The 120,538-nt window shown below is 50.1% G+C and overlaps 5 protein-coding genes across 5 annotated transcripts; 2 read left to right on the top strand and 3 right to left on the bottom strand.

Annotated features, from left to right (window-relative positions):
• Positions 1-6,881: 6,881 nt before the first annotated feature.
• IFNL3 (interferon lambda 3) lies at positions 6,882-8,294 on the top strand (the record flags this gene model as incomplete). The annotated part of the gene is made up of 5 exons (XM_080909032.1): positions 6,882-7,055; positions 7,440-7,517; positions 7,782-7,925; positions 8,026-8,112; positions 8,196-8,294. The coding sequence occupies 5 exons, from the start codon at positions 6,882-6,884 to the stop codon at positions 8,292-8,294; spliced, it is 582 nt and encodes a 193-aa protein (XP_080765158.1).
• A 15,856-nt stretch (positions 8,295-24,150) lies between these two features.
• Positions 24,151-24,549, top strand: SYCN (syncollin; the record flags this gene model as incomplete). The annotated part of the gene is made up of 1 exon (XM_080909145.1): positions 24,151-24,549. The coding sequence occupies one exon, from the start codon at positions 24,151-24,153 to the stop codon at positions 24,547-24,549; it is 399 nt and encodes a 132-aa protein (XP_080765271.1).
• Positions 24,550-27,407: 2,858 nt separating this feature from the next.
• NCCRP1 (NCCRP1, F-box associated domain containing) lies at positions 27,408-30,303 on the bottom strand (the record flags this gene model as incomplete). The annotated part of the gene is made up of 6 exons (XM_080908930.1): positions 27,408-27,548; positions 27,677-27,815; positions 28,295-28,390; positions 29,434-29,485; positions 29,568-29,630; positions 29,994-30,303. 6 exons carry the CDS (start codon positions 30,301-30,303, stop codon positions 27,408-27,410), a joined length of 801 nt encoding a protein of 266 aa, XP_080765056.1.
• Positions 30,304-43,798: 13,495 nt separating this feature from the next.
• On the bottom strand, positions 43,799-80,129 carry PAK4 (p21 (RAC1) activated kinase 4). The gene is made up of 10 exons (XM_080908266.1): positions 80,015-80,129; positions 54,011-54,084; positions 52,230-52,492; positions 49,117-49,572; positions 48,521-48,958; positions 47,389-47,522; positions 47,005-47,131; positions 45,775-45,900; positions 45,126-45,260; positions 43,799-44,849 (listed from the first exon to the last, which is right to left on the bottom strand). The coding sequence occupies exons 3-10, from the start codon at positions 52,431-52,433 to the stop codon at positions 44,694-44,696; spliced, it is 1,776 nt and encodes a 591-aa protein (XP_080764392.1). The 5' UTR covers positions 52,434-52,492; positions 54,011-54,084; positions 80,015-80,129; the 3' UTR covers positions 43,799-44,693.
• A 9,114-nt stretch (positions 80,130-89,243) lies between these two features.
• On the bottom strand, positions 89,244-107,549 carry ACP7 (acid phosphatase 7, tartrate resistant (putative); the record flags this gene model as incomplete). Its single annotated transcript, XM_080908610.1, has 12 exons — positions 89,244-89,309; positions 91,202-91,339; positions 93,463-93,534; positions 93,633-93,700; positions 93,776-93,833; positions 94,324-94,431; positions 94,509-94,623; positions 94,719-94,781; positions 95,015-95,138; positions 96,136-96,318; positions 96,685-96,885; positions 107,432-107,549. 12 exons carry the CDS (start codon positions 107,547-107,549, stop codon positions 89,244-89,246), a joined length of 1,314 nt encoding a protein of 437 aa, XP_080764736.1.
• Positions 107,550-120,538: the final 12,989 nt, after the last annotated feature.

Genomic DNA, 120,538 nt, shown 5'->3' with positions numbered 1-120,538 from the left:
GGGGACCTAATGCCTTCTTCTGGCCTTGGCAGGAATCTGTAAGCATGTACACACACACACACACACACACACACACACACACACACACACACAAATAAATAAAAGAAATATTTTTTTAAAGCAGAGTTAATGTTTGAAACGTTAATCAATGACGGCAGATCTCATTTAAAGACTCTGTAGACTATATATAAGTATGAGCATAGTCAAAAGAAATAACGCAAAGAAACAGTTGTTTAACAGCAGCAATATATTAACACCTGCCCCTCCACCCCCAGAGCCACCAGCCTAGGGTCCCTCAGCACTGGGAAGGTGGAGGTCACAGAGTAGGGAGTTCGAGGTCATCCTTGGCTACATAGTAGAGCCAGCCTGGGCAACATGAGATGCCATCTCAAAAGAGCTAACCAAACAAAAGTAAGCATAAAAACTCTTCACTCTGAGAAAGACACTTTGTTTTGAGATAGGGTCTCTCTGTGTAACCCTGGCTGTCCTGGAACTTGTTGTGTAAACCAGGCTGGCCTCAAACTCAGAGATCCGCCTGCTTGGACCTACTGAATGCTGGGATTAAAGACGTGCACCACCACACCCAACGAGAAAGGTGGTTGGGACAGTGACAAACATAGAAAGCATGAATCTCCTGCCTGCCTCTCCACTGAGAAGCAAAATTTCAAGACAGCGCTGGAGAGAGCATGTGCCAACCAATAGTTATTAAATAAATTTCTCGAGGAGCGGACATGGTGTGAGAACACATTCTCCTGACCTCTCCACATTTCCTACATGTTCTGGGCCACCACAGGCTGGCTTTTGGATTATACAGGGTGTAGCCAGGTCATAACATCAAAGACAGAGGGTATTCGGGTCTCCTCACAGTACCCCAAATCTGTTCCTCTCCTCCCTCTCCCCCAAAGCTGGGCAATGGCATAACCTTGTCCCCATTCTGGTGGACCTATAAGTGCCCTGCCCAGCCCTATGCTGACCCCAGGGCCTTGACTTCACCCCTATCATTTTCTTCCACTAGCGAACCCTTTTGGAAATGGTACTCCTTTCCAGCCCATCTCCAATTATCCTAAATTGATCGGGCCATCTGTTTCCTGCTGGGTCCTGACTGATACACTATAATTAAAGATGTGGGAGATTGCAAATGAGAGGTAATGAGGAGATGTGAAAGGCAGGCTACCAAACTGTATACAGCAAGCATCCAATCTGGGAGACATTGCTCTCAGACGGGGTGGGGGGGGAGGGAAATGGTTACAAACTGTCAAAAATAGATTCACCAAGGTGGCAATCGAAGACTGCAGCTGTCCAGGTTGCAGACTCTTTGTGTGTATGGGATACGTAGGGACCAATGTTGAGGAGCAGAAAACACATCCACAAGTAAATACACGGAGGCTCCCTGGGCTCTGGAAAGACTCCCACAGGTGAGATGTGCTACGGGAGTGAGAGACAACAGTACAGGTGGGAGTGCCCCTCCCCCTCCGTTGTCGACTTTTCTGTTTAGTAAGCTTTATCCAGTGAACACAAGCTACTAATTTTATCAGAAAAAAAAAAAAAAAAAAAAGAAGTAGTAGCTTTAATGCTCAGAGTAAAACAGAGGGCTGGAGAGATGGCTCAGTGGTTAAGAGCACTGGCTGCTCTTCCAGAGGTCCTGAGTTCAAATCCCAGCAACCACATGGTGGCTCACAACCATCTGTAATGGGATCTCATGCCCTCTTCTGGTGTCTAAAGACAGCTATGATGTACTTACATACATAAAATAATAAATAAATCTTTAAAAAAAAAAAAAAAGAGCACTGACTGCTCTTCCAGAGGTCCTGAGTTCAGTTCCCAGCAATCACATGGTGGCTCACAACTATCTGTAATGAGATCTGATGCCCTCTTCTGGCTGCAGGCACAAAAATAAGTGAAAACAAATACAAAAAATGTTTTAGAAATTAAAGCAAGACAGAAACAGAGTAGAGACAGACAGGGACAGAGAAGGAGACAAAAGGGAGGTCTAGAGAGAGAACAACAGAAGTAGGAAGCAACAGAAATAAAGGTTTGGGCTACAGGAGTATTAGGAAAAACAAAAAAAACAAAAAACAAGGCTCCCCCCCCCACAGAGCTGGGGATGGAACTCAGGGCATTGTATCTGTTAGGAAAGCCCTGTATTCTTCAGCTACATTTTCATCTCCTCAGATGGATTGAAGCAAGCATTCTACCACTGAGCCAGGCCCCCAGCCCCTCACTGGGGGATTCTTTTTTTTTTTCTTTTTTCTTTTTTATAATTTGTTTCATGTATGTGAGTACACTGTAGCTTTCTTCAGACACACTAGAAGAGGGCATCAGATTCTGTTACAGATGGTTGTGAGCCACCATGTGGTTGCTGGGAATTGAACTCAGGACCTCTGGAAGAGCAGTCAGTGCTCTTAACCGCCGAGCCATCTCTCCAGCCCTCACTGGGGGATTCTAGGCAGGGGCTCTACCACTGAGCCACAAAACAGCACCTGGCATATATAGAAAGCTGTGTATGTATATGGACAGGAATTTGTTTATGTTTGGGGGACTCAGTAGTACATAGAGCTTGGTGAAAAGTGACTTCTATAGGATTAATTGTGGTTATGGTAAGGGAACTGGCACATGGCAAGGCAAAACCAGAGACAGACACAGGAAAGGAAAAGCAGATTTGGTATCTGATGGTTGGGCGGCCACCGTTCTGGCATAAGATTACTGGTTACAACGTTCTTACAAGCTAAGGTAACACAGGGCCTGGAACCAGAGACCATGATTTGAAATAAGTACTCCAATTGGAGAAGCCCAGTTGTAAACTGTTTCTCACCCAGGCCCATAAAAGTCGCCACAGGCCATCCAGGTACCATTGTCTGGTGTGGGCACACTCCACACGCCATCCAGGGGACGGTAGAAGACAGGTCTTGCAGCAGCAGACACTGAGCACACAAGGAAAGATGCTGGTAGGTGAAGGTTGCTGGGGTCCTGGCAGTTTCTCCCTGTGTGTGACCATCACCGGACCATCTATGGATCCCGAATCTTAACCAACCTGAGGGTGTCTCTAGGGCAAGTGGGCTGACCTGCTGGGGCTTTGGTGTCTCTGATACTGTGGCCTCCTATAGGATCAGAGATGGGATCACGTAGTGATGGAGGTTGGGTTGTGTGTCCTGTGGACACTGAGCAGAAGAGGGTCTCATCAGGGTGACACTCGGAGATAGCACCCCTCCCCTAGTGTTCTGGGGAGCACACCTAGCCACAAAGTTTAGCTAGCATATTAGATGGCTCAGTTAAAGAATTCAGCACCTGAAAATGTCATTTCCACCCAGAAACAGAGCACTGAATTTTTGATAAAAGGTTTCTAAGTGAAGGTAATTGTACGCCTGGCTTTCCTCATAGGAACCAATTACAAAAGAGAATCAAATCCTAGCACTCTGGAGCTGGGAGCAGGAGGTTCGTGAATTTTCCTTCAGCCTGGGCTACGTAATGAGTTCCAGGCTAACCTGGGCTACAAGAGGTAGCCAGGAGGATTCACATAGATACATATCATTTCAAAGATACAGAAAGGTACCCATGAAATGAGCACGTGGAAGTCTCAAGAAATGGGAAAACCAGGGCTGAAGAGATGGTTTGGTAGGTATATATATATATATATATATATATATATATATATATATATATATATGTATACACACACACACACACACACACACACACACACACAGAAAAAAGCACTGACACACAAAAATAAAATAAATATTTTTAAAGCTCCATGAGAAACAGCATCAGTTGTCCTCCCAGGATTCTATCCTGTCTGGACAAGGCCAGCCTCCAATTTCGGGGATGAATTCTATTGAATAAATTCTATTGTGCGTCTTTATCACATACACCTTCACTGAGATCCTGGGCTACACCTGCCCCAAGCCAACCTTCCCAGGCTTGGTGGTACAAGTTCATAATCCTAGCAGTAGGAGGCAGAGGCCAGAGAACCAGAGCTCAAGATCATCCTCGGTTACACAAAGAACTCTGGGGCAGCCTAAAACTTGTTCCTCCCTTTCCCCCAAAATGATGATGAAGAGAGAATGAATGAATGAATGAATGAATGAATGAATAAAGAAAAGCTGCTTTGGACCCCAGCGGGAAACTTTAGATCTGGCAAAACACATTCAATGACAGCCTGAAAGATCCAGTGCCTGTTAGAGAGCTGAGGCTAGACCCTGCATCAGTTATGCCTGTTAGAGAGCTGAGGCTAGACCCTGCATCAGTTATGCCTGTTAGAGAGCTGAGGCTAGACCCTGCATCAGTTATGCCTGTTAGAGAGCTGAGGCTAGACCCTGCATCAGTTATGCCTGTTAGAGAGCTGAGGCTAGACCCTGCATCAGTTGATAGACTGTTCCCTACCATGCCTTCAATCCCCAGCTGGGGGAGCACCTCATAATGACAGCATTTGATGTTGACAAAGCAAAAAGATGAGAAGTTTGAAGTCATCTATGGGTTTTGATTTGAGGCCTGGAAGCACCAGGCCCTGTAACAAAACAAAACAATTGGTCAGCTTTTTTCTTTCTTTCTTTCTTTCTTTCTTTCTTTCTTTCTTTCTTTCTTTCTTTCTCTTTCTTTCTTTCTTTCTTTCTCTTTCTTTCTTTCTTTCTTTCTCTTTCTTTCTTTCTTTCTCTTTCTTTCATTCTTTCTTTTCTAACCAATAATGAACTTGCTTGGAAAGAATTAAGAAAAATATCCCATTTATGATTGTTTAAATGAAATAAATAATGGGGAGAGATAAGAAAGGAGAGAAGAAACCAAGAGTGCCATATCCATGTTTGGAATTGTCAAAGAACTAAATCTACCAAATATCTATATCTATATCTATATCTATATCTATATCTATATCTATATCTATATCTATATCTATATCTATATCTATATCTATATCTATATCTATATCTATATCTATATCTATATCTATATCTATATCTATATCTATATCTATATCTATATATCTATATATATATATATATATGCAGGTACACACAGGAATACATCTAACCAGGGAGGTGAAAACTTTTACAACGAAAACGTAGGGATGCATAAAAAATAGATCGATTGTGACACCAGGTGACAGAGACATCTCTTCTGGGCTCCTGGGGTCATAGAATCAGCAGTATGAACATGACCACCTTACAAGTCATCTGAAAGCCCTATCAGAATTCCAGTAACGAAGCTGAATGTGGTAGCCGGCGCCTTTAATCCAAGCAGTGGGGGAACCGAGGTCATCCCGGTCTACAGAGTGAGTTCCAGAGCAGACCGGACTACACAGAGAAACCCTGTCTCAAAGAAAACCAATGGCAAATGCCAGTGAGGATGTGGAGGAAGGGGGACCTTTATCAACTAAAGCTAGTGCTGAGGAGAGAAAATGAAGCAGCCATTGTAGATTCTAGCATAGAAGTTCCTTTAAAGAGAGAGAGAGAGAGAGAGAGAGAGAGAGAGAGAGAGAGAGAGAATGAAAAGGAGGAAGGCAGGAAGGAAGGAAGGAAGAAAAGAAAGAAAAAAAGGAAGGAAGGAAGGAAAGATGGAAAGAAAGAAAGAAAGAAAGAAAGAAAGAAAGAAAGAAAGAAAATAGAGCCATAGGACCCAGCTCTATTGGACTTAGGCAAACCCCGAAGGCCCCTAAGCCCCACCACAGAGTTGTCTGCACTCCCCGGGTCTTAGATACTTTTCTCACGATAACAACATGAGAACATCTCAGCTGCTCACCAGCAGACAGATGAAAAGAACCTGGGAAGTATGTGCGGCAGAATTTCATTCAGCCACTTAGAAAAAACCCGAAACTCCGAGTGCTGGGAAACACACAGACAGGATATTATCTTAGTGAGTGATGTAACCTAGACTGAAAAAGACAGAAAGCCCACATTCCCTCGCACGGGTACATAATATAGATCATGAAACTAGAAAGGGGACCTTGAGAGGGAAAATGAAGTTCTGTGGGAGGAAGGGGGATGCAGAAGAGGACACAGTAATGGGAGATGGGAGAGGTAGGGTAGACAGATGGAGGAGTGGGGTAGAGAGGGACAATCCAGGGGGTGTATCAACACCAACCCTGCATGAGATGTTATTAGGGAGCCCAAAGATTTGAGAATGCGAAAGAAACAAAAGAGTTCATGGGGTAACTTTGAGCAACTGCATACCTACTTTCCCACAGAAAGTGGGGTTTTAGGTTTCAGTCTCTGAGCCTGTCCTGCCTGCCCTGGGTCTCAACCCCTACCCTAAAAAGGTCTTGGGGATATATCCCACAGCTTGGGTAGCTGGGACACTAAGCAGGAGGCAGGATATCTACCTGACTTGTCACTTGTACAAGTATCTACTACAGAACTGGGCAAACACCTGAGCCTGTGCCCCGAAGCTGTCCCAGACCTGGCGCTCCTGTGGAAAGCCTCCTGTGAACCTTGCCCCAGGTGACTTGGATCTCTGTCATTTTCTCTTTCCCTGCAGTGTCTCACTTGTTCTCACCACGCCCTGCTCTGGGCTTCCCCAGCCTGGGCTCCCCTAGTGGCTGGTGTCAACCTGCTGCCTCATTTTCACTTTTCCTACATCAGTTGGGGCTGCCCATCAGGACAGCTTAAAAGCATGGAGCAAGGATGGCAGTGCACTCCAGACAAGCCTGGACCTCAGTCCCTCAGGCCCGACAGCAGCAGGCTGACAGCCACAGGGAGACCCAGGCCAGAGACACCAAGCAAGACCCAGAGACAGCTTCCGAGGAGACCTGAGTTCCAATCACCTCACAGACCCAGGAGAGCACCATGAAGCCAGGTGAGTCCTCAGAATGCGGTGTGGGTGTGTGTCCCCACAGCCCCCTAGCTGTACATCTCACTCTGTCCCTCTGTGACACAGGAACAGCTGGGGACCACATGCTCCTCCTCCACCTGCTGCTGCTGCTGGCCATGGTGCTAACAGGAACCCAAGCCCACCCTGTCCAGAGGGCCACCAGGCACCAAGTGGAAGCAAAGAATTGCCACCTTGCCATGTTCAAGTCTCTGTCACCACAAGAGCTGAAGGCCTTCAAAAAGGCCAAGGATACCATTGTGAGTCTACCTCTGGCCTCCTGTGTGGGCTAGCCTCCTCCATCCTTCGCTTTCGGGGTTTCATTACTTCAGCTAACTGGGATGAAAATGGTCTCCATCCTTTCTTCAGTAGTCTGACTTCAGCTCCTGCTATGGTGGGCTAACCTCAGCTCTTCAGTGAGCTAACTCCAGACTCTCCTACACTAGGACGATCTCTGCCCTTCCCCCACTGGGCTATCTCCTGCTCACTCGTAGTGCATTGGCTCTCTTGTACCCACTGCTGTGGAGGAACCTCTGTCTTTCTGACAGTGAACTTCATCTTTTCTGTCAGACCCACCCCAGCCCCACTGCAGTGATTGGACCTTCACCCTCCTATGTAGGCTAACCTGTGTCTTTGCTCTGCAGGAAGAGAGTCTGCTCAAGAAGGATGTGCGGTGCAGTTCTCGCCTCTTCCCCAGGGCCTGGGACCTGCAGCAGCTGCAGGTGAGTGGGGGCTGGACACAGCCTGCCCACAGAGGCCTGCTCATCCGGGTGCTATTGGGGCCTCCAGTTTCCTGCTCCGTTCCTCCCTGCAGTCCCATGACCTGTCCACAGTGTGAGCCATTGGCTGTAGCTCTTCACCTGTCCCCTGTCCTCTGTGTCTCAGATGTCCCTTGTCCTGTCCTCAGTCCTGTTCTGTTCATCTGTCTCCCTTGACTTCCCTACATCTGGTCCCTCACGGGTTCTCTCTCCTGTCTCCTTGCTCAGGTTCAGGAGCGCCCCAAGGCCTTGCAGGCTGAAGTGGCCCTGACCCTGAAGGTCTTGGAGAACATGACTGACTCAGCCCTGACCACCATCCTGGAGCAGCCTCTTCACACACTGAGCAACATCCACTCCAAGCTGCAGACCTGTGTGAGTCCTGGGGCCCTGGCTCCTCCACATTGTACCTCTAGTCACTCTGGCTTCTCCTGTGTCCCCGCAGCAGCCTCACAGTCCCACCCTCTGTCCACAGACACAGCCTCAGCCCACAGCAGAGCCCAGGCCCCAGAGTCGCCGCCTCTCCCGCTGGCTGCACAGGATCCAGGAAGCTGAGGAGAAGGTGAGTCTGGGCAGGGGACTGGGGTCTGCAGTGCCTGGGAGCTCTGAGGCCCAGCAGCCCCTGAGCCAGCCCTGTCCTTTCAGGAGACCCCTGGCTGCCTGGAGGCCTCTGTCACCTTCAATCTCTTTCGCCTGCTCACCCGGGACCTCAAGTGTGTGGCCAATGGAGACCAGTGTGCCTGACCTGGAGCCCTCCTGCCAGCTTCTGGGATTCTTCACTGTGTGGATGCACCAAGACCTCACCTTAATTTACAGCTATGCATGCCTTTTTATAGCATTTATTTATATGTGTGAGTCTCAGACTCAGACCCCCAAAATGTCTATTTTTTTACTTTGTAAACATTCTTCAAATACACAATGATAAAAGACCTCTGTGGTGTGTCTCGTGTGTATGTGTGTGTGTGTGTGTGTTGGTATCCACTCTTATTCTTTTGCCCCCATGCAAAGGATCATAACTGCAGCTCTACCTTAAAGCCTGTGGTCTAGCCTGGGCTATTGCTCTTTTCCTCTGGGTGGATTGCAAATTTTTTGAGGTGGTAATCTTCTTGGGTTGTTCTGGAAAAGTCTCTTCCCTGTGGTTGCAGGTGTGGGCAGCAGGTTTTTTTATGCTTTTCTTTGTTTCTGCTTTTGAGGCAGTGTCTCTTGTAACCCAGGCTGGCCTCCAATTTGCTATGTCGTCTGATGACCTTAAATTCCTTTCTCCTGTTGCTCCTCTGGGATGCTGGGCTTGCAGACCACTGAGCCAGGGTCTCTCAATAGCCAGCCTCGCTTCTCTAAAGACACCGTGGTGGGTAAGGCCCCCTGTGCTCTGCTATCTTCTCTTATGGAACCTATGTGAAGACGCTTCCCAGAGTGATGGCTCAGCACGCTGTCCCCTAGATCTGTGTCTCATGATGACACGCAGTCTCCTGAGCCTCGGGCTGGCTTCAAACTCACTGTGTCACTGTGGATCCCCGTGCCTCCACCTCCCTAGTGCTGGAATGTCAGGCATGTGCCACCACATCCTTCTTCATACAGTGCTGGGGAGGGAACCCAAGGCTTCATGTATGCCAGGCAAGAATGACCCCTGTGTCACATCCTCAGCCCCATCATGATTAGCTTTATCCCAAGATGTCCACAGCTTGTGGTTCTAACCATCCTGAGCTTTAATGTGGCATCATGACTGAACCACCAGAGAGAGAGAGAGAGAGAGACCAGCGCTTTAACAGGAAGTACATTCGTCTGCTTGTAGGGTATGATGGTCCATTCCTGCAATTCCTGCCCTTAGGAGGTGGAGGCATGAGGGTCAGCTCAAGGTCATCCTTGTCCACTTGGTGATCTTGGGGCCAGCCTGGGCTACATGGGAGCTTGTCCTCTGCCCCCATTGTTTATCTACTGCCTACACAGTGGCACAGAAGCACCACTCACATTGACAATGGTTATATTTAAAAGTGGCTTCCAGGATGGGAGCATCCTAGACCCATCTTGTCTTCCCAGTCCTCTCCTTTGTCCCTTGGGATGCAGTAGTGAGTGTCCCTCAAATGTGATTCCTCTCGTTATCGTATGTGAACTTGTGTTGTGCTCACTCCCTTTGCTAGTTTACTTGTACACATGTGTGCATGAATGATACAAGTGTCCATTCGTTCTCTCCCTCAGTCAACTCTCCATCTTGTTTTCTGAGGAGGGTGGGGTCTCTGTGTGACAGGCTCTTCCCACTCATCCCAGTGGATCAGAAAGTTGGGTCTCTCCTTCCATCCCAGGTATCTCCTGGATTAGACTTGGGTTGTCCTCTTGGACAGGTACATGAAGTCTGAGGTAGTCTTCAGGTGGCTCTCTGCTTGAGTACTGTGAATATCTTCCTCTGAATGTCACAAGGGGCAGTGACCTCGGGTGTGAGTGCTCGCCCCCATGGCCTCGGGAAAACACGGGCCTTCAGAGGCGTGCAGTGGGGCCTGGGAGCCGAGCAGAGAGGTGTGAGCCAGGGAACAGAGCCAAGGCCGGTGGCGACTCAGTCACTGAACGAGGGGAGACCGGACTGGCACCCACCCACCTCTGGAGTTCACCCTCCCTTTGGAATCTGTTTTGTAAATGCACGCTATTCTTGTTGGTTTTGTTTCACTTACAACATTTAAAATTTTTTCCTGTCTGTACGTGTGTGCATGCACTTAGAGATCCTGGGTCTGGAGTTAAGGCGGTTGTAAGCCATCTGATGTGGTTGCTGGGAGCCAAACTCTGGACCTCTACAAGCACAGCAATTGCTCTTAACCACTGAGCCTTGTCTCTAGCCCAACTTAATTTCATTATTGTGGAAAATATACATGGCACCACCATATTCATTGGGTTTTTAAAAAAACATTATCAATTTGGTGGGCAAGCACATGCGTGATACAGGAATAAGGCTCAGAGGGTAACTTTGGAGAGTCAGTTTTCTTTTTCACCTGGTGGGTCTCAGGGATCGAACCCGTGTCAGCAGGCTTGGCTGCAAGTGTCTTTCCCTGGTGAGCCATCTCACTAGCCCCACCATATTCAAATATTAAGTGCTGTCTGAATTCCCGGGAGTCTTTGCATCTTTCCAGATGAGGTGGTTCACACCTATAATCGCAGTACTTCAGAGGCTGAGGCAGGAGGATCAAGAGTTTGAGGCCAACATGGATACTCAGTTGTTCTTTAACTTTAGAGACAAAACAATAGGCTGGAGCTATGACTCAGGGATTCAGAGCATCTGCTGCTCTTGCATAGGATCTGAGTTTAGTTCTCAGCACACTTGTGGGGGTTCACAAATGTCTGGAACTCCAATTCTGGACCAGAAGACAAGACGCCCCCTTCTGGCCTCAACAGGAACTACGCACACATGGTGTGTATACATTGAAGCCACTACTACACAGGAAATAAATTATTCTTTTTTTTAGATGTATTTACTTCTTTTATATGAGTCCACCATTGCTGTCCTCAGACACATCAGAACAGCGCACTGGATCCCATTACAGATGATTGTGAGCCACCATGTGGTTGTTGGGAATTGAACTCAGGACCTCTGGAAGAACAGTCGCTGCCTTTAACCACTGAGCCATCTCTCCAGCCCCAAAATAAGTTATTCTTAAAACAAAACAAAACAAAACAAAAAAAATAACAAGTCTTTTCAAATTTTTTATTGAACTCTACTATTTTTTTAAAGATTTATATATTTATTATACATAAGTTCACTGTAGCAGTCTTCAGACACACCAGAAGAGGGCATTAGATCCTATTACAGATGGTTGTGAGCCACCATGTGGCTGCTGGGGTTTGAACTCAGGACCTCTGGAAGAGCAATCAGTGCTCTTAACCACTGAGCCATCTCTCCAGTCCTGAACTCTACTATTTAAAAACCAAATTCTTTCCTTCCTCCCGTCTCCCCTCCCCTCCCCTCTCCCCCACTGTCTCCTTCCCCTCCCCCCAGTTCCTGGCAGCTGTCCTTTGTTCTTCTGTCTCTGTGAAACTTGCCTTTCCAGAAGCATCTTATCGGTTGGTTCCTTGTGTTTGGCTTTTTGTTTTTTGAGGCAAGGTTTCTCTGTGTAGCCCTGGCTGTCCTAGAACTCATTCTGTAGGCCAGGCTGACCTTGAACTCACAAGAGATGGGCCTGCCTCTGCCTCCTGAGTGCTGGTATTAATGGCATTGGCCACCCCTGCCTGGCCAGGAAGTCTTGAATTTTAAATCATCAAGTCTCTGGTGAGTGGTTACAGAAGCTGTGAGAAACTCACACAAGCCAAAAATCTCAGTGCCTTTTTAGAGAAGTGATTGAAATATGTGTGGTAGACCAGAAGTCCTGACCATGAAACAGGAAACGGAGGGGGAGGGCCACACTCTATTTCCCTCTGCTTAGCACAAGCTGGCTTCTATGTCCTGGGGCACAGAACCAGATGTAGCAACAGCATGGTATTCCTAGGTCTTCCCTGTCCTGGCAATCTCTTTGAGTACCCTACTCTCAGGAAACATTTTCTGGGTGTCCAGCAAGCCTCCTGCATTTTATATCAGGATGTGGGAAGTCAAGCCCTATCACACACCCTCCCACCCAGGCATCCACGTTCTCCTCCTTGTCTCAAACCATGGATGCTACCTTCCCACAGGCCATAGTGAAGTTTGCAGGCAGGTTCCTTTTCTCTGAAGCCAACCCCGACCGGCTCTGGCCTTCCGCAGCCTGAGTCTCCCCCTGGCGGCGGGTACAGACCTCACACCCTTTTCCTCCTCTGAGCTCGGCTGCCCTGCCTGGCTGGGCTGGCCTAATGGAACCCGGGTCAAGCTGAGATTCCAGATGGGTTTCCACACTTTGAAGCCAAAGAGGAGTATGAAACCAGAGGCTCCCAATGGGAGGCGAGTACATCCCGGGATGAAGGACATTTGGGGGCTCACTTCATGCTTCCTGTGGGTGTTAACCTGTACCTCTTCCAGAGGTGCTAACCTTCGCGTCTCTGCAAGGGTGAACCTTCCTCCCTTCTGCGTGGGATGACATTCACCTCTCTTCCGGCACAGACAAATAATCTGTCCTTACCCTTCAGCAAGCGTGGGTGCTGTCAGCGTGGCTTTTCCCTGTCCCAAAGCCTGGGGCCCTGTGGCAGCTTCCAGCTTTGGGTGAGTTGGAGTTAGCCCCAACCTGCCCTCTGTTGGCCATACACATTCTCTCATTGCGCACCCTCCCCTTCTTCCGGTTCTTGATCCCACCTGTTCCCTCTCTGACCTGGCTGGTGCCCTCTCCCCTCTTCTTCCTAACCCGTCCCTGGGTGTTTTCTTTTTATCTTTCCTCCCAACCGCTGTTCTCACCTGCGTCTGTCTCCTTGCTCAGATGGAACAGTGCCTCGTAGCCTTGTAGGCAGAGATGACCCAGGCAATGCAGGTCCTGGGCCATGTCCTTGCACTTACTAATTTTTGTCACTGTGACCACTACTCTGAATAGAGACAACTTAAAGGAGCAAGGCTTAGTTTTGGCCCGCAGAGTCAGAGGTTTTTAGCAACCCACTCCCTAACCCGCAGCCCTTCCCACTCTTGTGGAAGAAGCCGACTATCAGATCAATTCCTGTGAGGGCAGTGGCAGCATATGGTATAGCCTGTTCACATCACAGAAGACCTGGAAAGCAGCGAGGGAGGCAGGAACTAGGCAGGTATCACCTCCACAGGTGAAGACCGCCCTCCCCCTAGCTCCTTTTCATATTCTATGCATTCTGAGACCTCCTGGGAAAAGGTCATGAGAGCACTTGTCAGATTCCGTACTGATGACAGAGAGGTATGCAGAAGGAGCAGCTGGAATCTCAGGCAGGAGCCTCACACCCTCCTTCCATGGGGGAAGGTCCACAGTCAACAGGCCCGGTTTCGTTTCGTTCCAATTGTAGGTGATTAATTAATTTTTGAGACAGGTCCTCACTGTGTTGTCCTGACTGATCTAGAACTCACTCTGTAGACCAGGCTAGCCTGGCGTACTTGGGAATCTTCCTGCTTCTACCTCCTGAATGTCGGGGTTAAAGGTTATAATGCTTCGCTTGGTCTATATTTTTTAAATTATATTATATTATGTTATAGTATATTAATTTAGCTTGTGTGTGTGGAGGTAAGAGGACCCACTTGTACAAGTCAGGTCTCTCCGTCAACCAAGCTTGGGGACAAACACTTTACCCATTAAGCTATCTTGCTGGTTAACAAGCCTGAACTTGAGGGTCTCTTTTGAGTAGCCACAATGGCTCAGATAAGATAACAGCTGTTCTGTTCTGAAGACTGCTCTATAATAATGGTGAGAGGCAGACAGACAGACACACGGACAGACAGACAGACAGACAGACACACACACACACACAATGAGGAAGAGGGAAAGGCTGACCATGAACGAATGGCTAAGTATATCATAAGGGACTCTGGCAGCCACATCATGGGGTCTGTCCCCACATGTGACGGCAGCAGTGGTTAACTGTTGGAGCTGATGAGTTGTCTGGAGTGAGGCTGCATCTCGGTCATTACTGACCAGCCTAGGAGCTGCTGTGTGTGTCTCGAGGGATGCCTGGGACGTGTGTCTTCCATAGCCTGCAGCAATGTCTCATGCCATCTCCCAGCTCTCCGAGATTGGATGGCTTACAAAGATTAGAGGTGTTGGGCTGGGGTGTTGCTCGGTGGTAGAACCCTCAAACAATGCACATGCACTGTCCCGAATCCCGCCCACCCCTCAGCCTTGGATGAGAAGTGAGACTAGAGGTAAGAAGATTGTGAGTTCTAGGCCAGCTTGGGCAACTTAGTGAGACCCAGGCACCAACAAAATGCAGTTTTGTGTTTTGATTTGGGAGGCTAGGAGGTCCGGGAGCTTGGTGTTGGTGAGCACTACCTTGGTTTTCTCTTCTCTGCCTCCATCTGCCCAACTCACCATGGAGCTGGGGCTGATCCTCCAGCCTCCGCTCCAAGTCCTAGGATTAACTGGTGTGTGTCGCCACACTCGGCTTCTCCTCCACTCCTGTACCAGTGTGAGGGATCTTTATGATCTACCTGAGTGGCTTCTAGAACTTGCATATATTCAACTTTACAAGTCAGTGCCAAAATGTTTCTGTCAGAGTCTCTAACACATCCTTTCCCCTTATAGTACACACCCCCCCACTTAAGTTAGTTTGAGTGGGTTTCTATTGCTTCCAACCAAAATGAATTTTAACTTACCTGAACCATCAAACCCAACTACAGGATGACAGCCGTGTCTGTGACAGTTCTCCTGAGAGATCCCTTCCTCAACAGCTGCCATCTGCAGTGGTTTCCAAACTCACTTGGCAATCTGTCACACCAACAGTATCGAAAGGTGAGGTCTGTAAGAGGTGACAACATCATGATGGTGTCACCATCTCGAATGGCTGAAGGTGGCTGAGTGGGAGTGAACTAGTTATCACAGGAGCAGAGGGCTGAATCTTTCTTCGCACACACAGACGCCCTCTGCGGCTGCTGCTCAGTAAGGAAGACCAAGCTTAGTGGCTCGTCTGTAATCTCAGCAGTTGGAGGCAGAGGCAGGAGGATCGGGACTTTGAGGTCATTCCACCACTCAGTGAGTTTGAGGCCAGCCTGGGCTATGAGAGCTTGCCTCAAAAATAAGAGGTGGGAGCTGGGGAAACAGCTTAGTGGGTAAGGTGCCTGCTGCCAAAATTTGAGGGCCTGAGGATAAAGTTAGGTGGGGTAGTGCCCTGGGTGCTAGGGAAAGGAGGAAGGGGCAGGGACAGGCAGCTCCCTGAAGATCACTGACCAGCCATGCAGCTGGTGGTGAGCTCCGGGTTCAGTGAGACCAGATCTGAAAAGATAAGGTGAAAATGAAAAACAGGGACACTTAACCTACATGCATGCGTGCCCACACATACTGGACACACACACATTTTCTGCATGCACAGATGCATGCACACACACAAAACACACATTCTTTTGCATGCACATAAACATACACACACACATATACAATCCTCCTGCATGCATACACACACATAATCCTTTTGCATGCACATGCAATCCTTTGGCATGCATGCACACATGCACACACATACAAATGCAATCCTCCTGCATGTACACATACACAACAGACACACATGCAGTTCTCCTGCATGCACACTCACAACCCTTTTGCATGTACACATAACCCCCTTCATGCACACACACACATGCAATCCTTCTACATGCATACACAGACATGCAATCCCCCTGCATGCACACACACACACACACACACACACATTCAATTTTCCTGCATGCAAGGGCAGACATACATATGCAACCCTCCTGCACACACACATGCACATGTATGCACGCTCACAAACACACATGCATGCACACAATCCTTCTGCCTCTGCTTCTGAGCAGCTTAGATTACATGTGTACCACCAGGCCCATCTCTTGAGTTTGTTGTGCTGGGGACTAAACCCTGGACCTGTTGTGGGCTAGGCAGATATTGTGTCAGGAGCCATAATGGGACGAGCTAATACGTAGCAGGTGATCATCCTGAAATGACCTGCCTCCGATTATTACATAATCTGCAACAGACTCCCCCTTATTCAGCAGGGCTGTAAGGGAATTCATTTTAGGAAAGATTCCTGCCATGAACATGCTTTTCCTGTTATTATTAAACATATATAACAATCACTAAGTAACAGCACACCCCTTTGGGGCAGATCTACGAAGCTATACTGTCTTGTAGTGATGTTATATAGACAAATGACTTCTTAAGTCTTAATGATGATCCTATAAGAATTTCTAAAATTATATCAGTGATTATTAAGCTCTTTAGTAGTAGGACTGATATTAGGTCCTTTTCTGATAGTCAAAACTGCAATGCGAACTCTGCCAGTCTCCTAAGTGACACCAGTTAATTACTCTTAGATAGTAACCAGACTTTCTGCTACTCAGACCACATTCCAAGAGGTTGTAAAACAATTAACCAAAGGTCATAAAAATGGAACTAATGATTTATTACAGGTTCTAGGACATAGAATAAAATATTGACCGGATTTATCTATACAAAACTTCACTAACAACTTAGTTATGGGTTCAAACCTTCAGTGAACCTGTGGAGCTGAGACAGGCGATGGATGTTTAGCCAGATAATTACTCCCAGTGGATATGCAGGTAAACATTCTCTGCTGTAAACTTCTATTTCAATTTATGGTTTGATTTTTTGTGTGAACCTGTGATGAACTTTGTAACATGTGATCATGTATTCTGAGAGAGGTTTAGGTGCTGAAGACAAAGAGTCAGAGTCAGAAATGAGCTGAGAGAGGAACTGAGCTGAGGAGAAGTTTTTTTAAACAGAACTGAACTCAAGATCTTAGAAGTATAGGCACAGCATTGGGAGAAAAGGCATTGGGAGTAAGAGCATTATTACAACAGCGGAGCAGGAGGGTGGGCAAGGTTAGAAGGAGACTGCAGAGTGGAATAACTTCGAGACTATGGGTAACATAAAAACCTGAGTATGTGCAGAATGCAGAGGGAAAGAGGAAAGGAGAAGCTGCAGAGAGCAGGAGCAGGCAGGCTTCTCCTCACCATGGGACAGAACAGCTCCTTTTAAAATAACAAGGCAGGCTTAGTCTTATTAAACGGAGCAACGCTTTTTGTTTTTTACAAACTTGGGTTTAATTTATTTAGCATAAAAGGATCAAAACTGGGCTGGAGAGATGGCTCAGTGGTTAAGAGCACTGACTGCTCTTCCAGAGGTTCTGAGTTCAAATCCCAGTAACCACATGGTGGCTCACAGCCATCTGTAATGGGAGCAGATGCCCTCTTCTGGTTATACATTTACATATTCTGAAGATGGTTACAGTGTACTTATGTATAATAAGTAAATGAATCTTTTTCAGGTAGAAACTTTTTCTTTCTCTATACAATAAAGATTGGAGCACATTTTTCATTCAAAATGAGTGAGTTCTTTCTGCACTGGTGCTTGGTCTTTTGCTCCATATGCTTATGTAAGTGTGGATGTGTGTGTAAGAATGTAATTGTGAGAATGTGTGTGTGTGTGTGTAAATCTGTGTATGAACTTATGTGAGTTTATACCTATTTGCCTTCTTGTTTTTCTTTCTGCAAGTGCTTTTCTCTTCTCTTGGTTCAATAGAAGTTTATTGCTCCAAACTTCCTCCTAACCCAACAAGCAAGAGGCATCTGGACAAAAGGAAAAAGTCTTTAGCAATTAATCTTTTGCTTTATCTCCTGCTGTTTTAGGATGAGGTGCTTATTGCCAGAGACTGCAGTTTCTGGCCTCAGCGGAACACAGACGGCAGGTCAGCTACAGTAACTTAGACTTAGATAGTAAACTTTTTATTTTACAGAAACCCTAAATGTCTTATAAGACTAAGTCTTACCCTCAGCTGCCTCCAGAAGGACCAACAAGAAAGAAGATCCCCCCCGGGGGGGTGTGGCCCCAGCAGCATTGTACTTCTGACTTATACCTCTGGACTTTGTTTTTAATTACATTTTATTTGTGTGTGTGTGTGTGTTTGTCTGACTGTCCATCCGTCTGTCTAACTTCCGTAGTCTGAGGCATCACAGAAAAAGTAGTTCACACTTCCATTCCCTTTCTCTGCAGGTCTTAGCCTCCGCAGTAGAGGACTTTTCCCTTTTCTCTCTCCTCTTGAGTTCTTTGACCTTGTACAGCAAGGCAGAGAGCAGCCCCGGCTTCTCCCCGGCAGGTCTGAGTTGCCAGCACTGATCCTCTTGTGCTTCGAGGCTATGATTACGTACGATTGAGTGAAATAAGGTTAGGTTGACACCCAGCCCTGATGCCACATTGCCTATTAAGTGACCAGTGGGCAGGGATGCCTGGTCATAAGGAAGATTAGAGCCCCAGGGAGAATGGAGCAGGACAGTAAGGTTTCTGTTCTGATGAATTGGAGTGGGATGCAGCTCATAGACTGATTAGTACACTCAAGACCCTGGTCCCTTCCCCAGGACTGAGAGGTAAAAAAAACCTCGATGAAATTGAAGTAAAGTAGTTCAGTGGTAGAGCTCTGCCTAGAACCCCCCTCAGTGAGGGTCTTGGGGTGTGGCTCAGTGGTAGAGCCCCTGCCTAGAACACCCCTCAGTGAGGGGCTGGGGACGTGACTCAGTGGTAGAGCCCCTGCCTAGAATCCCCCAGTGAGGGGCTGTGGGCGAGGCTCAGTGGTAGAGGACTTATGCAGTATGCATAAGGCAATGAACTCCATTCTCAGTACCACAAAAAAAACAAAACAAAACAAAAAACTAACAACACACACACTTTGGTACATTTACATACACAGTCCTCTCTAAGTAAGTGGAGGAAGTCAAAATAAAATAAATATAGTATCTAAGAGGCTGAAGCAATAGCTCAGACATCATGAACACTTGCTACTCATAGAGAACCTGTGTTTATCCCCAGCCCCCATCAGGTGGTTCACAGTCACTTGCTGTTCCAGCTCCAGGGACTCCAATACACTCTTCTCCCTTTGAGAGCACACATAAGCAAGTGCACACACACACACACACACACACACACACACACACACACACATACACACTCTTTCTCTCTCTCTATCTCACACTCACTCTCTCACACACAATAAGAAAGAAAGAAAAGGGAAAAAAAGGAGGAAGGAAAGAAAGAAAGAAGTCTCTTAAGAAACTCCTGCAGTGTGTTCTGTAATGACAGCTCTGCCTACAGGGACATCTATGGAATAGTTTTCTCCGATGACATCATGCAGTAAGTCATCCCCACCCAGTGGTGTGAGCAACCAGTGACATTTGCACAGATCCATGACACAGTTCTCAGGATCTGTCCCCTTGGTTAAGCAATGAGTGACTGAGGAAACAAGTCCCCTGGGTACCTGTCATTCCTCAGCAACCGTGGCTGTCCATGACCTGGTGCAGTCAGGGATGATTCACATATTTTCTGTGTGCATCAAACACATTCAACATTTTCAATTACTAAAAAGAAAAAAACTTTTCGGGGATGGAGAGATGGCTCAGAGATTAAGAGCGTTGACTATTCTTCTGGAGGACCTGGGTTCAATTCCCTACACCCACACGGCAGCTCACAACCATCTGTAACTCCAGTTCCAGGGGGTTGGACACCCTCCCAAATACACACAAGCAGGCAAAAACACCAGTGCACATAAAATAAAAAAAATTAAATAGAATCTTTTGGTTTTTTTGAAGACAAGCTTTATTTATTCGTTTACTTACTTACTTACTTATTGCTTTCTGTTTTATGTGTACGGTGCCTTGCCTGTACCCATTGCTGTAACATTGTAATGTGCAATGTTGCTAGAGTTGGTCACATCCCCCAGAACTGTAGTTACAGATGCTGTCAGCTGCCATCTGGACGCTGGGGACTGAACCAGGGTTGTCATACACAGCACCAGGTGCTCTTAGCACCTGAGCTGTCTCTCTAGTGCCCCGCCCCCCTTGACACAGGTCTCTCTATGTGTAGCCCAGGCTGGCCCAGAACCCTGCCTCCTGAGTGTTGGAATTAAAGGTGTGTACAGAGGGAGATTGTACGTGGGAGTGGACATGTCAGGCCATGTGTGTGGATGTCAGAGGACACCATTAGGAACTGACTCTTTCCTTCCACCATATGTGGTGGGTTCCAGGAATCGAACTTAGGTTGTCAGGCTTATCAGCAAACACCAGTACGCACTGAGCCATCTCCCTGCTGCAGCTTGGTCATTTAAACCCTATGCCATCCATAATGGTATTCACGTACAGTGATTACTCTGAATGAGACACGTTCCTTTTTCTCCCAGGGGTGGTGTCACGTGGGCAGCAATCTCCTTTTTTTCTGGGCTGCTGGGAAAATGTCAAATCAAGGTTGTGAGATCTAAAAGGAGGGTTTCTTTGACTAATCAAAACGTATCGGTAGAAATTTTAAAAAAGAAAAAAAAAAAGCGAACTTTTCTTCCACTGCATTCCCAGAATCCTTTGCAACATGCCTGTTAGAACCCCTTTCACATGGTGTCTGAATTATCGATTTAACGTCTGGCTCTCTCACAGCCTCGTGGGTTTCTCAAGGGCAAGGTGTTCTTGCGTTCTTCCCGGGAAGGATGTTGTGCGAGAAGATGTTTGCTTTTCTACACTTTGGCTAGTGTCTGTGAACATTCGCTGAGGAGATTTGTTCGTTAGTGGAGACGCTGAGCGGATAGTCACATGAATCAGTCTGGATGTGCGTGTGAGGAGTTGTGTGAGTGAGCTTTTGTGGGGTGTGGGGCTGGAGTGAGTGAGGAGTGGGCCTTGAAGATAATAGCTGCATTGGGAAATTGGTGACTGTTTCTCTCTAGGCCTATATATTAAACCTGTGTCTATCACAATACACTCAGAGCATGCCGCCTTTAGAATTCCTCGAGAGAGGCTGGGGGCGTGGCTCAGTGGCAGAGTGCCTAACACATCCGTGACCCTGCACAGCACAAAGAGAAAGACACAGTCACAAAAGCACCACAGAATGGCTACCTACCTGTATGTAGGGCTGGGGCTCTGTGCCTTAGCCTTTTCTGTGATTCCTGTGATGGTGTGTGGTCTGAGTCGAGTTCTTGCCTCTTTCCGGGTCTCCCTACCTGATGCGTCTTATGTTCCTGGAACCCTTCTGGGTGCAGAGGTAGTGACTGGCTCCGTGCCCATAGAGCCAAGAGGGCGGGGCCTCCATGACCCTGAAGCCCAGGAAGTGCTCTGGGAAGTTAACAGCTGCAGATTAGATTCCATGAATCATGAGACTGGAAGGAGGAATGAAGGTCCGTATGTGCTCCCGGGCAGTGCCAGGCTCTTAGGCTCACACTGAGAATGGTGCTGACACCCCAAAGGACCCCCAGGCCCTGGCCTCAGGCCCACACAGATATAAGGACAAGTTCGAATCTATCCCACATTTCCTGTTAGGTGTTCGTCGTATGTTGACGAATAACAATGACTGACGTGGGTTGTTTGTGGTGGTTTAGAGTCGTTATAAATGATATCATTGATTAATATCATCACGGATGATTTCACAGAGGCCGGGAAGAAACTGAGGCTCAGAAAGATGAAGCGCCCCTTGCCCAAGGTCACTCAGAAAGTACACAGCAGAGGTCAGACCTAAGTGCCAGAGCTGGGGAGATGGCTCGGTGGGTAAAGGGCTTGCTTTGCAGGCATGAGGTCAGGGGTCATGGTGCAAGCCTAGGGCCTTATGGCCGTGGAAGGCAGGAGCGTGAAGGAGATGAGGTCTGGACCCGGGCGGTCTTGCACCGTAGGCAATTCTGTTACATGTCTGGCTTTATCAAAATTATATTTATTATCACTGTATGTATGTACAAGAGGTGGGGGGAAGCATGAGGAGGTCACAGAAGATTGCTGTGGAACTAGTTTCCCTTCCATCTTCATGTTACTTATGTGTATATGTGTAGTGTGTGCATACATGCATGTAGAGGTCAGACGTCAGCATCAAGTGCCCGCCTCAGTCACTCTTTACGCTTTTTGTTTTTTAAGAAAGTGTATCATTGGGCTGGAGTGATGGCTCAGTGGTTAAGAGCACCGACTGCTCTTCCAGAGGTCCTGAGTTCAAATCCCAGTAACCCCATGGTGGCTCACAACCATCTGTAATGAGATCTTCTGGTGTGTCTGAAGACAGCGACAGTGTGCTTATATAAAAAATAAATTAATTAAGTTTTAAAAAAAAGAGAGAGTGTGTCTCATTATGCTGCCAGAACTCACAGATAGCCCCTTGCCTCTGCCTCCCAAGTGCTGAAATTAAAGGTGAACACCGCCATTCCGCTCCCCACTTGTTTTTATTTTTCAAAAGTTTGAATCATTTTGCTCTATGTGTACGGGTGCACCACGTGTGGATCTAGGACCCGTGAAGCCCAGAAGAGGGCGCTGGAGCCACAGGAAGTAGAGCCGTAAGCAGATATAAGCTATCATGTGGGTTCTGGAAACTGAGGCCAGGTCCTTTGGCAGGGCTCTCAACTGCCGAGCCATTCATCCAGACTCCACCCACTTATTTTTCAGGCAAGGTCACCAGTGCAGCTACTGTGCCCACTGGAGAGCAGGGGCTCTGCCTGTCTCTGCCTCCCCAGCACGGGGCTTACATTTACATTGGTGCTGGGATTTGAACTCGGGTCCATGTGTCTGCAGGCTTTTCGTACACGGTGGTGCTAGATATGAGCCCTTCACATGTGCTAGGCTCACCCTCCGTCACTGACTTCCATCCCAGACGCTAAAACACGCTGACAGTCATCTGCTGTAATCGTTACAATCCGACAGTGTTGGAAAAAAACCTACCGCCGGTCTCCCAGGCGAAGAAATGGTGTGGGGTTGGCAGTGCATGTCTGTAATGCAGCACTGGGGAGGCAGAGACAGGAGGATGGCTGTAAGTTTAAGGCCAGCTATATATTGAGATCCTATCTTGGATAACTAAAAGAGAAAGAGGAAGAGGAAGAGGGAGACGCCTCCAGGTATGGCTAAGAGTAACTTGCCTGAGGCTGTTGGATTCTGTACCCAGAACCACACACAGGCAGAACTCCAGCTCTTGAGGTAAGGGTGAGGGTAGGAGCCCCCTGCCCTCTCCTCTGCCGGAGCTTTCGTGTGGCGGGAGGGGCGGGGAAGAGGAGGCTCATCTCTTCTTGTCAGTTTGTAAACACTCCTTAATTCACTAAATTACTTATTTAATTAAGTTAATATCCATAGCCCTTTGGGTTCTACAGACAGTTTTGCTCTGTAGCCCAGGATGGCCCACAGCTCCCTCTCCTCCTACCTCTGGTTCCTCGGTGCTGGCATTTGAGGTCTGTGCCAACATTTTCAGCTGCCTTTCCCTTTTATCTTTCTCTTCCATGTTTTTTGTGTCTGTGTGCATGTGTGTGACATATGCACATATGTGTGGAATGTATGTATCAGTGTGCGTGTAGACACAGAGGCCAGAGGAGGACCAATCTATCTATTCTGACTTGTCACCAAAGTATTCTCAAGAGATGGGGTCTCTCACTGAACACAAAGCTAGGTTGCCAGTCAGCAAGTCCCGGCCATCCTCCTGCCTCTGCCCTCTGCAGTGCTGGTGTTACAGGTGCACAGGGTCACATTCCCATGGGTGCTAGGGCTCAGAACTCAGGTTTCCCTTCTGAGCCACCTCTTCAGCCCTGACTTGTCCCATTTAAAATATGCGTATGCACGTATGTCTCTGTGGGTGTATATGCGTGTGATTGTAAGGTGCCTATGGAATACATCCCAAGATAGCCTCCAACTTGCTTAGTAGCCAAGGATAACTTTGAACTCCTGATCCCCCGTCTCTGCTTCCTCATTCCTTTCCCCCACCGCGGCTACTGTGTAAACCATGACAAAGGATCAAAACCCAGGTTTCCTGAATGCTGGGCCCACACTCCGAGCCACCTCTACAACCCCTTGACTGTCTTTGACCAGTCAGACTCCCAGGCATTAAGATCTTATTTCCAACTTGGATTTACTGTTCAGTGGTGTGAGGGTTTCCCACGCTGATCAGCAAGGTCTCCGGCGCCAAAGGCAGGGGGCGTGTCCTCGTTCCTCCCCAGTCTTTATCTCACAGCTTCTCTCTTCCCATGGGTCAGATACATAAATGCACCTCAGATCTCTCGTGGCCCCGTTGTCACCATGTCCCTGCTGTGCCCGCTGCTGCTAGCTTTAGCCCTGGTGGCTGTCCCTGGTGCCCGCGGTGCTTGCCCGGTGCCCGCAGACCTGAAGAAGGCAGATGGGACACGCACGTGCGCCAGGCTCTATGAGAAGAGTGATCCCTACTATGAAAACTGCTGCCAGGGGCCTGAGCTGTCTGTAGAACCAGGCACCGACCTACCGTACCTGCCCTCCGACTGGTCTAACGCTGTGTCATCCCTGGTGGTGGCCCCGCGCTGCGAGCTCACGGTGTGGTCCCTCCCTGGAAAGCGTGGCAAGACACGCAAGTTCTCTGCGGGTAGCTACCCTCGTCTGGAAGAGTACCGCAGAGGCATCTTTGGAGACTGGGCCAAAGCCATCTCTGGCCTCTACTGCAAGTGAGTCACTACCCAGTCCCACCACCCAAACCCAAGGCTCCTCCAGAATCCAGAGAACCCCCTCCCCAGACCCATACTAAGAAAGGTAGATTATCCCCTTAGAAACTGTTCCTAGAGACCTCATCTCTGAGTGTACCCCCAGACTAGTCTTGTTATTTTCTATCTCAGGGCCCCAGTCCCCCCAATCTCTTAGACAAACTCTAGGCTCCCCATACTAGGAAATTGACACCCCACCCAACTTGTCCCCCCATCCTAGAAGCCCCGTCACTTGGGTTTTGTGCTAATTCTGCATCTGCATGTGGTTTCCTGGCCTCAGAATGAGGGGGTCACTGGTTCCTCTGGGGCCCTAAGACCCCTAAGCCAGCCCTGCCTCATTACATTTGAAAGCCCCTGGATCCAACTCTGAGACTTAAAAACTCTCAAGCCTCAAGACCCCAGGTCCAAATCTTGAAGAGTCAATCTGGTCTAACCTTCCATTCCCCCCCCCCACACCCACTCTGTCTAGATCAGCCGCAAACCCAGAAACCATTTGTAGACCTCCCAGACCCAATCCTGGAGGCCCAAATTCCAGCAATCATCTGAAGACCCACAGACCTGGGGGATCTTCTATTTCACTGTAACAATATCCCAAACCAGCCAGGCAGAATCCCTCAAAAAAAACAAAAAAACAAAACAAAAAACAAAACAAACAAACAAACAAACAAAAAAAGCCCCACCACCCCTCCCCAAACTTCCCAGGCCAGGTCCCTAAGCTCCTAAACATGAAGCCTTGGACCATTCCTCAGACCTTCCCATATAACACATCTCTGTCCTGACACCCCCTGCTGGGAATTCGTGTTTCTATTACAGGTGCTACTGATGCCTTGAGGGTCTGTCATCTCTAATTCTGCAGTGCTGAGCCCTACCCAGCCTGTCCCTGGGGATTGCTGTGGCCCCAAGAGCCAGGAGGCAAGATGGCCTCACTACCTGCTAAACTAGCTTCCCTCCAATACAACCCTTGCAGTTACAACCCTGTGTGACATCTGTGTGTGTGTTGACACCCAGCGCCCAGGACTGGAGAGGATAAAGGAAAGCAGTGATCAGATCTGAGTCAGGCCACACTGGGGAGACAGCTTAGATTGTAACTTGGGGGCGGGATGAGCAAAGGCATCTGGGGGCAAGGGCGAGCATTGCTGGCTGCTGTCTAAGTATTTAAACACTTCTTGTTTACTTCTGGTAAATATCTCTCTGCCTATGGGGGAGTTACAGACTCTTGACATTAATGCCTAGACTATCAGAGTCATTCCAGGACCTTGTGCCAGGCTAGAACTACTGTGTATTGGATGATGTGGTAGAGGCAGGTGCTCTACCACTGAACCACACCCCCAGCGCCTCACTGGGGGATTCTAGGCAGGGACTCTACCACTGAGCCACGCCCCCAGCTCCTCACTGGGGGATTCTAGGCAGGGGCTCTACCACTGAGCCATGCCCCCAGCCCCTCACTGGGGGATTCTGGGCAAGGGTTCTACCACTGAGCCATGCCCACATCCCTCTCTTTACTTTTTATTTTGGAACAGATTCTAACTAAGTTGCCTAGCCTATCTTTTAACTTGAGATCCCTTTACATCAGCCTCTATAGTAGCTGGACTTCAAGACTTGACACTGGGTTGTTAATTAAATTTAACGTCCCTGCCCTGACATATGGAAGACACTTTAGTTCACATTTATTTTTCTGACAAGTTGTGATCTCTGTTTCACCTTTGCTCCAGGCATGGGGGCTTTTAATGGCTGTCTGGGACGGTTTAGGTGAGTCTGGGATGTCCTGGACAGAGAAAGGGGAGGAGCTCTCCAGGAATGAAATCCAGGGTAGATTGGAGACAGGGCTAGGATTTGGGGAGATTCTGAGAGTTAAGGGATGGGGGAGAATGGGTAAGTGCAATTCTTCAAGAGCACCCATGGGGGGGGGATAGAGGTAGAAGATCAGCTGACAGGGGCCTATGAAATGGATTAGCACATAAAAGGGCTTGCAGCCAGTCCTGACAACCCCAGTTAGATCTCCAGGACCCGCAAGGTAGAAGGAAGAATTAGGAGTGCAGACATGTAACCTCAGGTACTCAAAAGGCTGAGGCAGAAGATAGGAAATTAAAAGCCAGCCTGGGCCACTTAACTAGAACCTGTTACAGAATTTCAATAAACAAACAAACGAACAAACAAACAAACAAATAAATCTGGGGATACAGTTGAGTGGTAGAGAACTTGTCCAGTATACACAAAAGAACCTGAGTTCGATTCCTAGTATTGAAAAAAAAAAAAGGTCAGAGGTCACGATCAATGATCAATGAAAAGGTCCGGAGTTCAAGAACTGGCTGAGGTGTGTGGACTCAGGGAATGCTAAGGAACAAAGAGCAGGCAGACACCAGCCTCACTGAGCACGTGGTGTCTTAGAGACACTCTCTGAAGGTTTATTCACCAACATGAGACAAGCAGTTAGTTTTCAAGGGGCGGCCCCTGCCCAGAGTCACACATTCACGAAGGTGTGAAGATGTCCAAGGAGACCTCAGGGGCCAAGGGACCTGGGCAGGGAGCCATTGTTAGGAAGAAGCTGGAGGCAGAGAAGGTGGGGCCAGGGGTGAAGGAAGGTGGGGGCGGGGGCTGAGGGTCATGGAGGGGAGAAAAGGCCAGAAGGATAAGTGAAGAGGGGTCAGGCAGAAGGTGAGGAGGGGTCCGTGGAATAAGGATGGGTCGGGGTGAAAAGGGGTCAGACTGTTGCTAAGCCCCCCCCCCCCCACACACACGGTCAGAAGCCAGGAAGCATCATAGAAATGCCAAGGGCTCAGAGGTGACAAACATCAGGGACCTCCAAAGGATCGATCTTGTCAGAAGTCACTCCCGGAGCTGCACAGACACGGAGGAGTCGGTCACCCTTGTCCTCCGCAGTCCCCCGGGCTCCATGCGGTTCTTAACCTTGTGCTGGAAGTGGACAAAGCGCACTCCGGAGCCGTACTGGCGGAAGACGTGGGACACCTGCGGCAGCCCAGAGTTAGGAAGAAAGTCTCACCAGGGTCCCACAGCCGGCTGGCATCCCTTCCTCCCTTTGCCCAAGGTCTTGGGAAAGGACACATGTGTAGTCTGGACCTGGAGGCGCATCTCACCTGAACCCAGCGGCCAGGGGGTCCTCTCCCATTGGTCCGAGGGGCCACGTGGTGCTGAGCGATGACCGTGCGGCGGTCAGCGGCGAGCAGCCAGACGTGTAGCTCATAAACACACTGGTCTAGGCGGCTGTCCTCGAACCTGGAGGAGACTCAGGCTTTACCATGCAGCCACAACTCTCCAGATCTAGCCTCCCAGCCCTGGGCTGGCAGAGACCAAGACAAACCCATTGCTCTGTTCTCTGAGGACTGCTGTCCAGGGGGAGGAGTAGACATGTCACCCAGAGTGACTGCTACTTAGGTAGCTGGAGGGGAACAGGCAGAGGTTGAGGTGAGATGGGGTACAGGCAGAGGGTAAGAGCGTATTGGTAGAGATTAGGGGTAGGGTGGGGAAGGCAGAGGCTCAGGCTTCAGGGGATAAAGGGATAGCCTGGGCCAGAGGGAACCCACCCAGCTGACACCTGAAAGATTCAAATGTTGGGGCCAGAGGAGAGCAGGACAGGGAGAGACTACAGAGTCAAGGGGTGTTAATCGGGGGCTCAGGCCCTCGGGAACAAGGAAGCCTGAGCTCTGGGGAGCCTTGGATAGCAAGATCGGGCAGTCAGGCAGGGCAGGGCACACCAGTCCATGACGGTGATGTCAGGCTGTTCGTCATCCAGAAGCTCCTCCCACAGCTTCTTGGCCAGCAGGTTCACACACTGCTCCTTCACGGTCCAGCTGCAGACAGAGGGAGGACATGGGTCTGGCAATCCCACAATTCTGAAGTCTCCCAGGGAGCAGGAAGCATGGTGACAGGGCTCTAAGTACAGCAGGAGACCTTCCCCCTCAGCTCCTACCCTCCTGCACTTGAGGACCTGACAGTCTTGGTTCCCAGGAGACCCTGGAGAAAAATATACACAAATCCCCTCTGGTCCAGGAGAGAGCTGACACGAGGTAATGACTGCATCCTCAAAAGGAAAAAAAAAGGAAAGGAGGAGAGCACTTATCCAGAATCCCCCAGTGAGGGGCTGGGGGCGTGGCTCAGTGGTAGAGTCCCTGCCTAGAATCCCCCAGTGAGGGGCTGGGGGCGTGGCTCAGTGGTAGAGCCCCTGCCTGGAATCCCCAGTGAGGGGCTGGGGGCGTGGCTCAGTGGTAGAGCCCCTGCCTAGAATCCACCAATGAAGAGCTGGGGGCGTGGCTCAGTGGTAGAGCCCCTGCCTAGAATCCTCCAGTGAGGGGCTGGGGGCGTGGCTCAGTGGTAGAGCCCTGCCTAGAATCCCCCAGTGAGGGGCTGGGGGCGTGGCTCAGTGGTAGAGCCCCTGCCTAGAATCCCCCAGTGAGGGGCTGGGGGCGTGGCTCAGTCCAAACAAACAATAGCAAGACACCCTAGAGATCCATCTACCCTAGAGATCCATCTAGTTTAAGGGATACTTTAATCAGTTTATTTAAAAAACAAAAACAAATTCACAAAAGATGGGATTTGACTCTGAGCCCCTGAATTCCACCCTCTCATCCACCGTTCAGGAGCTGGACTGGAGCCGTGACCCCTTTCCCAGGGAAAGACGGTGAGATCAAGATTTATCAAACACCTACTGTGTGCTGGCCAGAGGTCTTGGGCACCTATATTGCATGTTTCATAGGCATTCGGTTATGACTAACCCTGTCACCAGAGTAAGAAAGAGAGGCCCCTCTATGGGCACCTCAGCAAAGAAAGCTAAAGGAGGACAGGGGAATAATTCCTCCTTCCCCCACCCCCACCCCCTGGCCCTGTGGCAACTCACCTGAGGGGTCCCTGGAGGTTCTCAGTTGTAATGTACCACCCACGGAAATTACCTAGCCAGTGAGGAGGAAAGAGGGGTTGGAGGGACGTTCCTTGAGGGGCACCATCCTCCCGGCAGAGCCCCCCAGTGCTTACCCAGCTCCTTCAGGGGTTTCCGGGTGGGACCCGTAGGGGGCGCCGGCTGGTAGATATTAATGCCTGAATCACACAAGGGAATAGCGCCTCAGGCGGGTGCCCACCTCCTCACGTCTTCCTACCCTTGGGGCTAGACTGGAAGGGCAGGAACCGAGCCGGGCTAGACCAGCCTAGCAGGGACTAAGGATGCTGGTGGGCGGTTATAGTGAGTCTCTGGAGTTCTGAAAGAAAACTGGAGAAAGGGGCCGAGGAGAAACAGAGACACAGAGAGAGAGACACACAGTAGAACAGAGATAGGGAGACACAGAAGTGCAACGGCAGACGGGGCAGAGATGCTTGCCGAGAGAAATAGACAGGAGCTACAGAGGAAGACGAAGAGACCGAGGGTTTGAGCAGCGCGCCCAGGGTCTCCAGGCTGGTCCCCACCTTCTGGGTTGGGTGAGCTGAGCAGGTTGCGGTAGAGTGGTCGCTCCAGGAACAGCAGTTTCCAGCTGATGCTCGGGGGCAGCTCCAGCTTCCCGCTCAGGGGTCCCCATTCTTCTACCAGCAGCTGCCTGGCTTCCACCTCGGTCGGCGCATTGGGCTGCGGGAGCTCGGGGGTCTCCGGGGACGTGGGAGATCTTGGGGACGGCGGTGGTGGCGGGGACTGAGGATGCGGTGGCAGCTCCTCGGAGTTCTGGGACCCCTCGTCTTCCATCCTGCCACTGGGCGCGTCTCTGTCCGGTGTCTTCTCCATCCCTAAGGTTTGGGCGACTGGATCGTAGCTCCTGGGATCCAGGTTAACTGGGGGCGGAGGGGCGGGGCAAGCTATCAGGCATTTAAGAGAGGGCGTGTTAGGGGAAGGATCTGAACCCCGGGGGCCCTCCTCCCTCTGACCAGAAGCCGAGGAGCTCGCAAGGTCCTCCTCCTGACCTAGAGTTCCAGCCCCGCCCCCAGCCCTCCTCCCTCAGACTCAGTGGTCCAGGCACCAGCCTCCTCCCTCAGAAGGGGTCCAGTCCCGCCCCCTCAACTTCTCATCCTTCTGCCCCAGTTTCCCTAGGGCCAGTTGAGGACTTCGCCTGACCCCTGGGGCTAATGTCAAGCTCTCTAATGATATGTATCCTCCTTAAGGCTGGACTGGCAAAACTGAGGCCAGTTAAAGCCAATCTACCCCTTTTCCCCTCCTCACACCATGTGTGGGGGGTACAGCCTCAGGCTCTCTCCTGGGACACCCTTGAGACACTCGGATTTTACCTATCTATCTATCTATCTATCTATCTATCTATCTATCTATCTATCTATCTATTTTTGGTCTTGGAGAGCGAAGTGGGTAAATCAGAGTGAGGCTAGAAACATAGATGAGGGTGTAAGAGGTGGGAACCCAGGGAGGTTCTGGAGACAGTAGCCACTGGATTTTTTTCTGTTTTGTTTTTTGGATTTTTTCCCCCTGGGTAACTGTGTCCCTCCCTGCTTCCCCCAGAGAGAGGATGGTGCGCAGCCCAGACAGTACTTTGAGGCACGAGGAACCTGTAGGGCCAGATACCCAAGGGCACTTCCTGCCTGTGGCCCCATTCCCCAGCCTGGTCTGGTTCTCCCTGAACAGAGACCATCAGCCGTGGGGGGCTTTGGTGCCTCTGCATAGTACCTCTCTTTAAACTCATTTCACTAAGGAAGACGCGGGCAGAGCAGAAAGATGGGTCGTTTATAAGCAGATAGGCGGGGCCTGAATTCTCCAATCCCCTTCTCTCGACAACAGCCCTGGGCCAGCTTCTACTGGCTTCTTTTGTTGATGATGATGTTGTTGTTTGGGGGCTTTTATGTTTTGTTTCCAGACAAAGCCTTAGCCCAGGCTGGTTTTTTTTAACTTGTTTTGTAGCCCAGGCTAACTTTGCTGCCTCTATCTGCCAAATGATTGTGCACAACCTTGTGCCACCACGCCCTGTGGCCACCATTCAATCCCCATACCTGTCCCCACACTCCCAGGCCAGTCCTTCACACTCCTACACTGCCTGTCCTGCAGAAAAAAAAGATGGCCTCAGACAAACACCGGGAAGTGAAGCTCATAGCCTAGCCCATTAGTGGGGTAGGCTATCCCATCTCCGTGGATCCACTACCCCAGAAAGTCCACCCTATTGTTACACCTGTCTTCTCAATGGAGATACAGAGACACAGAGAGGTCTAGTGAACTCACTTGAGGTTGCACGGCAGGGGCAAAGCAAGTTGGAGAGAAACACAGTGAGTCGCAGGTTAGCTCAACAGCGATCGGATGTAAATAGAAGAAGCTCAGTCATGGGCTCAGGGTGACGTGGACAGTTAAATCCAGTCCAAACTCCTACGAGCCCTGTGCCAAAGTGGCAGCCAATGATTAATAATATCTCTACGCACAGCTCAGAGAACTGAGGCAGGAAACAGGGGTACTGACCCTGTACACGGAAGAGCTGGAAGTCACTAGGGCCCTAGGAGGGCTGAGGTGACAAATATACTTTCCAGGTGTCACCCTGCCACACCTCAGCAGGTTCCCAGAAAACACCCGGAGAGACCGTGGCACACCCAAGACCGCATACACTCCCGGGGCCACAGCAGCACATGCCCCTCTCGGGCCTGTCATGGTGGCTGGGAGGAGGGCAGGTTGATGAGTGGGGCTAGAATCCAGGGCAGGGCGTGGCCACAGCCTGCAGGGACCTGAAGGAGGAACCTCACCCCACCCCCAAACAAGAGAGGTTTTCTTTCTAAAATGTATTTATTCTTTCCTAATTCATACATGTGTATACAGATATGATTATAAAATGTACATCGATCATATTTTCCTCCAATATCCTTACCCATCTCCCCTCCCTCTGACTAAAACTAATACGTCCCTGCGCCTCTTTGATGTGTTTTATTTGTTTTCTTTTGCTCAAGAATGTTTTTGTGTAGGTCAGGCTGTCCTCAAATTCCAGATGACAATGTTGGCCCAGTCCATTAGTACTGAGCCACGCCCCCAGCCCCTCACTGGGGGATTATAGGCAGGGGCTCTACCACTGAGCCACGCCCCCAGCGCCTCACTGTGGGATTATAGGCAGGGGCTCTACCACTGAGCCACGCCCCCAGCCCTGTCTTAGGCTTTTTCTTCTTGCCTGCCCCTCCATCCTCAGTGGTTCACAAATGCTGGGGCACTTCTGATTCACTGGGGAGTCCTTGTTCCCTCACAGAAGTCTAGGATGGGCCCTAGAACCTCAGAAGCTCGTGTGCTTTATTCTGAAGAATCCGGGTGTACAGCTTATGCCCTGGAAGAGCAAGGCGATTCCAGCACTACGTTGCCAGCTTCTGCTCTTGCCGCCAGAAGACCAGGAGTGTCCCCAGTGTGGCATTTAGCCAAGAGCAATTAAAGCACAAGTTTACTCAGGGTGGGTCTCGCTGGTCACGGCAGCCCCACACTGGAAGTCCATGTGCACACACCTAGATTAACGCCCAGAGATGAAACGTATAAGAGAGGTCTGGAATGTTCACAAAGGCTCGTGTGTTAAGAGCATGGTCTCCATCTTTGTATTCTTAGGTGATTAAACCTTTTAGAGATAAGGACTAATAGGACATTCTGTGGTCCCCAGGGGGGTACCTCCTTGCAGAAGACAGCAGGACTCCTCTCCATTTAGCTCCTTCATTTGCTGGCCACCGTCAGTTAGTGTCTGACCTCACTGAGTCCCCACAGTGACCAGAAGCAACAAGGTCATGGAGGAGGCAAGACCTTGAAGGCATGAGACAAATTAACCTTTCCTTTTTTTTTTTTTTTTTTTTTTTTAAGGTAATACTTAAAACAGGATTAGTGCAGAATTCTAGCAGAATTTCTTTTTTTAATTTATTATTTTATTGGTTATTTTGTTGATTTACATTTCAGCCTTTCTTCTAGCGCTTGCTAAGACTTGTTGTGTAGACAAGGCTGATGTAGAACTCACAGTGATCTAAGCTCTTCTCCATTTTCTCTTCTAATAGTTTCAGTGTACCTGGTTTTATGTGGAGGTCTTTGATCCACTTAGACTTGAGCTTTGTAGAGGAGATAAGAAAGGATCGATTTGCATTTTTCTGCATGCTGACTGCCAGTTGGACCAGCACCATTTATTGAAGAGGCTGTCCTTTTTCCATTGAATGTTTTTAGCTCCTTTGTCGAAGAGCAAGTGACCATAGGTGTGGGGGTTCATTTCTGGATCTTCAATTCTGTTCCATTGATCTACCTGCCAGTCTCTGTACTAACACCATGCGGTTTTTATCATGACTGATCTGTAACACAGCTTGAGGTTAGGGTTGGTGATTCCCATGGAAGTTCTTTTATTACTGAGAATAGTTTTCACTAGCCTGTTTTTTTTTTTTTTTTTTTTTTTTTTTTTTTTTTTTTTTTTTTTTTTTTGTTATTTCAAATGAATTTGCAAATTGCTCTTTCTAACTCTATGAAGAATTGAGTTGGAATTTTGATGGGGATTGCATTGAATCTGTAGATTGCTTTCGGCAAGATGGTCATTTTTACTATGTTGATCCTTCCAATCCATGAGCATGGGAGATCTTTCCATCTTCTGAGATCTCCTTCAATTTCCTTCTTCAGAATCTTGAAGTTCTTGTCATACAGATCTTTCTTTCACTTGTTTGGTTAGGGTCACACCAAGGTATTTTACATTGTTTGTGACTATTGTGAAGGGTGTTGTTTCCCTAATTTCTTTCTCAGCCTGTTTATCCTTTGAGTAGAGGAAGGCTACTGATTTGTTTGAGTTAATTTTAATTTTATTTTTTAAAAGATTTATTGATTATATAAGTATACTATAACTGTCTTCAGACATACTAGAAGAGGGCATCAGATCTCATTAAAGATGGTTGTGAGCCACCATGTTGTTGGTGGGATTTGAACTCAGGACCTCTGGAAGAGCTGTTGGTGCTCTTAACCACTGAGCCATCTCTCCAGTCCCCTTGAGTTAATTTTATATCCAGCCACTTTGATGAAGTTGTTTATCAGCTGTAGGAGTTCTCTGGTGGAATTTTTGGGGTCACTTAAGTATACTGTCATATCATCAGCAAATAGTGATATTTTGACTTCTTCCTTTCTAGTTTTTATCCCTTTGATTTCCTTTTGCTGTCTAATTGCTCTGGCCAGGACTTTCAGTACTATGTTGAATAGGTAAGGGAAGAGTGGGCAGCCTTGTCTAGTCCCTGATTTTAGTGGGATTGCTTCAAGTTTCTCACCATTTAGTTTAGAACACATAGGCACAGGGGAAATTTTTCTAAACAGAACACCAATGGCTTGTGCTCTAAGATCAAGAATCAACAAATGAGAACTCATGAAATTGCAAAGCTTTTCTCATGAAATTGTAAGGCTAAGGACACTGTCAAGAGGACAAAATGGCAACCAACAGATTGGGAAGGATCTTTATTAATCCTACATCTGATAGAGGGCTAATATCCAATATATACAAAGAACTCAATAAGTTAAACTTCAAAAAAAATCAAATAATCCTATTAAGAAATAGGGTACAGAGCTGAACAAAGAATTCTCAACTGAAGAATACCAAATGGCTGAGAAGCACCTAAAGAAATGCTCAACATCCCTAGTCATCAGGGAAATGCAAATCAAAACAACCCTGAGATTCCACCTCACACCAGTCAGAATGGCTAGGATCAAAAAACTCAGGTGACAGAGGCTGTGGGAAAGAGGAACGCCTCCACTGTTGGTGGGAATGCAAGCTGGTACAACCACTCTAAAAATTAGTTTGGTGGTTTCTCAGAAAATTGGACATAGTACTACCTGAACCCAGCTATTCAACTCCTAGGCATATACCCCAAAGATGCTCCAACATATAACAAGGACACATGCTCCACCATGTTCATAGCAGCCTTATTTATAATAGCCAGAAGCTGGAAAGAACCCAGATGTCCTTCAACAGAGGAATGGATACAAAAATTGTGGTACATTTACACAATGGAGTACTACTCAGCTATTAGAAACAATGACTTTATAAAATTTCTAGGCAAATGGATGGACCTAGGGAATATCATCTGAGTGAGGTAACCCAGTCACAAAAGAACACATGGTATGCACTCACTGGTAATTGGACACTAGCCCCCAAAAGCTCTGAATACTCAAGAAACAATTCACAGATCTTATGAAGTTCAAAAAGAAGGAAGGAAAGAATGTGGAAGCCTCAGTCCTTCTCAGAAGAGAAAACAAAACACTCACGGGAAAAAAATACAGGGACAAATAGAGGAGCAGGGATTGAAGAAAAGATCATTCAGGGACTGCCTTACCAGGGGATCCACCCTATATGCAGCCACCAAACCCAAGCACTATTTGCTAATGCCAAGAGGTGCCTAGTGGTAGAAACCAGATATGGATGCCTCCTCAGAAGCTCTGCCAGACTCATACTGATACAGTTGAAGATGCTTGCAGCTAACCATTGGACTGAACACGGGGGCACCCAATGAAAGAGCTAGAGAAAGGACTGAAGGAGCTGAAAGGGTTTGCAGCCCCATGGGAAGAACAACTTTATCAACTAACCAAACCTTCTCAGGGACTAAAACACCAATCACTGAATACACATGGAGAGACCCATGGCTCCAGTTGCATATGTAGCAGAAGACAGCATTGTCTGGCATCAATGGGAGAAGAGGCCTTTGGTCCAGTGAAGGCTTGTTTTCCCAGTGTAGGAGAATGCCAAGGCACTGAGGTGGAGGGGGTGGTTGGGAGAGGGAGCACCTTCGAGTTGAGGGGGAGGAGGGAGGGGAGTGGGGGAAAAGAAGATAAGATTTGAAATGTAAATACAGAGAATATCCAATAAAATTAACTTTAAAAAGAACTTACAGTGATCTGCCTTTTTATTATTCTATAAGTTTTTGTTTGCCTGCATATATATTTGTGAAGCACCTTGTGTGCCTGGTGCCCCCAGAGGCCAGAAGAAGAAATCAGATTCCCAGGAATTAGAGCCACATATGGCTGTGAACCATCCTGTGGGTGCTGGGAACTGAATCCCAGTCCTCTGGGGAAGCAACATCCGCTCTTAATTGCTGATCTATCACTTCAGCCCCATCTTCTTTTTCAAATAGAGGTCTCTGGTACTTTGTTATAACAACAGAGAGTTAACCAGCGCACTGTGGTACATTTATACACTGGGATTCTACTCACCAAGTGAAAGAAATGAGCTCTCTGCAGACATGACAATGGGGATGTTTGGCTGAGTCTAAAAAGCTCTACTCAGGGGCTGGAGAGATGGCTCAGTGGTTAGAGCACTGACTGCTCTCCCAGAGGTCCTGAGTTCAAATCCCAGCAACCACATGGTGGCTCACAACCATCTGTAATGAGATCTGATGCCCTCTTCTGGTGTGTCTGAAGACAGCTACAGTGTACTGTTATAACTAAAATAAATAAATCTTTAAAAAAATCTCTACTCAGAATAATAAAGGACAGTCAAAACAGTGCTACCTACAGTATGATTTCATTTATATAGAATCCTGGTATGGCAAGATTAAGCCAGCATCAAAGAAATCATGTTGGTGGTCCTTAGACACTAAAGAAATTGCAGCCAGAAAAAAAGTTTTTTTTTTCTTTCTTTTATACAAGTTCTTACTTTATAGACCAGACTGGCCTCGAACTCACAAAGATCCTCCTGCTTCTGCCTCCCAAGTGCTAGCATGAAAGGCGTGAGCCACCACACCTGGCCTGCAACCATACCTTAACTATGGTTGTTACATGGACATATGCATTTGTCAAAATGCATCTAGGTGTCTGCTACAGGAGAGAATTTATCTTGTGTTAATTATGTCCTGATAGGGAACAAAGCGGTCCAGTCACCTACACCCCACCTAAGGGGATTTCTACAAATTCAGCAATAAGAAACTAAGCGGAGCAGTGAACCGCACGGGCCACTGTCCACATGGTGAGATAAGATTAGACGCATGTGTCCGAGTTCTCCCCTAAGTGGCCTGTGTTAGCTTAGGATGAACAGAACTGGACCGCACTGCAGGTCAGTTTGTAGGGTGCTGGCTCAGCATGCACAGAACTCTGGGATTGATTCTCAGCACCGAGGAAAATGGAACACAGTGGATTCCCCTCCAGAAGGTGGAAGTTAGAGTTTAAAGTAGAGAGTTCATAAACAATCTTAAGATACAGGAGACCCCAAAGAAAAAAGGAAGATAAAAAGGAAAGAAAGAAGGAAGGAAAGAAAGAGAGAGAGAAAGAAGGAGAGAGAGAGAGAGAGAGAGAGAGAGAGGGAGAGAGGGAGGGAGGGAGGGAGGGAGGGAGGGAGGGAGGGAGGGAGAGAGAGAGAGAGAGAGAGAGAGAGAGAGAGAGAGAGAAAGAGAGACAACAGACAACAGCAGGGGGAGGGGGGAAATACTAAAATACTATAACAAATACCTGGAAACTAGTCAAGTTAGCAACAGGAAAGGTTGTTTTGGATCACAGTTTTGGAGGCACCAGAAGTCATCATCAGCTTTGCTATTCGGTGACACGATCTGAGGAGTATGCGGTGATGGAAGACCTTCACCCACAGCTGGGAAGTAAAGGAGAAATAAGATCAGTCCAGGAACCAGGAGTCCTGCTAGCTAAACATAACCCTATAAAGATTCTACAGCCTCCTAGTACAGCTGCTCTGGGGTCCTCAGACCCTCACTGGGGGATTCTAAGCAGGTACTATATCCCTGAGCTGTTCCCCCACCCCCTCACTGGATTCTAGGCAGGAGCTCTACCACTGAGCCACCTCACTGTGGGGTGCTAGGTGTGTGTTCTGCCACTATACTCCAACCCCTTTTTTACTTTATTCTGAGACAAAGTCTGACTGGGTAGCTCAGGCTGGACTCCCAGTTCACCAACAAAACCAGCTGAACTTCTCTTGCTATGGTCTGGGACTCCTCTCATAGTGGACACTGTATTATTCCAAGAGGCTCTGAGCTCTGTTCCTATCCTCACAAGAACAAAAACCTGAGAACCACTGTGCAGGAGCGGAAGGCTGTCTGGACTCAGCAGTCCCTGCTCTTATCCTGCTGGTGTTGGCTTAGCTCCCCCCTTACTTCTGACGATGCTGTCATGTTTTGGTTAGCTCACAGACCTTCCCACTCCACGGCCTTTGCACATTCTCCTCCTGCAAGGCTTTACTGATGCTCTGGAGGCTGTCTTCAGCCTGTGACTTCCTCAGCTGTACACACTCTTCCTGAATCCTTCCCATGAGCTTGGTGCTTCCAGACCCAGGCCCAGCTGCATACTGCTGAGCCCTCCGAGCCCAGGCAGGTCGTACCCACGCTGTTCTTTTACGCTGTCACACCTCATCCTGGCTTCTTGCCCTCTCTGTGATCAATGACTACGTCTGAACCTGTGGCTCTCTAGCTCACCGTCCGGCTCACCCTGCTAGAATGTTGCCTTGTCAGGGCAGGGCCTTCAGAAACTCAAAATGAGCCACAGTCATGCCTGCTGGGCAGGAAGTACATGAAGGCCAGACGCTGCTCTGCTGAGGAACCCTGTCCAGACATCCTGAGTGCATTATCTTTACTCTCCTGCAAAATCACTATGTGTCCCACGAGTCTCGGTCCTATGCCTGCTGGTGGGTGGCACTCAGGGGTGGGATGGGGGCATAGGTCAGAGGTGCAGGAGTGGGAAGTCACGGCCAGGTTGATAGGGAAGAGAAGCAGAGAGGGTTGAATGTTGTTTGATGGGGTGAAAGGGTGCAATCCAGCTCTGCTGTTCAGGGAGCAATATATGTACTCATCCAGCCCTGTACTGGAAAATTCTAGGCAGGGGCTCTACCATTAGCCACGCCCCCAGCCCCTCACTGGGGGATTCTAGGCAGGGACTTTACCACTGAGCCACGCCCCCAGCCCCTCACTGGGGGATTCTAGGCAGGGGCTCTACCACTGAGCCACGCCCCCAGCTCCTCACTGGGGGATTCTAGGCAGAGGCTCTATCACTGAGCCACGCCCCCAGCCCCTCACTGGGGAATTCTAGGTTCTACCACTGAACTACATCCGCTGCCTTACATTGTGTGTGTCGCATGTGTGTGCTTGTACATGTGCTTGTTCCTGTGTGCAAGTGCAGACATAGGAATACTACAGTGCTCGAGGTCCTAGGCAAACCCCAAGGGCAATGTTTACCTTCCACTATGCTTGGGATGTTATAGACCCCAGACCAGCAGGTCCACAAGCTTTCAGAAATTCTCCTGTCTACCCCTCCTATCTTACTGACGGAGCCCTGGATTTACAGACACAAGCTACAACTCCTTGGCCTTACTTGGGTTCTGGGGACTTGAACTCAGATCTTCCTGCTTGCGTGGAGAGTATGTTTACCAGTCAAGCCATTTACTTAGTCCATGACATTTATTATTTCTAAGCGGAGGACTTGGTTCATGGTTTTAGAGCTTTTAACCCATGGTCTCTAGTGTCACTCATCCATCATGAGGTAGCAGGAAGCAGCCGATTTATTGTTTTCTGAATAGGCAGTGTGCAATGGCACCCCGTTTTGAATTTGCATTTCTTGCCTAATGAGTCAGAGCCTTGTGCTTGACCTCATGACCTTTGGGCTCTTCCTTCTCAAACCTTTGTCTATGTCCCTGATAAAATTGCTCTCTTTTTCTTTCTAGGTTATCTGATTAGTGCGGATGTTTGCAAATATTTTCCCCATTCTGAAACTTGACTATTCTAAATTATTCAATTACTTAATTCATTTTGAGCCAGGGTCTCCCTATGTAGCACAGGCTGGCTGGAACTCTCTCTCCTCCTGCCTCAGACTCCTGTGTGCCACCATGTCTGGTGTAAGTGGAACATCTTGGTTTTTATATTATCCTCTACTTTTGTCTGTTTTATTTGTTCCGTTATGTTCTTTATGTGGTTTTATTTCAGATGTCTTTCTTGGATCGCAGTCATGGGCTACTTCCTTCTGTCGGCTCTTGGTCACATTGCTGTGACCAAGCACCTGAGGAAGGGGGTTTATGGGAATGAAACGATTAATATTAACTGTCATTCTGACAGGGTCTAAAGTCACCAAGGAGACAGGCATCTGTCCCTCACAGACATCTGTGCAGAAATTTCTAGATCACGCTAACTGAGATGGAACGATCCAACCTGAACATGCGTGGTAGCCATGATCCCATGAGCTGGATCCCAGACTGAATACAAATGAAAGTGATTGAGGCTGGTGGTCCGGCTCGACAGTTAAAGGCACTAATATGACACAGGCTAACAGTTTCCTAACACACTCAAGGGACCATGTGTGAGCTGCCATGTTGGCGCTGGAAGTTGAATGGGTCCTGGGCAAAGGCAGCTTAGCCACCGAGTACTCTTAGCCACCGAGCCCTCCTCCAGCATCAGAGTGCTACATTTCACTTTGTTAATTTTTGTTTCACTTTGTGGTGCTGAGAATTACATGAATGGTAGGCAAACACTGCGTCACACACTAGGTTAGATTAAATATCCACACGCGTGTGCTTGAGATCCCTGTTCTGGACAGCACAAAATCAGGCCGCCTTTAAAAAACGCTAATAAGGTATTCACTTGTTTTTTTGCCTGTTGTCAGGGGACAATTTACAGAAATTGGTTCTTCCCCCATGTGGGCTCCGGTCTGATCAACTCAGACCATTTGAGTTTGACAATAACTTAACTTCTTGCCAGCCAGTAGGCTTCCCTCTGGTTTGTAGATTCCCTGAGCACTGTTATACAGCCATCTCATTTCCCCTCATTACCTTGCAGAGGCCACCCTTCTTGTACAGGGACCCTCTGTACACGTTATCTGTCTCTGAACTCTGATGTGCCATTAAGCCTCAGTTTCTAGGGCCAAACACAGCAAATGCAATGAGCCACCGGAGAGGAGCTGCTCAAGCCCGTGACATAGCAGGGACTACATTTTCCAGCCTGCCTTGCCCCTGGGCGTGGCCGAACACTGAGTCAATGAAGAGATGGTGCAACTCCTGGCTCAAATCCTTAAAGGAGCCAGTCCTTTTTGCCCAGGATGGAGGGTAAGGAGGCTGGAGTCCATGCTACTTGAAGTAAGAATCCCAGTTTCGTGTTTAGCACAGAAAGGTCGCCTTGTTTCTGGGGTTTCCATAATGGAGCAGACATCAGAATCCCCGTTGACATACAGATTGATGGGCCAACAGGTTCTGATTCAGCCTGGGTGGAACCCAGGAAATCTCATTTGCAAGTTCTCAGGGTGGACCAAGGAGAAATACTTTAGTGACCCACTGGTCTGACCAGTTTCCACCATTTGTTTGGGTTCTTGGCTACACCCCTCTGGCAGACAGAATAAACATCTCTGTTGACCACTTATCAACCACCTGCCCACCCAGCAGGGTTTATTCATTGCTTGGAGAGAGTGGTGTCTGGTCAGCTGCATTTTAGGCTGTGCTGCCACTGCTGGTGGCACATGTGACCCTCCCAAGTGCTTGATTCTGTGCAGTCTAGAGGTCCCAAGAAAGCACACCGCAGAAACCTTAACAGGGTACCAAGAAGCCCGTGTCTGGGAAGACGCTCTTCAAGTTCAGAATGGGCAGCTGGGAGAATTCTGCTCTGGCCACAGCAGAGGTGTGGCCTTCTGTCCAGGGTTTGGTAATACCACAGACCCCTCGATTCCGTCTAGCCACTCTTCTGACAGTCTCCCCCACCCCCACCCATCTGGGTAACTGGCCTTTTGGCCACTCTAGGCATCCAGAAGACTGGCATCCATGTAGTAAATCCGGATTGAGGGTAGTCAGGGGGTTGGGTGTTCCTGACAGGAAGTGGCTGATCCTTGGGGACACTTCTACACAGGCGACAAGGGCAGAAGGCGGTGCTGGGAGGGGGGTGGGCCTCTTGCAGCAACTCCCATTGTGAAACGAGAGCCACCCCTTCCAAATGCAGGGCCAGTGAACACAGCCGGCAGCTTAGAGGGCACGAGGTAAGGCAGGTGACTGCTGGGGCACGTCTTCATCTGTGGCATGGCACCTCCCAGAGATGTTCAGTGGGGGCACAAGTTCAGGCTCTCAGCTACTGGGCTCTGAAATGTTCTTAATACTTCTCTGGTCCACCGGCCCCCTGAGCGCTCTTCAATGTTTGCTGTGTCTCACTGGTTTTATTGAGTCCCACTTAGAGAATCCGGACTGTAGACCACACTGGCCTTCAACTCACAGATCGACCTGAAGGCACACACCGCCACCTTGAGCTTAGTTTTCTGCTTCATGGTGTCATACAGCCCTGGCTGCCTCTGACTCTTTGGTAACTGACCCCCCTCTGCCTCAGGACGAGTTCTAGATGACAAGCATACTACCCACCGGGTCTGGTTTTATATGGTGCTGGAGACTGGATTCAGGGCAAGTACTCTACCAACTGAGCCACATCCCTTCCCAGATCCATCTCCCCTGGATCAGCAGCCAGGCCTAACACTTAATTATCTTTGGACGCATGCTGATTTCCTGTTTCCTTCTGTCACTTTGGGCCTGCTTCTTTACAGAGAGGAATCCACTTCAGCCAAGCCCCCATTCCTAACAGCAGTAGCTGCTTCTCACACTGCTGTGCCTACACCTGTAAAGTCAAAGTCACCACTTAGCCTGGCTCCACCCGACCCTCAGGAGGCCACAGTGTGGCAGTAGATATGGGGTGACCTGCTTGGCTCTGAGCCAAAGTCCCGTGCTCAACCGGCCCTTACTCCCAGACTAGCTGCCTCTGGGGAATTTTAGAGGCTTCGACGGGCGAGCTTAGGCAAAGGTGGAGTGCTCGCTGCTGTAGTTCCTTCCTTCCTGTTGTTGGGCTTGAGGCCTCTCTCCTTGGCTAAGTGTCCGGAGCAGGCAGCTCCAGGTTGCTCAGCCTTGGCTGACCTTACAAAGCTCATCTGTCCATTAGCTGACTTATCAAATGGCCCATTTACTAGTTCCTATGCCCAACAGGATCGACGTCAAAGTTAACATCTCCAGACTGGGCCATGTGTGGTGACTGTGGTAGTCTTAACAGCATTCAGGAGACACAGGCAGGGGAGTGTAGCCAAGTTTGAAGTCAACCTGGGCTACATAGTGAATTTGGGCCAGCCTAAACTATGTAGTGAAACCCTGTCTCAAAGAAATAAAAATAAAAGGAGGAAAAAAATAATCCCAGGCCACTGGGATATGGGAACTTCAGTACTTGAACTCTGGACAACAGATTGCTCCTGGAGTTGGGGCTCACTTGCCCCATGTAGAGAGTAGGATGGAGTAACTCTCCCATGATGCTTGGGTTCCCAGGCCTAGTCCCCAAACTTCCCTTCCTACACTGCTGAACAGCAGCCTCCACATACAGAGCGCACACATCAAAAACCAAGAAAATACTTTAATTGTAAAACTAATGAGGGATTAGTGGCAGGGTGGGGGACAAGAGCCTGATTCTTCAAAGTGGCTCTGCCCCTGGGCCAGCCACCCTATAGGCCAGGAATCGTGTGTTCCCAGGCTGAGACAAAGACATAGCTAGTGTTATAAAATGACAATATAAATAGACTTCTAGAAAACGGAGGCTGTCTGGGTGCAGTAGTCATTTGCTGCAGAGGTTGGGGAAGGGGAGGCCCCATGTTTCTCCTGTGGAAAGAGGGTATGGGGCTCTGGGAAAAGGCCACGCTTCAAACATTCATGATTGACCCTTCAATGGCTCAGGGTCAGGGGCTGGGCACCAGGCAGGCTGAGGACAGAGGAGCTGGGCTTTCACACACACACACACACACACTCTCTCTCTCTCTCTCTCTCTCTCTCTCTCTCACACACACACACTCTCTCTCTCTCTCTTTCTCTCTCTCTCTCTCTCTCTCTCACACACACACACACACACACACACTCGCTCTCTCTCTCTCTCACACACACACACACACACACACCACACACATACACTCACACACCTTTCTCATAGTGTTGTCTCTGCTCCAGTGGCCCCTGATGCAGATTTCCAGCAGTGGGGCAGCCGTCTTCTCTCCTGTAGGCAGGGCCCAGGGGAGGGGTCTGTCCTGGATCCTGGGAATTTCACTTGCTCCCACATGTCCTGGTGTGGCTTTACAAGTCATGGAATCAAAACCAGAGTTCAGTAGTAGGGTCCCACGAAGGCCCCAGCACAGTGACGGTGGTGCCCTAGAGTGTCTGATGGGCTGTGGAGCCAGCTGGCCCTCTACTGGCCTCTGCTGGGCAGGGTGGCCCAGGGCTCTTTGGTTCAGGAATAGACTCAGGCTCATCTGGTTCGGTGCTGGCGCATAAGGGGCACGATGCTAGCCGGTGGCCCCGCCTTGGTGAGGAACGGGTGCTTCAGCAGCTCGGCAGCAGTGGCCCTCTGGGCTGGGTCACGCACCAGCAGGCGATCCAAGAAGCCTTTCAGAGCTGGTGATGCCTGTGAAGGAGCAGAGGTCGAGAGGACAGTGTTACTTGCTGAGGGTCCACTTTCCTATAATGTCCCGCGGGCTGACAGCATCTTAGGTCAGAGACATCTCAGGAGTTACCACTGGGCTGTGGAAGGCATGCCAAAATCTCCTAAGGCTCCTTTCCTCCCCACTCTTCTGGTTTGGCAGGAAGCTGAAGGCAGCCCTACAGTCAGGCCAGCTCTGTGGTAGCCAAGGGCTCAGGGGAGCCCCGGGAGTCAGCAATGGCACAGCCCAGCTCTGCTCACCTTGTGCAGGTTCTTCAGTCGGGGTGGGAGGTTGTCCCGAATCATCTTCATGGCTTTGAGGGGTGGTTCGTTGAAGTAGGGGGGCTCCCCATCCACCATCTCGATCACCATCACCCCCAGTGACCAGATATCCACCTGTGATGGGAAAGGACCACAGGGCTGAGTGCAGAGAGCAGCCAATCCTCTGCCAGCTCCAGGAGCGGCCTCTGGCGGCCTCCACCTTTTGTCCCTAGTCCTGAGCCCACAGCCTGTGGACAGTGGAAGTCTGCTTACCCCGAATTCTCAGGTCTACGCAACAACAGCTGCCAAGAACTGCTAAATGAGGCCAAGCCCCGTTCCTGTCACTTACAAGCCATCCTTACTAAGCGTCTCAAGCTAGCCTCACTCCTGTGGGACCCTGCTCCAGTTGGCCTGTGCCCTGTGGGGATGGAGTTTGCTGTCTCAAAAAAAAAAAAAAAAAAAAAAAAAAAAATCTCAGGGCTAGGTAGGCTAGCCTCAAGGTAGCATCAAGAAGCAGGCCTAGGCTACTACAGCTGAAGGGGGCTGCCACCGTTTCCCTAGCAACACCTGCTCCCTTGTCAGCCTGGGTTTTCTAACAGATCATGGAAGCTCAGGCCACCTTCCTGCAGGCTGCTTGGGATCGGCTTACCTCTGGCCCATAGGGAAGGCGGGAGATGAGTTCTGGGGCCATCCAGTACGGGGTGCCCACCAGTGACTTCCTCCGAGGCACCTCCTTGCTCACCTGGGCACAAAACCCGAAGTCGGACAGTTTCACCTGAGGCAGACAGGGGCTGCAGGTCAGAGGAGCCCACCTACACGACCACCTCAGACACATGGGCTCCACTGAGCAGCAGGGGTGAGGGCAGTTCTGCTCCCTACTGGCAGGGCCTCAGGTATCTGCAGGTTCTTAGGGGATGCGGCTCAAGCCTGCAGACAGCAAAGGCTCAGCAGAGACCAAGACAAACGCAGGGCCTAGGGGAAGTGAACTCTCTTCACTGGTTCAAGAGGAGCAGAGCCCGGCCTGTGTTCGTGAGGGAGAATGAACCTGCCATAACTAGTGTGCAGGACTCACTCACTTCGGGACCCTCTAGATGATGTCTGTGGCTCTTCTGGCCTCCAGAAGTCATGTCCTCCTAGACTATGGATACTTGCTGACTCAACCATGGCCCCAGAGTCAGAGTCAAGATCTCAGTCTAAAAAGGGGGAAGCCAGCACAGCCAGCTTCACACCACAGGCTACAGACTGCTGGAGGTTTGGTCAATCCTGTGCTGCAACCCGGCTTGCTAAGCGAGGGAGATGTCCAGGATGGCACAAAGACCACAAGGGAAGCTGACACTTGGGTCCACAGCAAGCCTGGGCCCTTCTGAGTCCTGATGGAGGAAGGGGAAGAGCCGGTGGAGCATGCTTGGAATCTCAGCTCTCAGGAGTCTAAGACAGGATTCAGAGGCCAGCCTGGGCAGTGTAGCGAGTACCATGTAGCCCAGAGCTGCGGCTGTTGCCCAAGCCCTTCTGGTCAGGTGTCTGCGACAATAGCACATTCCTGGACCCTTACTCTGGGTCGCTCTGTAAGGGACAGATCAGCCAGCTGCTCCTCCAGTCACCAAAGGCTCAACCGTCACAGCAGGAACAGCAGAGACAGGAACCCAGAGCGGGTGTGACCCTCAGCTAGAGAAGGATGAGTGACTGGGGCTGGCTGAGGCCTTTCCAGAGAGCGGTGCAGGCCCTCAGCACAAGCGTTCTCCCATTTCCTGGCCACCAAGAAGGGAGCTGCTCGGCTGCATTCTACTTGAGTGCTACACGATAGGCCACAACTTCTGCCCCGAGGAGAGCAGTGCCCCTTCCCCTCAAGCCTCACACAGCCGGCCTCCCGCCCACTCACCCGGCCATCATGGGTCAGCAAAATGGAGTCACTCTTGATGTCACGATGGATGACACCCTGAGCATGGAGCACAGACAGCGCCTGAAGCACGGCCAGGCACACGGCGGCAATCTGTTCCTCGTTCATCCTGTGTGGGCAGGAGCAACTGGGACTCAGGGCCCTGTCCCACGAGTGGGAGTGGGGAGCTAAGAGGCCCCTACCCTGCTTTAGGACACGAGGTCACAAAAACTTGCCTTAATAGAGACTGGGGGAGCCAAGGTGCTATGGCCCCATCTTGGCCTCACTGCCTCTCCGCCATCTGGAGGGGACGTCTCTATCACTGAGGCTAAAGGGTCCCAGCTCCACCCCTGGGAGCACTTGAGCCGGCAGGCTGCCCTGTAGTACCTGGTGTGGGTGACAATGTCCGTGAGGGCGCCTCCCTCCAGGAACTCCATGACTACCCAGAGCTCGTCGCCCACCAGGTAGCTGTTGTACATCTCCACCACGTTCTCATGCCGGTAGTCCCTCATGATCACCACCTGGGCAGGGGCAGAGTCAGCACTGGCACCGTGGGCGCTGCCTCCACCTTTAGCCCGGCACCGGCCAGCCGCCCTCCACCTTCCCGCAGGGTGGACTCTGGCAAACTAGCTCACTCCAGCTGTCCCCTTCTCCAGAGCCTGAGGCAACCACTTCATTCTAGGGTTACACTCTGGACTCCTGCACCGTGCTGGTTCTCTAATCCTGACCAGCCCTGGCCAGTCTTAGTAGTCTGACTGTCAGGGGCATCTGGAGAAGTAAGGAGGACCGGAGGACAAGCAGGTATGATGGAAAAGCTGTGTGTGTGTGTGTGTGTGTGTGTGTGTGTAGTGCACCTTAATGGAGCACTCCAGACAGGACTGGCTGACAAGGTGGCGGGGACACTGCTTACAGGAGCAGTGGAGCAGGCTGAGCATGAGGAGGAATTCTTGGTGTAGCTGGAGCCCTGGGCTGTGGGCTGTGGACAGGCAGGCAGCCTGGACAGCCTGAGCTGGACCTCAGGGGACTCCTGGAGCAGGGGCAGGAGGTGCCTGTCATACCGCACACTTCAGAACTGCCTTTGTGACGGATGCCAAGGCTGACACCCAGAGCCAGAAACTGGGCTGAACCAAGTGCCTGGTTCTGAGGTAGACGGACTAGGATACGATGAACAAGGAGCTGGACTCTGACTCAAGGACATGGGAGACACTAGGAGGCTGTCAAGGCTACAAAGCCAAGGACCCCTCTCTTGGATGTTATATATGGAGTGTCCAGCGGAGGCCTGAGAGAAAAGATGGAGCAGGAGCCCAAGGGTGAGAAACGTTTCACATTAGTGGGCCTGGAGGAAGAGGACACTGGGCTGTGGTCTGGGGTGAGCTATGACAGGAACCCTGAGAGGAGAGGTCTGCAGGGAGAACACAGGCCCTGAACTAGTTGGAACTAAGTCATGGGTACTTGGTATTACTGGGGACAGCTGTGAGGAGAGGAGGGCACAGCACTGGGCTTCCCGACCAGCACCCACCTCATTGAAGAGCAGTTCACGTCTCTGCTGCTTGCGCAAGTCCATCTTCTTGACGGCCACCAGTTTGCCCGAGCTGCGCACGGTGGCTATGCACACAATGCCCGTGGAGCCCTCGCCGATCTTGATGAAGTTGTCTAGATAGGAACGAGGGTCCCCGGGGTCCACCACCAGCTGCAGGGCAGCCCGGAACTGCTCATGGGATACTCGCTGAGGCTCCCGCTGCGGTGAGCGAGGCCCAGGGGGCCCAGGAGCAGGGGGTACAGCAGGGGCAGCAAGGGCACGTGCTGGGGGGGCCAACTGGGGCTCAGAGGCATGGGGACCCAGCACTCCTGGGCTGGGAGCACCACGAGCTCGGGTGGGAGGCCGGGAGGAGGAAGACTGAGGAGCGGCCAGGCCTGTGGCTGATGGCCCATTAGGAGCCATGGTGTGTGGCTCCCCCTGCAACAGAAGAAAGAGGCGCTGTGAGGAGACTGCGTCAGCTCTCCCCATCCAGAAGACGGGTGGTCAGGATGAGAAATGAGCTAGGGATGGGATGGGAGGAAGGGGAAGGGAAGCAATGGAGAGATACTGAGGTGCTAGAGTGGGAGATGGGTTACCTGGGCACCCCGGGGTGGGTGGTCTGTGTCAGCCCGTGGGTATGTGTTAAAGGGCCTGCCAGCTGCTAGTTTTGTCCCACTGGTCAGACTGCCAGGCTGAGGAGTGCTGACATCAGGCCCAGAGAGGGGGCGCTTATCACGGGAGGCTTCTTGGGGTGCTCCTGGGCCCTCCCTTGAAGACTTGGGCCTCTTCTCTGGCCCCACCCGCCGTCTGTCACCACTGCCACTGCCTGCCTCACTGTGGCCTGTGGCCCGGCCTCTGCCTCCAGCTTTGTCAGGGGCCATTCTGGCCGGGGCTGCCCGCTCCTCCAGCATTCCATTCTCCTGGTGGGCGCGAACAGGCGGAGGACTCTCTCTGCGCAGGGAGTTGGAGCGCGTCACCGACATGTTCTCAAACTCGTCAAGCAGCAGTGTGAGAGCTCCATCCTTGGCACCTTTGCTGCCCCGCACGATGGTCTGGGGTTCAGGCAATGGCAGGGTAGGACCAGGAAGGAGGGGACACGGGCCGTGCATCCGACACAGAATGACAATACAACACAAAAACAAGACAGAGACGGGTGATGTGATGGCTTGGTGATGATGGGTGGGCAGACGGGACCCTGGGGTGTCTCAGGAACTGCTGTCATGCCACCACCCGTCCCTGGGCTCTCTGCCTGGCAGCAAGCTCTGCCCTGTGGACTAGGGCGAGGGAGGAGAACCCAGCCTGTAATCAGCCCCCAGAGCTGCAAATTACAGGCCGCTTGGCTCAGCACTTCCTCCCCTGCAGGCTGCCAGCATCATTAACCCCCAAACCACGCAGCTCTGATCCCCTAGAGCAGAGGATGTGGTGCAGAATAGAAAGCCCACAGCCTAAAGCCTAGGCCTAGGAGGCTTGGGAGCTGTGAGGCAAACGTCAGCTGGAATATATCCCGAACCACCAGCCCTCACATCTCTCAGCCCTACATTACCTGCCCCGCTGGGCGTGGTCTTCTCAGCTCCTCTACACTCTGAGCACCGCACACAGCAGGCTGCTCCTCCAACACTGTCCATCAGCTCTTTGCCCAGCCTGCAGCCTACACCTTCCAAATGTCTCCATGACTGTCCCACTCCCCTCCCAGAGGTCTCTGACCAAAACGTACTTCTCTAAGGACTGGCTAACACCTAGTTTAAATGCCAGCTCACAGGTCTCTGGCTTTTTCCTTTTTTCTTCTAGAACAGTGCATCTCAACCTTCCTAATGCTATGACCCTTTAATACAGTACCTCATGCTGTGGTGACCCCAACCATAAAATTATTCCATTGCTACTTCATAACTGTGATTTTGCTACTGTTATGAATCTTAATGTAACTATCTGATATGTGGCTCCCAAAGGGGCCGTAACCCACAGGTTGAGAACCAGTGTTCTAGCCCTTGGTGCAGCTCACATGACTGTGTGCCCAGTTTGCTGCTTTATTCGTGAATTCCCAAGGACTGCACACTTGTTCTACTATTTACAGTCGACTTAGGTCTTGGGTCCGAGGTCAGAGTCCACACCAAGAAGGTACTTTGCAAAAGGGAGGGAGGAGGAAAAAGACAAGGAAAGGTGGGGAGCTGCCCCCACCACTGCCCTCAGGTGGCAGGCAAAGCCAGAAGCTGGACAGCCTCTGCGTCTGAGGATATACCGAGCTCACTTCTGGGAACCACCTGCAGTCCACAAGGCTCCTAATGGCATGCTGTAGTCCCAGCCCTTGTGGGCCCTGGCTGTCTGCCTGGAAGCCTGGCCTTGTCCAGGGAGCCAAGGTAGAAAGGTGGATGTTAGGTTTCAAACCCAGGACAAAGGGCTGAGGTGCCTATTTAACATATCAAAGCAGACCAGGCCTCTAGGTTCTCCCAGCATCCTTCAGTCCCCTACCAGTTACAGGGTCTTTCTGGCTGCTGCCCCCTACCCTAGACTTCTCCAGCTAGGGGCTGGCCTGCCCTCCCCAATACCTTTCCCTATATAATCCAGCCATTTTGGTTGCACTAACCCTCCTGCCTCTTGGTCTCCTGGCTCTTCCTCCACCCACTCTTCACATGGCCTGGCTCAGGATCATGTTCACTCTCCCAGATGTGTCTGTCTCTGCCTGTGCTCTCCCTCACATCCACAATAAACCTCCATCACACCTAGGACAAGCATCTTCTCCTTTTCTATTTCCTCTTTTCATTCAGTGGATATCTGCCAGGCTTTGGTGTTAGAACCTATGGTCAAGAACCTTGGATGTGTGGGCAGTACCAGCCAAGGTCCCTGCATGTGAATTAGGACAAGTGCCCTTCCTTGCAGGACTCTGGAAAGGTGTGAGAATAGAAAGAGGTACAGAGCAGGGGTGACATTTTGGGGACACACAACCTGTGAGAAATGACTGCAAAGCTCATCGGGTCATGGGAATGTTCAGAGTGGGCTGTCTGGGGACTGTAGTGTGGTCTACTTCACAACCAGCTGCTACTGGCTTCCAGCTGGCCTGGGTCATGAAAAGCCCATACAGATTCAGATGATAAGAGGGGCTTTCTAAGCAATGGACAGAAGTCAAGGCTGTCACATGACCCTACGGGGTCACAGAAATAACCAGGAAGACTCTAGCCTGGACCCAAGCACTGTAGCTGTAGGCACCCTGATGACTCCTGCCTTTTCCCCACCAGACCCTGGCTGGTCTCTGGGAGAGGGTGAGTCGGGTGCAGTGCCAGGCGCCCAGCCTTCTCACCACAGCCACACCCAACTCACCCAGTGGGGACAGGTCTGGCTATATCCTCTGGGTCCCACCACTCAGCATGAGACCAGCAGGGGCACTCTTGTCACTGCATGGCTGTAGTCCCTGCCTAGGCAGTGAGACCATAATTCTCACATTGTAAACTGAGGCAGGGGAAGTGTGAGGATCTTGGATCTAGACCTCAGGTCTCATTCCAACTCTGACAATCTGCTCAGGGTTAAACAGTGAGTTCTGCCTCCTCCCCTCTGCCTCAGCTGCTCCCCAGCTGGACTGCAGCTTAGGTGTCCCCTAACCAAGCCCTGAGGTCCTCACGAAGCACCGGGAGACCAACGTTGAGTATGTGGTACTGGGGCAGGAGTGGAGGTCAGAGGCCAGCATGGGCTGTGGGGTAGAAGCGGGTGCTGTGACTACCTTGGGGGCTCCAGGCTGGATGGAAGTGATGCAGGCAGGGTCTATCAGGGGCTTGGGTCTACGCGCTGACTCCTCAATCAGGCTCTGCCACTGGCGGGGCAGCCCTGTGAACTTCTGCTCATGCTGATCGAAGCCTGTGTGGACACGGTGCTCGAAGTTGGATGGAGCTGAGATCTCCACCCGCTTCTTCTTCTTTCCAAACATGGTTCCAGGGCCTTAGCACAGAGTGTGTGAACGGTGGGGTGGCTTGGGCTTACAGGCACCTGCAGGAAGGAAGCACGGAGGGAGGTGGGATCAGTGGCGGGTGATCTGTCACTCAAACCTGCCCCAGTTCTCTGCTTCTGCCCTGGTTGACTCAGCAGCTCTCCCACGTACCAGCAGGGGGCAGCAGCCTCTTCCTGGGCCCTCTGAGCAGCTACTTTTGTGGGTTCCTCTTGAGCAACTAGAGGGTCAGGCCCAGCTGTCTCCTATTCAGAGCCACAGCTCCTTGTGGTCCAGAGACCTCGAACAGCCCCTCACCTTCACACCAGCTTCCGCACCTCAGGGCCTTTGCACCAGCAGTGCCCCTTGCCTATTATCCCAAGAGTTCCCTTCCCCCACCTCCAGTTCTTCCCTGGGTCACTAGCGAATGCTTTCCTAACCACACAGCCTGCTGGCCACCACATTACCTTCAGATGCCCTTTACCCACAGGGAACCTGCACTTGTTCTTGTGTGTAGTGTTTTTTGTCTCCCTCCAACCCCAGGAATGACAACAGCGCCTAAACCAGCCCATCCACAGTCTCCCTGGTCCCAGTCTGGCCACTACAGCCAGTGGCTACAGACACACGGGATGCCTCTCCACACCATGACATTCTCCTATCTTTAGGGCCTGGCTCTTCAACTGGGCACTGACATTAAGACCCAGTAAAGGTCAGTCAGGAATCCAAGGGTGAGCCAGGCACGATGACACGCCCCTTTAGTCCCAGTACTGGGAGGTAGAGACACATGGATTTCTATGTATTCAAGGCCAGTTGACATAAGTGAGTTCTAGGCTAGTTAGAACCAGAGAGAGAGAGAGAGAGAGAGAGAGAGAGAGAGAGAGAGAGAGAGAGAGAGAGAGAGAGAGAGAGAGAGCCGGCACCAAAAAAGGAGGGGAAAGCTGGAGAGATGGCTCAGCAGGTAAGAACACTGGCTGTTCTTACAGAGGACCTGAGTTCAATTCCCAGCATTCACGTGGTAGCTCACAACTGTATGTAACTCCACTTCTAGGGGTATGACATCCTCTTCTGACCTTCAGGGACATTAGCAATACATGTGGTGCACAGACGTATATGCAGGTAAAAACCCACACACAAATTTTAAAGATGAATAGTAATGTTTAAGAAGTAGATTAAAAATAAACAACAACAAAGAATCAAAAGATGAGTCTAGCCAGGGACGCAGGCTGAGTAGCTGCAATCCCAGCTACTCGGGAGGCAGAAGGCAAGCTTTTCCCAGGATAGAGTGGATTTAGGCTATTCTGGTCAACGTGGTGAAATTGTCTCAAAATAAAATGATAAAAAGGTCTGGGGCTGCAGCTCAGCAGCAGAGCATGTATAGAAGGCGGAAGCCCTGGGGTCCATCCCAGCTGAAAGACAGGATGGTGGTGGCACCCCACAGAGACTGGAGCAAGGACAGCCGCTAGGCAGAGACAACCCCTCTGCCTCTCACTACCTGGGTCCTGGGTGATTGAGCAACTGAGCCCCTCCCTGCCTTGTGCTGGGAGACTGGCCCTGTGGGAAGAGCCTAGAGTCATACAGACCTGGTCTGAAGCTGGCTGGGCTAGAAACACCCTTGTGTGGGTGACGTCTCCTCCTGAGGCTTTGAGTTACTCATCTGTAAGACAGAAAGAAAAGATCCATCAGTCGTACAATCTCTTAACACCTACTGTACTCTGGCTGATAGTGGGACATGATGACAACTTAGACAGCCTGTGACCCTAGTGAGTGACAGTGTACACTGGCAGGGACTGGGCCCACAAAGTGCTATCCAACCACGGAGAGACGGCAGGTGTGTTAAGGGGAGGCTTCCTACAGGAGGCCTCATGAGTGGAAGCCCAAAGCACCAAAGGGTGCCAGAGGACTTTCACACTGGCTCTCCAGTACCCGACAGAGTGGAGGGCAGGCACAGAACCAGCACCAGCCGCAGTGAAACTCTGTTGGAGAAGTGGCTACAAACAAGTGTCCAGGGAGCCCCAGCTGGGTCTCCTCGTCTCCAGGCATGGCTCTCTCTTGGGAGTCACTGGCTCAACCTATAAGAAGGGTATTAATGGGCAGCCAGCCAGGGAAACCGGTTTAGCAGCCAAGCCAAGTGAGAGGCAGGTGGGGACGCAGCAGCCAACCTGTCTCAACTAGTCCCAAGGGGCCAGCAGGTGGCCAGCCCCAGGCCTGGACAGGGCTTTCCCAGCTGGTCTAGTTTCTTTCCTTGATCCAGGTCCAGGGGTTCTGGCTAAGGGTTAGGACAGCTGGGGCAGACTTGGCACCTCTGGCTTCTAACCTCCTCTGTCTCAGAACCAGGGCAGCAGTGTGCGCCCTTCCTCCCAGCCTTTCCTGCCTGGCTCTCAGCACCTCGACCTCTGCACCAGCGCTACCCAGCCCTCCTTGGCACTAAGTCTGTCTCCACAAGTCCAACAGTGCCACACCTCATGCTGCCTGCTGCAGCGTGGAGCCTGGTACTGAGACCTGTGGCTCCCCGTCCCTGTGTCTAACTTGCTTTTTATCCTGAACTCTTGGCTCTACTTTGTTCCCACTTCCCACACCTAGGAAGCCCTAAGGCAGCTCCCAGATTCAGCAGAATGGGGGGGAGGGTACATCTGATCACTCACTAAGCATAGGGAGGTGCCCAGGATGGAAAAGGTGGGGGAGCATTTAGCAGTGCCTTCCCATGCTCCTCCACACAGACCCCTACCCCCACCCATAATCCCCAAGCCACCTTGCATACTGCAGCCACTTGTGACTGCAGAAGCTGCGGAAGGGCACACCTCCGGATATTTGCCTGAGCCACCCCTTCCCTCTGGGCAGTATATGGAGGGAAGGACAAACAGAGGAACTGGCCATGTTTATAATGACCTGCTGTAGGCCCCACCCAGTCCCTTTTAGGCATCTCCCAGGCCAGCTCAGAATTTTGGAGCCCTGCAGCCCAGGCCTCAAACCCCAGCTGGCAGCTAGCTACCACTACATGCCCTGATTTCTCTATCTGGGAAGGCCTGGCCTACAGCTCATGCCAGGAAGCTCAAAGTGTGACCCTGGGGAAAGAGCTGCTCTTCAGCCTCAGTTCCCTCCTGTTAGGAGGGTGAAGGAGTTCAGAGAACAAAGCAAGCAAGGCACTGAAGGCTGGCTCAGAGCCAACTTACTGAAGCTCCATGCTAGTCACATGACAACCGTAGCCAGCAGCAATGTACACCTACTGTGTGCCACCTCTCTTTCTCAACCTGTGCTCCTGACCCAGCAGAGGGCCTGAAGTAAGGAAAGTGAGGCACAGAGGAGTCCCTCACTTGCCACGGGTAAAGCCAGAGCCGCCATTAGACTTCAGCAGACTTCTGAGGCCTTTGGCCTCTGCTTCTGGTGCAGATTCTGCCAATGGTGCTCAGCCTGCGTCATATGCAGAGCCCTACAAAGGAGGCTCCTCACCCCAGTTTTCTGTGTGGAAACAGACTCCAGGGAGGAAAGCCCTTGTCCAGCCCTCAGCCGGTCAGAGGTTGCCAGGTATGAAGCAGGAAGGTGAGCACAAAGGCCTGTAGCCTGGGCTTCCACGCCACTTCTACCTGCCTGGCCCCAGCCCTCCCCTCTCCTCTCCTGAGCAGGGGTTGGCCTTCACCTCCTACACAGCCTGCCCCAGTCTCATGGAAAATGGGTTTCCTGGACCCCTTCCAAGGGCTTCTGGTGAGACAACTGGTCTCAGAAAAGATGCCTGAAACCCAGTCCCGGCCACCAAGGGTACTTCACGGGCTCTAGAACTGACATGCTCACCAAGAAGGTGTCTGTGTCCTGGGAAGTCACCAACACAAGCCCCCTGGTTCCCAGAAACCTCAGAGCAGGGGCTAGCCGGGCTAGTGTTGGGGGAAATCTTGTTGGACCCTAGAGACAAAGGGGTGACTGGGTACCCCTGGAAAAGAGAAACGAATGGAACAGTTTGGCAGGCAGCTCCCCCAGCCAAGGACACACACTAAAAAAACTACTATACTTTAAAATGCTTACTTCAGTTTTTTTAAATCTCTGGATTCTTCAAATTGTGGGATATCCAGTTTTGTAGTCACCCCTTCACCCCTTGCTCTGCTCTCAACCTTTCCCGAGATCCCATGCTCCTGGAGGAATGAATGAGCCGCCAGCACTGAGAAAGCCTTCCCTGTGTCAGTGTACCCCTTGTTTCCCAGGACTGAGCTGACAAGAGAGGCCTGGCGCCTGCATTCTTAAGCCCACTCCATTCCCCCCACAGTCCACTCTGGCTGTCCAGGCACATCCCCGACCTACAACCTACACCTTGTAACCTACCCACTGTCCCCCGGCCTCCTGCTGGGACAGGTCCCCACCTTTTCCAGGGAGTCCTAACTCCTTCTAGATGACCCCATCTTCTTCATCAGACTCTGCCCAATCACAAGTGACTGGTCACAGCTACTGGGCCTTCACCTCCCCGTCCATTTCAGTGACAACTGAGGCGGAGCCTGCCCAGACCACAGCTCTGCAGAGCTGCTGTGGGGTTCATATTGGGAAAGATGACTGCCATTAAACCAGGTCCACCCAAGGTCTGCAGGACAAACTTATGTCTTGAGAGGAAGACTCAGGTCAGGCAAAGGAGGTAGGAACTGTCAATCCAGTCTTTCAGTGCACGAGACCTTGTCCAAAGAGGCCCTGGGCTCTGGAAGAGGAGGGCGAAGGTGCTGAGGCAAGCATTTGCTAGCTGTAGCTAAGGCCTGCTGGCTACACTGAGGAGGTGAGGGAAGAGTAGGGCTAAGCAACACAGGCTGGTGATGAGGCACATCGGCGGCTTCTGTGGGCCACAGCAAGGGCTCTGTCGTTCCTAAGTAAGATGAAGATACAAGAAGGGTCCAGGCAGGGGAGGGACAGGAACAGGGAACCAGGGAGATGGCTGTGACAACCTAACAGAAGATAAGGTGAACAGGACCCCTAGGGGCTATGGCATGGGTAGAGTGGACGGGTTCTTCTCGGTCCAAATACCAAGGGGGCAAGGTGGTGCCAGGGCATGGAATGTGAACTCTGTAGCCCAGCCAGGGTGGCACAGCTTACTCCAGCACCGGGCTGCACCCACTGGCCTCCAGTTCATCCACTCCAAAGAACTCAGCAGCCCCTGTCCCACCCCCACGCATGATAGTGTCGGCCTGTCCAAGGCTGTCAGCCTGCAACACTGGTGGCTCCCACAGCCGGAGCTGTGGCACATACACTGTCTACCATAGGTCCCCCAAACAGATAGAGGTGGGTGGAGAGTCCTCTTCCTTCCTGTTTCCCAAATCAGGAAACTGAGGCCCACAAAAGTGAAATCACTGTTCAGGGACACCCAGTGCTAGGTTATAAAAATACCCACTCTGTTCCACAGGATCTTGTAACACCCCACCAGCATATTGCTTCTCAGTGGCCCTAGCTCCAGCCAAGGCCTCCATTTCATAGGAAGGACCTATGGGACAAGAGCAGGAGGCAGAGACAACTGTTGACAATGAGCAGAGGAATGTGAAATGAGCTACCCATGTGACTCCAATGGACACCACACAGTCCCACCTGCTAGAGACCTGCATATCTTACACACCTGCCGCCCCTGCCCCACCATCATCTAGCCAACATCCAAACTGGAACATCAATGCCTGTCCCAGCTTTGTGCCTATAAAGCCTTCTGCTCAGAATTGCAGCTTACTTCTTAACATTCACATCTTTACTGCCTTGAAGAGGCAGCCAGACAGTGGCAGCGCACACCTTTAAATCCCAGCACTCAGGTGGCAGAGGCAGGTGGACCTCTGAGCTTGAGGACAGCCTGGTCTACAGAGTAAGTTCCAGGACAAGCCAGGGATACACAGAGAAACCCTGTCTTGAAAAACTAACCAACCAACCAACCAAACACAACAGAAGCTGGCTACCTTGATACCTAACAAAAGCTGGGGTACAACTTTCTGCTACCCCGTGACCCCTATCACTCCCTGGCACCATATTCCTTTTGACTACAGACAGGCCCCTTCCTCTGAGGCCCCACCCCCAAATGGTTCCCTAGCACCTTGAGCATGGTCTGGCACACATAGGTACTCAGTGAATATCTGGGGAGATGAGTACTAATCTTGCCACAGTGGTGAGTCTGGACCATGATGCACAGGGAAGGAAGTGGGGCAGACAGGACTCCCCAGAGCTCTGTCCCAAGCTGCCTGGACATCACCCGAGACATTGAGGAATCCAGTCAAGAAGTTTGGCGTGTCCTAACCAGGGCCAGGGACATCTCACTGAAAGCTGCCACAGGTCTTCACACGACAGGAGGACCTACCTCACCTATCTAAGCCATGCCTTGGAGGGAAACCTGACAACAGCTCCTTATTGCAGCCACAGGAAAAGCCAAAGCCCTGGCAATAAGTGCCCACAATAGGGACAGCTCCACAAAGTGATGACTCAGACATAATGCCTGGTGTTGGGAAGTTGGAGACACATGGGAAGCCATTACAACTGTGCTCTCTTTATCCTGGCCAGAGGCTGTGCACAGACAGGGCAAGCCCAGAAACTTCCCAACCTCACAACCTTTACCGCCTTATCTCTTCTTCCTCTTTCTTTCAAGACCTGTCACAAGTATTTTTCTCATCCTGTCTGGGTGGTCTATGGACATCTTCCTGCTAGAAGGGCAGCCCCATTTGCACAGGGCCTGTCTCCCTTGGCCACTGCCCAACATGGGGCTATCTCAGTACAGGGGCTCCATGGCCCATGCAGACTGCCCAGTCCAGGTGCTGGCTCAGCCATCCCAGCTGCTCGTCCATGGACAAGTCATCTAACCTTTCAGGACCGCAGACGGTGGCAGTCCCTACCCACCGGTATATAGAGCAGCGTCTGGCATGGGGCTCACGCTGCTGTCGCCATCCCTGCTACTGCAGCAGAGAGTGACACGCTCACCAGCAATGACACCGGTGCGCACGTGCTCCTGTCACTTTCCCCAGGGATAGGGCTGCCCCAGACAACCCGAGTGTAGGTGAGCTGTGAGGGCTGGAGACATCGCTTTAGTCTTCATTCCTCCCCTGCACCCCTGCAGGAAGGACAGGCAGAAAGGAGGTTCCTGTGCACCGCCCGGCCATGCCACACGGCAGCCAGCACCTCACACCCCAGGTCACACAGACCCGCACACCACACAGCCAGTGATAGCGATCAGTACAACATCCATTGTCATATCACAGACCCTGCAACGGTAACCCAAAGAAGCCGACAGACAGATGTAGTGGCTCAGGATACACTCAGTTACCCTGACTAGCTGGAAATCACAGTCCCCCATCCTCTCTATCTCACAGCATCCCAAGCCTGTAAGTGACAGCTGTCAGGGGGCGTGAGCCGGGAGTCAGTGGCTGGGCCAGTGCTTACTGTGCAGCACGGGGAAGGTAAGCTCAAAGCTGAGCTCCAGCCCCTCAAACACTGTTTCTAACACAGCCTGGTGGAGGAAGCTTGGAAGGCACCAGAGAGAATTCATGGACGTAGCTTGTAGGCTCAGGCTCAGGAGGTGGAAGGGCTGGGAACCCTTCACCCCACCGTAAACACCTCTGGAATATGATAACTCCCTACCCCAAAGGGGCAGTAGGAGTGCTTCCTAAAGATACCTATGGTCATACTACAAGAGCTGTGATAAGCCCCAGCATCTCTGCAGGTGCAAGGGGGCGCGTGTACATACAATCCTCACGTCTTACAACTGAGGCCTACAACCAAAGCTACAAGGTTAGAACCAAGCCCCCACAACCATAGGCCCACACACAGCAAGCAAGGAGCTCCTAACACCAACACTAGTCCACTCAAGGGTCATTAGGAAGATACTGGCACAGAGACTTGTGCTCAGACACCAACTCCCCAGGAGCCTGCAACCTCACACATGGGAACAAGAATCACTCCACCCCTGGGCTCAGGGAAGGTGTGGCCCATCCCACATATTCGCACTGGCTCCAGTGCCAGTCCCGCCCTCTCCTAGAGGGCCATAGGCAGTCTGCTTACCTCCACCATCCTCTTCCAAATTCCTGGGCCACCTCTCCAAGGGCAACTGGTAGTCAGACCTCCAGTACAGAGGAGGGCAGGGACAGGCTTCAGGGGACCCTGAGACTGTGCACTCAAGGCTAACAGTGGTGGGGACACAGCCTAGCCTTGGTAACAGCTCAGCTGAGGCTGTGGCTCCCACCCACAGAGGGCGGGAAGCAGGGAGGTGGGAGGTGGGGCTAGAGCCAGTAGGCCCATAGCTGTGGGAGGCAGAGGGGAGGGTTGGCAGGGACCCCAGCCATAGCCTGGTCTCAGCGGGACTTGCCTCCACAACAGGCACACCCATCTTACTAACTCCCCCTCTACACACAGTGGATAAGAGGCCCAGGAAATCAGGGCTTAGCTAGACTGCACCCCAGAGGGAAGCTTCTGGAACGGTGGGTTGGAGCTGCTAGGGGAGGAGCTGGGTGTAAGATAGTGCCTCCAGAGACCTCAGGGTGTGCTAGGTGGGTAATCTGAGAAGGGGTGTGGGCCCCATCCCTTCTCTCCTCTGGGCCTGGATTATAGCAAGTGGTACAAGCAGGGGAGTGGAAGTGTAGAGCTGGGACCCATACATCCCACTAACCTTGCTGCGGTGAGCGGCTTACCCTGAAGGAGACATGCCCAGCACAGGGCAGCCACTTTAGCAGGCCTCTTTTACAGCAGAGCAGCCAAAAAGTCTGTGACTGAAGGTTGTGTGACTGGCTTAAGGATTCCCCTGATGCCTTTGCTCTTAACTAGCTGCTCTGAATGAGGCAGTGTTGCTCAGAGCCTGCATCCTGAACGACAGTCACTCTGGAAGGGGCACATTGCCTCCCTCTGCTCCTGATCTGTTCTGAAAAGCCCAGCTGGCTGCTAGCCCTGAGCAGAGGTCTCCTGTGTGTGCAATCTCTCAGTGTTAAGGATAGGTCCAGGAGGACTCTCAGGCTCTTTCGGGGACCAAAAAGCGTGTGAGGGTCCAACCAGAGTCTACCTTCCGCACCTTTCCTACCAGCCCAGGCTGTCCACACGTGTCCTCTGGGCCTGGCAGCTATGATCTCTTGTCTCCCACTGTCTGTAGCTCCTGAATCTACCAAGCTCCTAGCATACAGGAGGACTCAGTGGTAGGTAATCTGATCAAAAATAGCCTTGTCTGGGAGGGGGCCTAGAAGGCTCTGGTCCAATGAGTACAGGGCCCAAGCTGTGGAGCCCACGTCGGGCTTGTGGTCCCTGTAAAGACAGTGGGGACAACCAACAAGTAGCCAGTGCTACTTGTGTCTCTCTTTCCCACTCCCTCCCCACTGCCAGAGCAAGGCCCGGTAGACCCCAAGTTCCCAGGTCTCTGATTACCTACCACCTCCCTGTGGGGGCAGGGTACCTAGGAAGCAGCCACCCAGAGACAAGCCAGATAGGGCCACCTCCCCAAACCAGACCAGCAGGTTTGAGTTCTGGTGGGGGAGGTGGTGCAGCCTGACCAGCTCTGGTCAGCTCCAGGAAACAGATCCAAGAGGAGGAGTGCTGAGTGGGTGACTAATCATGGTTTGTCACATAGGAGCTTCTCTGTCTCTTTCTTTTTCATCTCTGCCTGTGTTGCTAGGATACAGTCACATGGCACCAATACCAAAAGGTACCAAAGGGTAAACCAAGGCAAGATATGCCCACCCCACTGCCCTTGTTTTTTTCCTTTGGAGAGACCCATGTGCTCCGAGAATACCTGCACACTTTAGAGAACCCTACAAAGTGCAGCATACATACACAGCACCCGGCTACTCCGAAGCATGCCTGGCCACGCGGCACTTGGGGGGGAAGGACGTCAGTAGCACCAGTCAAGTGGAAACACACTGGGGACCCAGTCAGTACTCTCATGGGTACAACACAAGAAAAATGCTAGCCCATGAGCCCGTGCAGTCACCAGACACAGGAAGCAGGACCTTTACTATGACCTCCTGGGTCCCTAGAAGGACAGCGTGGGAGCTGGTGGCCTGAACTGTACAGGAGAGGGCCTCAGTAGCAGAGCTGAGGACCTATGGTGGAAAAGCACAGATGTCTGGAGAGGACTCAGCCCTGAGACTTTGTCAAAGGTGGCAAAACAAAGAGCAAGAGCCAATGACGACAACCACGAGTCAGGAGGATCACCGCAAGTTCAAGACCTGCCTGGGCTACAGTGAGTTCAAAATCACCCTGGGCAACTAGGTGGGACTCTAACTCCTTATCAAACAATAAAAAAATAGCCAGATGTGGTGGTTCGTTTGTTGACTGAGGCAGCAGGATTGCCATGTGAGGTCTCTCCAGGATATAAGCACATGCCAAGCCAGCCAGGGCTACATAGCAAGACCTATCTCACCCCCATGACAGCATGAACGGATGCAGCCTAACAGCACAGCGCTTGTTAGAGCCCAGTGAGGGCCGGGCTCTGCACGGCTCAGTTGTCCCAGCACACAGGAGAGGAAAGGACCAGGAGCTTCGAGAGTACAGAGAAAGGATGGCACCATCTGTCTCTGCCCCTGGACGGGGGCACGAAAGGTTTTCCCTTCATAGTAACTGTTCCGCTGTAATATTTGTGTAAGGCAGTTTTCAGCATGCATCCTAACATCAAGTCACAGTTTTAAAGGTAAAGACTATGTATGCTTGTTTAGATGTAGATCTTACAATTCTCACCATGCCTCATTTTGTGGACTGCTGGCCCTCCCTTTAGGTGGCCCCCTTAAGTGCTGTCGTGACCTGAGTCAGCCCCATGGGGCCAGAGTGGTAGCTTTGTCTTTTGCTCTCATAGGCAGTGCAGAGATGCTAGCAGGGCACAGCGTGTCTGTGGGCAATGCAAGTGGCCCTACACCAGGACAGCCCTGCTCCTAGCCCTCCGCAAGCCCAGGGCTGCCATCCGTCCCTGGCAGCATCAGTGGGTCCATCTCTGCTCTCTGCAGCACAGCAGAGTCTGCCCAGATCACTGCCCAGCTGAGCCTGGTTTTCATCTGCATTTTCTACTTCTATCCACTGAGCATCCATCCTCTCGTGCTTACAGAAGCTGGAGAATGAATGTTCTCTTCCACTCAGTGTCTATTCAACACCTTTGCCTGTTTCTCTGCTGGGTCAGGTGGACCTTTGTAAAGCTAATCCGACTGTGTCCTTTTCTGTTGAAAACCAGTGGGGGCCTCACAGCTACAGCCATCTCCCCAGCAGGAGCCCCCAGGCCATGTCCACCTCTGCCCTCATTTCCACCCACTCTTACCCAGCCTGCTGTAGCCACATGCAACTTCCTTCCCTATACAAGGTCCTCAGCAAGAGGTCACCATGTGTCCACCGGATGCCTCATGGGCCTTCTGATCAGGCATCACACAAATGAAACTTGGAATTTCAGCTGACAGGCCGAGTGGAGGGACAGCAAGGACAGAGCCTGAGGGGAGGACAAAGTAGTGGAGGCAGGCCATGAGAGACCACGGGGAGCTGTGGCAGGCTTCCCGGGACAGGCATGTGCTTAAGGTGGTAACTTGGCTTGGGAGAAAGCGGGATCCAGAAGACCAGAATGAGTATGGAGAAAAGCAGTAAGAATGGACAACGGGCCAGACAGCTGAGGGTGGTGGCCAGGATAGTGGGGGCTATGGAAGGGGACAGCCAAAATTTCATTTACTAAGAAAAGCAACGTTAGGGAGACGGCTCAGCTGGTCAGTGCAACTGTGCAAGTATGAAGACCTGAGGAGCTTAGACCCTGGTACCATGTGAGAAGCTGAGCAACCCCAGCTGGGGACGTGGGGACAGCCTGATACCTGAAGCTCACGGGCCAGTGGGTCTTGCTAAAGTGGTGAGATCCAGCCTCAACAATGTGGAGAGTACTTGAGGAAATCAACCTCTGGCCTCCACAGGAACGCAGTGCACGCACACAGTGATAAGTAGGATGGATACTGGGGATGAGGTGGATCTTGGAAAAGTTCCAGAAATGTCAGGCTAAGGCACATAGGGGAAACAGAAGAGTGGGAGGCAGCTCTCCACTTGACATTGAAGCCCGCCACACACTTCTAGAGATGGAGACAGTGGGGCAGCACAGAGAACCCAGGAACAGACTTCCACCAATGACTTATTCATTTTTTAGGAATTTATTTTTATTTTATGCATGAGTGTTTGCCTGTGGACATGTGCGTGTGTGTGTGTGTGTGTGTGTGTGTGTGTGTGTGTGTATGCAGTGCCCACAGAAGCCAGAAGAGGGCACTGGATTCACTGGATCTCCTGGGACTGCAGTTAAAGTTGTTGACTGGGTGCTAGGCCCCAAACCCAGGTCCTCTACCACAGCAGCCAGTGCTCTTAACCCCTGAGCCACCTCTCCAGCCCCAGTAGAATGGGCTTTATGCACTGTGTGATGGTGTACACTTGTAAGGCACCCAGGAGGCAAAACATGAGATATCATAGTGAGTTCGGTGAGTTCTAGTTTTGCCAGGGACACATGCGAGTCTCAGAAAACCAAGGACATTCTATTAAAAAAAAAAAAAAAAAAGACAAGTGTTTTTTTTTTTTTTTTCTCCCACTGTGGTAAAAAGACACACAATATTTATCATTTTCACTTAGAAGTGAACAGCCTGATGTCTTTAAATATCCTGAGTGTTATATAACATTCTCTTTACCCCAGCCTTTTACCAGCAAAAGGGCATTGCTCCTTCCTGGTTCCCTCACCCCACCCCAACCCCATAACCTCTTCTACCTTCTGCCTCTCTGTGCTATTCTCAGTCCTGTGCACAGGAGGAATCACACAATCACCCTTCCTCATGCCTGGCTTTTTTCCACGAAGCGCAAGCTTTTAAGGTCCAGCTACACAATAGCACTTATTAAGGCTTCATCCCTTTCTCTGGCTGAATAATATGCCGTTATGTGTGCCTGCTGGTTTTCTCTCTCGGGGCGCAGGGTCGTCTCCGCTCTCTGGCTGCTGTGAAGAACATTGCACAACTGGATGTGCAAGTCTAGTGTGCTCCGGTCCTGCTCCCAATCGTTTTGTTTTCTCCTCTCAACAGCCCTGGCTGTCCTGGAACTTAGTACACAGACCAGGTTGGCCCTGAACTCACAAAGATCCACCTGTCTCTGCCTCCCAAGTGCTGTGATAAAGGTGTGTGCCATCACGTCTGACCTGCTTCCGCTTCTTTACCGTGTACCTGGGAGGGAAGTGGCAGGTCACACGTACAGTTCATGTTCTGTGTTTAATCTTAGAAGAGGAGGGCAAGCTGCTCGTGGTGGCTGCCGTTTCAGTCGTGCCGGTGATGAATGAAGGTCAAGTCTTCTACCCGCCCAGCACCTTCATTACCCCCTCCGTCCCCACACCCACCAGCGTCTCACTTCACAGCCCAGACCAGCCTGGCAAAGATCCTCCTGCCTCTGCCTTCTGAGAGCCAGGACTGACGAGCCAGCATGCCCAGCCACTCTTCTGTCGGGGAAAGCACGTCCTGGTAAGCACGAGGTGGGGGCAGACTGTGGTAACTGGCAAAGTCAGCTGGACGCACCATCGTCTATGAAAACCGGCTTCCCCTAAACACACACAGAATCTTGACAGAAACCACACTGAATACAATTTACACCATGTTCCTAAAACTTCCAGTAAACGAGCCCAAGGTGGAGGCAGGACGATTCTAAGTTCAAGGCTTTGCCTTGATTATAGACTGAGCCAGGGAAACTTCGGATTGGGTAAACAGTAAGAGGCCAGAGATTCCTGCTTAGCAGATGCAGGGCCCTGAGTCCATCCCCAGCACTACACACATGAAGAAACCCTCCAGAGCTCAGCTCAGGGTTCTTAGACTGTACCTCAAAGGCACAAGCCATAAGCGGAATGAACGTAGGGACCTCACCAAAACTTAAAACCTTCCTCACTGGCAGAGAACCCAAGTTCAGTTCCTAGTATCTACGTGGGGGCTCACAGGCATCTGGAATTCCACTCCCAGGGAATCCAATGCCCTCTTTCAGAAGTTGCTGCCACTATACACACACATGTGCACATACATACATGCACACACATGTGCACATACATACATGCACACACACATGCAAGGCAAAACACCCATACACATAAAAATAAACAAAACACTTAAAGTTTTGTTTTGCCTAACAAAGACTTTCCCTCTGCAAAAGTCCATGTGAGGAGGATAAAAAGACAAGCCACAGGCCAGAGATGTGGCTCTGTGGTAGACAGAATGCTTGCCTAACACACCCAAGAAGCCCTAGGTCCAATTCCTAGTACTGAAGGGAGGAAAAAAAAAAGGCAAGCAACAGATTGAGAGAAACATTTACAAGCCACATATCTGACAAAAGCCTGGTGCCTAAGATAAAGCACTCACAGAATTGAACAGTAAAAAAGCAAACAGTTCAATAAAGTGAGCAGAAGCCAGAAGACTTGTCACCGAAGCAGACCCACAGATGGCGGATAAACACACTGAATGTTCAACAGCATTAGCCATTAGCCAGAGACACAGGATTAATGTGACTGCGAGGCAGCGCCGCACTCTTACTACAGGAGTTAAAATAAAAACACTGACAATACAAGTGCTGGCGAGCCTGCAGACAAATAGCGCCCTGCGTGCGCTGCGCAGCTGATAGCAACGGGAAATGGCGCAGCCACTCTGAAAAGCGTCTGGAATCCTCCTTAAAACCTGTAACTGTCACACCACCAAGCAATTACACGTTGGGGTATTTGTCCCAGAAAAACGAAAATTTATACTCCACACAAAAACCACTATGGGAATGTTTCTGGAGGCTTTCCTTGTAATAGCCAAGAAAACTAGAAACAAGCAGATGTCCTCCATGGGTGGATGGTGCAACACCCTGGGGTACCCATGAGTGCCACCCAGCAACAGCAAGGGAGGGGCTCCCAACATGCCCAACCATCTGCGAGCATCTCCTGAGAACCAGGCTGCATGAATGAAGACAATTCCAGAAGGTTCTCTGTGGAAGGATTCTGCTTATGCAACAATCCTAAAGAGAGAATTGTAAAAACTGGGGAAGGGTTAAGGGTGGGAAGGGTGTGGCTAGAGCAGGCCTCAGAGGAAAGGACGCTTGTGATGGAATGTTCGGCCTTGATCAGATCAAAGTCCACATCCTGATTGGGGACCTGGGTGACTCTGCACCGAGAAGATGGAGGGGAATGTGATAGATCTGGCTCATAATGCCTTACAATTGCAATGTGAACCCACAGGTACCTCAAAATGTAAGTTTACTTAAGGACATTAGGAATTTCTTTAAATGACAGACCTGCTCCCATATTTTAGCCTTTGCTCTGTTTTGAGACAAACCCTCATTAGGTAGTCCAGGCTGGCTTCAAACTCATAACTTGCCGATCTGGAATGGCAGGGCTGTGTACACTACCATGCTCAGATCTTTTAGCCTTGAGTGTGCTGTTCTCTCTGGTTTCTTCTTCCACAAACCAGTTCCTATTTCAGGCCTCAGCCTACAGATCTCCCCCTCCAGGCAGCCTCTACTGGTTTCACAGATGGGCGTCACCATGGCAGCTGTCACTTTGCTGGCTTCCCTAAAGCAGTTGTCACTAGTGCTGGTCCTCAGCCTCCACCAGGCTGAAGGGACCAGTGAATGAAAGGCAGTAAGGACAATACTGTTGCGATGGCTGTCAACCTCTGGATTTAAGACCACCACAGAAACCTATACACTGGTTAACTGAGTGGTAGGCAGCACCAGCCCATGGAGTGAACAGAAAGGAGGAAGGGAGAGGCTGGAGAGATGTCACTGGTTAAGAGCTTGCTGCTGTTCTAGAGGACACGAGTTCAGTTCCAGCACTCAGGTCAGATGGCTCACAAGTACATATGACTCCAGAGGATCTAATACCCTCCTCCCCTCCTCCTCCCTTTCTCTCAGAAGAGCAGAGTGCCAGCACTCAGCACTTTCTGCTTCCTGATGGCAGACATATGTCCAGATGCCTCAGTTTCCTGCCCCGTGCCTCCCCTGCCATGATAAACTGCGTCCTCATGGCCCGGCCCAGGCAGAGCCCTCCTTCCTCCAGCTGCTTCTGCTTCTGTTAGGTGTCAGGATACCCATGTGACCCATACAACTGCCACCGAGGACACCAGGGCGCCAGCTCTGTGCCTCGCTAACCCCTACCGACTCTAAAATGGGAAAGTGAGGCTCACTGAGGTGCTGGTAGGGTTTGTCCTCACCTTCAAACTACCAGCTCAGTAACAGCTTCATGTAAACCCCAGTGATCCAGACCCTTGCTAGTAATCACTACAGTGGCTTCCCTGTAGGGTTTGTGAGCCAGGGTGGCATGAGGTCAAAAAAGAGACTTCCTGTCTGGCCCCTGGTCCCTCTAGGAGACATCGCAGCTCCTTTACAAGGTGCAGGACTTCAACTGACCCCCATTTGGTGACCAGGGATCTCTCACGTTCTCACCTGCGGAGCTGGGTGGGGAGACAGGAGGTAGGGGGCCTAGGCAGCAGGAGGAGCCCGGAGCCAGGCCCATTTCCACCTAGTCTAGCTGGAGAGCTCTCCTGCTGGTATTTCCTTCACTGGCTGGAGAGCTCTCAAGAGCAAAATACCAGAGACTGCAAGCTGTGGCCAAGAGGTGCCAATCTCATGCCATTCCTACCTAGGGAAAGAAGTGCAGCCCTGTGACGACCACAGGGCGTGGTCCCTGGGGCCTGTCTTTTAGTTGGGCAGTGCAGCAGGTGGCTGATTCTCTGTTCTCCTTTGGGCAGTGGAAGGGAAGGAAGGGAGGGCTGAAAGCATGAGCTAGCTAAGAACTCACTACTGGAAAGGGGATTTTTTTGGCGGCTGTCAGCACTTGCCCCCTGTTCTGGGTGGCACAGGGGATGTTTGCTTGATGCCTAGGCACTGAAGTGAACCCAGAACTTTCCACACTTTGTATTGCTTAGACTTTGCATTGCAGAGTAAGCTGAGCTCTCAGCCTTCTGTATATGTGCTGTGTTGGCCAGTCCCTCTGCCTCTAGCCCATTTTCCTGCCTACCCCCTGCCTCTGCCATAAACAGAACAGGCTCTGCACACCCTGCTGCAGTGGGTGACAAAAGCTGGGAGACAGACAGCTCTACAGCCCAGGCCTCAGGGCCCAGGCCATGAACGCCAGGCCTCTCCATATGCTTAGGGACTCCCAGGTCCTACTCCTGTGACATGGGACATCCTGGTCCAAGGTATCCCTGTCCAGGTGTGCTGTAGCTAGTTCCACAGGGTAGAAGAAATTATTTTAGATCAAACAAACTGCCCTGGGGGCAGTGGCAGCCCCTGGTGGCTCTTCTGTACCCCATGCTGGAGCTATGGGACAGCAGTGAGGCCAGCCTTAAGATGTTATGTGTGGGCCCATGCTGTTATTGCACAGGTATGGAGAAGGGGGCTGCTAAGGCTCCATTGTTCAGAGGGCCAGGAGGCTCCTCAGTGCACCTCATCATTCTTTTGTTCTGTTGCTCAACAATGTTTGTCTTTTATAAGACAGTCTCCCTATCCACCCAGCCTGGCCTGGAACTTTCCCAAGGTGCTGGAAACACAGGTACACATCACCACGGCTTTTTTTTTTTTTCCTTTAAAAATTTTACCTTCAAAGTTAACTTGACAGTTGTGCAAACATCGACTCATTAAATTATTAAATCCAGATGTTCACCCACAGCAACAGCTTCAAAATTATGCATATGTATAGACTGGGGGGAGATGGCAAATGCAGAGTGGAAAGGTGGCTCAAGAGGCCTTGGGTCTAGTCTGGGACCAAACTGGACAGAAGGACAAATGGACCTCAGTTGGGAAGTGGGAGGGTTTTAGGGATTCGTGTCGAGAGACAAATCTGCAAGTTTTCTGGCTAAAGTCCATAATGCTTAGAGTTTGTTTTAAAGGGTCCCCTGGAAGGGGCTGCAGATAGCAGCTACTGCAAGTGGTGACGGGGACCTGGGGTGGGTAGGAAGCAGTTCTCTCATGTGCCCCATGTTTATGAAGGAAGATACCCAGATTTTAGGAAATCTGGGAGCACCTGGCCACAATGTATCAGCAATGGGGACACTAATGACCCCAATGACACAGTAACAGCATTCCAGGCTGCACATTTACACGCTGACTCACTCAATCCCCCAGACCCTCTGGCAGGGAGCCAGTCATCACCCCAGAGCCACATGAGCTCAGGCCTCACCCAGAGAAAGAGAGGAAGCAGTCTTGGAGGGGCCTGGAGGGGTGGAAGAGGCACAGCCAGAGCTGTAGGAGATTAAAATAACACACGTTCCTACAATGTGATATTCACATCTTAACACAAGCCCTTGCTGGCACCAAACTAGGGTCAGCAGACGTGCAAGCCTGAAGAACCAGAATTGTAGCTGACAGTGGTGACCAGACATGAGCCCACAGAGTGGCAGGGTCTGCAGGTGACACAGCAACCACAGGACACTGTACTCCTCAGTCCCAGGGGTGAGGACAGGGTGGAAAGCAGGCCCAGTGATGTCAGCATCCTTCCCATGGGAACAACTTCCTGGGCTTATCCCCTCCAGCCTCCAAGGAGAAACTTCTGCCAGGGATGGGGAAAACACACATGGGCAAGATGGGGGTGGGCCACAGAACTATGCATGTGTGTGTGTGTGTGTGTGTGTGTGTGTGTGTGTGTGTGTGTGTGTGTAAGTGTGTGCAGAGTATTGCCCAGTCCTCTGGATGGCTTAGAGAAGGAAGCCTGGAGCAGAGGTGGCTACTACACTACCAGGCACAGGAATCTACTGTGGCCCTCCTCTGCACTGTCTGTGAATGCAAGTAACAGTCCTGCCTCCCCAGAGTGTGCTGAAGTGCAGGAAGGTGCCGACACATCTGAAAGTTAATCCAAGTGTGCCTGCCATTCTCCCCCTCAGGCCACCAGAGGCACACTGAAAACCTCCATAGTGAGAGCTGGTATGTCTGATGGCATGGGCCTGGGTCCCTGCATTCCTCCAAAACCTGGTGAATCTTTCTGCTGATGAAATGGGGGCGAGCTGAGAACTCAGCCAGTCCTGAGAACACAGGGGAAGGCAGAGTGAGGCTGACAGTGAGGCAGGGGGAGGGGCAGGGCCAGTGTCCAGAGGTCTTTCTCTAGGTCACCCTCCCCCACTTAGGGCCACCAGAAGTCTGGGGCATGCTTAGGAATGCAAGGAATGAAATCATGCCTGGTGCAGCCATCTCTGGGTTCCTCCCCTCCAGATACTTCAGGACCCCTGGGGTCCAGCCAGCTGCCTCTCCCAGAGAGAAAGCCTGGGCCATCACTCAGTGACCTGTCTACACCTCCTCCCACTACCAGCCCTTTCCTCAGAGTTCCACTCCCAATGCCCCTGCCCCCTCACGACTGGCAGCTACTGGGCCCAGGGGGGGCATCCCTCTGAGGGTCTTACTCAGGATGTATGGTGGGCAGCTTTGACCAGCCACGTTACAGGGGGGCTGGTCTCCAGCTGCACACGCCAGCACCTGCAAAGGCTTCCTAGGGTGCTAAGCTCTAAGCCAGGACCCCAGAAGAAGTAAGGTAAAAATACCAGGCAGACACTAACTGGAGGAGGGGACACAGGGACAGTGACTCCGGCTGACTCATGGGAGATGCAGGGTATCCCCAAATCCTGCTAAGCCTACCAAGGGCCGCCCTGGTCTCCTGCCACACTCTGGGAAGACCCCAGCAGTCTTCCACATTTCTCTGCCGGTTCCCTGATAATTAAACAGTAAGCTGATTAGTCAAGGAAAACCTTTAATTAGCCCTTGAAATTATTCAGGAAAATTACAGCTTCTTTGGGCACCCTACCTATCCTCTGCAAGGCCCAGGATGGAGCCACAGAAAAAGCAGGGGCTGGGGAGCCAAGCATCTTATAGGAGTGAAGGGTGGAGAGCCCACAATAAAGTAGCTGGAATAAACCCACAGTGAGCAGGCAAGGGCCCTGTTGTAAAAGCATGACACTTTTCTGAGGGCCATGAGAGAAAACATAAGTAAAAAGACATACCGCATTCATGAACCGGGAGGCTGGAGTGGGGGTGGGGGGGAGACAGAAAGGCAAGATGGCTCAATAAGTACCAACCAAAGTCCAAGTCCCAGAACCCACATAAAGATGGAAACAGAAAGCCAACTCACAATGATGTCCTCTGGCTCCCACAAACACACTGCAGCACACTTGTGCACACACTCATATACTATGCACACATACTCATGATAGTAATAAAATTTAAAAGAAAAAGCAAAAAGAGTTGAGAAAACGCATCACCTTAGAAACAAAGGCTCTTGTTCAGAAATGAGAAATGAAAATGAAAAGTCAGCCTGAGGGTGGAACAAGCAGGAAACTTGACTGGGCCTTTGAGTTTTGAAGGCCACTAAGACGCTGCCTGGCCTGATGGCTGCCAGGGAGATGCCAGTCACATGGGAGGCACCAGGATCATCCTGGCACCAGGATGTGGCTACATCAAGGACTCCCCACAGGTGCCAGGCTCATATTCTCATCTGGAAAATGGGTCAAGTGGTGTGGCACCCCCTGGGATTCCAGGAAGGCCTGGCTGCAGTGTGGCCATCTGGTCAAGTCCCTGCTAATTATTATCAGCCACAGAAAATCTCGCCCAACTCAGGACCTGACCCCCGGTCTTCAATTTCCCCAAAGGCCCTGCTAGGCTCTTCCCAAGGAAGAGCCACAGGAGCCAGGGCCAGATGGTTCTCTAGGAGGCATGCCCAGACTTGGGACTCACTCCGTCAGTCCACCGACATTTAGAACCACTATATACAAACCAGTGAGACCACTCCAGTCTACCATTGTGAAGCTAGGCTATGGAGGAATGCACCAAACCTTCAGGGAGCCGCCACAACAGGATCTGAGCAACTATGGTGGCAATACAGACAAGCACACTGGGTTGTTAGCTTCACAGGGTATGTGTGTGTGTGTGTGTGTGTGTGTGTGTGTGTGTGTGTGTGTGGAGGGGGTGCTGTTTCAGACTTGTGGTTAGTAGTTCCCTAAAGAGGGCAAAGAGGGCAGAGACTTGACAAGACGACCAGGGCTCTCAAAAGAAGAGAGGCTCTGAAGTAGGACTTAGTCTGGAATGTTCAGGAATCCTTTGTCAGAGAAGAGTAGAGGACAATGAGGTGAGGGTTGGGTGTCCAAGGGCTTCTTCTGGCTATGTTGTGGGGGCTGTGGGAAGGGGGTATAAGAGAGTCCGAGGCATGGGCCAGGAAGAAAGTGAGAACAGCTTGAACAAGGGGGTGGCAAGGAAAATAATGCACCAGTGCCGGGTTATACTGGAAAAGAGGACAAAACTTACGGGTAAGTGGTAAGAGGAAGGAGGGGTAAGGACCAGACCAAGGTGTACAAACCAAGGAAGACTGTTACTCAAACCCGCCCCCAGGAAAAAGCAGTGAGAGGCAACAACCTTGTTCTGGTTACTTGTCATGGTGTGATTCTTTAGTCAAGGTCTACAACCCTAAACTAGACTGACACTAGCATGGCGGCCTTGATTTTTGGTCTGCCCCCATGGGCCTCCACCTAGCTCTTCCCACCACCACCACCACCACCACCACCACCACAGGCTTAGAGTTCAAATTCACAGAAACATGGCTGAAGTGCTGTCCCAGTTTTTTGGAAGTTGAGACAAGAGAACTGCTGTGAACTTGAGGCTATGCTGTCAGATACTATCTCAAAATATGTAAAACAATAAATAAAACCGGTCCAAAGTCAATACAAAGTGTGACTGTACCAAGTGCTATGGGGGCATGAGGCTGTGGACTGAGAGGACTCTCACCACTATCAGGCTGTCTCCAGATGGTGAGCACACCCCGCCCTTCGCTCCTGGGGGTGGCCTGTAGGAAAAGGCTGGCAAAGCAAGGGACAAGAGAGACCCTGAGAAGAGGGGACATAGACACACCCCAGCACGACAGGGGACTCAGAAACATGTGGTACAGCAATAGGATGAAGGAAGTCTTAATGTACAGCCAGGCAGATCTTACAGTGTTGAGGAGAAAGAATTGGGATCAAAGACTGGAAGATTCCATGTATGTGAGTCTGAAAGCAGCCAAGATGGCACTGGGATTCAGGAGTGCACAAATGTATCATGGCCACCAAGGGTGGGGCAGCCCCGTGGAGGGCAGGAGTTGAGGGGAGATGAGTGAGCTCTAGGGTGCTGTGCCTCTGAGCTGGGGCTGAGCATGCGGGCCACCTCACAGATCCTGGTTAAGATAACTATTTCATGCATTGCTCTACATTTGACAGTAACAAGCCTTTTAGAAGTAATAGAATTGAGACTGGAGGAAATAGCTCAATGGACAGAGAACCTATTCAGCAAGCACAAGGACTCAAGTTCAAGTCTCTAGCACGAAAGTGAAAATAATGAAACCAGGCTACATACACCTGCAACCCTATGGGTACAGACGGGAGGCTCCTGGGAACCTCTGGCAAAAAGGCAAGTTTCTATCTTGTGGGAGCTCCTGTCTCAGAGTAAGGGCAGAACCCAACAGCACCCAGGGTCCTGCTGCGGTCTCTGCACACTGTACACAAAGCAGTAGAGTCCACAAAGCTGGAGGGCGTGGCTCTGGGTGGAGCCGTTACCTGAATTCCATCATGAGAGGCTGGGGGTCTGACTCAGTGGGAGTTCTGTAGTTCTGCTAGTGCCTAGATCTTCCAGAGAGGGACTGGGGACTTGGCTCAGTAATGAGTTCTTGTCTCTCATGCACAAAGACCTGGCTTTCATCCCTAGCACCATGCACACACACAAAGTAGTACAATCATAAACGTATGTGGACACAGCATCTTGGTCGAATAACCTTAGTGGGCTGCTATGGAGAACTGTGGGGAAAGAAAAGGCAAGGGCTGTGGAGACATGTGGGCGTTTGGTTACTCAGCTGCCTCAGCATGGAAAGGACAGGGCGCACGGGAGCCATGGGACACTCAAGGATGCGCTTGGTTGTGGCCCAGGGCTTTAGCAAAGTGAAAACTGCGAGCCAGGTGTGATGGTGCATATCTGTGGTCCCAGCACCTGGGACGCCAAGGCAGGAGGATCGTGGAGAGTTTGAGGCTGCCCGGGCTACAGCAGGATACTCTGTGGGGTGAGGAACTAGAAGGGCACATTTGAGTGGAAACAGAAGAGAAGGGAGTGCTTTCAGGAACAAAAGTGGTGAGGGGGAGAATCTCTGAACCTGAGGACAATGGACTGCTGGGAAAGTGACCAGCGTCCTGGCAGCCCTCCCTCCGACTGTGTGTTGGGATTGCAGAGACTAGCAGAACAATATGCCTTCGTATGAAAATGCACAAGGGGAAATGAGGTCAGTGGCAGATGGTCTGCAGGGTCCTTGCACACAGCCCTGGTACACGGGCAGGAGATGGAGGTGCACTGCGGATGCTGCTCAACACTGCAGCTACGCTTTAGGGAGAGCTCAAGGCGCCAGGAGACTCACCTGTGAAAGCCATCCAGTTTGAGGCTATGGAGGACTTTGCACACAGTCATCCCTCACATCTGCCTTGGGTTTGGCAGGCAGAGAACTGAAACCACCCCCACTTCACCAGGGAGCAGGCTGTCTCTTCCCCAGAGGCTCCCAGTAAGGGGGACTGGTCAAGAGATATGCCAGTACTGTACATTAATCAGGGGAGTCCCCATTGTCCCTTGGATTACTGGGAAAGAGCAGGACACCAGCAGTCCCAGGGGACAGGCTGTAATGAGCTGTGGCTTCTGTCCTACTGTCATTGTGTGTTCCCTTGGGACCAGGGGAATTCCCCTTCTGACCTTCCTCAGAAACCCCACCCCCACCAAACTTTCCTGTGAGCCAAGTTGTCTAGCAGACAATAAGCTTCGTCCCCGGAAGAGCAAGGGGGGCAATCCATTTCCCTGGCCGTGACTTGGAAAGGTACAGCTTCCTACTGGCAGCATCTGTGGCCACCAGTCTGATAGGGAGATGTAAGAAACAGCTGCTGGGGACACCCCTGACCGGCGTCTGGCCAGGAAATCTAGTTCATCACAAGTCACAGGCCAAGAAGCGGTGAGCAGCGGTGTATAAGGAAGGGCAGGGTCATGGGAGTACTGGCGGGGACATGAACCCAACATCCATCACTCCTCAAGTCTGACAGGTCCCCAGAGAACCTGTCTGAAAGGGGACCTGGGTGAAACCCATGGGGATGGAAATACTGCCCAATCAAAGCTTCTTTAAAATCACTGAAGACTGTCAAGAGGAACAGTGATTTTGGAGCCCTCCGCCACGGTTCAAATCCTGCCTCCCCTTGTTACTTGTATATTGGGTAACTTAGACAAGTCTATCTCTCTGGGTCTGTTTTCTCATGACTAAAGACTGTTGCAAAGATCACGTGAGTTAATATGGGGAAGAATTCCCACAGGACCCTCCATCACTGCCTTTCCCTCTCACAGCATCCCTGCTGCCTTCCCTACAATCCACCTCTTTGATAGCAGCTGGACTGTCCTGGCTTTGGGGGGGGGGTACTGTTTTGAGACAGGGGCTCATGCTTCTGGTCCCTCGGATGCCACCTCCTAGGTTATAGGCATGCACCATCAAGTCTCGTTTTATGTGATCCTAGGATGGAACCCAGGGCCTCACCATGCAAGGCAAACATTGTACAAACTGAGCCACATCCCCAGCCAGCCTAAGCAAGCTTTAGAAAGGGAAAACAATGGTGCCCAAGCCCTCCTGTGATGAGACTAAGAACCACTGCCCCCCCCCCCCCAGTCTTACAGCATTTGCCACACACTCCTGGTCCCCAACACCGCATCTGCTCAGCTCCGTTGGCTTTTCCAGCCTGTGACTGCCCCAAGCTTGCTCGGCCCTGACCTTTATCCCCTCAGTGCCCACCACCTGATTTACCTTTTCACTCTTTGAAGACCTGGTTCATTCTTTCTCAATCGGATGTCCCTTTGTCAAGAAAGCCCTCTCCTCACTGTCTGAACCTCTTCCTCTGACCTATCTGGGTGTCACCGTCCAGGGACAAATCTGACAGGCTCTGTTAGTTATACAACCGTCAACCACATAGGCAGTGTAAATAGGCCCACCCCCTACCCAGACAGGCTTTTTTCAAATGTCTACTCTGGAAGATGTTCCTAATGGAAGAGTGGTCAAAGCTGTGGCCAATGTTACACACATCCTAGAGAGTAACAGCCAAAGCCCCAAAGCCTGCTAGATGGGCATCGGGTAGTCATAAAAGCCATTGCCCAGGTGCCCACATGTCTACGTGGAGGAAGTCATTCTAGCCAGAGCCATAACAGACAGCAGGAGGGGCAATGAAAGCACCTCTGGGCACTACGAGGAAGCAGCAGCGGGCGTAAGCCAATCTAGCTCTGTGGAATGGGTGGGCCACGGTACTGATGTGGAACCGTTGTCTATCCGCCTGCTGTCCTCCAGGTAGTGAAGATGGTGTTGCTGACCCAGCTCCTCAGGGAAGCCAGGATGGAGAGGCTAATGTGCTGAGGGGACGGCATCCCTGGCTGGACTCCTGTGGCCTGTAGGGATGGCTGGGCATTCCCTAACACCGAAAGCTCTGCTTTTCTCGCTAGCCTACCATAGCACATAAAGAACAAAATTAAGTCAATATAAAAAAACACTTGCTCAGGACCCAAAGACAAGGCAGGGGCCCGAATCGGGGTCTGCAATGGCGCAGCCCCCACCTCTCCTCATCTGTGCCAAGCTGGAACCACAAGGCTGGGAATTTGGGTGACCTCACAGATCTGGTGCTGGCAGCGTGCCAGCTCTCTGACACTGTCAGGGGCAGGCGGGCTGGGGGTGGGGTGGGCGGGCTGTGGAGAGAGTTGGGAGCCATCGATAAGACTAGTGCTTTCACAGTACGCCAGGCTGCCCGGTGCCTACCGTATGCCAGGTTTCAGGCCAACTCCTCTCTACTCAACACTCTTATTAGGCTCACTTTACAAAAGTGGAAACTGAGGCACGTATTAAGTGTCCCTTCCCAGGCTGAACTACTAGTAGGCCAGAACCTATGCACACATTGCTCTGTTTGACCCTGTGTCCCTTCCTGTCCCTCCTACTCATCTTTCAGAGCTTCCTTGAGGGACTTTCCGAGGACAGGAGCCTGAGGACAGAAGCAGTGTATGGGCACTCTGTTAGCTCTGTTTAGGCTCAGTGTCGCTGGCTGAAGTCTGGTCTCAGCTTGGAGGGTAGGGCTGTGTGCCTCTTGTCTCCTTGCTACAGTATCTGAGGATCCAGCACAATGCCTAACAGCCCCCCACAGACAGTCTGCAACCAGCTGGTGCTCCAGAAGCACCCAGAAACCAGCAGGAGTGCGCATGGCCCCAAGAACCAGGAGAAGGCAGAATGGGCTCTCCAACAGATGGAAAGAAAAAGCAAAGCCAAGAGTTGCCCAGGGCTGGCTACTCATGAGTGACCGAAGATGGCTGACAAGAGGTCAAAGCCCTGGAAGAAGTACCAAGCCTCAAACTGAAGCGTTTGGGAGCCACTGAAGACCACAGGGAGAGCTTGTGGTGTCAGGAATAGAGAACTCCTAAGGTCACACCCACCCAATCCGAGGCTCACTGGACTCTGGGCCACCCACCAACATGCCACTCCCACTGATCCAGCGGAACCTCCCCTCCCAGGTCACACCCTTCCAAGGAGGCTAAACAGACACTCTGTTCCCACCCAGGGAGTGGCTTCCAGGAACAGACCTCCTGGGAAGTGGACACTGTGGCAGGTAGTCGACCAAAGCTGCTTCTTAAAGCTTTCTTGGAGTTACTGTCTCTATCTGGAATAACAGGGGTGTTCTCTAACACCCAACTCACCCATCTCACGAGATAAGGGATGAAACAGGAGCAGGCACACGCGGTGCGTTCTCTCGTTAAACATTAACCAGTACCAAGATTTTTTTGAAAGGCAGCAGGCTGCAGAAGCACTCTGGGGCAGAGCTCCCGAGCTGGGATCCCAGCTGCTCACCTTACTCATTAGCTGACCCGGGGCAAATCACTTAGCTTCTTAATAACAGCTTTGGTTCCAGTGATGTTGTGCTGGGTACTAAATGAGTACACACGCAGAGCTTTAACGCTGAGAGGGAAGCCCAGCCTATCATCAGTGTTTGCCACTGTGTGACCTTCATTATTTGTGGGAAGGGGCTCCCCTTCGACTCCCACCACCAGGACCCACTTTGGACGGCTCTGTTACATGTCCCTGGTCCCCCTTCCCACTGCACGCGCCCCGCTTAAGTTTTGAGCTTTTGACACCCCCCCCTCCGGCCGTCTACACCCGTCAGATTTTTATCTTTGTACCCTCTACCTACACGCTGTCTCAGACACCCCCAAACCTAAAACTCATTCACCTCCTCCTCGAGTTGAGGCTTTTAAATCTTCAACCTGGCCGCCGCCCACTTCTCTTGGTTGTGACCTCCGACCCTTACAGACACACCCTCTTCTTAAGTTACTTTGGGCGCCCCCTTTTATGAGACCCGTTCCGAACCCCTCCTACCCGCCCCCACTTAGTATTTCAAAACTTTGCACACATTTCAAACCCGGCCACGCCCCCTCCGCGGGTCTAACCTCTGATCGCGACAGTCCCCTCCCCTTTCCTCATTTTTGACCCGCGACCCTTTTCCACGCGACCCTGTCCTCCAAGAGTGAACTTTGACCCCACCGGCCCCGCCCCCCCGAATAACCGCTCTGCCTCAGCGCGAGCTCAGATCCACCCGCTCCCAACCACAAGCCCCTTGCACGGTAACCCCCTAACCTACCGGCTTGGCGCCGCGGTCGCTCGCGGCCTAGCTGCTCGGCCCAGATTCGCCCGCGCACCGCCTTCAGCGGTCTCGCGCCGCCGCCGCCGCGGCTACTGCCGCCGCCATGTTGAATCCTCAACGAACATCCGGGGCCTCCCCTAGTCCTCGCCGCCCACTAGTCCCCATGGCAACGGAGCTGACCGGGCGATGGGCGGGGCCCATTCAGGGGCGGGGCGATGAGCCGGGCAGGCTTCCCTCAAACCGGTGATTGGTGCGAGTTGTCCAATCGGAGACCGCTAGGAGGAGAATGAAGAGCAGGGATTGGAAAGTTTGGAAAAGGTGCCGGGACGTTGACTCCCCGCCTACTCCGCCTCTTAAAGGGGAAATAACGGCTTTCGTGTGGCACAGATTCCCACGGGTTCCCTAAGAAGTAAGAAAGTGGAATACGAGAACATAAAGGCCAGAAACAGTTCTTAAGCACTTATGCCTTTGTTAGCGCGCGACTAGTTCTGGTATAAACTGGGTGCCACCACCCTGTTGTTGTAACACCCATTTTACAGGCAAAGAAACAGGCTAATAGAAAGCTAGTGGGTTTATGACTTCAGGAAGCAAGTTTTGAATGAAGCGCTGTCTGGATCTGGAAATCTGACACTACTTGATCTTAATCTCTTAAGTTTTTTAAATCAGTCACGGGTGTGTGAGATGTATCAGTGCTGCCAAGACTGACAAGTTCCAGGTCCTGGACCCACACTGTAAAAATGATTCCCACACGTTGATCTCTAACCTCCACAAGAGAGCCATAGACATAAAACAAACAAACACAAAACCCACAGGGGAAACGAAACCCATAAACCAATACACCCATGTGCATCTATGATTTCTCTAAGTCTTACTGAAAAAATTTAAGAATGCTTTCTCCTCTTGAGGTTTTTGTTTATTTGGGTACTAGACACTGAATTTAGGGCTTTGTACACGACAGGCAATCAGTGCTGGGTAAATCCCCAGCCCTAGGGAATTCTGGGCAAATGCTTTCCCCAGCTGAGCCCCTTGAGATTACAGGTTTGTCCCAAAAGGCTTTCTCTGGTTCATTGGCTTTTTTCTTCTGTCTGGAAGATTCTCTTAAGCATCCTCCTGACTTCCAGGGTTCCTTTGAGTTTTTCTCAAACGTGTTGCTGACTGTGGTTTTTGTTCGGCTGGCTGGTTTCCGTTTTGTGATACAGGGTCTCACTATGTAGCCCAAGCTGACCTTCAACTCCTGTTTTTTGCTCAGGGCCAGGGCCTTGAGATTATTAGTATGTAAGTGCTCAGAACATATTTATAAAAGGGATAGATGGGTAAAGGGTAATTCCACCCTCTCAAGAGTCACGGCACATAGCAGACATTTTGTTACTATGTGTACACACCATGAACGAAAAGCTGCTGTTGAGGGCTCTGCTGGCTCCTCACCCCCATCTCTCCCCATCTTGTTTCCAACTGAACTCAGGGCCTCCGATGCACTAAAAGACTCTTTACCACAGTGACTCAGGAGTATGTCACTTTACCATGCCTGGCAGAACGGTTCGCATAGTATATTTTTTAAAAAAAGAAAAAGATCTATGGGGGAAACTGGGAAGAGTGGAAGGTGGGGTGCAGTGAGGATGTAATGTACGAAAGAAGAATAAATAAATTAAAAAACTATTCCCCCCGCCCCAGAAAAATAAATACGTTTTAAAAAATATTCTCCCGTCCTTTGTGTGTGTGTGTGTGTTACACACAGTGTCCTCAGAGGCCAGAAGAAGGCCTCTGAAAGAGCAGCAAGTACTCTTAAGCACTGAGACATTTCTTCAGCCTCAGAAAATACCCTTTAAAACTAAGACTATATAAATCAGCAGTGACTCTTGGTGTCAATAAATATTCTTCAAGATTAATTTTGGGGCTGCCCGAGAAGCCATCCTACTAATTTACTCTAATTTGAGTAGCCACATTTTCCGTGTTGCGTTTCTGTACTGTGGAACATATTTTGCTTTTAGAAACCAGCATCTAACCAAAAAAAAAAAAAAAATCCTAGCAGCTAAATAATTGCTTTCTTTGAATCTATTGCCACAGACTGATGGACCAAAAGAAATGCATGTTTGCTTGTGTTGGTCTGTTGTTTTTGTTTTTGTTTTGTTTTTTGACATAGTCTCATGCAGCCCAGGCCCATGCTGCCTGGAACTCACTATTTAGCCAAGGATGGCCTCGAACTGCTGACCCATCCCAAGTGTGTCCACCAGTGCCACCTCATAGATACAAAGCTCTTGTAGCAACATTACTGCAAGAAGCATCGGGTGCTCTACACTGTCTTTCCTTCCCTCCCTCCCTCCTTTCCTCTCTTTCTTTTCTCCCTAGTTTTTTTTTTTTTTTTTTCAAGACAGGGTTTCTCTGTTTAGCTCTGGCTGTTCTGGAACTTGCTCTGTAGACCAGGCTGGCCACAAACTCAGAGATCCACCTGCCTCTGACTCCCGACGCTAGGATTAAAGGCATGCCCTGCCATGCCTGGCTATTTCAAACATTTTTATGCACTGGGGATTTTATGCTAAAGTGGAATTGTTGGTTTTTAGTTGACTCTGGAGCCCAAAGGTGGGAAAACTCACTCACCGGCTGCCCTCTGCTGCCTCCCCGTGGTCGGGGACGCACATTGCAAGATCGTACAACAGATTTCACACTTCTACCCTCGTTCAAAGTATTCTCACCAACGTTCAAACAAACTCCTGTTTGTTTTCCCTCCTCCTTTACATTTGTTTTGTTTTGCCTGTGTATGACCGTGGACCAGAAGGAGGAAGACAAAGAGAATGTTCTCTCCTTCCACGGTGTGATTCCCAGGATCGAATTCAGGCCATTGAGCTCAGCAGCAAGCGCCTTTACCCGCGGAGCTATCTCCCCAGCCCTCTTAATAGATTTTAAACCGAGGTCTGACTTCAAAGCCTATGCTCACAATGGCTCAGTAAATATATGCACTGAGCACTCGCCGTGAGCCAATCACATTGAGTAACGATAATGCCAACATTGACAGACGATGCTATGCGGCAGGTCATGTAACATACACTCCTCCTTAAATTTTGCAGTAGGGTTCTCCCAGGAAGATGTAAAATTAACATCTGTCTCCACGCAGGGATGGTGCGTGCCGACAGCCAATGGAATGATCGCGCACATTTATTAGAGGTTATTTATGGGGCGGTGGTGAGCTACAAATCACTGCACCCCCTCCCAGGAACGCCTCCCCCCCCCATCCTGTTCAATTACTCCCCCAAACGGTACGAACTAGGGCTTAGACCGCCACCTAGTGTTAGAACAGCAAACTTCAGGGCCTGGGTAACAACCAGACTTCAGGAAATTTTTGTGTTTATTTCTTGGTTCTTAAGAGAGGATGCTATTGGTGTCAGCAAAAGCTGTGTGAGCCTGGAAAGGTTGGCTTGTCCTGTCTGTCATAAAGAACTGCTACGCAGTGGCTGGCAAGACAAAGCTATTCCAGCTAAGATTTGGAGGGCTGTTATCACTGAAGTCCTCACAAAACTCCATATACACTATTGATGTCCCCATTCAAAAGGTGTGTAAATCAAGACACAGAGAGGCTAAGTAACCCCAAAATCACACAGGCAGTTTGATTTCGAAGGTCTGGACTTCTAACCACTTCTGGTTCCCATCCCCATCCCCTTCCAGGGAAAAATGACATGAATAGAATTTAAAAACATAAAATAAAATGATGAGGACCAGTAAGTTCTGTGTTGTCAAATAATTTCTGCGTGGCCATAAAAAGAACATGTAGAGAGGAAGATACAGTTTATCTGGAGGGCATTTGCCTGGAATCTTCCAGTGAGGGGCTGGGGGTGTGGCTCAGTGGTAGAGCCCCTGCCTAGAATCCCCCAGTGAGGGGAGGGACTGGTACCTTGGCTGACCTATGGACCGAATGGACTGGGCTGGTTGAAAGGAGCCATTTTCAAAAGGTCAGTACTGCACAGCTCCGTCCACAGTATTGTAGGAAAGGCAAATCTAATCTATAGTGACAAAATTAGATTAGTTGATGCTAGAGGCTGTTGGGAGGAGGGGTTGTTGCAGGGAAATCTAGGCGATAGAAATCTTCTCTTACAAGCAAGGGCATGGGGCCACCTGCGAGTAAACCCAGCATCCAAGAAGTGGAGGCACAGGGATCAGAAGTTCAAGTCCATCCTCAGCTATATAGTGAATATGCGGCCAGCCTGGGCTACATGAGAAACAAAATTTTGAGTCTCAGCCTAGGACACAATGATCCCCCTGCGTCTGTCTCAGGAGTGCTGGGACTGCAGTCGTGAGTCACCACCCCCTGCTTCATTTTTCGGTTTATACCCACTAATCGATAGTACGGGAATCATCCCTCCCTCCAGCACATCCGCCCACACCAGTTGGTCACTTGGGTGCCATGTTGGTTATCAGATCAACTGTGGGAGTCTGAAGTGCAGGCGGGCCCTTGTCCGTCACCTCATTCTGTCACGGCCTTGCAGGGGAGGAGGTCCAAGAGAGGAAGGGGACCGTGAAGCCTGTACTGTCAGACACACATATATGACAGATGGTGTTTCGTCAGCTGCAGCCTATCGCTTTTGAGGGGAGGAAATAGAAACGCTGTTTCTCGGTAAGAGCGGCCCACTTGGGGCTGGAGAGATAGCCTGGTGTCGGGGAGCGCTCACAGTTCTTGCAGAGGACTCCAGTTGGGTTCCCAGCACCTATGACTAGCAGCTCACAATTTCCTGTAACTCTAGCTCCGGGGAGTCTGGTGCCCTCCTCTGGCATCTGCTCACACAGCTGGTATTCATTCACACGTACAAATACAAAGGAGTGTGGGCAGGGGGAGAGCAAGAGAGGCAGGCGCTGGAGGGCGGACTCCGTGGTTAACAGCCTTACACACGCACACATCTGGAGCCGTATCTTTTCTTTTCCAAATCCTCCTTAATGTTACTATGGAGATGAAACCAGACACAGCTGCTCTACTTTAAAAATGAACGGTCTGATAAATGTGCGCATGCGTGGATGTGCAGGCGTCCCTGGAGGCCAGAAGAGGGCACTAGATGCGCTAAAGTTTGAGTTACAGGGCTGGAGAGACGGCTCAGTGGTTAAGAGTGGCTGCTCTTCCAGAGGTCCTGAGTTCAAGTCCCAGCAACCACATAGTGGCTCACAACCATCTGATGCCCTCTTCTGGTGTGTCTGAGGACAGCAGCAGTGTACTTATATGTAATACACACATACATACATACATACATACATACATACATACATAAAAATTATAAAGTTTGAGTTATAGAAAGTTGTGAGAACTGAACTCAGGTCCTCTGTTCCATCTCTCCGGCCCTAATGATGGACACTGTGGACAAATAAATCAGGCAAGCAATCCTAGTCACAATGGCCTCAAGGAAAAAAAAAGGGAATTTGTGAAAATGATTTACAAAGAAACCTTTAGAGACACGAAAGGAGGAAAACGAAGGGATGAGGGACTTCTGTGTCTATGAATCTGCATCATTGATGTTGGGAAAACGGAAATATTACAGAAAGTAATCTACAGAATCAATGCAATCTCCATAAAAATCCCCGTGACATTCTTTATGGAGATAAAGAAAAATAATAACAATCCGGCACTGAAGAGTTGGCTTAGTGGTTAAGAGCACTGACTGTTCCTCTAGAGGACCTAGGTTCAATTCCCAACACCCACTTGGCACTTTTCAACCGTCTCTAACTCTAGGTCCAGGGGATCTGCTTGTATGTGGTGCACAGACATACACGCAGGCCAAACACCCATGCACAGAAGATAAAAAAAAAAAAAAAAAAAAAAAAAAAAAAAAAAAAAAAAAAAAAAAAAAAAAAAAAACCTCTTAAAAGAGGCTCCCAAACCACCAAACAATGAAACCACAAACAAATGTACTACCATATGAGATTTTAATCATAAAAGAAAGCCGGGGCATGAGGTTCCTGTGGGAACTCTTTTATCTTTCCAGTTTTCTGTGAGAACCATTCCCCAAGTTAAAGCTTATTTTTAAAAGTGAAAAGAGAACACAGTAGAGATGCTAACTCGGCCATGTTCATTTCAGCGAGCAGAAAAACAGGTCACGAACTCTCCCGAGGCTCACGATAACATTTCCATGCTCAGCGAGTCCTTCCAAAACCTCGGGGTCTCCACGCAGGGCACATGGACCAGATATGGCAATGTGGCCTTCAGGGTGTGGGTCTCCCTCTCACCAGGCTGTGGTTCCAGTGGCTGTCACCTGCAGCAGAGGCCTCGCTGTTCTGTGTGAGGCTCTGGGCTGGGCTAAACATGGAAGCGTCCCTTCTGGTTTCTTTTCTTCTGATACCCAGCAGTACGCACTGGGTGCCTAACTACAGACCAGTGGCCTGGGCTGGGGAAGCAACAGAATCCAAGAAATCCTTGTGGTTCCTGGAGTTCCAATTTTAAGGCTGACATAGGACAGATAAAAATGTATTTGCGTGGTGAGCGTGTATGTGTCCTGACTTGGGTATTGACGGTATGCTGCATGGCTCATTAGGCAAGCACTTGATTTGGGGTTACCTTGGGATGCTCAGTGAGACCTTGCATCAGCAAACTGAAACCATAAAAAAATAAAAAATAAAAATAAATAAAAAGGCAGCTAGCAGGCCCGGAGAGATGGCTCAACAACTAAGAGCAGTAATTGCTCTTGCAGGGGACCCAGGTTCAGTTCCCAGCACCCACAGGGTGGCTCGCAACCATCTGTAGCTCCAGTCACAGGAGAATCTGACGCCCCTTTTCTAGCCTCTGTGGGCATCAGGCGTGATCATAGAGCACAGATATACATGTAAGAAAAACACTCATCAACATAACATTAAAATAAATTAAAAAAAAAAAAAAACTCTCAACAGCAAAACAGGGCAGCCAGGAATAATGGCACGTGTCTGCGATTCCATCACAGGAAAGACTGGGGCAAGAAGATCAAGGCCAGCCTGTGGGGGAGGTAGGAAATATGTCACTTGTCACGACCAAAAAAAAAAAAAAAAAAAAAAAAAAAAAAAAAAAAAAAAGGAGTGTTTGTCAATGATTGGATATAGGAGAAGAACTAGGATTTGGAGTTGGAAGGAAGGAAGGAAAGCAAGATGGGAGAAAAGGAGGAGGGGAGGGGGAGAGGAAGAAGAGAGGAGAAAATACAGGTTGGTGATGAGCTTTAAATTCCGTTCAAGGCTGCCTCCCACAGGCACCTCTCCATACAGATGAAGAAACAGACTCACAGAGGCCCATGCAGCTGCCACGCAGGAAGTGGTAGAGCTGGGTTCAGCCCCCCTGTGCTGCCTGCCTGCAGGTCTCTGCCCTCTGTAAGCAATTCTACGGCTCCACAGCCTTGAGTTGTCCCTCCGCAACACGCCTTTGCCAGTCAGCAATCTCTCCTTTTGCATCATTTGGGTTGGGTGACCTGGTTTCTCTTTCTGATTCATCGCTGTCCCTGACATGGCCAGGTCAGAGCCTGGTATGTGAGAACCTTCCTAGGGCCTCTGTTGTGCTGGGCCACTTTGGGCCCTGTCCTCCTTAGCACTGACCCTCCAATAGGACACTGAGAGACACCTATCCCTAGAATGTGCAGGGCTGGTGAGAGGGGACACCAAGGATCCCAGGAGGATTAGATGGAATGATAGACTCAAGTGGAAACAAAATGCCACCACCACAGAGTCCTGACCCCAGGAAGGACGTAGACAATGGCCGGCGAATAAGGCAGACAGTGAGGGCATTGGGGGCTGTAGAATATGGAGCCCCAGAGACCTGGTCCCCAATGCAACTCATCCAGGAAGGCTCTAAGGAGGGGAAACAGGTATAAAAGATGTCAACCTTGAGTCAGGCATGAGAGTGCACACCTGGTCAGAAGCAGGAGGATCAGAAGTTCAAGGACACCCTCAGATACACGGGGAGTTGGAGGCCAGCCTGGACTACATAAAGACCAGTCTACAGTAGAGGAGGCGGGGAGCTTCCAACTTGAGGCACTGCAGAGAGTGAACTCAGAAAGGTCAGTGTATGCATTGGCTTTGCACAGGTAAAGTATTTGATGTGCTCCAGAAATGTCCACAAAGTCCACAAGACTTGGATTTAGTGACAGGCAAGTGAGACTTAGGCCCGAGGAGGCTGAAAAATGGGAGGACAGCTACGAGGTGACCCGCAGGGCCAGGAATCTGTAGGAGTCAGCCTTCAGCATCCCATGGCTCCATCTGAAGTTCTCATGGTGGTCCAGAAGGCTCCGAGTAACCGCCACTGCCGTCCTCTTCCCTTTCTCCCTCATTGTTTTTCTGTGACAGCCACAGCAGCCTCCTCAGCCAATGAAGAAAGCGCAGCTCTGTCTCAGGGCTTTTGCTTTGGCGGAGCTCTGGGACGCCCTTCCTGCATCATCTGTGTCCTCTCTCCTCAACTTGAACCCAAAGGTCAGCTGTGCCCCTTCAAAGTGTCACTGTTCCCTTTCTTCCTCGCCCCCCCAACCCATCTCTCATCCCTTGTATGCTGCTGTTCAAGCCCTTGATCCTATGTTCGTACTACAAGAGGAAGGATCTACCTTCTTCCAACCCCGGAAAATAACAGATACTCAACAAATCAATCATAGTAGGACACGTAAAAGGAAGAAGATAAAAGAGGTGACATGAAGAAAGAATGAAGTGTATCTGTATGGCCCCTGAGGCTTGCCAGCTTTGCCTTGGGGAGATGGGGGGATGACATTGTCACTCTATCCTCTTCTGGAGAAGATAGTGCTAGCTGGAAGACTAGGCACAAAGGGACATTACCGTGGGCTATCAGCACAGAAGCCAGGCCAGGGACTAGATACAAAGGCAACTAGAACTAGGAACAATCTGCTGGCAAGTCCAGTTGTGAGGGCTGCGCTCACCTTGCTGATACTGGCACAGGACAATCTTCAGGAGAGGGCAAAGGGACAGATGGCCTAAGTGGAAGTTTGTGTCCAAGGAGCCACAGCTCTAAACTTCTTTATTCTGAGGCCCTTGAGTCCTTGGCCTTGTTGGAGTGATGCTGGAGGGTAGGGCCATGCCGGCGGTCAGCCCTGCTGGTGCCCACATCCCTGCCCTCCTTCTCCAACTAGCCCAGGCTCCCACCTCTCCAGGAGGCAAGAGCTGTCTGGCCTCTCTCAAGGCTGTACCCTCAGGCTTCTGGGTGGTGGGGGAGTGGGATCCTGCCCTGACTCCCTCCCCAGGCCAAGGAACTGCCTGGTCACAGCAGCAAAATTTCTTCATGAGTGGCACCCCGGTCTTAGTGGTACATCATCCGACCAAGCAAAGGTCTAACCACCCAGACGTCATCCACAATCTTCCCATCCTGTGAAGGTCAGAAATGGGAGGCAGTGAGGAAGGGAAGCCTGGTCAGGGGGGCCAGCTGGCCTGATTCAAATCCTATCATTGCTTCTAAGGGTGGATGACCTTGGATGAGTTCCTACATCTCTCTGGGCCTCGGTTTTCCTAATTTGAAAAGTCTAGATTGTGGTGATGTGTGCTTTTAATCCCAGAATTCAGAAGGCAGGGGCAGGTGGGTCTCTGTGAGTTTGAAGCCAGTCTGTTCTACAGAGCAAGGTCTAGGATAGCCAGGGGTTACATAGAGGAAACCCTGTCTCAGAACCACCCCCCACCAAAAAAAAAAAAAAAAAAAAAAAAAAAAGAGGAAAAGGCAAGACAAAGCAAGGAATGATAGTGCTTGCAGTACAGACTGTAATGCTAGCACTTAGGGGGAGCCTCGACTTTGTCAGAATATGAATCTTAACTTCTTGCCTGAGACTGTAGTAACCTGCTATTTCTAAGGGATGGGCTTTTTCTTTATTTGTTTGGTTGGTTTTGGTTTTGGTTTTAAGACAGAGTTTCATATACTATGGCTGCCCTTGAACTCAGTATCTAACCAACCCAGATGGATGACTTTGAACATCCCCTCTACTCTCTCAGGCGTACGGGTGTGAGCCACCATTTATGCAGTGCTGAGAATCAAACCCGGAACAACATGTTTGACGTGCAATTGCCCCACAAACGGAGCCGCATACTACCTCATTGGGAATATGTGGTCAAGGACACCCTCTTCTGTCCTCTGTGGGCATAGAAGCACACACAGAGGCAGATATAAACTGGACTGTTACTTTTCAGGTCCACAGTACATGCAATGCATCTGCCTTATTCCCAGGAGTCACCAGATTTTTCTCCTGCTTCACAGTGACAAATACTTAAGTTACTTCCCACGGTGAGGTTCTGTTCTCTGTCCTATATGGCTGCTGTTATGTGACTATGTCACCTAACAGCATTAGAAGCTGTAGTAGACCCTATTTCACAGATATGAAAACTGAACATGTGGCTGGTAGCAAGCACAGGCAAGATTTGAACCCAGGCTTCCAATTTTAGAGTGCATTTGTTTTCTCTTTTGACCTCATGGTCATCCTATATAGTCCATCTGGCCTTAAAGTCCTATAGCCTCAACGTCCCAACTCTTTGTTATGCTGTTCAGACCTAGAGATTTAACATAAAGCTCACACATGTTAGGTACACCCCCAGCCCCTCACTGGGGGACTCTAGGCAGGGGCTCTACCACTGAGCCACGCCCCCAGCCCCTCACTGGGGGACTCTAGGCAGGGGCTCTACCACTGAGCCACGCCCCCAGCCCCTCACTGGGGGACTCTAGGCAGGGGCTCTACCACTGAGCCACACCCCCAGCTCCTCACTGGAGGATTCTAGGCAGGGGCTCTACCACTGAGCCACGCCCCCAGCCCCTCACTGGGGGACTCTAGGCAGGGGCTCTACCACTGAGCCACGCCCCCAGCTTCTCACTGGGGAATCCTAGGCAGGGGCTCTACCACTGAGCCACGCCCCCAGCTTCTCACTGGGGAATCCTAGGCAGGGGCTCTCCCACTGAGCTATGACCCCCAATTCCTCTGCTTCAGTTTCCCTAGTGATGGGGTTTTAGCTATGCACCACCACACCCAGTTTAATGATTTATTTTGTTTTGTTGTTTCCAAGCCAGGGTTTCTCTGTGTAGTCCTGGCTCTCATGGAACTTGCTCTGTAGACCAGGTAGACCTGTACCTCACAGATCTGCCTGCCTCTCAAATTCTGGGATTAAGGGTCATGCTCCCATGATTAGCATGATTTACTTCTGAGTCCGAGACTTTAACCAGTCAGTTCCCACATACACTGAACTAAGCTGTGCAGTTTGTGACCCAGTATGCCCCCAACCGACCTGGTCATCGGACACCTGCTGGATGTGCATGTGGGTACCATTAAGGATATGCATCCTTGTGTACCCGTACTCCCTCACGCGCACGGCGCTCCACGGTCTGGGTTTCCTGACGAAGGGAGTCAGCAACTCTTCACAACCCTGTGGAAGACAGCTAGTCAGACAAGTGGGGGACAGACAGAAAGGCAAAAACAAACCAAAACACATGTCGGGCCAGGACCCTGTGGCCTCCAAGAAAATGTCAGTTACAACTTGGCTACAAACCTTCAGTCCCCGAAGTTGGGAGGTTGTTACGGGAGGATTGCCAAGTTCAAGGCCAGCCTGGGCTACATAGCAGGTCCTGACCAGCCTGAGTTATACAGTGAGAGCCTGTCTTGGAAGTAAACTGGGAACTGATAAGATGGCCCAGCAGATAAAGATAGTTTCGAACCTAACAACATGAGTTAGGTCCCCAGAACCCATACGATGAAAGTAGAAAAACCACTCTAACATGGTGTCCTCTGATTTCCACTTGTGAACCCCAAGCACGCGTGTGCCCCCCTCCACAAAAATAACCAAATAAATGGGGGAAAAAAAACTGGGCAGGGATTGATTGTAGCTTAGCTGATGAAATGCTTGTCCGGCATGCTCGGCACCCTAAATCCATTCCCATCACAACACAAGCCAGGCCTTGCAGTCTCAGAGGCAGAGGCAGGAGGATCAGAAGTTCAAGCTCAGGGGCTTGGTGGACAAGAGCACTGCTCTTGCAGAGGTCCTGGGATTTGTTCTTAACACATACATCACAGCCCACAGCAGTCTGTAACTCCAGTTTTGGAGGATCTGACACCCTATTCTGAACCCCTCTGGTATTGTATGCTTACAGCATGCATATACAACATGCAGACAAAACACCCATACACGTGACATAAAATAATAAAAATTTAGTTAAAAAGTTCAAGGTCGGGCTGGAGAGATGGCTCAATGGTTAGAGCACTGACTGCTCTCCCAGAGGTCCTGAGTTCAAATCTCAGCAACCACATGGTGGCTCACAACCATCTGTAATGGGATCTGATGCCCTCTTCTGGTGTGTCTGAAGACAGCGACAGTGCGCTCATATAATACATAAATAAATCTTTTTTTAAAAAAAGCTCAAGGTCAACTTAAACTATATAGTAACTAGATATCAAGTGTGACTAGGTGAGCTGGTCTCAGGATTAATTAGTGAATTAAATAAAAACCAGTGCCTCAGGTAAATACAAGGCAGGAAACGCCAGCAGAGAAAATGAGGCACTTTAGAAAAAGCTTCCCGATTTTCCAGCCTGCATTAGGAAGAATAATTTGCTGACACAAATGGGACTATCCACTTCCCAGTGAACTTGAGGCCAGCCTCGGCTACATAGTAACACTTTGCCTCAGTGTTGCTCAGTGGGCCTCAGGAAAACCCAAAGCAAAAATAGTAGCAAAACTGATCAAAAAAGAAAAAGAAAGAAAGAAAGAAAAGAAGAGAAAGTTTTCCAAGTGACGCAGGTGTGGGCTGATGTTAAAACCTGGTGGGCTGTGAAGGGTGACTTAAGCCATTTTTATTAAGTGGGTGCTTCAATAACGTCTCTGTCTAGACAATTATTCCTTTGTGTGCAGAGAACAATGTTGAAGTTCATACAAAGAATTTAAGAAGGTCGGCCTGGTGAGGTGGCTTTGTGGGTAAAGATGCTTGTCACCAAGCCTAAGGATCCCGAGTCCGGACCACATGGTAGAAGGAGAAAATTGATTCCTGCAAACTACCCTCCAACTGCTACACACGTGCTGTTACGTGTGTGTGTGTGTGTGTATGTAGTGTGTGTGTCTGATTCTTTTTCCACATTTGAGTCCTCAAAATTGAACTCAGGTCAGGAGGCGTGGTGTGGAGGACAGTTACTTACTGACACATCTTTCTGGTCCTGTTTAGTTTTTTGAGACAAGGTCTCACACTGTAGCCCAGGCTGGCCCAGAATTCACCGTGTGTGTGTGTGTGTGTGTGTGTGTGTGTGTGTGTGTGTCGTTGAACTCAGGGCAGTCCTCTGGCTTCCTATCCCCTGAACACTGGAGTTTACCTCCATACACCACCACACGGGGCTCTCAACCACTGCTATTCCCCCGCCCCCATCATGTTTCCTAACCTAGCCTTGGCGCCCCATCTGTCTGCCGAACCCGCCATCAGCAACACCCAGTCTCCCAGCTCAGCACGCAATGGCGGTTGCTACCGTCATCCCTTGCACACCTTAACTAGTCCCTTCCCACCTGCTCACCGCAGATCCTGTGATGATGTGAACCGGGCCTCGAGGGTTGGTGTAAGGCCTCTCCAGGCTGCCGTTAAATACCTGGAGGAAAAGACGGAGTGGTGGCAGGTCACACAGCCCTGGGGAGGGTCTGACTGTGAGCATCAGCCACTTGGTCCTGAGGCTTCCTTGGGCCTCACCTGGTAGTTGTAAATCGGCCACAGTCGTTCGTAAGAGTGCTCGTGAGCCCAGAACTCCAAATCTACACCTAAGGCAGGAAGAGAGATAAGGAGGTGCCTGGATGGAGAGGGGATGGGTCAGGGGACCCCTGGGGACCACTCACCGTATTTATGGAAAAGGTCCTCTAGCCCGAACAACTTGCCTTGGAGGCCTTTGCGGACCTGGTGGGATGAGCGGGAAGGTGAGGAACAGCCTAGGCCCATCCTCCCACCGAGTCTCCCCGACGCCTGGGGAAGGGTCTCCCCGACGGCCGGGAAGGGGTCTCTCTGACGCCCGGGGAAGGGGTCTCCCCGACGGCCGGGGAAGGGGTCTCCCCAACGCCCCGGGAAGGGGTCTCCCCGACGGCCAGGGAAGGGGTCTCCCTGATGCCCCAGGAAGGAGGCTCCCCGACGCCCGGGGAAGGGGGTCTCTCTGACGTCCCAGGAAGGGGTCTCCCCGACGCCCCGGGAAGGGGTCTCTCTGACGTTCCAGAAAGGGGTCTCCCCAACGCCCCGGGAAGGGGTCTCCCCAATGCCCTGGGAAGGGGTCTCCCCGACGGCCGGGGAAGGGGTCTCCCTGATGGCTGGGAAGGGTTCTCCCTGATGCCCCAGGAAGGAGGCTCCTCGACGCCTAGGGAAGGGGTCTCCCCAACGCCCCGGGAAGGGGTCTCACCCTGCTTTCGTGCCTCGTGCAGTCATCCAGATCCGCATTGGAGCAGTACATAGGCCGATGACCCATCGTGATGATCCAGGGTCGGGCCGCCCGATTCTTATTGGCTTTCTAGAGAAAGAGACCAGAGTGAGGCGGGAGGGGCAACAGGGTCCGAGAGACCAGAGCGGGGCTCACGCCGGGCCTACCTGGAGGTCATTCTCCAGCCAGCGGAACTGCTTCTCAACCAGGTGACGGCCATAGTGGAGAAAGAAGTATACCTCAGTGGAGAACGAGATAATATGGGCAGGACCCAGGTCCCAGCTGCAGGGGTCAAAGGGCAAGAGTCAGAGACCAGGAGACTGCATCAGCCATCCGTCGGGGGAGACAGTCCAATCCCCCAGGACCTTCCATGTTACCTGTACCACAAGCCTTCATTGTCTCCGGGCATGCTAAAGCGAGCCTTGTAGTTAGAGAAATTGCTGGGGGTAAAAAAAAAGAGAGAAATATAAAGAGCGAGGGGGTGAGGGCCTGGATACAGCCACCTTTCCCTACTTCTCAACTTTCAGGCCACAGCCAGCTCCCAGCTCTCATCTCTTCATTTTCTACCACAGATGAGACATTGCAGCATGAGGGACTTAAGTGAGACTCTAACGAGGACCAGTTGTTTTCACTAATCTGGCCTTCACCCATCCCTGCAGCCCTTCATACTCACTAGCGCTGTTCATGATTCCCAGGGCATGTCATGTACGGCAGGCTGGCAGCAACGGGTTCAATGAGCCTCATGAATCTGTCCCCAACTCGAGCATTGTCCTGGTCCATGTTGTAGGCAAAGTCTCCTGGGAGGTAGTAGGGTGAGAGAGAGTGAGGGCCAGGCTCTGTTTCCTCTAGGATCAAGACCTAGTGGGTCCTGATCCCTACCTCAGACCCTCTCGTAGGAGCAGCCTGTCTCTACATCTTGCTCCCAGAACAACACAGCTAAGTCTAGTTTGATGCTGATTTTGTTAGGCATTTTTTTTTTTTTTTTTTTTTTTACTTGCTAGAGATTGAACCCAGGATATTCTGAATGTTGGACAAAGATGCTTCACTTCTGAGCCACGCCCCCAGCCCCTCACTGGGGGATTCTAGGCAGAGGCTCTACCACTGAGCCACGCCCCCAGCTCCTCACTGGAGGATTCTAGGCAGGGGCTCTACCACTGAGTCACGCCCCCAGCTCCTCACTGGAGGATTCTAGGCAGGGGCTCTACCACTGAGCCACGCCCCCAGCCCCTCATTGGGGGATTCTAGGCAGGGGCTCTACCACTGAGCCACGCCCCCAGCCCCTCACTGGGGGATTCTAGGCAGGGGCTTTACCACTGAGCCACGCCCCCAGCCCCTCATTGGGGGATTCTAGGCAGGGGCTCTACCCCTAAGCCACGCCCCCAGCCCCTCACTGGGGGATTCTAGGCAGGGGCTCTACCACTGAGTCACACCCCTAGCCCTTGGGTTTTTGTCTTTTAAGGCTCTCACTAAGCTGTTCAGCTGTCGTTAAATTCTGGGCAATTCTCCTGCCTCAGCCTATCCACTGCTGGGATTTACAGACATTCGTCTTAATTTATTGTAACATTTTTGTGTGTTCTGAATGAGCCTCGCCTCTAGAAACAATAATTAAGAAAAAACAAACAGACAAACAAACAGAAGCACAATGCTGGCGTCTATAGGGACCTTACATCTGGGACTAGCCTCGCTCCCATCCCTAGCCCTGTCCCTTCAGACCCCCCCCCCCAGCCTGTCGAGCACCGGACTGATGGACACACAGTCTGCCGGCCTCCAGGCGCACCCTCGCCGGTGCCTCACCCACATGGAGCACAGCATCAAACATGCCCTGCTGGGTGTCCCTCCGCAGCCTGGGCAGGGCCTTTGGGTTGTCAGCCCCCATGTCCCCAAACACAGCCAGGCGGGGACTCCAGTGGACTCCATTCTTCAAGGCCGTGAAGCGAAAGCGCCGGCTCCAGCCCTGAGAGCTGCCACAGCGGTAAACTGAGGGAAGGAAAACAAAACAAAACAAAACAAAAAAAACAGACCTCTGTCAGGTGAGAAGGCAGAGATCAGGACCTTCCCACAAGACCCTACGTTCAGGCCTCTGGAGAGGGAAGAAAACATAAGGAACATCATCATCATTAATATCATTATTAGAGACCTCTCAGGTAGCCCAGGCTAATCCCTGGCTTTCTATGTAGCCCAGGATGACCTGGAATTTCGGACCTTCCTGCCTCCTCCCAAATGCAGGGATCACAGGCCTGTGTCAAAGGGTCTCACACAGATGAGCCGCCGGCCCAGCCTCATCCACAGGTCTCAATAGCGGCTAGAACATTCCTCCTCCTGGCCCACTCCCAGTCCTCTCACCGTACTGGGCCCCCGGCAGCAGCTTGCGCAGTGTCACGCGGTGGATGTAGAGTTTGCGCCTCAGAACTCCTCCATCCACGAAGGCGCTGGCGGTGCCGTGGGCGCGCAGTGGGAGGGGACCAGACAGCTGCGTGCCAAACTGCACCTCGGACCGGGCTGGAGCCCACGTGGTCCAGGTCACAGTCATGGAACCTGGCTCGCCTGAGGAGAGAGGGGTCGGAGAGGAGCCTAAACTGGTTATCAAGAAGGACGACGCTGAGAGGCTACCGTCAGCCCAGCCCTTCCAGCCCCTCCCTTATTTCCAAGCCCGCGGTCCTTGGGAGTAATTTCGCTTTCCCCGCTTGTGAAACCGAATAGGGTTATTTATCCTACAACGTTGTGCGGAAGCATGGATGTATACCAATACAATGAGCAGGTTGTATCCTGGGTTCCAGGTCCTGGAATTCAACCAACTATGAGTTGAAAATCCTCAGGAGAGAAACAGGTTATCAAAATGGCTCAATCCTTGTGACCCGAGTTTCATCCCCAAGACCTACATGGCTTCTGAAATTGATCTCTCAGATGGGCGATTTTTAGTCCTTGAAAGGGGAAGGCAGAGTTCTGTGTCCTGATGCCCAGACTGGTCTACATAGAGAAATGCAGGCCCTCCAGGCTACAGAGAGAGACCTTGCCTAAAAATCAAAGGCCTTTGACCTCCACATCTGTACTGTGTGTCTCCCTCCCACATGAACAAAATAATAAACGAATTTATAAAAATATTTGGGGTATTGGAGAGATGGCTTGGTGGTTAAGAGCACTGGCTACTCTTCCAGAGGACCTGAGTTCAATTCCCAGCACCCACATGGCAGCTCACAACCATCTGTAACTCCAGTTCCTGGGGATCTAATGCCCTCTTCTGATCTCCATGGGCACCTGACATGTGCCTAGTTCATAGACATATATGCAGGCAAAGCGCCCATACACATGAAACAAGATAATAAAAACACATTCTGGGGAGAGGGCCTGGGGATGTGTCTCCGTGTATAAAATGTCTGCCCAGCATCATATAACAGTACTCAGGAGACTGAGGCAGGACAATTGGAATTTCTAGGCCAGCCTTGACTACGTAACAAATTTTGAGCTAACCCGGGCTTCATAGCAAGGCTCTGTTTAAAATTAAAAACAAAACAAAACAACCGCCCCTCCCCCAATCCTCATACATGGAGGAAAGAGAGCCGCACACTCAGGCCAAGAACTCCCTAAGGATCTACGTTCTTCTCATTCTTCTGCAAATAACCCTTCAGCCCCACTCCCCTGAGCAACCCCAAAGAAACTCATAGGGTCACACACACACACACACACACACACACACACACACACACAATATACATGAGCATACACGTGTGCACATACATAGGCACACACTTGCGTGTACACACATGTGCACATCCACACAAGCGCGCAGACGTGCATGCAGATATGCTCACATACATTTACTCCCACACTTGTGCATATACACGTGTGCATGCACATGTGCACACACACACAGATGCCTAAAAGACATAAAGGTAGGAGAAAGACTGGTTGGAAGAGGAAGGGGACCGGCGGAGGTGAGGACAGAGGGTGAGTGGTGGGTGAGTAAGTGTGTTCCAAATACATTATATACATGTATGAAACGGCTTCATGAGACAGGCGGTGGTGGCTCACACTTGCCTTTAGTCCCAGTGCTCAGGAGGCACAAGCAGGTGAATCTCGGAGCTTAAGGCCAATCTGATCTATGATTCAGTTCCAGAACAGCCAGAGCTACTGAAGTAGGGAGCTGGAGAGATGGCTCAGTGGTTAGAGCACTGACTGCTCTTCCAGAGGCCCTGAGTTCAGTTCCCAGCAACCACATGGTGGCTCACAACCATCTGTAATGGGATCTGATGCCCTCTTCTGGCGTGTCTGAAGACAGCCACGGTGTATTCACATATATAAAATAAAGAAGTAAACCTTAAACACACACACACACACACCACAATAGATAAATTAATAAAAAGAAAGGGAAAGAAAAAGAAAGTGTCATTGTGAAGCTTATGAGGTATGAATAATATAAACTAATTAAAATTAAGACAAAACAAACAAACAGACACTGCAGAACAATAGCTACTTTCCAGCACACTGACTCACCGAGAAGTGACTTACAGTTTGCCTGAGGTTCTGCACAAACACTATTGCTGTCTTGTGCCTTTGTGTGGAGGTGACGGGAGCTTCCTAGGTTTGGCATCCTGAGAATGCCCTGGCAGCCATCTTTGGTGACTACGAGGGACAACCTTAGGCAAAGAACTTGCAACAATGTCCGACACAATGAGGTTTATGGGCCGAGTCAACGTCCAATTTTCTTCTTCACTGTACGCTAGCCTGCAGCCAACATTGGGCACTCATGATATCATCTGAGAGCGTCTGGAGGCCAGCTAGGTAAACAGTGGAGGGCAAAGGCCAGCTATAGGGCAGGAGGAGACTGCAATTCACTCCTCAAGGAAGGACGGGGTTTCCTACTGTACCCCCAGCTAGCTTGGAAATTGTTACGTTGTCCAGATCGGCCTTGAATCCCCCTGCCTCCACCTGGATAACAGCAGTCAGCCACCATGCCTGGCTCTTAAGCAAATCTTTCCATGGTGGCTTTTTATGTCAGAGGTCAGGTTCTTTAATTCTCTTTCTCTCTCTCTTCTTCCTCCTCTTCTTTTCTTCCTCTTTCTCCTCCTCCTCTTTTCCCTCTTCTTGACAAGTTCTCACTGTGCGGCCCTCTCTGGCTTGAAACTTGCTAGGTAGACCAGGCTGGCCTTAAAATCAAAATCTGTCTGTCCTTGCCCCTCGTTGATAGATTAAAGATGTATACCACCACACCCGGCTTCTCTTCTTCCTTCCTTTTGTAAGACAAGCATAGATTTTATTAAAAAGCAAAAGAATGCCCAGTACGAAGAGGGGCTTCAGAAGAAGAATCTGCAGATCAGATTCTCAGATTAAGAACCAAACAATACGGGCTGGAGAGATGGCTCAGCGGTTAAGAGCACTGACTGATCTTCCAAAAGTCCTGAGTTCAAATCCCAGCAACCACACGGTGGCTCACAACCATCTGTAATGGGATCTGATGCCCTCTTCTGGTGTGTCTGAAGACAGCCACAGTGTAGTCATATACATAAAATAAATAAACAAATCTTTAAAAAAAATCGAGCAAAACAACCAAGGCTTTAAAATCCCATGAGTGCTGGGCCATGGTGGCATGTGCCTTTAATCCCAGCACGCCTGAGGCAGAGGCAGGAGGATCTCCGTGAATTCAAGGCCAACCTGGTCTACAAGGTAGGTTCCAGGACAGCCAGGGGCTACACAGAGAAACCCTGTAAAGCTCAGTTGGTCACAATACGTTCAATGAAGCTTAAGCACTTGAGTTCAGTCCTGGGACCCCACTGTGGAGGGATTGAAATCAACTCTTGCAAGTTCTCCACACGTGTGCATAATCCCCCTGGGCACACATAAATAAAGAAAATGCAGAGCAAGGGCTGGGGAGGAGGCCTGTAATTCTGTAAGTTCAAAGCCAGGCCAGGCCACACAGTGAGTTCCAGGTCAGCTATCGCCAAATGCCAAAAAAAAAAAAAAAACCAAGTGACACTGTAACGTTGAGGACACGAGTCTTCTAGCAGGAATCTGCAAGGGCAGGCCCACTGAGGGGGCACACCTCTGGAAGCCAGGGCTCCAGAGACAGGCTGGAGGATGGCAGGTTTGAGGCCAGCCCAAGCAAAGGAGGGAGAAGCGGATAATTTGTGGAGAAACAGGACTTGCATCTTCTTGAGCAATCTCTCCCCAAGCTATTCATTAGCTACAAAGGAGCAAATAAAGGCTTTACAGAGGATAGACCCAGCAGGCATCGGCTTAAGCAGCCAATGAATTAGGGTCAACACCACCAGAAGCAGCAATAGGCAAGGCTACCCCACAGACCCCCCAGGTACCACATGCGGAGAAGTCACAAAGTCACAGCCACAATCTTCTTGCTCCAAATACAACCTCAGTATTAACCTTGAAACAATTGCAAAGAGACCCAAACATAGTGACATCTTACGAAATAACTGACCAATACTCTGAAAATACAAAGGTCACAAAAGAAAACGTCTTAGTGCTGGGTGTTTTGGTGCACGGCCTTGCAATCCCAGCATTCAGGAAACGGAGGCAGGAGAATTTCCGGCTTGAGGCTAGCCCGGGCTATGGATCCAATAAAAGCAGCAGCAGGAGATGAAGAAGGCGCCATCGCCAAACCTGGCTTGTGACTAAAACTAGTGGTGGCTGTGGGGACGTTTGAGTGAGGCCTGAGGTTTGCCCAGAAGTGTGCCAAACGTCATTCCCCGCCTTTGGTGTTTGCCTTGTTTGGTTAGGGTCTTACTCGGTAACCTTGGGCGGCCTGGAACTCACAGTGTTACCATACCTGGTTTTCCTTTTGTTTCTACCTGGGTTTCTTTGAAGCTAATCTGATTCCATCCTCCAGAGTTCAGCAATTCTCCTGCCTCAGCCTCAGAGTAGCTGGAATTGCTTGGGCGCACATGACCGTGCCTGACTCCATTTCTTTTCTTCTTTCCCTTTGTTGGGCCCTGGGCTCTGCTCAGGCTAAGCAAGTGTTCCGTCAACGGGACAAGAGCTTAACTGTCGATTTCCAACTAACGTTTTTCTTCTTTAGGTCTACCTTGTGTATATGTGTCAGTGTTCACATGTGCGTATGCCTGTGTTCCACATGCATGCTTGTTACCCATGTATGAGAAGAGGGTTCTGGATCCCCTGGACCTGGCGTTACAGATGGTTATGAGCCAGCATGTGGGTCTTGAGAACCGAACCCAGGTCCTCCGAAAGAACAGCCAGCGCTCTTAGCCACTAAACCATCTCTCCAGCCCACCTCAATTCTTGGCTGCACCGAGAGTTCAAGGCCAGTCTGAACTGCATGAGACTCTATCTCCAAACTGACAACAGTAAAAGGATGTCAGAGGCCCGGAGCAATGGCTCCGTGGTTAGGAGGACTGGCTGCTCTTCCAGAGGGCCGGGGTTCAGTTTGCAGCACCCACATATTGAGTCAAGGGGAATCAGATGCCCTCTTCTGGCCCCACAGGTATGCACATGGCATACAGACACAAGTAAAACACCCATACATAGAACGTCAAAAATAAATAAACAAGTAAATAAATAAACAAAGAGTTCAACCAGGCATGAAGGCGCACAGCTTTGATCCCAGAACCTGGGGAACAGGAGCAGGCGGATCTCTGTGAGTTTGAGGACAGAATGGTCTACATAGTGACTGGCAGACCAGCTTGGACTGCATAGCGAGACTGTCTGAAGACGACAAAAGCAATACAGATGGTAAATAACCAACTAATCCAAAATATAGCATGCCCAAATTTTTGAAAGAAAAAAAAAAACCTAACATTAAGTAAAATAAATTAAATTAAAAGCTTTAAATAAAGATAGTAGACTCTGTTAATATTAACATTATTCCAGGTCGTAAGAACTGTGAGTCTCCATAAATTATTGTTATTATTAATTATATATCTTTCATATTATTGTTGCTATAAATGACATATATTGAGACATATATTGGTCTCACAATGTAGCCATGGAACACACTATGTAGACCACACTGGCCTTGGACTCACAGATCCTCTACCTCCCAAGTGCTGGGATTAAATACTATAATATTTATTTATTTATTTATTTATTTATTTATTTATTTATTTATTTAACGTATGTGAGTACACTGTAGCTGTCTTCAGACACACCAGAAGAGGGCATCAGATCCCATTACAAATCCCATGTGGTTGCTGGGATTTGAACTCAGGACCCCTGGAAGAGCCGTCAGTGCTCTAACCACTGAGCCATCTCTCCAGCCCGATTATTTTTGAGACAAGGTCTAGGCTGATCTGGAGCTTAGTATCCTCCTGCCTCATCCTTCAGAATACTGCGGTTGCAGGCATGTGCAACCAGGCCCGCGTGACTTCACCACAGGACTTCCTCCAGAAATCTCAAATTACTTCAGAGTTAAAAGCTTTACTTTTTTTTTTTTTTTTGACCAATGAGAAACAAGCATATGTTTACATTTTTAATGTAGTTTCAAGAGAAAAGGAGCCACAACTATCACAAACTATAACACTTCCTTCCTCAGTGGACCCAGACAGACTGAACGAGGTGAACCGGGCTGACTTTAAAGAGCCCAGCGGCGAAAACCCCCTGCCGCCAAGCTGACTACCAAGGTGGAGCTGCGTGGCGGACAGAACAAGTCAGCTCCTAAAAGCTGTGCTCCGACCTTCACTTGCACACACAGCAGTAAGTTCAAGATGTTTAACGAGAGAGATTTGAAAACACGCAAGTCATTAAGATTCTCTTTCCTGACCGCCAGCCATGTGCGCGCGCGCGCACACACACACACACACACACACACACACACACACACACACACACTCAACAATAAATTCTTTAAAAATGTAGGGAGATTTAAAAATATGGTCTGGTAAGATTGCTCTGTGGGCTAAGGTCCTTGCCACAAAGCCTGAGGACCGGGATCCAGTCTCCAGGACCCACATGGTGGAAGGAGAGAATCGACTCTTTCAAGTTGTCCTCTGCCACACCCCCACCCACCCACCCACACTAGCAAATAAATAAAACATAATTTTTAAAACATGAATCAATGGCATTCTCCATTAACTTTCTTCTTTGGTAGAAATATTTCTCATTCGGTGAAAGTGACGTTTACAGAGGGTTTTGCTACTGCTTTCTTTGTGCCGTTGGTTTTTTGCCTGTGCTGGGGATGAACCGCAGGCAGTCACATTTGCCAGTCCCGGGCTCCACCACTCAACTTCGACCCAAGCGGTGAGCATCTTTCCCGCCCCCACCCGTTCCTTTCTCTTCCTGAACAGGATCTCCAGCGGCCCGGCCCAGCCCAGCCTTCAGCCCAGTGGGTATAGGTGCTCCTGGTTCTCCTGCCTCTGTCACCGGAGTCCTGGGATTACGGGGCTATATCTAACTGGTTTTCTTATCCCTGTCTTTCTTTTCTTTTCTCTTCTCTTCTTTTCTTTCCTTGCTTCCTTCTTTCTTTCTTCTTGTTTTTTTTTTAACAAAACAAAAACAATCTCACAACATTTATTGTCGTCTAATGATAATGTGTCAGTAAAATAAGATGAGTAAATGTAGCTCCCAGCAGAAGACACCTTTAAAAACACCAAACAGCCTTCTCAACTCTCCGTGTTTGACCATTGTTAGTTGGAAACATTTGGGGGCAGAGTAATATTATCTATAGATCTGACCCAGTTGTTTCCTTGACTTTGTTTTAGAATGAATTTCTTCTGCATCATCTAATACGATTATTAGGCATCGAATCCAAATACAGATGGTTGTGAGCCACCATGTAGTTGCTGGGATTTGAACTCAGGACCTCTGGAAGCTCAGCCAGTGCTCTAACCACTGAGCAATCTTTCCAACTCCTCTTTCTTATTTAAAGCTAGATTCTCACTATGTAGCCCTGACTGGCTTGGAACCTCCTATGTACACCAGACTGGCCTCAAACTCAGAGATCTGGTTTCCTCTGACTCCTTAGTGCTGGGATTAAAAATGTGTAGCACTATACTTGGCTTAGGTTTTCATTTTTCACATGTTAAGAATGAAGACGTGAGATTATATATACATCTCTCTCTCACACACATATGCACATGCACATGTGCGTGCACACACATATTACATAGCCAGACATGCTGTGCACACCTTGAGTACAGCTCTTAGGATGCTGAGGCAAAAAGGGTTGTGAGTTCAAAGCAAGCCTGAGATATATGGTGAAACCAAAGAGAGAGAGACAGGTAGGGATAGAGAGAAAGAGAGAGAGAGACAGAAACATCACACTTTCTCTCATATGTAGAATCGAGAGTTAAATATATGTTAACTTTGTATAATAATTTCATTATATATTATATATAATTATCTATTATACACATATTATATAATATACATTTTATATATTATTGTATATATATAACTATTCTACATACAAATATCCTATCTTATATCCTATATAATAATTATTATATCATATATCATATGCATTATCATATATCATATATATAAAATCTTAAAACACATAAGTAGAAGAAAGACTGTGAAGGAGAGGAAGTGGTGTAAAAGGGAGGGGGAGAGAGAAGATGCTTGAGATGAAAGCAATAAACAGATCATGTTCTCTCTCACATAGAAACTCTAGATCTGGCCAATCACACACACACATGTGCACGCCCATATAAGGGCTGAGGGATTGGACATAGTACTACCTGAAGACCCAGTTATTCCACTTCTGGGCATTTACCCCAGAGATGCTCCAATATACAACAAAGACACATGCACCACCATGTTCATAGCAGCTCTATTTATAATAGCCAGAAGCTGGAAAGAACCCAGGTGTCCTTCAGTAGATGAATGGATACAAAAATTGTGGTACATTTACACAATGGAGTACTACTCAGCTATCAGAAAAAAATGACTTTATCAAATTCTTAAGAAAATGGTTGCATCTAGAGAATATTATCCTGAGCGAGATAACCCAGTCACAAAAGAACAGACATAATATGCAGTCACTGATAATGGGATGCTAACCCCAGAAAGCTCTGAACACCCCAGAAATAACTCACAGACTGTGTGAAGTTCAAGAAAAAAGAAAAGAAAAGAAAACAACATTATGTTTACTCCTTACACACCAAGAAAACCTTGACTAATTCCAGGTTACATCCTGTTTTGCATGTACTTTATGCTCATTGTAACTAGTAAGATCTTAATGCACACTATCAAACCTTATTTAAAAAAAGCCAAGCAATGACAAAAATGTATTTGTATACTTTTATGCAAAAATGCTTAAAATTTGTACATTTATCTTTGTTTTTTTAAAATAAAGTTCTTCAATTAAAAAAAGGGGGGGCTCAGGGAGACTGTTTGAGGAGGAAGAGGACCAGTGAGAGAGAGGGAGGAGGGACTGGGAGGAAAGAGAGGGCAAAGGTGACAGAATATAAACATATGCAGATGTCATGGTGCTGGCCAGATGGTTCAGTGGGTTGCTAACAAGCCTGATGATTTGAGTTCAGTCTTGGGACTCCCATGGTGGAGAGACCTGACTCCTGAGAGCTGCCCTCTGACCCACACACACACACAGACACACACACACTCACACACAGACACACACACACAGACTCACACACACAGACACACACAGACAGACACACACACTCACATTCACACACATACACTCACACACAGACACACACACTCACACAAGCACATATACAAGCACACACACAAAACAAATTAGTGCATGTAATAAAAAAAATACTCTAAAGAAAATGTGAAACTCACTATCCTGAATTTTCTCAGTGCACACATAAATGATGCCCCACACATAAGCCAAATTCCAGTTATCCAACATAAGCCGGTTGCCAGTTATCTCTAGTGCCATAACTCACTTCTACCACAAAGGTGGGTGAGAGCATCCCTTCTACACCTGGAGCTCAGTCCTGTGACTCCAAAGAAAGCAACCAGCCACCCATAACACCCCCAACAAGGGCCTGTTACCCCACCGGCCCTCAGTGTCCATGTACATTGTCAGATAAAGTAACAAACCTGAGATGTGAACCCAGGCACTCTGGACACAGAGTCCCAGATCTCACACAGCCCAGGCTAGCCTGAAACTCACTAGACAGTCAAGGCTGGCTTTGAACCCATCTACCTGCCTCTACTTCCCAAGTGCTGGGAACAGAGGTGTGAGCTAGTGCATCCAATGGATCTATCTATCTATCTATCTATCTATCTATCTATCTATCCATTTATTCTGAGGCAGAGTCTTCTGTAGCCCAGGCTGGCTTCTGATTGTCTCTTTAGCCAAAGTTGGTCTTGAACTCCTGATTGTATTGCCTTCATATTCTGAGTACTGGGATTAGGTGCTGTTGCCATCACCTCCAGATAAATAAAAGATCTCCCCAGTCTGAAGCAGTGGTTCATGACTGAAATCCTAACATGTGGAAGGCTGAGGCAGGAGGATTGAGAATTCAAGGCTAGCCTGGGCTACAGATGGAGACCCTGTCTTAATAGACCAGATGTTTAAAAATCAGCCTGAGGGTAGTTCAGTTTGGTGGAGTGCTTGTCCCACATGCACAAGGCCCTGGGTTCAATCCCTAAGGTCTAGTTTCAAAAAGGAGAGAGGGGAGGAGGAGGAGAAGAACAAAATCAAAAGCAAGAACAAGAGGGGGGGAGGAAAACGCAGACACCGTAGTTCACTCCTGCACCCCAGCACCTGAAAGGCTAAGACTGAAGGCTCAGGGAGACTATCCTGGGCTACAAGTGTGAGAAACTCTCAAAGGAATAAAATAAACACTTGGGAAGTAGAGGCAGGAGGTTCAGGAACTCAAGGTCATCCTGGGCTACAAAGCAAATTTGAGGCTAGCCTGGGCTACATAAACCTGTTTCCAAAAACTAGAGGAGGCAAAAGAGAGCCTTCTTCTGCCAGAAAGAAGAAAAGAAGGTTGGAGAAAGAGGTGGCTGCTTTCTCTCGTTCCCCAACAACAACACACAATGGGATACGAGCCTGCTGAAATAATCCCATTTCACAGATGCAGACCACTGAGGCTGGAAGGACAAGTCACTGGTGGGCTTGGGCTTCTCCTGAGCCCTTCACCCAACAGAGGACCTCGGGGCTAAAGAAGGAGCAGCAGAATGAGGAGTCAGGAACACTTACCAGGGTAGGACAGGTGGACTTGCTCTGGTGTGGCGCGAGGGTACTCCGGGGTCTCCTGGACCCCTAGGGAGAAAAGCAGGAGCAGACAGAAGAGCCAGCCTCCAAGAAAGGGGCTCATGGTAGGGGGACGATGGGAGGCAGAGTGGAACGCAGGAATGCGAGCCGGAAGTTCCGTTGGTGGGTCCCACAGAGGATGAAGAATGGACCGATGCCAGGCAGGGCCCGTCCGTCGTCAGTCAGGATGTCCGTGGGGGGAGGAAGACTGAATGACTGGAACGTCTCTGAGGGGAGTGGTGAGGGAGATGCTGGTGAGAGGGTAATTAATGAGGTTTCTGAGCCTCGCTGCTCAGCACTTTGCATAGATTAATGGCAGGAGGCCTCACAGCATTCCTATGAGGTGGTGGCGACAGACTTCACCAACCCAGTCACATATAGGAAACTGAGCAACCGGGTGACTCAGTGGCACGGCTAGGATGAGATGCGGCTGAGTTTGAACCCTTCCGGCCCAGGCTCCTGCTCCTGGGACGGGGCTGGGTGGCTGGGGGCGGGGATGCCTTTGACGACTCCATCCTCAACATCTCTGCCTTCTCTTAGCGATCGATCCCCCAAAATTTAGGATCGCACTGTACCCTCAGCCTCTCTAGTTCATCCTCAGATTTCCACTTAACTCCTCAGGACCCGATAACCCCAAGTCTACTCCCGGATTCCTCATTAGCTCCAACCGCCTGGAGCAGGTTCTGGTCGTTCCTCTCCCCAGCATCCCATCTTGTCTTCTGATCTCTCACCTCCCCGGGATCCATCCTCATCCCAGCTGCCACCCCGGCCCTGAACCTGCATGTGCCTGAACCCCGGTTTCTCCTCAGCTCTCTGGCCCGCTTGAGGTTCTGAAGTTCGATCCACCTGCCCTCGGGACCTGGGGACAGGTGCCTCGGGTCTGAAGGAACGGTCCACCGAAGGCCGAGAGCTGGGGCGTGGGGTGGGGGGGCGCAATCGGGAAGGGGACGCCGGCTCACCCTCAGGGGCACGCCAGCCGCCCTCACGGTCCTCTCGGCCACCGATGCGCTGCAGTATTTATGAGCTTGCAGGGACACAAGGCTCCCGCCGCCCACAGGTGTCCCAGCCCCGGAAGAGCCGGCTGCTTCAGGTGACGGGCTCCCCAGACAGCCAGAGCCCCGTGTCCCACAGGTCCGGCCGGTCCCTGGCACCCCACGCCCACCCTCACGCCCCCCTCAGGGTGGGGCACAGAAAGAGGGGACCCAGAAAAGCATGGGACGCCGCCAGCTCCGAGCCAGACAGCAGGTTTGCGCCAGGACAGGTAAGGCTGCCCTGTCCCCAGGAGTCCCACCGCCCCAGCTGCGGAGCTCCCCGGTGACAGAAACCCACCCTCAGTCCCACGGGAGGCCGCGACCCCGGGGTTCCCATCCATCTTGGTAGAGCCCTCAGCATCTCCCTCTCAGCTCCTTCCTGCTTCCCAAATACGGGACACCCCCTCAGACCCCCGCTGGGCATCCTAGAAAACACAAACTCCAAAGTCCCTGGTGACAATGGCATTTGTGAGCCCGGCGCCCTAGGCGCAGTTGCTCAATCTCGCTGCAGCCTGTTTTCTCACCTGTAAAAAGGAGGAGATGGCTGGCTCATACCCCGGTGCCCTAAGAACCAAATTCAAGTCCAAAACCCGCCCCCCCACATCCCCTCACACCCCTCACACCCCGGAGTCTAGGTGGGAACAAGTGGAATCTGACCTGTCTGGGTGCTGAAGATGCCTTCAGCAAAGTATGCTTAGAGTTTCCTGGATCCACCGCAGACGTGTTCTCGGGGGAAGGAGGGCTTTTCTGTCTTTCACCCATTTTCTGTGCGATGACTCCACGTCTTAGCCTTGTAACTGGTGTCTGGGTCTTTGGAGGAGGAGGGTGTGGAGACTGACTCCGGAAGACAGGAGTCCTCAGTCTTTAGCACTTTTGAACTCCCTATCCCTTCCAGAATCTTCATTACAGCTTAAAATGCAATCATAATAAATAATAAATCTCTCGGGTCTGGGGCTAGTGTTGTACGCCCTTGAATCTCTAGCACACCGGAGGCAGAGGGTCTTTGTGAGTTCAAAGCCGGCTAGCCTGTTCTGCGGTGGGTTCCAGGGCTACTTAGCGATGAGTGAGAGATCGTCTCACAAATAAAATAAATAAGCCACTTGGTTGTAGTGGTACACCCCACTAATCGCAGTCTGTAGAAGGCTGGACCAGAGGCCAGGAGTCTGAGGCTAGGTAGGTTCCCTAAAAGGAGCCTAGGCCAACCAAGGAGGCCCCTGGCTGATCGTGTTTTTACATGTATAAGATAAAAACAGATTTACAAAAGAAACCAAACCCACCAAGTCGCAGACAGCCAGATATTTTTAAAGCAAGTGTGTCCTACAGGAACACATGTGCTTTTTCGTTTGTTTATTTGAAAACAGGGTTTTGTGTAACCCGGACTAGCCCGGAACTCCTAATCTTCCTGACTCAGCCTATCAAACGCTAGGATTACATGCACGTGCCTCAGTGCCTGGCTTGCTGATTTGTTGGCTTTAAATTCTTTATTACGTCTATTTATTTATATACATGTGGATTTGTTTATATTTTGGCGGGTCCACATGTGTGGGGTTTTTGTTTTTTTTGTTTTTTTAAGTTGAGAGGTCTTGAAATGTAGTCCAGGCTGGACTGGAATTTACTATGTATCCCAGACTAGCCCCCAGCCTTTTCTGCAATCCCTCTACTCCTGTGTCTGGCATTGCACCACCACACCAGACAATGCTGACTCCCTAATGCACTAAACTTCAAGTCTAGCATCAGACCCAAAAGAACAGGTAACCTAGAAGCTTTGTCTTCCTCTTGGTCTGTTGTTTTTTGTTTCCCCTCTGATGAAAACCTTTGGAGGAAAGTTCTGGCACCTCGGCAGCCTAGGCAGCTGTGGTGGCCTTGAAGGGAGAAGCGGACCGTTCACTTCTAAGTGGCAGCTACATTAGGAGGGGTGGCTGACAGGGGCCCGGCGGGGAGAGAATTCTCCTGGTCTGGTCTACAAGTGTTAAGTGTTTTGGGTTCCCCCCAGGACTGTAATGGGACTTAGAAGCATGTTATGGGGTCCTCCTGCGGCCAGACACAGGTCAGGTACTGACCTTGCGCTGCCCTCCTTGGGATAGAAGGATGTGCTGAATTCAGGTGCCTTGTCTCTCCTCCAGAGCAACACTCAAGCTCTGCTCAGCAGGTCCAGGCCCTGGCTGAGTTCCATCCCCCAGGCCCTCACAGTGGAGGGAGAACTGACCCCTCTGGCCTCCACGGGCACACACCGCTGTGCTCACACACCCACAGTCACACCCCAGCCCCACCAAAGAGATAATTAAATAACCGTGGTTAAAAAAATAATTAAAGAGAAACCACATATGTGGAGCTGGGTCTGGTGATAGATATAATCCCGATATTTAGAAGTCTGAGGCAGGAGGACTACTGCTACTGTTCAGGTCAGGTTTGGCAACATAGTGAGGTCCAGGTCACTCTAGGCTAGAGTCTCAAAGGAAGAAAGAAAAGGAAGGAAAGAAGGGAGGGAGGGAAGAAGGGAGGGAGGGAGGAAGCCGGGTGTGGTGGTACCTTTGTAATCCCAGCACTCGGGAAGTGGAAAGAGGAAAATTAGTTCAAAATGATCTCAGCTATATACTGAGTTTGAGAACAGACTGGACTTCGTGAGACTCTGGAAAGAAAAAGAAACGGAAGGAGGAGAAGGGACTACTGTGGTGGCTGAGGACTCAGCTCCTGTGTAGATGAATGATTTATTTTAAGATTTATTTATTTATTTATTATATGTGAGTACACTGTCACTGTCTTCAGACACACCAGAAGAGGGCATTGGATCCCATTCCAGATGGTTGTGAGACACCTTGTGGTTGCTGGGAATTGAACTCAGGACCTCTAGGAAGAACAATCAGGGTTCTTAACCGCTGAGACATTTCCCCAGCCTAGCTGAGATCTTTAGGTGGAGTACAGAGCATCTACTGCGGGTCCAGCTGACTCGAGTTGAAATCTAGCTAGTGTGTCAACCATAGGCAAGCCATTTGGCCTCACTGTGCCTCAGTTTTTCCATCTGTTAAAGGGGGTGACAATAGCAAACACCTAGAATTGTTGCAGAGGATCAAATTAGATCAGATAGGAACCACTTAAAACCGTGCCTGGCACAGAGCACATGTCCTATATAATTCCCATCCAATTACCATGATAGCCAAGAAATGTATAGTCAGCACAGTTTGGAAGGTAAGAGTTGATGAGTCTGCTTTCCTAAAACCCTGATGAACTGTCTCACACAAATAGAAAAGCACATGGAAAGCGCAGACAGCCTCACTTAACCGTGGGTCATACCTGTGTACTCATTACCCGCCGTGGGGGGTGGTGGGAAGACGGTCTTATCGGCGCCTCCTCCACACGCCCTCCCTGGCACCACTATCTTTCTCTGCACAAAGGAAGTCACTGTCCTGACTTTGACCGGTCCTTGACATTACCACCTGAGGGTACCTACCTCCTTGGACACAATGGTTTCATTTTGCCTCTCTGTGCGTGTGACATTTGTCGAATGAACTCCTGTGCCTGATTTCTCTCTGCGTGATCGTTGTGAAATTTATCTGGGCCGGGCAGATAGATGCAATCCGTTCCTTCTCATTGCCAAGAAATATCCCACTGTAAGAGCGCGCCACGATTTAGCCGCCAGCTGCCAAAGAAAATGGGGGTTTATACGTTCAAGACTTTGGCTCTTACAAGTCGGACTGCTTTGGACATTCTTGTTTATGTTTTGTAGGTGAACATAGATATACATTTCTTTTAGGTATAGAGCAAAGAGTTGACTGGCTGGGTCATATGACATGTATGTACATGTATTCTGTGTATATATAAATGTATAATATATGTGATATAGATGTATTTGCATGTATATGTGTATGTAAACATACAGTGTATATGATATACATGTATATGGCATATGTGTATATGCATGTGTGTGTATGTGTATATATAATGTATATGACATATATGATATATATGCATATACATATGAATTTGTGTGCATGTGTAATATATATGATACATGTGTATGTACATATATGATGTGTATATGTACAACGTATATGATGTATGTGTGTGAGTGTACAGGTGTGTGTATCTTTATGTTACATCAGTAGTAACAGAAGTTTTCCCAAAGCAGTTTTAGTCATCTCTTTACTTCCTACCATTCATGTTGGAACATTTCCATTGCTCCAGATCCTTGCCAGCACTTGGCATTGTCGGGCAATTTATTTTTAGTCATTCTGTTGGGTGTGTAGTAGTAGCTCATTGTAGTTTTAATTTGCATTTCCCAGATGAGCAATCCAATTAGAGGCCTTTTTGTTTGTACCTGGCCCTTCGGTTGTCCTTTTTATGATGTACCTGTTCAAGTGTCTTATCCAGTTTTCTATCAGGTTATTCATTTTAAAATTGATTTGTTCTTCTGATAACCTAAACAGAGCCATTTTCCAGTTCTATGAACTATAAACCTGCTCAGCCAAGTATTGGTGGTACACACCTTGAATCCCAGCACTCCAGAGACAGAGGCAGGTGGATCTCTGTGAGTTCATGGCTGGCCTGATCTACAGAGTGAGTTCCAGGACATCCACAAAGAACAAAAACCAATCAACCAACCAACCATACAAACAAACAAACAAAAATCCCTTCCTGTTCTATAGTTTGTTTCCCACACTTGATGAGGTATTTAATGTGTGTGTGTGTGTGTGTGTGTGTACATTTGTGAGTGTGCTCAAGTGACATGGAATGATGTAGAGATTACAGAACAACTTGTAGAAGCCAATTCTCTCCTTTACTGTATGATTTCTAGGCATTGAACTTGGGTCATCAAACTGGGTGACAAGCATCCTTACCCACTGAAGCCGTCTCATCCATCCTCAATGCAATCTTTTTTAGTGACAAAAAAAATCTTTTAATGCAGTCATTTTTTCCATTATGAATAATGTTTTCTTTTAAAAGCAGTTTTTGGAGGAAGGCGGTTCTTTCTGAGACGAATCCTCATAGTCTAGGCTAGCCTCAAACTTGACATGCAGCTGAAGAGAACCTTGTACTTTTTTTCTTTTTTCTTTTTTTTTTTTTTTTTTTGAGACAGGTTTTCTCCGTATAATCCTGGCTTTCCTGGAACTCACTCTATAGACCAGGCTGGCCTCAAACTCAGAGATCTGCCTGCCTTTGCCTCCCAAGGGCTAAGAAAGACTAAAGGCATGTACCACCTCCATGCCCTCTACTGACCTCCTCCTCCCAAGTGTTGGTGGTACAGGTGTGTGCCACCAAGCTGGCCAACAATATTATTTCGGAAATATTTCTGCCCAGGCATGGTGGTGAACACCTTTAATCTCAGCACTCAGAAGGCAGATGGATTTCTGTGAGGCTAATCCAGTCTACCTGATGAGTTCCAGGTCAGCCAGGGAGGACAGACACACAGAAGGAAGGAAGGACGGAGAAGGAAGGAAAGGGAGGGAGAGAGAGAGAATTATTTCTGACTCAGATATGGTGTATGCCTTTGATTCCTGCACTCCAAGGGTAAAACTGGGTGGATCTCTGTGATTTCAAAGCCAACCTGGTCTGGAGTATGTAGTGAAACCCTGTCATGAAACAAATCAGACTCTTTTTGCTGAGTTAGGCCTGGTGGTTCAGGTCCCAGCTACTTGGCAGACAGAGCCAAGAAGGTCAAAAATTCCATGCCTAAGTGGGCTACCGAGTGTCCACGGCCAGTCTGGGCAACTTAGCAAAGCCTCAGAATTAATGAAAAGGGGGGGGGAGTATATGAATTAAGGATAAATTAAACACATTACATTTAAATTAAATTAAAAAGGTTCGATCAGTAGGAAGGGTGAGGGGGGTGGGGGATGGGAGAGGGGGTGGGGGTGGGAGGGGGGGTGAGAGAGGAGGTGGGAGAGGATGATAGAGGGGGTGGGGGTGGGAGGGGGGGTGGGGGTGGGAGGGGGGGTGAGAGAGGAGGTGGGAGAGGATGATAGAGGGGGTGGGGTGGGAGGGGGTGGGAGAGGATGATAGAGGGGGTGGGGGTGGGAGAGGAGGTGGGTGGGTTCTGTGTTTCTGAAACAGGCTCCTTTAAGTTGTTTACCGACAGCTTTATCACTTTGTATGGTGTTCAGGCCATCTGTCCAGAGCTGATCTGTGGGTGGCATATGAGATTTAAATTTTATCAGAGCGACAGAGAGAGAGGTGCGTAGCTAATAAAGTGATAACGAGACACTTGGTGTGTGGGGGGAGCTTCCTTTTAAACTTGATTTATCTGCAAGCATTGCCTCCACGCGGGTCCTGCCCCTGTGGCAGACAGGCGCCTGGTGCCCTGTTTACACTGTACCACGAACTCCAGCCAGCTGCCCCTGGAGCTTCGGGGTGATTTTCCTGGCCCCACCTTCCACCCCGCCCTGGGAGTGCTGGCATTACAGATTCCAGAACGTGGGGCTTTTGACAGGATTCCAGGGAGAGATCCTCAGGTCATAGGGTTTGCCGTGCAAACCCTTTCCCCACGGAGCCGTCTCCCAAGACTTCCCTTCTTAAAACAGCATCGTTTCAACCTAGAAGAAATCGAATCAGGAAAGGTTGATGGCTCAGACAAACTGGCAGCTCTGAGTCTACATCTTCCTTTGCTGTCTCTCGGGGCTGGGTGACCTGACGTCTCTAATGCTCGGTGCCCTGGTGTCCCGCCTGGGGAGAGCAGGGCCTCTCTGCACAGGACTCGGAAACATACTTCCCATGTAGCTAACACAGGGTGGGGCGCAAAGAACAAGCTTAGTAAGTGATAGCTATAATTATTCCCAAATTTCATTTAATCCCTTGCGTTCATCAGTAACACGGACACACTTTGGGTTAATCCTTGATCATGCATGATGGTGCAGTGGCTTTGCTGTTGTTGTTGTTTTTTAATTTGTTTGTTTTTACTGGACTCTCTTCTAAGCAATCTTCTAATCCAGCTCCAAAGCCCATCGTACAGCTCGCGTTTCCCAGTCGGAGAAGGTAGCACACACGGTCAGAAAGTCAGGGCTTTGGACGTGAGCGGTCCAGATTCACGTCCAACTCCAAATATTCGTCAGTTCCTTTGCCTGTCTGTGCCTCAGTCTCCCTACCTGTAAAATTAGGGATACTCACTCAGCCATACGTTGGACTGAACATACTTTAGAGAGCTGAAGGCAGGATGGATGAGTGGAGGAATTAAGAAAAGCCAGCTAAAATTCGTGCTTGGTATGAAACTGAGTCTTCAAACTCGTTTATTTGTTGTGGTGCTGGGTATGGAAACCAGACCTTTGAACACATTAGGCAACTGTTCTACCACTGAGACTCATTTCCTCTCAATGGCAGATTCTAGGCAAGGGCTCTACCACCGAGCCACGCCCCCAGCCCCTCACTGGAGGATTCTAGGCAGGGGCTCTACCACTGAGCCACGCCCCTAGCTCCTCACTGGGGGATTCTAGGCAGGGGCTCTACCATGGAGATATATCACTTTGTCTTCATTTTTGTAAGTTTTAGTTTTGAGAACTTTCACTAAATTGCCCAGCCTACCCCCTGTAGCTAGGCTGCCAGATCTAGTGTTAGGTTTTATTGGTTAGTTTATTTATTTTCTTGTTTGGCTTTTTGTTATTGTTATTATTTTATTTTCTTCCCCGAGATAGGGCTTTTCTGTGGAGCCCTGGCTGTTCTAAAACTCTATGTAGACCAGGCTAGTCCCAAACCCAGAAATCTACCTGCCTCTGCTTCCCAAGTGCTAGCATTAAAAGCATGAGCCACCCAGCTAGTTTATTTTGTTTTGTTAAAAATAGAAACTCTCTATGTAGCTCAGGCTGGCCTTGAACTGACCTTGGCTTCCCAGTACTGGGATAGGTATGAGCTACCATGCCCAACTCCTTGAAGATCCTGTCAGGAATTTCCCAGGGTTCTATAATTCATCATAAGCAAACAAGATGGACTGTTGGGCACTCCGAGTGTCAGTTGGTGTGAGACAAAGTGTGTATAAGCCTCAGACAGCAGAATCCAAGTATTTGTGTGTGTGTGTGTGTGTGTGCACTCGCACCTTGTAAAAAGTCCTTTGTGGTTTTTCCCTTGTTTGAAATGTTCTTCATAAACTATTGGGGAAAATACTTAATACCTGTACAGCTATGTAGTCACAGCAAACCCAGCACAGAAAAAGATTTCTCAGTGTGTGCTGGGCGTTCAGTGTACAAAATAGTTAAAACAGTTTCACTGAACACAGTGCTAAACTTTTATTTTATTTGTGCTTGTGTGTGTGTTCCACATGTGTGCTCTTGTACACTCGAAACGTGTGTCATACCCCTTGGTACTGTAGCTATGGGAGTTTGGGAGTCCCTGATGTCAACACTTAAACTCTTTCGTCTCTATCATTGAGCAGCAAGTACTCTTAGCTGCTGAACCATTTCTCCCACCTCTGTTTGTCCTGAGATGTAATCTCAGGTAGCCTAGGCTGGCCACAAACTCACAACTCTGTGGAGGAGGGCTAGAGATTCCTGATCGTCCAGCTTTATCTGGTCACGTTTCCCATGGTGCTTTGTGCAGCAAAATGTGATTGGAGGTTTGCTGCCTCATCACATCCTGGAGCAGATCAAAATGTAAACATTTATGGGACCTGGTGACCCCGGTAAGAATGTGAGTTCATGGTTCAGCAAACACCTTTGCCAGCAAGCAGCTGGAAGAGGCTACACTCTTTCTGATTACAATACACACTTACGTCAATGTCAGTCTAGAGATTTCTACTTTAGCAAGCTGGGGATATTGGCACGTGCCTGTCATCTCAGCAGGAAGAAGGCAGAGGCAGGAGAATGACAGTTCAAGATCAGTGCTGCCTCCAGAGCAGGGTTGAGACCAACCTGGGCTACAGGAGACACTGTCCCAGCAAAGGCAAAAACATAAATGACATAAGCCATGTTGATAAGCCATCTGGGAAGGTGTCATCGACAGGGTTTGGCCCACAGGCCATCACCGTAGGCTTGCTGCGTCTGACATTTCTAATGGTCTCTGTCACTTCTGTGGGATGGTCATTCTTGCTTATTCATTGATCAGTGGGGCCCCCCACTGACTGTCACATGCAGGAAGGCTGGGGTTTTTACCTGTCTGGCACACAGGGTGCACGTATCAGGGGTTTTCGAAATGACTAGTCACCTAGTGTCTGCTGCCACAACCAGCAGCATGTCTACTTGCTCTCTCTTGATGTCACCTTCCTTGACGATGGTCAGCACAGCCAACGCCCACATCCAAGTGCCAGCTCATCTTCAGAAGGGCCCCAGGGACAGGAATCAAAGACCGGAAGCAGGAAGAAGATGGAGACCCACGTCCCCTCTTCCAAAACGGGGTTTGATTTCATCATGACTGTACGTGTTATCACGCATCAAGGGACCCGGTGAGCCAGCGGAAGTGAGGGGCGTGCCCAGGACACGGTTCACGTCCTGAAGCACGTCACCTGTCTCAATTACAGCTGAAGGGAAACCTGAGTCACTCACTTAATATGGGAGCTACTGGAGCGAGCTCAGTGCAGCCCCCGACTCCGCAGCGGCCTGTGCACACTAAGTGCTCACGATGCGTGATGGTGCACGGGCCTTGTCTGTCCTAACACCCCTGTATTTCAAAAGAAGAAACCGAGACACAAGACAAGGGATCATTTCTGGCGCCCTGTTCCCCGATGTGTACACGCTACGCACAACTCGAGAAACAAACGAACAGGGGCTGGAGAGACGGCTCAGTGGTTAGAGCACTGGCTGCTCTTCCAGGGGTTCCTGAGTTCAAATCCCAGCAACCACATGGTGGCTCACAACCATCTGTAATGGGATCTGATGCCCTCTTCTGGTGTGTCTGAAGACAGCTCTACAGTGTACTAACGTAATAAATAAATAAATAAATAAATAAATAAATAAATCTTAAAAAAAAAAAAAAAACAGTTTTTAAACAAAGATTAAATGCCGCCCACTCATCTGCTGCTGCTGCTGCTCAAGTCCAGCGTTGCCTTCCAGGTCCAGATGTTCCTTGTGACTACAATAGCTACATTTCCCGCTGGAGGGAGGCCAGAGGCTCAGAGAGGGTTTGCAGTCAGTTAATGAACAGCAAAGCTGACCTTTGGAGCAAAGCTCTTAGGGGCTAGAGAGATGGCTCAGCGGTTGAGAGCACCAAGCCAGGGTTCGATTTCCAGCCCCACTTGTAGCCCCTCTTGGAGGGGATCTGACATGGTCTTCAGGCTTCTGGTGGCAAAGGCAGGCATGCGTATGGGGCATGACACACACGCCCACAGAACACTGATAAAACACACAAAAGAGAACGCTTTTGAGATAAGTCTTTACTCTGGCTGTCACTCTGTAGCTCAGGCTGGCCTCGAACTCACAGAGATCCCTGGTCTCTGCCTTATGAGTACTGGGGCTAAAGGTGTGTGTGTCACTATACCTGGCGTTAATTTAAAAATGAAATAAGTCTCTTTAGGGCCAAGGAGATGGCTGGACGGGTAGAAAGCACTTGCTGTACTGGCCTAGGGAGCAGAGTTTGAAGGGTAGCACGTTGGTGACTGTAGTTCGTATAACTTAGTTGTCTTGTGAGTCACGTGATCCACGTGCCCCATGACCTTGATGTCCAGCTGCCATGCAGAAATCTGCCTTTACCTCATCCTGGAAATTCCTCTCATATTTCATCCTGTTCTGAGTCTCCTGTCCTGAGCCCAGATCAACCTCTTTATTTTTGCTTATGTTTCTCTGGAGTATTTCCTATCTGTAGTTTCTTGGGGAATGCTTCGTGGGAGTTCTTTTCTTTTCTTTTTTTTTTTTTTTTTTGTAAAATTTATTTTTGTATCATATATAAGTACATGGTAGCTGTCTTCAGACGCACCAGAAGAGGGCATCAGATCTCATTACAGATGGTTGTGAGCCACCATGTGGTTGCTGGGATTTGAACTCAGGACCGGAAGAGTAGTCAGTGCTCTTAACCACTGAGCCATCTCTCCAGCCCTTCATGGGAGTTCTTGCACACTTGAAAAGGCTTCCATACTTTCCTTCTTTTTGACAGAAATCAGTTTTGTTAGAAAATTTTGATAGAATGCCTAGAATCCCCCAGTGAGGGGCTGGGGGCGTGGCTCAGTGGTAGAGTTGTGTGTGTGCATGGTGGGAGTGTGTGTGCATGGTGGGAGTTGTGTGTGTGCATGGTGGGAGTTGTGTGTGTGTGCATGGTGGGAGTGTGTGTGTGTGCATGATGGGAGTTGTGTGTGTGCATGGTGGGAGTGTGTGTGTGCATGGTGGGAGTTGTGTGTGTGCATGGTGGGAGCTGTGTGTGTGCATGGTGGAAGTGTGTGTGCATCGTGGGAGTGTGTGTGTGCATGGTGGGAGCTGTGTGTGTTTGCATGGTAAGAGTGTGTGTGTGTGTGCATGGTGGGAGTGTGTGTGTGCATGGTGGGAGTTGTGTGTGTGCATGGTGAAAGAGTGTGTGTGTGTGTGCATGGTGGGAGTGTGTGCATAAATTGACTTATGTCATAATCTAAGCACACAGAACCTGGCCCAGAGCAGGAAGGAGAGTTGTATGTTCAAGATTAGCCGGGGCTACCTGGTGAAACCTGTTTCAAACTGCAAAGAAGAAAACGAAATGTTATGGTGGGGTAGTTTGCCCACGGTGAGAGAGAAATCCAGGAAGGGCTCAGAGGTAGAGCTCACTGTTATAGAACAATTTATAATGATCTGTTCTTGGAACTAACCAGGCTCCCATGAAGACCTCAGTAATCCCTACTGAGGACAGACAAATTCCCTGGCAGTTAATCATACGGATTAAAGGCTCTCCCATGGGGCTGGGAAGTAGCTGGTGTGGTACAGTGTGTACCACTTTGTACACTCTGTGTAGCCGGCTGTCCTGGAACTCACTCTGTAGACCAGGCTGGCCTCGAACCCAGGGATCCACCTGCCTCTCCCTCCCAAGTGCTGGGATTAAAGGCGTGCGCTGCCACGCCCTGCTTGAGCCTGCCAGTTTATCGGTTTGTAGGACCAACAGGCTTGTATTAGTCACTGCTGGTTGCCGCGGTAAGCTGCCTGAGGAGGTTGAA

The sequence above is a fragment of the Micromys minutus genome (genome assembly GCF_963924665.1).
Source record: "Micromys minutus genome assembly, chromosome: 32".
Classification (NCBI taxonomy): Eukaryota; Metazoa; Chordata; class Mammalia; order Rodentia; family Muridae; genus Micromys; species Micromys minutus.
Note: the sequence above shows the minus strand (reverse complement) of the source record. Positions and strands in the feature narration are given on the sequence as shown.

Coding starts and splice junctions, on each gene's coding strand:
- PAK4 (XM_080908266.1), bottom strand. CDS start 52,433: ATGTTTGGAAAGAAGAAGAAGCGGGTGGAGATCTCAGCTCCATCCAAC. Junction 47,523..48,520: donor GTGAACTGCTCTTCAATGAG/GTGGGTGCTGGT, acceptor GCCCCTGCCCAG/GTGGTGATCATGAGGGACTA. Junction 44,850..45,125: donor GACTGAAGAACCTGCACAAG/GTGAGCAGAGCT, acceptor GCTCCTTCACAG/GCATCACCAGCTCTGAAAGG.